Source organism: Spermophilus citellus (genome assembly GCF_964194105.1).
Source record: "Spermophilus citellus genome assembly, chromosome: 3".
Lineage (NCBI taxonomy): Eukaryota > Metazoa > Chordata > Mammalia > Rodentia > Sciuridae > Spermophilus > Spermophilus citellus.
This window is the reverse complement of record NC_138184.1, coordinates 9107768-9246711: the sequence shown is the minus strand read 5'-3', so window position 1 is coordinate 9246711 and position 138944 is coordinate 9107768. Positions and strand designations below refer to the sequence as shown.

At 47.6% G+C, this 138944-nt stretch overlaps 8 protein-coding genes and 1 long non-coding RNA gene across 35 annotated transcripts in view; 3 read left to right on the top strand and 6 right to left on the bottom strand.

Annotated features, from left to right (window-relative positions):
• Positions 1–3657, bottom strand: part of DNM2 (dynamin 2) — an 89629-nt gene extending 85972 nt beyond the window's left edge. For 5 of the 13 annotated variants that reach the window (XM_081284104.1, XM_081284101.1, XM_081284099.1 and 2 more), the window contains exon 1: positions 3324–3656. In XM_081284104.1, coding sequence (XP_081140230.1) covers positions 3324–3484 — 161 coding nt within the window. In that variant the 5' untranslated portion in view covers positions 3485–3656. Of the gene's footprint in view, positions 1–3323 lie in introns of all 13 variants that reach the window. The other 8 variants (XM_081284096.1, XM_081284095.1, XM_081284102.1 and 5 more) reach the window with 2 other exon arrangements.
• Positions 3658–6345: 2688 nt separating this feature from the next.
• QTRT1 (queuine tRNA-ribosyltransferase catalytic subunit 1) lies at positions 6346–14500 on the bottom strand. The gene is made up of 10 exons (XM_081283766.1): positions 14246–14500; positions 13941–14009; positions 13693–13831; positions 11584–11662; positions 11367–11482; positions 7964–8102; positions 7636–7711; positions 7389–7498; positions 7229–7316; positions 6346–7146 (listed from the first exon to the last, which is right to left on the bottom strand). The coding sequence occupies exons 1-10, from the start codon at positions 14486–14488 to the stop codon at positions 6994–6996; spliced, it is 1212 nt and encodes a 403-aa protein (XP_081139892.1). The 5' UTR covers positions 14489–14500; the 3' UTR covers positions 6346–6993.
• A 6448-nt stretch (positions 14501–20948) lies between these two features.
• ILF3 (interleukin enhancer binding factor 3) lies at positions 20949–57735 on the bottom strand. 9 transcript variants are annotated; one of them, XM_081286288.1, is made up of 22 exons: positions 57576–57730; positions 55478–55538; positions 43105–43202; positions 42759–42797; positions 42091–42320; positions 41781–41958; positions 36779–36926; positions 35339–35430; positions 34849–34944; positions 33728–33839; positions 33196–33293; positions 32508–32619; positions 32317–32427; positions 31351–31550; positions 30865–31032; positions 30409–30546; positions 30097–30273; positions 29852–30005; positions 29637–29690; positions 25604–25969; positions 24721–24849; positions 20949–24186 (listed from the first exon to the last, which is right to left on the bottom strand). In XM_081286288.1, exons 3-22 carry the CDS (start codon positions 43105–43107, stop codon positions 24050–24052), a joined length of 2742 nt encoding a protein of 913 aa, XP_081142414.1. In that variant the 5' UTR covers positions 43108–43202; positions 55478–55538; positions 57576–57730; the 3' UTR covers positions 20949–24049. The 9 variants fall into 9 exon arrangements, with proteins under 9 accessions (XP_081142414.1, XP_081142413.1, XP_081142415.1 ...); XM_081286287.1 differs by lacking the exon at positions 55478–55538 and having other exon boundaries at positions 57576–57732; XM_081286289.1 differs by lacking the exon at positions 55478–55538 and having other exon boundaries at positions 30409–30534; positions 57576–57732.
• Positions 57736–66184: 8449 nt separating this feature from the next.
• Positions 66185–97527, bottom strand: SLC44A2 (solute carrier family 44 member 2 (CTL2 blood group)). 4 transcript variants are annotated; one of them, XM_081283867.1, is made up of 23 exons: positions 97382–97527; positions 78267–78315; positions 75886–75959; positions 75691–75775; positions 74825–74909; positions 74584–74694; positions 74436–74496; positions 74224–74347; positions 74035–74118; positions 73831–73943; positions 72528–72659; positions 72343–72442; positions 72165–72257; positions 71932–72016; positions 71213–71475; positions 71046–71140; positions 70601–70704; positions 70434–70507; positions 70275–70345; positions 70024–70112; positions 68394–68478; positions 67837–67961; positions 66185–67579 (listed from the first exon to the last, which is right to left on the bottom strand). In XM_081283867.1, the coding sequence occupies exons 1-22, from the start codon at positions 97410–97412 to the stop codon at positions 67840–67842; spliced, it is 2130 nt and encodes a 709-aa protein (XP_081139993.1). In that variant the 5' UTR covers positions 97413–97527; the 3' UTR covers positions 66185–67579; positions 67837–67839. The 4 variants fall into 4 exon arrangements, with proteins under 4 accessions (XP_081139993.1, XP_081139996.1, XP_081139995.1 ...); XM_081283870.1 differs by lacking the exon at positions 97382–97527 and adding an exon at positions 79082–79262; XM_081283869.1 differs by lacking the exon at positions 67837–67961 and having other exon boundaries at positions 97382–97526.
• Positions 75182–75680, bottom strand: LOC308643744. The gene is made up of 2 exons (XR_014020798.1): positions 75451–75680; positions 75182–75329 (listed from the first exon to the last, which is right to left on the bottom strand). It is a non-coding gene; the product is annotated as an uncharacterized lncRNA (long non-coding RNA).
• A 7472-nt stretch (positions 97528–104999) lies between the features above and the next one.
• Positions 105000–114879, top strand: AP1M2 (adaptor related protein complex 1 subunit mu 2; the record flags this gene model as incomplete). Of its 4 annotated transcripts, none has more annotated exons than XM_081287402.1 (12): positions 105000–105041; positions 106806–106962; positions 107192–107259; positions 109302–109327; positions 109438–109585; positions 109678–109804; positions 110292–110434; positions 110537–110608; positions 112920–113078; positions 113998–114123; positions 114399–114474; positions 114857–114879. In XM_081287402.1, 12 exons carry the CDS (start codon positions 105000–105002, stop codon positions 114877–114879), a joined length of 1167 nt encoding a protein of 388 aa, XP_081143528.1. The 4 variants fall into 4 exon arrangements, with proteins under 4 accessions (XP_081143528.1, XP_081143527.1, XP_081143526.1 ...); XM_081287401.1 differs by having other exon boundaries at positions 110286–110434; XM_081287400.1 differs by having other exon boundaries at positions 109197–109327.
• Positions 114880–116757: 1878 nt separating this feature from the next.
• Positions 116758–119247, top strand: CDKN2D (cyclin dependent kinase inhibitor 2D). Its single transcript, XM_081286409.1, has 3 exons — positions 116758–116817; positions 117104–117259; positions 118290–119247. The coding sequence occupies exons 2-3, from the start codon at positions 117119–117121 to the stop codon at positions 118647–118649; spliced, it is 501 nt and encodes a 166-aa protein (XP_081142535.1). The 5' UTR covers positions 116758–116817; positions 117104–117118; the 3' UTR covers positions 118650–119247.
• Positions 119248–119903: 656 nt separating this feature from the next.
• KRI1 (KRI1 homolog) lies at positions 119904–129661 on the top strand. Its single transcript, XM_081283871.1, has 19 exons — positions 119904–120048; positions 120153–120226; positions 120928–121033; positions 121741–121855; positions 122201–122255; positions 122334–122383; positions 122616–122712; positions 122794–122871; positions 123174–123295; positions 123629–123755; positions 123850–123945; positions 124017–124187; positions 125452–125527; positions 125620–125708; positions 125781–125907; positions 125990–126120; positions 127407–127471; positions 127578–127676; positions 128744–129661. The coding sequence occupies exons 1-19, from the start codon at positions 119955–119957 to the stop codon at positions 129087–129089; spliced, it is 2118 nt and encodes a 705-aa protein (XP_081139997.1). The 5' UTR covers positions 119904–119954; the 3' UTR covers positions 129090–129661.
• On the bottom strand, positions 129317–136782 carry ATG4D (autophagy related 4D cysteine peptidase). The gene is made up of 10 exons (XM_081283872.1): positions 136190–136782; positions 135641–135724; positions 135387–135560; positions 134595–134871; positions 134457–134521; positions 133325–133455; positions 131269–131347; positions 131122–131198; positions 130919–131038; positions 129317–129871 (listed from the first exon to the last, which is right to left on the bottom strand). Exons 1-10 carry the CDS (start codon positions 136419–136421, stop codon positions 129686–129688), a joined length of 1425 nt encoding a protein of 474 aa, XP_081139998.1. The 5' UTR covers positions 136422–136782; the 3' UTR covers positions 129317–129685.
• Between the last annotated feature and the right edge of the window lie 2162 nt (positions 136783–138944).

Sequence of the window (138944 nt, the reverse complement as noted above, 5' to 3'; positions counted from 1 at the left end):
AAGGTCTTTTTACAACTTAGATTTTCAGGCACTGAGTTAATGATCTTAACTGCTGATGTCTACATTGCAGGATTCTGGGAAGACAATGCCATGGGAGCCACCTCAGCAGTCATGGTGAGCACCAGCTTGGAGGGACAGGGAAAGGTGGGTGTAAGGAGGCACGGCAAGGGGTAGAGGGACTGAAGGAGGTGGGGAAGGGTCAGAGACTTGAGCCCCCAACCCAGAATCCCAATCCCTCTTTGAACAGCTTCAAGCAAGAGTGCATGGCTCAGCTCTCCAAGCCTCAGTTTCCTGCTCTGTAAAATGGGGACCACTGCAGTGCCACCCTCATAAAGCTTAAGTGAAGTTCAATTAAAAAATTAATTTAAAAAAATGAAGTTCAGCCAGGCACAGTGGCAAACACCTGTAATCCCAGCAGCTCAGGAGGCTGAGGCAGGAGAATCCCAAGTTCAAAGCCAGCCTCAGCAATTCAGCAAGGCCCTAAGCAATTTAGCAAAACCCTGTTTCAAAATTAAAGAAAAAAAAAAAAAAGTCCAATACAAAATTTAAAAGCATTTTAATTCTAGTTCAATTTTGCCATTAATATAAAAGGAATCAGCTAAGTAAGTAATAGCCCCATCCATGGAGACCTACTGTATACCAGGCATTACACTAAGTAAGCACTGTTTTTTTGAGACAGAGTCTCACTATGTTGCCCAGGCTGGTCTGAGCTCCCAGGCTCAAGGGATCTTCCTACCTCAGCCTCCCAAATTAGTAGGAACTACAAATTAGCACACCTACTAGCCAGCTAAAACAAACTCTTTTTTCTCCCCCGGTGCTGTGGCTCAAACCCAGGGTCTCATACACACTGAGCAAGCACTCTACTACGGAGCCATATCTCCAGCTCTTAAAGCAAGGGCTTTCAGGGCTAGGGATATAACTCAGTTAGAAGACTGCTTGCCTTGCATGCACAAGGCCGTGAGTTCAATCCCCAGCACCAAAAAAAAAAAAAAAAAAAAAAAAGCAAGGGCCTTCAATGCACTATACACTGTATCCATGCCACATTCTTTTTGAAGAACCATAATCCAATTTTTTGGGGGGAGGGAGATTTGGGAAGTGAATGAATGAGAACAGTGCTTGCTGCCACCAAGTTGCTGACTCTCAATTTCTTGACATATGGTAAGATGGACTAATACCATCAGCCACAGCAGAGCAGTATGCAGAGGTGAACTCCTCAATCCCAAAAGATGGAGAAGGAAAAGTCCCCCTTTCCTCTCAGTGTGTCACCAGTCCCTCAACTTGGATCATTCAAGACTTGGAGGAGGGGCTGGAGATGTGGCTCAAGCGGTAGCGCGCTCGCCTCGCATGCGTGCGGCCCGGGTTCGATCCTCAGCACCATATACCAACAAAGATGTTGTGTCCACCGAGAACTAAAAAAATAAATATTAAAAACTCTCTCTCTCTCTCACTCTCTCTCCTCTCTCAAAAAAAAAAAAAGTTCTCTCTCTCTCCTCTCTCACTCTCTCTTTAAAAAAATAAAATAAAAAAATAAAAAAAAATTAAAATTAAAAAAAAAAAAAAAAGACTTGGAGGAGCCAAACCACTTGTGCAAGGTCACAAGGCAAATGAAAAAGAGTTCTGAAGATGCCCACTGGAAGCCTGGGCAGGAAGGAAGACAGCTATGCAGAAGGGTCCCACAGCCTGGTCTGAATTTCAACTGCCCCCAACTCCACACCTTTCTGCCACAGTAGACAGTGCCAGAGACAAAGTAGCAAAGGAGGAAATTCTGGCTGCTGTGAGAAAAATTCCAGGACTCTCAGAAGGCAGGGCAGGCCTGAGCGCTGTCAGGCTCTGCTGTGCAAGAGCCTGGTGGCCTTGGATGGATAGCAAGTCCTTCCAGAACCTCCCAGTTCATCTCTAAGGAGGTGACTAAAAACCTTCTTGCCACTTGCTCATTGCTGGGATTCAAAACACAGAACCAAGGAGGAGCTTAGCCTGAGACCTGCTGGATGAATTCTATCCCTTAAGACTGATAACAACAATAATAACAATAATTATGAAGACGATGACAGCAATGAGGATGTTATCACTTGGCAGGCACACCATCACAAATGGAGTACTTCCTGGAATGCAGAAGTGGACGCCCATGTGAGAAACAGAAGGATAAGAAGGGAGGGGAAAGGGGTAAATTGACATCCCTTGGTGTCAGCAAGCACTGTTCTCATTCATTCACTTCCCAAATCCCAAGACTGGAATTTGCCCACTGGACAAGTAGAACAAACTGAAGCTTCTCAGGGCTGCTCAGTTATTGCTTCTTTGGCTTGATCAGGCAAGTAGCCTATTCCCAGAGGCCCCTAAATTGCAAGCTTTGGCTTGGGGGCTGGCCCCTGTGTGGAAGGGTAGGCCCCAGAATGCCCTGACATGGGCCAGGAAAAATCCCTAGAGAAAGTTCCCTACAGGGTCCTATATCCATTTGAGAGAGGAAAGAGATCAATTCTCACCCTTCAGCTCTTCTCTGCTCCACCCTCCTGTCAGCCCCTTCCAGAGGGGTCGAGCCAGAGAGTCAGGAGCTGCCAAGGAAGTAATGAGTAGACACCAGGGCAGATAGGATTCAATGGCAAAAGAGGAGCCAGCAGACACTAAGTTGAAAAGTCAGCCTTGAAGAACCAGACAAGAGACTCCATGGAGAATCCAGTCCGTAAGACAGTGGAGGGCAGCTAGGGTAATCGGGAGGAATTGATAACTGTTAAGTCTGCAAGGGACACAGATGGGCAGACGAACGGCAGAGACCATTCTGTATAGCTAGCCAGATAGTGGGCGGGGGCAGGGGGGAATGAGGGGTATGCTGCTGGATGGGTCTGGACAGATGGACAGCCAAATGGTGGTATTAGGGAGGCATGCCCAGAACAGAAAGACAGCCAACCAGACAACAGAGGCTGCCCCTGATAAATGAACCGCCAGTGAGACCGCAGGGGTCTCCCCGATAAATATCTAAGTGGCAGGTTTCATCCCTGATGGAAGGACAGATGAGCAGGAGGATCTATCCCCGATCACAGGCAACCAGGTGGCAGAAGTGACCTACAAAAAGTGGGACCAGATAACACTGCGGGGGTCTACCGCACTCCTTGTTCGACGATACCCAGCCCATGCGACCACCCCTGGGTCTGCACCCCAGCCCCTGCAGGGAACCCTCTGCCCAGGCGTCCCACAGGGACCGCCTCCTTGTCCCAGTCGCGGGCACGCAAACGCCGCAGTTACGCCGGCTGCGCAGGGAGCGCCATTCCCGGTACGCCCTCCGCGCCCTAGGCCGCCGCCCTCCCGCAGTCCCCGCCGCGCTCGCTCACCGACCCACGAAGTTCTCAAGTACTGAGCTCTTGCCGGCGCTCTGGCCGCCCACCACAGCGATCTGCGGCAGGTCCAGGTGGCAGCTCTGGCCGATGGAGCTGAAGGCGTCCTGCAGCTTGTTGACCAGCGGAATCAGCTCTTCCATTCCGCGGTTGCCCATGGCGCCGGCGGCCCCGGCCCGAGCGCCCGGCGCTCCGCGCCCACCCCCGACCCTTAACGACCCGGCCCCGCGGCGTCGGTGGCCGTTGCTCCCTGCCCGCCCGGGTCTCGGCGCGACGCCCGCTCCCGGCTCGGCCTCACGGTCGCCGCCTCATCCGGTTCTCAGGCGACATCCGACCTGAGCGACCTCCCTCCCCGGCCTGTGGGCTGCTCCCAAAGCACTTGTGTTGCAGCCGATTGGCCAGAACCGCTATCACTCCTGCACTTGAGCCAATGGAGGCGAGGCACGGACTTAAGGCTATGTAGGCCTTCCCCCTAGGGAACGTCACGCAAGCTCATTGGATAAAAGAAGTGTCGCTGGTGTCCAAAGGCCAATGGGAGCAGAAAACGAGTTGTCAAAGCAGCGGGGCGGTGTCTCGGGAAACTACACGTCGGATCCGCCCAGTAGGGAGATCTGCGTCTTATTGGTAGGCAAACACGCCAGTCATGAAAACTGACCTATGATGTTAGGAACCGATCCTAAAACATTGATTTGTCTCTTGACACTACCTACTTCCCTATAAATTTCCCATTGGCTTATATAAATACCACTTCGCAATTCCCGCCAATAAGAGAAAAAAGGGTGGGCTTTAACATCCGAATCTTGACTCTGATTGAAGACTGTATCTGTCAGTTGAAGTAACTCCGTTCTTACCAGTGATGTTCGTGTTACAGTCTTCTGAAGGGGAGGGTAAGATCCACCGTACTTGCCGTGGGGTGACACCTCGTGGTAGTAACTAGTGATTGTCACTTGAGTGCCGGGGTCTTGAGAAAACTACAAGTCCCACGATGCCTCATGGCTCCCAGCCCGCAAGTCAGCTTTCGGAGTAGGGTCCCTACTCGCTTTGAAGATGAGTCAGACGACACTATTGCTTACTAGGGAGAGGTCATAGTCACGCCTTTGCAAATATGGTGCCTCCCCCCATCTGCAAGCGTCCCATCTTAATGCGAGGAACGCATCTCCAATTTTAGCCCGTGATCACGGATCTGAGAACTCAATGAAACAACAGGATCCTTTCCCTAATGGAAAACCGCTGTTTTTCAGACAAAGGTGGGGATTCTGGGAACTGTAACTAGGCCCAAAGTGATTTTATTCCTCTGGGCATACGTGGGCCAGAAAACAGGGAATTCAGATGTGTTAATAGGAGCAACACAGAATGCAGAAGGGGATTGACACGAGTGGGTACACTGACATGCAGAAACAGTGGGAAGGAGGATGGCAGAGTGGCCGATAGTATATGCCTGCTCCATGACAGGTCTCAAAAATGGGCAAAAAAATTATTTACACCCAACTTTTTTTTTTCCTTTTGAGGTAATAAAGGGCCTTTTACTCTCCAAAACTGAAAACAAATAAGTGTGAGGGAGAGAGAACAACCAACAAGGTTTGGTATTGCAGACGTGATTCCAATTGCTGAAACTAGAAACTCCCTGTCCATTCAAGGAGTTGGTTGAGTAATAATATGCAGAAACTGTAAAAAAATAAAAAGAAAAAATAAAAAGAAAGAAAAAAAGAGAAAAGATTAGAAAGCTCTTTATGTACAGGCCTATACAAAATTTGAGGATACTAAGGTGAGGAGGAATAAAATTCAGAACTGCATTGTACAGGATTCTGAGTTTAGAGAAAAACAATGTACATACATGGAAATTTTCTGGAATGCATAAATTAATACAAATAGTTTCACTATTGAGTTGCTCCTCACAACTTTTTCAGTTTTAAAAACCTAACTTAAAAACACCAGCTCTGTAACAGCTCATATTTGGGTTAGATCATGGGCCACTTTGTTAACTGTGTGATCCTATGGCCTACATGTTTCTGATTTCCCCAAAACTCATGTTGAAACCAAACCCCAATGTGATGGTATTGGGAGGAAAGAACTGATTAGATCATAAGAGCAGAGACCTTTTAAATGTAATTAGTACCCATATAAGAGACCCCAGGAAGCTACTTTGTCCCTTATACCATGTGATAACACTTTGAGAAGATAGTCATCCATCTATGAACCAGGAAGCAAATCCTCACCAAACACCAAATCTGCTAGCACCATGATCTTTCCAGCCTTCAAAACAATGATGAATAAATTCCTGTGCTTTCTAAGCCACCCAGTTCATGTCTGAACAGTCACTGATAGTAACCAAATAGCTTCATAGCTCTGAACCTCAATTTCCTCATCTATAAAATGGGAACATACCTGTATCTTGCATCATAACTTTGCAAGAATTAAATACACATGACAACACTTTAGTGATAGTATGTGTGTATGTGCCTAGCTTGCCAGAGGTCCTGGCTTCCATTCCCAGGATGGCCCCCAGAAAAGAAAACATGCCATAGCATAAAAATGTTAGATCACATGTATTATCACATCATTTACTGACAGCTACACTGTGCCACATGTCAATTGAAACTAAAAGCCAGGCATGGTGGCACATGCCTGTAATCCTAGCTACTTGAAAGGCTGAGAAAGGAGAACCACAAGTTCTAAGCAGCCTAAGCAAGTTAGTGAGACCCTGTCTCAAAATACAATTTAAAAGGGCAGCGCTGGGGATGTAGCTCAGGGGTGCAGCACTTGCCTGACATATGTGAGGCCCTCAGTTGAATTAAGAGTCAAGACTAGCCAGGTGCCATGGCACACACCTGTAATCCCAGCAGCTCGGGAGGCTGAGGCAGGAGGCTTTCGAGTTCAAAGCCAGCCTCAGCAACTCAGTGAGACACTTAGAAATTCAACAAGACCCTATCTCTAAATAAAATACAAAAAAGGGCTGGGGATGTGGCCCAGTGGTTAAGGCCCCTAAGTTCAATCCCTGGTACCCCCCCCACACACACTTTAAAAAAAAAAAAAGGTGTCAAAGGCTGGGGCTGTAGCTCAGTGGTAGAGCACTTGCCTAGCAAGGCACTGGGTTCAATCCTCAGCACCACATAAAAATAAACAAAGCTACTGTGTCCATCTCCAAATAAATAAATAAATAAGAGTGAAGACAAAAAGCAGAATCAAACTGCCATTTCCTTGACGGTGACCTTAGGTAAGCTATTTCCTCTCCCTGGGCCTGTTTCTTTACCTGTCAACAGATGGACAAGAGTGATCACCTCCAGAGTCGTTGGGAAGCCTGGACCACAGGAAAAAGGATGTAGCTCCCACCCTGAGACCACATCCTACATGCTGGGCTGTGCCAAGTGGTTTCCAGTTACCAGCTGCTACCATGGTTCCTTTTTTTCCCCTCCCCCCTGCACTGCTGGGGATGGAACCCAGGGATTCCTGCATGCTAAGCATGGTCACTACCACTGAGCCAATGTGGTCACTTCTTACTCTCAGTGGGAGGGGTGGACAATCCAACTGCAGTAATGCTCAGACTGGGAAGGTAATGGGGACAGGCCACCTCCCAAAAGAAAACAGACACACACTACGTTAGAATTTTTAAAAGCTTAAAAAATCCTTCAGTATCTTCCAGCCCCAACCTCCATTTCCCTTGACCAGGTCAGCCCAGTGTTATTCCCACAGAGGCCAGGGCTTCGGTGGCCCAGGTGGGACAAAGGGTGTGGTCCCCATACATGGTGCTCATGAAGTTCCTCACGAAGTCAGGGAAGCGCTTCTCCACGATACTGGTGCGCATGGCACTCATCAGCTGCAGCTGCAGGAAGGGAGCATCAGCATGGGCCAGGGGCACCCAGGAGACCTCCCCCTGCCCTCACCCACCCCCAGGTATAGGCCACCTGGTAGGCGATATTGTGGACAGTGAGGTGGTGCAGGGCGGCTGTGTTGTCGCTGTGGAGTAGAGCGTGCAGGAAGGCCCGGCTGTGCCTGTAGGTCAGCAGTGGGTGGCTGAGCAGAGCCCAGCTTTCCCCACCTCCAGCCCCCAACTACATCACCTACTTCTTGCAAGTGGGGCAGGTGCACTCGGGGTCTATGGGGCCAAAGTCCTTCTCATACTGCTTCTTCTTCAACTGCAGGTTGCCTGTGGGCACCAGGGCAGAGCCAAAGCGCTGGGGACCAAGAATGGCAGTGGAAGGCAGGTCACAAGGTCTGAATCCTTCCTGGTCCCTCTCCCGCTTCCTTCTTCCCCCATCTCCCTCCCTGCCAGTACCCTGCCCATCTGTCAGCTCCCTGCCCAGGGCCTCACCGCTGTCCTTGTGGGATAAACACAGTCGAACATGTCACATCCAAGAGCCACGCAGACCACCAAATCGGTAGCATAGCTGGGGGTAGGGGGGCAGCCATGGAGGGAGTAAGAGAGAGCCTGAAGCCCTTACATGGGCTTCCCAGGCCCCTATCCCACCCCTAGCTGGGCCACATTGTCTCAAAACCATCCCCTGGGGGCAGTCATGTCCTCCTTAGTTCCCCCACAGCAGGGCTGTATCCTTCCCCCATGTCTTCTACAAGCGAGGGAAAGGGTGCTCAGGAATCTGCGCCCCATAGGCAGGGTTCTGTCTCCTCTCACCCCAACATACCCAACGCCCATCAGGTAGCGGGGCTTGTCCTTCGGCAGCCTGGAGGTGCTCAGTGCCACCATCTTCCAAAACTGGGCCTTGCTCTCACCACCACTCAGGCCTCCGATAGCGAAGCCTGGCACGTCCCTTTTGGTCATCTCTGAGGGTACAGATGGTCCTCAATTTACAATGATTTCTGAATTTTCCATTTTACAAAGATGCAAAAGCATACCCATACAATCATCATGTTTTCTACCTTCAGGGCTGTATTCAATAAATAACATGAGAACATCATATAAAGACGGGCTTTTTGTCAAATGATTTTGCCCAACCTTAGGCTAACACACGTCCTGAGCACATTTAAGGTTGCCTAAGCTGAGCTACAATGTTCACTAAAGCAAATGTATTAATTTCAACTTACAATGTTTTCAAGTTATGCTGGTATAACCCCATCATTGAGCTGAAGAATAGGGTAAGGTAAAGGGTGACCAGACAAAAAGGAAATGTACCTCATATCCTTGTCCCCAGGAAAGACCTTGTCCAGATATCCATAAGACAGAGAGAAGGAGGGGGAGATATAACACACAGGAGGAAAGGAATCTGTCTGTGGATGCTGACTCTGAGTGCCCTACATGCAAGATCCTCTACTTAATTCTCAGGAGAAGCCCATGACCCACACTTCCACTACTGAAACCTTTGGAGTCAGATGAGTTTATGAGTTCAGAATTTTCTAGATTTGAGAATATGTAAACATTCCATATGCTGAGTAAGATCCTGGCATCAAACCCTGTAACATTTCTACAATTTAAAATACATGAATTCTGGAAGGCCACCAAATGAATGGCAAATTCCAAAGCATGCTAGATTTTAGAATTGGGTCTTGAACCTCTAGAATGACTAATGTTTAGTGACCTTTACCCCTCAGTTTCTAAAAAAGTTTGGTTCCACAGGAGTCCTGTGGATACCACAACCCAAGGATGCTAAAATCCCTCATATCAAATGGTATAGTACTTGCATTGAACCTATGTACATCCTCTTATAGACTGACTTTCTTTATTTTGGTACCAGGGATTTTACCAAGAGAGGCCTAACAGAGCCACACCCCCAGCCCTTTTTATTGTTTATTTTGAGACAAGGTCTCACTAAATTACTTAGGACCTCACTAAGTTGTTGAGGCTGGCTTTGAACTAGTGATCTCCTACCTCAGCCTCCCAAGGTGCTGGGATTATAAGCATGCGCCACCATGCCCAGCCCTCTCTAGATGACTTATAATGCCTAATACAATATAAATGCTATGTATTTGTTGTTATATGGCACTCTGTAGAAAATAATGAAAAGAAAAATATCTGTACATGTTTAGTACTGATAAAATTTGGGGCTGGGGGGTACCAGGAATTGAACCCAAGAACATTTTACCATGGAGCTATGTACCAGTTTTGTTTTGCTTTGTTTTCAGAAAGAGTCTTGCTAAGTTGCTGAGGGTCTCACTAAATTACTGAGGCTTGTGAGCTTTCTGCCTCCACCACCTGAGTGTTGTTGGGTTTATAGGCATGCACCACTGCATCTGACTCAGATGCAAATTTTTTTTCCCACATATTTTCAGACCATGATTGGTAAAGTCTACAGTTATAGAACCCAAGGGAAAGGAGGTGCAAATATAGCATCAATCAACTCATCATTGACAGATGAGGAAACTAAGTCTTCACAGCTTAAACCATTAGCCCAGGCTGTATATGCCAAAAACTGGATATTACCTACAACCGGCCTCCAAGCCCATGTATGTCTCAGACCCCAACTACCCAGTTCATCCTAGTGAGGCCATACCATTGATGAAGAAGGTGCTATCTGGAGCTGGATTTCTTTTCTTCCCCTTTTTTTTTTTTTTTTTTTGGTACTGGGGGTTGAACCCAGGGGCGCTTCACCACTGAGCCACATACCCAGGGTATGAGACAGGGTCTTACTAAGTTATTAACCCATTTAGAGCCTCACTAAATTGCTGAGGCCAGGAATGGGAGAGGGGCCCAAAAGGCTGCATATGACTAGATGTTCTGCTGCAGGTGAGCCTTGGAACAACACTTTGAGCACTTTGGTGCTTGTCAAGCTACAGGTGGCCAAGAAAGAAATTTGTTTAAGGGATATCAGCCCTGTTGTTTTTTCTTTTTAATATTTTTAGTTGAAGATGGACACAATATCCTTGTTTCCTTTATTTATCTATTTTTAATGTGGTACTGAGGATGTGAGATAAGTGCTCAACCACTAAGCTACAACCCCAGACCTCAGCCCTGTTTTTTGTTTTTCATTTTTTAACGAAAGAGAACAGAAAATACCAGAAAGCATCAGGTGTATAAAAGTAATGCTTTCAGAAAGGCTTGGTTTCCATTTTCATAAACATCCATACACACTGAACCATGACATGAGCTGAATCTCTCACTGTGGGTCTCTGTTCAAAAGACTTACTAGACCAGGAATGGGGGAAGAGGAGGTCTGAGGACAACAATGACCTCTTCAGCACCTGCTAATAGGTAGGACAATTTGAACAGACTTTCCCATTCAATCCTCACCTCCACTCCAAGATAACTGGGATTCAGTTTCCATTTTACAGAGGAAGAGAGGCTCAGAGAGATGGAAATGCTGGCCCAGGAGCACACAGCCACAAGGCAAAAGATCAAGGGATTCAGATGGACAGAAATGAATGCCCAGAAGTTTGCTCAGAACACCTCACTGACTTTGCTCACCTTCCTCTCTGCCCCTGACTTTAACTCCATGGTCACAATCTTCTCGTTTTTTCCTTGAGCAAGTACTCCAGCCTCCCAATGGGTCTCCAATTCCCTACCCCCCCCCCATAAATTTTTCTATGATGTCCCTTGGCTCTGGCCACCCTCCTGCTCAGCACCTTCCTAGCACCTCAGTGTCCCCAGGTCTCCACCACTGAGCAATGCCCCAAGCCTAGCCCCTGACTCCTGACCCCGTGTATCCTACTGTCTCAGGCAGCAACACACTAGAGCAGTTAATGTTGTAAGTTCTGCCCAAAGCCTGGGTCCAAATCTCAGCTCTAAAATATCCAAGCTGTGAGGCCTCGAACAAGTGACATATACTTATAGGTCTCTACCTCAGTTTTCCCATCAGTATCCTTGGAAGCCTGGCAGGCTTTATCTTACAGTATTGTTATGAAGACTCAAAAGGTCAATCTCTGACCAGCATTTGGCAGGGTGCCTGATGAATACCCAAACTCCACTAGCTACGGAATTACTCCCATTCTCAAATACATTCTATTGCACACTGCCTCAGGGTCTTTGCCTTGTTCCTTCTACCCAGAACACCCTTTGACCCATTAACAATCACTGCAGGAGCAGCACTGTATGCCAGGCCTGTGTGAGGGCCTCAGCAAGGGACAAGCCCTGGTCCTGCCAGCATGTGGTTCTACCTTCAAGGCAAGTGGCCCGCAGATCCGCATCCAGCCCACCCTGGATGATGGCGAACAGGTTCTGCTTGTCCGGTTGCCGATGGGCTGCAATGCACCGGTCCAGCCAGCGGATTGACCTGTAAGAGGGCTCTGGTCACGAGCCCTAGGGGCCTGAAAAAGGGTAGCAAGGAAAGGCTGTAGGACCCATGGCCCCTCCAAGACACACATGCACACGCACCTGTACATGGCTTCTTCCACACGTGGACCTGTCACAGTGCTGCTGACCACGTCGTCTAGCTGCATGATGATGTCTGAGCCTGAGGTAAGACAGGGCAAGTCACTGGGCCTAATCTATACCTGAAGGAAAGACATGTCCTTACCTCTGAAGACAAGAAGAATCCAAAAGGTTTTTCCAAGTTCCCCTCAGCTTATTATAATTAGATGACACACCATTCGTCCTACCTCATACTGAGGTAGAATAAAAGGAATAAGAAATAGGTAGAGGGCTAGGGATATAACTCAGTTGGTAGAGTGCTTGTCTCGAATGCATAAGGCCCTGGGTTCAATCCCCCAGAACCAAAAAAAAAAAAAAAAAAAAGAAAGAAAGAAATAGATAGATAGAAAGGAAACCAGGTATAGTGGTACACAACTGTAGTCCTAGCAATCCAGGAGGCTAGGGCAAGAGGATTACCAAGTTCAAAGCCAGCCTGAGCAACTTAGTGAGACCTTAGCTCAAAATATAAAATAAAAAAGTCTGGGGATGGAGCTCAGTAGGAGAGTACTATTAGGTTCGATCCCCAATACAAAAATAAAAAGAAAGGAGGCATAAAGAGGGACAAGGAAATAAAATTTTAATTTATGGTGCATGACTATAATACCAGTGACTCAGGAAACTGAGGCAGGAGGATTGAAAGTTTGAGACCAATATATTTCATAATGCACTAATAAAAAAAAATGTGGCGGGGGGAGAAAGTTAGTTTGAGGTCAATCTCAGCAACTTAGTGAAGCCATATGCAACTCAGTGAGATCCTGTCTCAAAATAAACAATACAAAGGGCTGGGCATGTAGCTCAGAGGTTAAGTGGCCTTGGGTTCAATCCTCAGTACCAAAAAAAAAAAAAACCCTGCATACTTTTCTAGGCCTAACACTCCCTAAGACAGCCAGCCTCTTTCTCAGGCCTATTACTCCCAAATTCCTGGGAATTTGTAAATCTGCCTGTGTACTGTTAATTAACCTCCCCTCATAAATGAATTAAGTAAAGAGAGAAATGATATTTGAGAATCCTACAATTTAAGAGACTTCTCAGCGCTATGTACATAGCCTGAGGATTCTGAGATTATCCAGACCACAATGAGTCATCTTGAGATCACCAGATTGATATTGTTCCTACAAACCTTCCTATACCCACCCCTCACCCACTTTACTTTAAAAGCTTTCAAGATGGCCCACATTCTATTTTGAATGTGTATTCCTTGCTTTATCCCAAAAGGCCTCTCTCTTGAGATTACTGGCATTCTACCTTGAATGTGTACCTACTTTCCTAAATCAACCTCTATGTCTCTGGTGCAGGGTGAAATTCTTTTCCATCAGTTAAGCCAAGAACCCCACTGTCCTAAGTCCAATTATCCTTTCTCTCAGGGGATCCTTGGATCTTCTTTAGAGACACCTCTTCTCCAGTGAACACACTGCTTCATAACTATCACTTCATCATCAAACCCAGCATAAAATACACATGATTTAGGGTTGGGAGTGTAGCTCTGTGGTACAGCACATGCCTGGCATGCCCAAAGCTCTGAATTCCACCCCCAACGCCATAAAAAATACAAAGAGAGAAAAAAAGAAAGATTGACAAATACGAATTGTCCTTATGAAAGAACTGAGGATAGAGCTGGGATTGTGGCTCAGTACCACATATGTAAGGCACTGGGTTCAATCCTCAGCACCACATAAAAAAAGCAAATAAACAAAATAAAAGTATGAAAAAAAAAAAAAAGAATTGAGGATATTGATGCAATCAAGGGGCCAGAAGCCTCTGGTATCTCCTCTTTTCGTCACCAGGATTTCAAAAGATATTTGTCTAGATAATTGGTTATTGAGAAATAATAGCAATGATGATAATAAAAGTTATTACATATCAGGCACTGTTCTAAGAGATTTACCGACATTACTCCATTTATTCTTGTCAATGATCCTACCCAAAACCGCGCTACCATATTTGACTTGCAATAAGTGAAGCTCAGGGAGGGGGAGTGATTTCCCCCAAAACCACACAATGCCTAAGGGCCATGACCCTCCGGACTTCCATCCCCTACAGACTTAAAGGGGCAGTTCTAGAGGTTCCACTCACCCAGTGCGTTCTGAATTTCCACGGACTTCTCCGGGCTCAAAAGGGTCTCATCACCATCATAGGGGGAGCGAAAGCGGACGCCCTCCTCTGTCACCTCAGACAGGGACACTAGGGACACCATCTGGAAGCCACCACTGTCCTGGAGGGCACCCCACCCAGAGCTGTCATGGTGTGGAGACGGCGGCCTCCTCACCACAGAGAAGCTAAGACATTTAGTGGGCTCCCAACCCCAACCCTACTCCACTCACTGTCAGCAGATTGTGGGGCCAATTCATGAAGCCGTGGAGACCTTCGGCTTTCTTGATCAGCTCAGGGCCCTGCAGTGAGAGAAGAAAGTACCAGGTTACTGGTGAGCACAATTCTAGGGGCCCGTAATGGGGACAGAGCTGCCAGCTTCAATCCCCGCAGCTCTCCCAAGCCCAGCACAAGGCCTGGGCGACCCGAGGTACTCAATACACATTTATCGATTGACTTTTGGAGCCATGCCCAGACCTTGAGGCCTCACCACCACCCCAACGCTCCCCACAGCCCTCCCAGAGCACAGTTCACCAACCGGTCTCAAACCCAGATGATAGGTGTTGCCCAAGCAGATGCGGCAGCCCAGGGCATCCAGCTGCTCGGCTGTGATACCCTTCATGGTGGCCTGAGTGCCCACTGGCATGAACACTGGAGTGGCCACCGGTCCGTGCGGCAGCCGCAGTTCGCCCGCCCGAGCCCTGGAGCGACTGCATTCGGCCACCAGACGCATGATTCGCGGAGTCGCCTCCAGGGAAACCGGGGTAGCTGCTCCCGCCATCTTGACTACCGGAACCACGTGGGATGTGGAACCTGGTGGGCGGCGCCATATTTGCTACGATCACGTGACGCTCAGAGCTGGAGAATCCAGGAGAGTGTCAGGGAACCATGGCAACCGAAGTCTGGGCGCGTCTTAGCAGGATTCCTGAACGCTCCCTCCCGCAGCGCTCTAATGCAAAGAATTAAATTTTTCTAGGTTCAAATTCCATTCGGGAGACTTTCCTCTTTACAATCAAAGCCTCTCAGTGCCGTAATATTGTCCTGCACGAAATGTAGCCAATTCGGCTTAAGGGCCTTGTACAGGTTGAGGATCCGGTGGTCTGGTGCGCACCTCTAGTCCCAGCAACGCTGGAGGGTGAGGCAGGAGGGTTATGAGTTCGAGCCCAGGATAAACAGTTCAGCGAGACTCTCAGCAATTTGGTGAAACCCTCAGCCACTTAGCAAGACCCTATGCTAAAATAGATAAATACTTACATACATACATAGGATGGAGTTGTTGCTCAGTGATAAAGCACCCCTGGGTTCAATACCAGCCTGCCTCCCCCCCCCCAAAAAAAAAAAAGCCAACGTGTGTGTGTGTGTGTGTGTGTGTGTGTGTGTGTCTGTGTAAAATTTTTAAATGCTGGAGATGTAGTTCAGTGGTAAAGTGCCCTTTGCTTCAATGCAGGGGGGGGGGCGAGCAGGGGGAGGAATACAGACACACACGTACACACACACATATATAATGAGAAGGACAGTTATACTATAACTCTTTATCCAATGCCTGGCTCCGATATTTTTCATCTCCTCACTCCTTTGTCTCAATAACTTAGATCCAGGCCTAGCACACAATAAGTGCTCAGTAAACATTAGTTCCTTCAATAAAGGAAGAATCCTAGTTTTTTGTTTTGTTTTGTTTTGTTTTTGGTGTTGTTGTTGTTGTTTGCTTTTTTGGCAGAGGAGGGGTTTACTGGGGATTGAACCCAGGGGCTCTTAACCAGTGAGCTACAAGCTCCTCCGCTTTTTATATTTTATTTAGAACAGGGTGTCACTGAGTTGCTTAGGGCCTTGCTAAATTGCTCAGGCCGGATTTTAATTCGCTATTATCCTACGTCAGCCTCTCGAGCCGCTGGGATTATAGGCGTGCATCACTGAAGAATCCTAGATTTAAGACAGGGGAGTCTGCTGAGGCCACTAACCTGTCCACATATGGGTTTGTTCAATTAGTGCATACAAGTGTATACAAGTACGTACACAAACACACAGGCTTATATGTATATCCCCACTGTGCCTTTCTTCATGCAGCTCAGGAGTGGGGGGGGCTGAGTCACAGATTTACTGTATGCTGGTTGTTTTCCATTAATAATAATAACATAATATTACAGAATATCTAATAATCCTGTTAGAAATGCAGCTGTGGCCAGCTGTGGCCAGCAGGGGGCGACATTGATCTAAAACACTTTCACTGATATGGCAAATATCCTAAACTGGGCTGCTTTGGGCAAGATTGCCTCTGTGGAAGCCTCAGGCCTGTTACATTGTAATAAAGGCTAGTGATGTTAGGTTCTGCAGGCAGTGGAGAGATGTCATTGAGGTCACACCTGAAAAATGCCCATCAAGGTGGTTCAGTTCATGACCTTTGCACTTGCTGTTGGCTTTGACAATTCATCCCCTCTGAATTACCCAAAAACCTATGGGCTTATATTTTTCACTGTGTTTGCTCTTCCTAGGAAAATTCTAAAACCACTACACAATCTCAAGACCACTCTACCCCAGCCGGGCATAGAGGTGCAGGCCTATAATCCCAATGACTCAGGAGCCTGAGGCAGGAAGATCACATATTTAAGCCTAGTTTGGACAACTTAATGAAGTCCTATATAAAAATAAAATAAAATAAAGCAGGAGTGGCTGAGGATGTGGCTCAGTGGTAGAGTCCTTGCCTAACATGCATAAGGCCCAGGATTCAGTCCCCACAAGCACCACAAAAAGGGGAGGACTGAGGAGGTAGGTAAAGTGTCCCTGGGTTCAATTTCCCGCGCCAAAAAGTAGTAAATAAATAAATAAACACTCCATCCTCCGTCACTATATATCACTTATAACTGATATGCCTTGTGAGATTTCTCTACACATTGGCAATGCCCAAATTAATTTATTTATTTGGCAGTACTGGTGATAGAATCAGGGATGCTCTACTATAAAGCTACATCACTAATCTTTTTTTTTGTTTTGTTTTGTTTTTAGTTGAAGATGGGCACAATACATTTATTTATTTATTTATTATTATTTATTTGTTTGTTTGTTTATTTATTTATTTATTTATTTTTATTTATTTATTTTGATGATGCTGGGGATTGGACCCAGGACCTTGTGTATGCGAAGCAAGCACTCTACCAACTGAGCTACATCCTCAGCCCTTGTTTTATTTTTATTTTTTGGAGGTACTGGGGATTGAACTCAAGGGCACTCAACCACTGAGCTACAACCCCAGACCCCTTTTTTTTTTCTCTCACACACACAGACCTATACATAAACATGTGTGGATACATAGCCATTCTCCATGGTGCTCCAACGTGAGGGATGTTGAGTCATGGACATAGTGTGTGACAGTTGTGCTCCATTAATAATAATGTTATTATTAACATATAATATCACATAATATATAATAAACATTATTGTTTGACATGTAGGTTTTGCTAAGTGGCTCAGGCTGGGCAATCCTCCTACTGAGCCTCTGGAGTTGCTGGGATTGTATGTATGTGCTTCCACACTCAGCTCTCAATTCATGTTTTCCTTCTAGTACCGTGAAACTTTTGCACTCTGTGATTTTTTTTACTTTTTTACTTTTTGTATTTTTGTTCATGCTGTATTAATTTAAGTGGTATATAACAAATTATATTAGCCCATAGCTTTACCATGATCCCAAACAACATAAGTCTCCTAAACAATTTAACTCAGAACTCAGACTTGTTCATCCTGTGTTGATTATTTTTTTTGGGGGGGTGGTACTGGTGACTGAACTCAGGGGCACTTGGCCACTGAGCCACATCCCCAGACCTATTTTTTATTTTATTTAGAGACAGGGTCTCACTGAGTTGCTTAGCATCTCACCATGGCTGAGACTGGCATTGAACTCTCTCTCTCAATCCTCCTGCCTCAGCCTCTGGAGCCACTGGGATTACTGGCATGTGCCACTGCGCCCAGCCTGATTAACTATTTTTAAAAAAATTTTATTAGTTATTGATGGACCTTTATTTATTTGTTTATATGTGGTGCTGAGAACCAAACCCAGTGCCCCACACATGCCAAGGCAACCACTCTACCACTGAGCCACAACCCCAGCCCCCTGATAAACATTTTTTTTCTTTTGCAGTGCTGGGGATTGGACCCAGAGCCTAGTGCATGCTAAACACACATCACTGAGCTGAAAACCCAGCCCCTAAATAGTTGTTCTTTAATAATTTCACTAGTTTTTTGGAGCTTGAGTCCCTGAAGCACCTTGTACTATCAAACAAAAATTAATCCTTTTAGGGCTAGGGTTGTGGCTTAGCCATAGAGTGCTCACCCAATGTGTGCGAGGCCCTAGGTTCGATCCTCAGCACCACATAAAAGTAAATAAATAAAACAAAGGTATTGTGTCCAACTATAACAAAAAACTAAATATTAAAATAATAATAATAATGGAAAGATAAGGAGGAAATAACATTAGAGTTGGACCTAATCCAATATGAAATATCCATAAATTCGGAAACAGACGTATGAACTACATTCCTAAATCTCAACCTCTGTTTGGGCAGGGTCACACTAGTAATCTCCTGAGGCAGGAGGACCGACCGTGAGTTCAAATCCAGCCTCAGCAACTGTGAGGACTAGGCAACTCAGTGAGAACCCGTCTCTAAATAAAATACAAGGGCTGGGGATGTGGCTCAAGCAGTAGCGCGCTCACCTGGCATGTGTGTGGCCCGGGTTCGATCCTCAGCACCACATACAAACAAAGATGTTGTGTCCGCCGAAAACTAAAAAAATAAATAAATTTAAAAAAAATAAATAAAATACAAAATAGGGCTGGGGATGTTGCTCAGTGATCAAATGCCCCTGAGTACACACTCCTCCCCCCAAAAAGGACTCAACCTCCCAAGTAGGTGGAATTATAGACTTATGCCACTGCATCCTGCTTAAGAGGTCTATTTTAAGTCAAGTGGCCAGAGCCTGGTTAATTGAGTAGTTATAGATTTGAATTAATGCCTGAAAGGAAGGGGCAGGAGTCATTACAAGTCATAAGAAAGCTTTGCAGGCAGCGGAGGCAGAATCAATCCCAGAGATAGGAACGTGCCAATATTGTTTGAAGTGCGGGGAGGAGGTCAGTGTGGCTGGAAAGATTGAGAGGAGAAGGCAGAGACGTGACCACTGGTGGTTATGAAGGGCCTCAGGATCTGCAGCTAGGACTTGAGTTTACGGGAGAGTGGAACATTCTTAGTGGATAAAGGAGGGTAATGAGCTTTATCACCAAGAGGTAAAGCAAAGGGTACGAAGGAAGCACAACTGGAGTCTCGGTGACATCCTGCCTTAAGGTATTGGCGCTGCTCAGCTGGGAGGGCTTGGGGGCACCCTGAGTACTCCCTTGAGGCGCTAAGATCGCGCCTTCAGCACAACGGACAGCGCCGCGTCCTTGGCGTGGAGAACTAGAAAGCGGTCTTCCTGGGGGCGGAGCCTATGAAACCGTCCTACAGGAACCAGCGAGCTCCCAGAACAGGGCACACCTATGGAGCAGGTTCTGCAAGTGTCCTATTAGGAATCGCGTACTCTATTGCACAGAGCACTCTTTGTGGCCGATTGGACGTGGCGAGACCCGTGGAAGTATTGTATTAGAAAAGGGTTTAACCACTATGCCCACCGTACCGGGGGCGGAGTTTTCAACTTACATTAAAATAATTTGGTGGGTGTTCTGTGAAAAAGCTGGCTGAATTCATTGAGCTGACTACCCTGGGGTTGCTGTGTGAGATATTCGGGGCGGAGCTTGTTGATTGGGTAAGGAAGGGGCAGTAAGTGTGGGGAGACTTCGGGGCACATCAGAAGTTCAGAGGGGTGGTGTTCTCAGAAGCTGGACCTGAAGAGGGTTTTGCGCACTTGGCCAAGAAGCCTGTGCATAACCACTAGGTGCGGTGAGAAAATATTTGGGACTCTTAGCCCAACTCTGCCCGTTTGGGGACGCTGCGGCTGTGGATGGAAAGCTCCCAATCTGGGGACTAGGTGATTGGCAAGGGAGCAGTGGTGCTGAGATCTGGAACTGAGATAGGCAAGAGCTGTATTTCTGTGCAGAGGGGAGAATAGGAGATTTCTGGTAGAGAACTGGTTGTTTGAACGCACCTAACTTTGAAATAGGGGTCCTTGAAACCCTGGACTTGGCCTGGGGGGTACACATTTACTCTGGCTTATCTAGATGGGATTAGAGGTATAAGTCTACAAAGTCCAGGTGTCACACAGGTTCAACTCTTGGAAGACACTGGGAAGATTTGGGGTTCCGAGCATGGTGACCACTGCTGACAATCCTCCTTGTCTCTCAGGGCAGAGAGAAGGACCCTGACATCTGGGTACCTCTGGGACATGCAGTTTTTAAACCTTTGCATCTCAAAACAATTCCCTCACCAAGTGCAGGGAACCTTTTGGTTTAGTCCTCAGCACTGACACCTGCTCCCCTCCCCAAAAGCAAAACAAACCTCAATTCAAGTATTCTAGAACCCAAACTTCTGCTGGCCTTGCAACCTCCTTCCTCACTTCACCTACTGAACAACAGAATGATAAGAGGTTTTTTTTTCTGGGCTAGGGTTATGACTCAGTGGTAGAGCACTCACCTCCATATGAAAGGGACTGGGTTCAATCCTCCACCACATCAAAGTAAAATAAAGGTATTGTGTCCATCTACAATATATATATAGTTTTTCTTCTCAGTACTGGGGATTGAACCCAGGTCTACCCTTTTATGAAGACAGTCTGACAATGTTGCCCAGGATAACCTTGAACTTGTCATTCTCGCATCTCCTAAGTAGCTGATTACAGGTATGTGTGCCACCAAACCCAGCCCAAAGGATTATTCTGAAGCAAAACTGGACTAGCTTTTTCCAGGTTCAGAATCCTTGTGTGCTTCAGGGATTTTATAAGGGTTGGTACCCTCTGCTTATGCACTCCCCTCTCCACTAACCTCCAGCCACACTTCTCACCTCCCCTTGCATTTTAAAATTCTTCAACTGCTGAACTGCAGCTCCTTCAAGTTCATTCCCACCCGCCAACTGAATTTTTGTGCATGCTGCTCCCTCTTCACCAGAGGGAAGACTGGACATTCCTAGACATTTCCTGACCAGCAGGGACCTCCAAGCTCCATTAGGCAAGGACCAGGCTCACCATTTTATTCCTAGCTCCCAGCACAGGACATAACATGTAAGTGCCACCCAATAGACACATGATAAGTGAATGAAGCAACAAACACATGAAGTCTCTCTTTATTCTGGGATGGATTAGTGAGAATATGAGCCTCCGATAAGGTTGTTGCCCAAAATTTTTTCCAGAAGTCTCAGGCATGTAAAGTGCATGGCCAGTGTGGAGCTAACACCAAGACTGAAATGCAGACAAACACCCCAGCTGCAGTGACCAGGTACACACAAAGCTTCAGGGTAAGATGAGCCTTATGAATTGCACAAAAATGGTCAACATTCAAGAAGTATACCTTCCTGCCAGAGTAGAGGGAGATCAGGCAGCCAAGAGGTAGCCCCCAAATAGAAAAAAACAGTCCTGGTGGCACTGCTTAACCAGGGAGTAGAAATGCTGGGTCCTTCATTGAGGCTGATATCCCCCTTCATTTCTAATCATCAATTCCCAATACTTTTCCAGAACCCAAGGACCAGTCCAAATTCCCTAAGGCCCTGCCATTCCCCAAAATGTCATTTCAGTCGGCCACTCCTGTCTTCATATGATCCTTTTCCTTTCCCCCAGCAGCATCTAGAGCTGAGCCGACTGGGGTAGTGTGCACCGGGTGCCCCATCCCTGACACCAGCTCACACCAAGTACCCCATCCTGATCAAATCCACGAAGAGCAGTAGGAAACCTACTTGATCTCTTGGTGATCTCTGCTGGTGATTCAAAATGTTGTACACCAATCACCTGAACCATGTTGCACAAGAAGTCTCTCCATCTTACGCTAATTCTTGCCTATATTATGCTGGACCCAAGAAGAACTTCCCCAGATCAGCTTCCTGGAATTGCAGGATCACCAGCAGGATGACTCACTCAGCTCCAGATAGGGGACACCAGCCCCAGGACTTCTCTGGGCTCAACTTAACAGCTTTGTCTTCCTGAAGCCAGTTTCTAGTTTGACAGATCCTGAGGGCTGGGATACTGCCATTAGTCAAATGTGTCACCCTCATCATCAGTGAGATTCCCCCAATGGAATCAGGATACCAAGGGCACTGTGCTCTCCGATTGTCTTTGGGGATTGTCTTTGGGATAGGTTTGCTGCAATTTCTGGGGTGTGGGTGGGTATGATTCCTTCCCTCTTGATAGGTCTGTATTCAGAAACTTGAACATGGTGGTTGTTGCTGACTGAGAATCAACTGGAAAGAAAACCCTTGTGTTGAGGATATAGGTGCTTGACTGGTTTAGTGGGGCCTGGCAGGTAAGGCCGGGATAAGTCCCTCCCCGTGGGTTTCTGAGCAATGCAGACAACCTCCACTCCATGTTCTCTGCTCAAAGCGCCGATGAGTGTCTTCTTGTCCCAGCCCCTGGATGGGACTGGGAGAGGCAGATCATGGACACAGCATTGTGTCTCTCCACTACTGTGTGTGTTGGTGGGATCCTGGGACATTTAAGGGTAACTTGAAAGCTCCAATTGTGGGTCACCTCTTGGCTTCACTTTGTGTAGTCACCTCCTCCTTCCTGCCTCTTCCTGGGCTGGATTCACACTGTATATGGGGCATCCTCTACACTAGCATAAAGCAGAATTGTAACAATATTTTCTCGTTTGATACAGGATACCTTTCTTTCCAGAAAGCCAACCTTCACCCCTTCAAAGTATAGCTGATTTGCTGTGTCAGCTGAGGGATTCCCAGTGGCCAGTTACTCACACATGGGAGGCCAAGGGGCACACCTGAAGCTCAGCTGGCCAACAGCACCAGGTCTCAGAAGCTGGAGAGGCGGCTCCCAGATAACGAGGAAGCTGGAAGGCTGAGAAACACTGTTGAGAGGTGCACAGGCTCTTCCCAAACACACTGAATTGGAGCCTGGGTAAATTCAACTGGAGTGCAGCCCTATCACCCCCACCACCACCACTCCCATGGGCAGGGCAACCTTGGGATGGGTTTCTCCACTTCCAGTGCTGACACTTTTGAAATACAGTTCTTTGCAGTGGGGCACTCACTATTCCGTGTGGTACAGGCTATTCACGAGCATCCTTGGCATCTACCCACGAGATGCCAGGAGCATCTTTCCAGGTATGATAAGTGTCCCTCAAACGTTGCACAATCTCCCTTGAGAGTGACAATAACTGCTCCAGGGACAATTAAAAAAAGCAAACTCTACATGTGAATCTCCCTGTGGCAGAGCACCTTAGGGCAAGGCCACCGCAGACACCAGATTTTCCCAGGGCACAGCTCACCTGTAGCTGGGTTGCTTTACATTAGACAGGTCACAGCTGCCCTCTTTCAATTGGGGTACATGTACATGTGAACTCTACAGGGACATTTTATTCCATAATGATGTAAAATTGCACTTATAACCACCAGAATTTATGGAGTAGCAAAGAATATGCTTCCATTTTTTGATCCAACCTTGAGGGCCACTGCACACCACCAGGATTTAGAGCTGTGGAGCCCACTGGATTGACAAGATCTCAGGTAAACAGGCTGGTGGCCCTTGCCAAGCACTGAGTAATGTCTGGAGGCCTGGAGTTGGACCCTCTATGCTGACCAGGCACTGTCCTGCCATCCCCAGCCTGCTTCCCAATAGCGGGAACAGAGTGGAGGAACCTGCCCATTGCCCTGCTGGAGGGTCAGACACCCAGGCCTGAGACAGGCACAGTTTTCTTTTTCTTTATTGTCTACAGTCAGCTGAATTCAGATGTAGTGCCTGAATGAGCCAGACATACAAAAACCCCACTCTTTCCCATTGTTTTTTAAAATAAAATCTTTCACTTATAAAACTGAAACACTAAAGCATTAAAATACAGAAAGCTCATTTAACTCACTTCACAAAAGCATTAACAGATGATGTATCCCTTCTGTAACTATTTAAAGACAAACTGAGTCAACACTAACACCAAGTGTAAATAGACAGAGGGATACTGAACGGCAAGAACGCAAAACTCTACCCAGTCAAGGTTGTAATGGCAACTAACAAACCATTGAAGACACGGAGTCCCAAACACGGCTAAATATGGGTCACAGCACGGGTCCCAGGAGGAACCGCTGCACCTCACAACACAGCAACGTGGACGGGTGGGGGTGCCTGGAGGACCGGCTGACATGGTAACTGTGATACGTAAAACTGAATCTTCCAACGGCGTAAATGCAGAAGGTACAAATGGGCAGCCCCAGGGCCTTTATCTGTACTGGTAGTTCATGCTGTGGTCTGTGTTTCTGCCATAGCCACCCTGTGACGACTGGTAGGAGCCGGGAGGGCCGCTGTAGTTCTGGCCAGACCCTGGGGAATTGTAGTTCGACTGTGACGAGTAGCCTCCTACAAGAGAGAGGGTAGATTAGAGGTGGTGACAAGGATCTGCCTGCCTACCAGGCCTAAGGACTTCAGATGCACCTGAGTTGTGTCCCCAGGTGGGAAGCCCCACAGGCTCCTCCTTTATTCTAAGTGCCTTTCACTTCTAATTGGGACCCAGCACACCGAGAGGGGGACCACTGTGATCCTGGCTTCTACCAAGGGTGATGGCAAATGGTGATTTTCTTGGTTAAAGAACAGGGGGGCTGCCTGAGCTCACCACCCCGAACCAAAGATAGCATCCAAGATCATGAGTCAGTTTGGGCCTCAATGTTGTCAACATCTCTTCAAGCACGTACCAATGCTGAAGAGTAAGGCAATTTCTGGTCTCCAGCTTCAGAAAAGGCCAAGCAGCTGGTATGGCCAGAGCCCATCTTTTATAGGGCCCCAAACGCCCCACAAGGAAGCAACAGCACAGCTGCCACCACTGTCCTGCCCATGCAATGCTGTTCCTGCCAGGCCCAGGGCCACCCTGCTGTGCCACCTGCTGCCCAGGCCCACCTTGTTTGCCTTGATATGAGCCGCCGCCCCCAGAGCCTCCACCGTAGCCCCCGTGTGACCCTGGGTTGTAGGACGACCCGCCTGAGCCATAGCTGTTCCCGCCGCTTCGGCCTCCGCTACCACTGTAGTCTAGGGGAGAGAAGACAGTGTCATTAGGGGATCTGAGGGGATCTGGCTGGCATGGTCCAGGACTCTAGCGAGGCTCCCCTAGACAGAGCCTTGCCCCTGCCTTTAGCAGATGTTTGTCTGCTTAAATTTGGCAAGAGTTGTTAGGGTTGTGGCTCAGTGGTAAAGCGCTTGCCTTGCATGTGTGAGGCACTGGATTCGATTCTCAGCACCGCATATAAATAAACAAATAAAAAGAAAGTTCTGAAACCTGTTCTCTCCAGCCTTCCCACCTGTCCCTGCAACCCAAGCTTTCAGATGTAAATTCAGTGACATGATGCTCCCTCCGGCCTACATGTACACAGCACAGCTCCCTCCAAGTCTCCAGTCTTGCTAGTGACCACTATTCTATATCAAGGATAAGTGCACACCTACTCTGCCAACTGGGTCAACAATACAGCCAGTGCCTGCTGGGTCTGTGCATGAGGTAAAAGGATATTAATAACACTTCAAGAACTATCCCAGGAGACTGCCTCTCAGCCTCTACCCTCATGCCTAGTCACCCTGAGGAGAGAGGCCTCAGCTATACCTGCCCATGGGGAAAAGCAGAGGAAAGAGCAGAGACCTGGGCCATGAGATCTTTCCTAACACCTGCCTACAGCCAACACCACCTGTTTTCCTCCTAGTTCCTTGGGCAGAGGTCTGGGCACTGCTGGGCTTCTGCAACTCCACAGGACTCACTGCCAGGTTGACCCAGGGATGCTGGAAGCCAACTCACTGAATTTGCTCTCGTAGTTGTAGTCTGACCCGCCCCCGCCTCCGGGAGAGTTGTAGGAGTTGGAGTAGGAGGAGTAGTTGCCTTGTCCATGGTTATAGCCTTTCTGTTTGCCCTGAGGGGGCCCGTAGTTGCTGTACTGGCTCTGGTTGTAGGACTGCTGCTGGCCTTGGTGGGACTGGTAGCCCGAGCTGTAGGAGGGCTTCTGCTGGCCCCCATGTGGCGGTTTCTTCCCAGCATGTTTTGGGGGTACTGGTGAGTTGTAGTTGTCCCCTTGGTAATAGGAGCCGTAGCCGGAGGAGCCACCACCGCCCCCGCCGCCGCCACCACCAGCATTCCCAGAATGCCCTCCGTTGCTGTAGAACTGACCTAAACAGGGAGGCAGTGGGTCAGGTGGAGGAAAAGGAAAGGCAAGGGGGCAGGAAGGGAAAGGGAGGTGGCAGCCGTGGGCCCTGAAGGCTGACCCATAAACTGGCTGCCCGGAGGCAGCAAGGAGGAAGGAGAGCCCTGGCTCTGCTGTAAGGCGCCTGGCTCGGCTGGCCCAGCCTTCAGCTCCACTCACCCATCAGCTGATGACAACAAAGGATCTTTGCCAAGCAGCGGCACGACAGCAGCTTTTGCAGCAGATGTCAACATTACAATGAGATGGGCTCCCAGCGTAGATGACATTCAGGACTAGCTGACAGGTACCCAGATGTCCCCCAATGGTGACAGGAAAAGCAAAGCCCCAGAGAAGCAGCAAGCCACCCCAACTACCTCCTCCCCTCTGTGCTGGAAACAAATTCAGCAGGCAGAGACTGGAGACCCCAGGAGCACCTTGTAATAAGGCCCCTAAAACCACCCTCGCTCTTGGAAGACCAATTAGTATGAAGCTGGATCTTAGAAAAACAAATTGAGACTCAAATGATGTGGGCCTCTCCCTGGTTACTACTTACAGAAAAACATGACTACAAGCAGTATAGATTTCCGACCTATTGGGGAGACCAGCTCAGGCGAAGGCTGGGAACAGGATGTCAGGCAGAGCCTTAAGCTAAATAAATCCTCAGTGGCCTCCCCAAGGCCCCTTCCTCATTCCCAGTACAGCTGCTGGGGCACAGGCAGGACAGAGTAGCAGCACTGACAAACTTGCACTGTGGCTGCCACATGTTCAGTCCTGAGGCAGGATGTTACAGTGAGGACCTGCCTTCTGGTAACTAGGCTTTCAACACACTGCTGTAGCTAAAATTGGGGTGGAATAGGGGATAGGCTAAGGAACACTTCATCCCCAGTTTTACAAGGGTCTCTAATTAATCAGGGGGTTCAGGCTTGGCTGTGGGAAGTCCCAGAATGAACTGGATGTAAGGCCTGGGAGGCCAGGCTGTGTGGGCAGCTCTCCAGCCCAGTTAGACATTCACCAGCACCTCAACAGGGGCTGCGGTGTTCCTGGGTCCCTGCAGAAGGGAGGACTAAACATGAAGGCACCTCTGCCTACAGACATCAAAGGAGCTTCCCTGTTAGGTCCCAGGATGGATGGGAATTGGGAGAGGAGGCTCCCACACAGCCTGTCCTTTCTTCCCGTATCAAGCATGAGGGTTCCATGCCTTCTGGATGGGGACACTGGAGTTCTCACATGCCTTCCATCCACTGCAGATGTGTAGCCCATGTTGATGTGCCATGGGCTATTGGCATAAGCATATGGAAATAGAACTGGTCTCCAAACTTGAGTTTGTTTCTTCAGGAAGGCCTCTTTCCCCTCCCATCATTCACAAAGCCAACACTGAGGGGGAGGATGTATACCACAAAGCAAGAAAGCAAACATGTGGAGGCTCAGTGAGGAGACTTGGAGGATAAGAGCTTCAGTATACTCCCCGAGAGCACTGCCCCCACCACCCCAAATCCCAGTTTCCCCAGTGTCCTGCACTGAGCACCCCACCTTGCCCCGCCTAAAGCCGGGAATGAATGAAGACGCAAGTATTGAGGACTCGTTACTTTAACATGTATTGATTAAAAAAAAAATAATAAAGGGAAGGGGAAGTTTTCAACGTCATTCAAGATAACTATTTCCTGGTATAAAAAGACATTATTCTCAAACAATAACTTTCTAAAAAAAAATAATAATACATCATGCAATCAAAGTTTTTAAAAAGTTTCACTGAATGTTTCAAATCTTGGGGAACAAATCACATATTAACTGTTTTGACCGTTTTTTGCCTGAATAAACGCAAAATCTTGCAAGTCAGCACAGAGGCAGGCTTTCCTGCAAAAAGAACTGCTGAGCACAGCCAAAACCCCAGTTTTCAAGGATGGCTCCCACCAGAAGAGCCAAAAAGACCACTGGGGTCCCAGTGAAGAGCCATAAGACCATGTGCCTTTGCACACACAGAAAAATATCCAGGCCTCTGGAGTGTGCAGCTGTGTAATCAGCAGAAATCTGGGAATGTACTAGGCTTTTTTTTTTCTTTCCTTTTTTTGCAGTGTTGGGAGACTGAACCCAGGGCCTCACATTGTGAGCAAGCACTTTACCACTGAATCCCAGGCCATGTATTTTTATTTTAATGGTATTGGGAAATGAACCCAGGGGCAATTTACCACTGAGCCACATCCCCAACCTTTTTATTATTATTATATTTTTTCTAAGACAGGGTCTTGGTAAGTTGCCCAAGGCTGGACTCAATCTTGTGATCCTCCAGAGTAGCTGAGACTATAAATGTGTGCCACCATGCTCAGCTCTACTAGACGATTTTTCAAGCCCCATCCAAAAAAAAAAAAAAAAAAAAAAAAAAAAATCCAGAATCCCATGCATTTGCAACTGTGACCAAGACTTGCAAAATTTCATGTTTTCTACCCCTTAAAGCCTGTCTGTTTCTTGCACAGGAAATGGAAGCACAGTTTTGATACCTTTGAGAGTTCACTCTCTAGCTAAACCAGCCACAAAATACCGCACCCCAAACAAGAACCCACCAGAGCATTTACAAAGGCGGGAGGAGGTAACTTAGCACAGTGTACAATTCCCCATGTTCCCAACATTTTACATGCTTGTTTAAAAAAAAAACAAAAAAAAAACTCAGTTGCTCTGGATTCAGATGTGGTGAAATCATTTTCATCACTGTCAAAGGCATCAACCAGATGTGGGAATTTGTTAAAAGGTTAAAAATTGATACAAAACCTGCTGTAAATTAAGACAAAGGTAGATTAAAATGCATCATTATCTGTCTCTTTAAATAAAGTAATGCTTTCCACAAAAAGCAAAGGTGGGCTTTTGCCTTGATGCTGAACAACGCTGGCTCTAGAATTCTGTGCAAGTCTGCACAAAAATACATTCTCTGAGAAAATTGTTTTCCACTTATTGTGAACTTCAATATGACCAAGTTCAAAGGCAAATCACGATAAAAACTGCCATTGTCTTAAATTCTGCAGGCTAAGAGTTTCAGACAAGCTGCGGTGGAAAGCCACGGTTGAGAAACCCAGTGAAGCACAGGGACACAGCACGGACACTTTGGGTTTTGGAGTTGGAGGAAATTGGAGTAAAAAGTTGATTTTGTGTGCAATACTTTTAGACGCTCTAGGAAGACCCAAAATCATGATAGCCGTAGCAGTCTGTGAAAAAGTCACCTACAAAAGGGGGAGACAGAGCAGAGAGAAGAAATTAGAATTCTTTTGAAAAATGGCACAGAGCGCCACATTTGAAATTCATGTTTTAGATTTCTCTGCTCCTGTGACCCCCAATGAAGGCTCCTTCTCAAGACAAGAGCGGTGCACTGGCAGGAAAGGTGCGTTTGCAAGATGGGTGCTTCGCATGGCTTAAAGCAGAGAAATTTAAAATTCTGACTTCTAAGGAGCTTGGAAGTCACACAAGTTGGTGTGTTAGCACTTAAGAGTCAAGGACACACTTGTGGGGTCGGGGAAGACCTGAGGGCTGTCTGACCTAATACCCACAAAAAGGTGCGGGTCACTCTTTAGCCTCACGAAGGCTGCGGCTAGGCCGCCCTGCACTAACTCAGGCCCACGACTAAGCTGCCGCTTCCTCCCACGTGGACACAGAGAGAAGCACACTTACTGTAGCCTGCTGTCGCCGAGTTGCCTCCGTACCCATAGCTTCCGTACCCAGCACCTAGAAGAGAACAGACAGGGTTATATGCGTCTGACCTGCCCTTGCCCTCTTGAGTTCCACATTTCAGCCCCACCCAAGTCCCTGCACCCCAAAATAAACATGGACACACCCAGAAAATATAAACTGGGTAGATGGGGACAGCACAGGGCAAGGGCCCTCACCAGCATTCATGTAGCCTCCATGATTGGTGCCACCAAATCCTCTCCCTCGCCCTCGTCCACGAATGTTGCCTCCTCTTCCCCGTCCTCGGAGGTTTGGAGGTGGAGGCACTTCATTGTGCATGGGGCCGCCCATGCCAAAGCCAGGGTTGTGTGGCTGGAAGAGAAAGCAGACAAGTGAGGGTCGCCTCCCCTCATCATACGAGAGAATTTTTGCTGAAGCTGAAGACTCAAGGACATGTGCTTACCTTGGCAGCAAATTTAGGTCCCCCTCTGACAGGGACTGGGGCTCTCTTTTTTTTGTTGGCTTCGAGGGCAAGGGGAGCATCAGGGAAAAGCTTTTCCAGCGCAGCAAGGGCAGCATATGCCTTTGCCACCTTTTTGTTTGAACCAGCACCTTGAAACTTCTGTCCATCCACCTCGACCTGAAGACAATGGATGGATGGGTGTGGAGGTGACACAGTGCCTTCCTCTGGGGAAGGAGTCCCACCTTTGTAGAGACCAGTCCCCCAAAGAAGAACTCAATCCAGGAAGCACAGGACTGGCCCTTGGTCACTCACCTCCATGACAAATCGCTTGTCGTGGCTGCCCCCAGTCTCAGAGATGAGCTCATACTTGAGGCCACGCCTCTTCTCATTAAGCTCCATAACTGGGTTCTTGCCATGCTTAGTTAGGATCGGCCCCTGCTGTTTTACGTTCTCAGGGAAAACACAAAAGAAAACCAACAAACTCAGCTACAGGCTATCCAACCACATGGTGGGATACAACTCAGTCAGGGTTGAGGTCCTCTGCTCCACATCTCCTGCCATCCCCATATGAGTATATGCCAACTCACAAATGCCTACGCCAAATAACGCAACCAACCCCACCAGTCCCCACTTTGGTGAGCCAAACCATCCCCTGTATGTTGTGGCTACAGTTTTAGGCGTGGGGGGAATCTTTTTTTATATAAAGAAACAACCAATGGCTGCCCGCTCTGCCCTGGCAGTCACTCCCAACACCCACCACACGCTCACCTCGGCAGTTGCATCTGAGGGAAAGGCAGCACTGGGCGCTGAAACAGCTTCCACTACAGGAGGCGGGGCCGCCACTGCTGGCTTTGCATCTGTCTCCTCAGCAGAATCCTCTCCCTTGCTGGAGTCCCTGCCTTCAGCGCCAGTTGGCAGGCCCATGTCCTGTAACACCTGCAAGGAGGCCAGACCCAGAGTCCTGATGTGGAAAGGACCAATGTGGAACCTTCCCTGCAGGTCCTTGCAGCACCCTACAGCTGCCTGGGACATCCTGGATCAGAAGCTGAGGGTACAGCCCGGCAACTTGCAGTTACTTTTGAGGAAGCTCTAAAAGCATTCTTGCCACGTGGTACTTGGCAAATGTCTGAAAATCTAACCTTGGTGTATCCATGCCTTCCCCAGGATGCATGCTATACCGATGGGGACTGAGGTCTCTAAAGGAACCCAGGAGGAAACTGGTTTTGCCATTCAGACAACATCAGCCACATTTACCTTAACAGCCACGTGCAGCTTGGCAGTCTTTTTGGATGGCCCAGAAGCCTCAAATGAACTTCCATCCACCTCCACAGACATAGTGAAGATAGGGGCATGGACAGGGCCCGTCTGGGAAACCAGCTTGTACTGCAGCCCTGGCTTCAGCTGGTTCAGCCGCATCAGAGCATTCATAGCTTGGGGAGGCTCAGCCTTCTCCTCTGAGGAGAGAACACCAAGATAGTTTGGAATGAGACACCAAAATGCCTGTCAGAGAAAACCCAGATGAGGACCGTGAAGTCTCAGTGACTGCTGCACTGCCAGTTTGGCCCGTGCTTCTCCCACAGCCACCCGCAGATGCACATCCACCCCCATGTGTTCCAGTCATCTGTGAGAGTTATTGATTACTTAGTGTTAGGGATCAAAACTGAAGCCTTGAACATGGTCAGGTAAGGGCTCTCCACTGAGCTATAACTCCAATCTAATTTTTAAAAGGACTTAAAAATCACATTTAAGAAAAATGAAGGTCAGCGCAGTGGTGCACACCCATAATCCCACCAGCTGAAGAAGCTGAGGCAGGAGGATTGAGAGTTCAAAGTCAGCCTCGGCAACTTAAGGAGGTCCTTAGCAACTTAGTGAGACCCTGTCTCAATAAAATATGAACAAGAGCTGGGGATACGGCTTAGTGTTTGAGAGCCCCTGGGTTCAATCCCCCATACCAAAACAAAACAAAATAAAAAATTTAAAAAAAAATATCAAGTTGCTGGGTGTGGTGGTGTACAACTGTAATTCTAGCAAGCTGGAAGGCTAAGGCAGGAGGATAGCAAGTTTAAAGCAAGCCTCAGCAATTTATATGGCCCTCAGCAACCCAGAAGACCTTGTCTCAAAAAAAAAAAAAAAAAAAAAAAAAAAAGCAAAATTCAGTGTTGGGGCCAACCTAATTGAAGGAGACTAAATCAACAACACCAACAAGATATATGCCTGTACCTTTCTTTTGAATCTTCTTCTTCTTCTTGCTGGGAGACTTTTCTTCACCATCCTCTTCCATTGGGCGTTTCATGGGCGTTATGGCATAAGTAGTGCTAGGGGGGATTTGAACTGAAACAGGAAAATAGGGTGGAAGGGCTGTAAGTGGCCACTCTGAAGAGCCTAGTTACCCAATGCCTGTGTATGCTTACCGGTGTAATCCACTGGATTCTCATTCTTTGGTTTCTTGGGCATCTTGGAAGGCAAGGGGTCCATTCCGAGTACTTTATGAAGCTGGCCAAACGCAGCAAGTCGTAGTGCATGCTGGAGAAGGGGAAGAGGAGTCTGACCTGGCTGCCCTGCGCTCACAGCTATAGCATATGTTGCTCACTAATGTCTTCTGAGATGGAGCAGGAGCTGGGTAACTACTAATGATCTCCCCTACATAAAGGAGGGGTTCCCCAACAGCCAGGGCAGGGCCTGACCGACTGCTTCAGCCCAGCCTTGCTGTGGGGGAAGGCCAGCCAGTGACCACCCCCCTTAAAGAAGAATACAGGAGACCCCAACCTGGGCACTGGTTGCCACACGGAGCCAGGTGGTGGGCCTGCACAGGGGAAGGACCCCTGGAGCAATCTGTATAGCAAACATGTCTCCCCGCTGCACTCAATATGCCAACAGGGCACTCAGGCAGACTGAGGGGCAGACAACAACCACGCATGGCGCCAAGGGGAAAGAAGAATCCCAGATTGGGGCGCCCTGTATCAAAATTCATGCCTTGCCTTCAGTTCACAACCTGAACCTATGATCCAGGGGCTGCCCTGTGAATACTCAGTAATGGAACTGGGAGCCAGTGAGTGCAAACTGGGTACGGGCTCACGTTGGCAATGGCGACAACTATACCTGAGCACTCTGTGTGATATCTTCCCGTTGCTGTCTGTCTAGATGCCCAATAGCATCAGTGGCTTCTTTTTCACAAGGGTCATAAATGCCAGAACCATCTGAAGGCAGGAAACAAGGAAGATATGCAGAGGATTATCTTTTAGCATCTCAGAAGAGTTGTGCTGGCTGAGGGGACCAGGTGCGTTACTCCCCCGCGCCCCATCCACACCCAGCTCTGGAAAACACGCCGAGCTCGGTGACCCACTCGGCATCCAGCCCTTGACAAAAATAATCCACGTATGTCTCAGAGCAAGAAAGTCATGTGGGAGTGGGTCACCACTGCCCCCGGATCCGCCCTTTGAATCACAGCTGCGGACCCGGCACAGGGCTGGATATGATGGTGCAAGAGGGTAATCACATGCTTCGGCCCTAGCGGGGTACACGGAGCTGCTGCTGCTGCTGCCCTAACCCAGTCAGTGGACCAGCGAGGAGGTGGCCAAAGGGCCTTGATCCCTGTCCTTTCCCTGCAACTTGCAAACCACAAGGCCCCAACCTGGCATCACGATGCCGGACGCCAAGCACTCCAGCACTCTCCTCAGGGCCTCGCCAGCACCCATGGGCCGATTGGCTGTTCCAATGGACTTCTCACACAGGAGCTCCAGGGGCTGAAAGGAAAGAGTGAAAGTGAGTAACAGGTTTTGGGAGGGGCCTGGCTAAGTCCAAAGAAGGCAATATTACTGGGTGAGTGGGACAGGGGTGGGGAGTAGGAGAATCACAGCCATCCAGCTACGTCAAAGCCAAAGGTGAGACCTGAGGCAGGATTCAGTACACTATTTTCATTCTTTTTTTTTTTTTCCCACAGAGACATACTCAAGGGAGAATGGGTACCACCTTGAGAGCAAGAAGCTTTCAAGATAAAGCAAAGAATACTCTTTCAAGGGACAATGCAGGCTACCTCTAAAGGGACAAGCTCCTTTTTCTCTTTCTTGGGGAGATCCTGGGAATGGAACCCAGGGCCCTTGCATATGCGTGGCAAGCGCTCTATCACTGAGCCGTATCACCAGGCTTGCCCAAGAAATCTTTTTGGCTGTATGTACCAATATATAATATTGAGCATATAAGTAGGTACATAAAAACACCCAAAGGAAATAGGCAGCTGGCTAGGAATGGTTCAAAAGCTCTAGTTTGACTATCCAAGAGCATCTGCAAATGCTTCTTATGAAACAAGTCACATTTTACAGGCTGGCCTGCCTTCTTCCCTGGGCTAAGCCTGAACATCCCCCATGGAGGATCCTTATCTAGCTCTTAGGCCACCCAGAGTCTGGACAACAGTAACTGCCCAACAAGAAACAGTGAAGGGGGGCTGGGGATGTGGCTCAAGCGGTAGCGCGCTCGCCTGGCATGCGTGCGGCCCGGGTTCGATCCTCAGCACCACATACCAACAAAGATGTTGTGTCCGCCGAGAACTAAAAAAATAAATATTAAAAATTCTCTCTCTCTCTCTCTCTCCTCTCTCACTCTCTTTAAAAAAAAAGAAAAGAAAAAAGAAACAGTGAAGGGACATGATAGCCACACCTTGAAAGGCCATACATGCCCAGTATCACCCAGTATTCCTGAAATAGGAGACAGCCTCTGCTATATACAACCCTCTGGTCATGGCTACAGGTGCCTTACCCATCCTCTGAGGGGGCCCCAGGTGGGTACACGAGTACACAGATCCCTCAGAACTCGGATGACAATGACACATGACTTCAGCCCATTGGCTCTTGCCTAAAGAAGAAAGGACAGATTCTTTACATGAAAGCACTTCCCTAGAAACAAGGCCAACATGGACAACACAAGTTTCATGGTGCTGCTTTGCCAAGGGTAAACGGTTAAGTGTGCACAACCACCAAGTATGTGGTCAGCAGTGACTTCACCGGGTGTATGACACTGCTGTTACTCTTAACACAAAGCAGCAGCAGCCCACCTGCTTGGTCACAAGGCTCCTCAGGGGTGTCAAATTTGTTTACGTGCTCTGTGTTAGCAGCTGCACGGCCATGGCCACAGGTGCTAAGATCAGCACGGCTATCGTCAATGTTACAGAAACTTTATGGTAAAAGTTAGCCAAGTTAAAACTTAGGAATTCTCTACCAAAAGACAAAGAGAAGAACAAAATGCAAACCTGGAACCATTTGGCGTGTCGGAGGGACGCCAAGGCAGCAAGGCATTTCTGCCTGTCCAGAACATCCGGGGGATCGTTGACTGATAGCGTTTCTATTCATGGATGGAATAAGAAGACAAGGTACAGTTTGACCAAGGGGTTTCTGTCAGGTGGAAAGGGGATATGGCAGCTTCCTAAAGGGCAGCTGAGTCTCCCAGAATCTGAATTCATCTCCACCCTTGACCAGGGAAGGAGAAGCTAGAGTGCAATGAACTCTGCCCTGAGAGGAAATCAGAAAAATGGGAGGCCCCCTCCAAAAAAAAAAAAAAAACAATACCAAAAAAAAAAAAAAACCAAAAAAAAAAAAAAAAAAAAACCAATAAAACCAAAAAAACAAAATTAAAAGTGGAAAGTTATTCTAAAGGAATAATCCATGGGGAAGGGAGGAAAGATAGGTGCATCCTATCTTCTAATAGACTATTCCCTTGCTTCCTCCCCATAAATTCGCTAGACTAGAATTTTCAATAGGAAAAAAAAAAAAAAAAAAAACGATAAAAAAGGTGGGGGAGGGGAAATAAACTCCCGCTCTGCTTCCCACAACAGCCATCCCAAGGCATCTGTGGCAAAGGGGACCACCTCCGCCCACTAGGTGGGACTGCCCTAGCCCCAGCCCTTGACAGAGAGAGTCCTGTTGGTCAAAGGTCCAGCGTCCCTAAATGGATAAGCTAGAAGGGCTTTTGCTTTTCAGCTTCAGATGAGAGCCAAAGGTAAATAACATAACTGCAAAAAGGGTGCCATGTCACTCTATGCTGCAACAGAGCCGGAGTGTGTATCTATTCTGCCATCTATCTGGGACTTGAATAAAGTCTGAGACAGTCATGGGAGAGGCCCAGGGTAGACAATGAATTGTGGACACAGAATCAGTGTCCTATGTGCAAAGATTAAGTTGGAAAGGCTTGCAAGAGTTTACAATGTTGCAATGGGCCCTTGATGTCTCAGACATTTGACCAGACAGAAGTACCAATGGCAGAGGACAAAGGAAGCAGCCCTCAGTTCTGCTGCAACACAAACTGACCTAACAATTCCAATGTGACATTCATGCACAAGCCATCTGTTTGTCATTAACAACTGCAAAATTTTAAGATTACCAGGGACCCATTTTTCCAAGGCCAGAGAATGACTCAACAGGGAGACAAGTTTAATGCTTATATGAAAGAAGATTCAAGGATTAAGAAAAACAATGGTGCAATTCCCTATGAAAAGTGCTACTCACTTTTAGTGCCACCAAATGGACAAACTCCCAGTGATCAAAGCCAATAGGAGATATGACCTCAAGAGTAAAGGTGGACAAATCTACACCTGTACCCTCTAATCAAAGCAGTCTAAAACTGAATAGCACATTTGAACAGTGAGGGAACACCAAGTTTTCAATGTCCTGACAGCCTGCTTCAGCTTCCCTACCTCCAGCTAATACTTTTTCCATTTCTTCTCTGACAACAGGGGATGTCAGGTGGATGGTCAGGGACAATGGAGGTTCTTTTGTATTTTTTATCACAATTGCAGCATCATCCACAGATTGGAGTATTTCGTACTTGTCTTCTGTTACAGCCTGAAATAGAAAATGCAACTTTCAAAACACTTTTCCCAGAGCAATCAACAGTTCTGGTTGACTCTGCCAGTTTCTGTAACAGAAGCCAGCTTTTCAGGGTGTAATACGCCAGGTAAGCCTCCATCTAGCCTGTCCCTTAGCTGGCTCAGCCCTGGGGAATTTTCTTGCTATTCTGAAGGAGGAGTCACTAATTCCATAGGCAAGAGAAATCATTTCTATAACTTCATGATGCAGTATGTACCAGACACAATGGCACACACCTGTAATCTCAGTGACTTGGGAGAATGAGTCAGGAAGATCCCAAGTTGGAGATCAGCCTGGGTAACTTAGTGAGACCCTGTCTTAAAAAGGGCTGAGGACATAGCTCAGTGGTAAAGTGCTCGGGATTCAAATGCTAGTACCAAAAAGGAAAAAGCAATGAGGGCTGAGAACAGTGGCAGAAGTCCAAGCTACTATGGAGGATGAGGCAAGAGAATCACATGAACCCAGGAGTTCAAAGATAGTGTAATCAACATAGTGAAAACCCCATGAAACGAAAAATGCAACAGGGAAGAGCTTAGGATCAGGCAGGAGAACAGGATATGGGGCTGGGTGTGTAGCTCAGTAGTAGAGCACTTGCCTAGCATGTACAAGGCCCTGGGTTCAATCCCCTGCACCATAAAAGACTTAAAAATATATATATTGAAGGAGAACAGAGTGTGAATCTTCCTTTTTTACTTAGTAATTGATAACTTTGGATTAATCAATTTTATTAAGACTGAGGTTTCTAAGCCAGGAGTGGTGGTGCACCAGTGGCTTGGGAAACTGAGGCAGAGGATCCCAAGTTCAAAGCCAACTTAGCAAGTTAGCAAGGCCCTAAGCAATTCAGCAAGACCCATTTTTAAATAAAATACAAAAGGGCTGGAGGGCTGGGGCTGTAGCTCAGTGGCAGAGTGCATGCCTAGCATGTGTGAGGCACTGAGTTTGATCCTCAGCACCATATAAAAATAAATAAAATAAAGGCATTCTGTCCATCTAAAAGTACAAAAAGAATTTTAAAAAGTGGGGGAGGCCTGGGGATGTTGCTCAGGGGTTAGGTGGTCCCTGGATCACAAAAAAAAAAAAAAAACAGTTGATTTGAAAAATGAACTGGGGCTGGGGATGTGGCTCAAGCGGTAGCGCGCTCGCCTGGCACGTGTGCAGCCCGGGTTCGATCCTCAGCACCACATACAAAGAAAGATGTTGTGTCCGCCAAAATCTAAAGAATAAATACTAAAAAAATTCTCTCTCTCTCTCTAAAAAAAAAAAAAGAAAAAGAAATATGAACTGATCATGTCCACACCATAAGGCTGCAGGGACAGTTTGAAGTCTGTGGGAAGCATAGGCAAATGGTATCCAGCTATGGCTATTTTAATGCTGCATTAAATTGCCAAACTGTGGAATACAAACCACATGAGGTTAAAAAAAACAAAAACAAAAACAAAAAAAACCCACCTCCATCAAGCACAGTGGAACAGGCCTATAATCCCAGCAGCTCAGGAGGCTGAGGCAGGAGGACTACAAATTCAAAGCCAGCCACAGCAACTTAGTGAGACCATGACTCAAAACAAAAAACTAAAGCTGAGAATGTGGCTCTGGGGTTAAGAAACCCTGGATTCAATTCCTGGTATTTAAACACATACAAAGTCTATATGCTATGACACGTTTGTAAGTATGTACTACAAATGAAAATTTATAAGGATGTTTACAACAATCTGACTTTTCCTTTCTTTATTATTATTTATAGCACTTCATAACAAAAACTCAAGCTCTTAATATTTTGGTTAAAGGAAACAAAGTAACTGTGCTGTGGAGAAAATGAAGGGACCAGAAAATCTAAATTAAGATTTCTTTCCTGTAATTCCAGTCACTCAGAGGAAAGGAAGTGTACAAGTCTGCACCCAGCCTCAGCAACTTGGAAAGACCCTAAACAACTTGGTGAGATCCTATCTCAAAATAAAAACATAAAAAGGGCTGTACATGTAGCCCAGTGGTAAAGTGCCCCTAGGTTCCTCAGTACCAATAAAAAGATTTATCCACTTAGGCATAATCAACCTTCTGGGCTGATTTTTTTTTTCTTTTTGGACAGTACTGGGAATAAATCCAACGAGTTAGATCCCCAGCCCTAGGTATTTTGAGACAGGATCTTGCTAAATTGTCAAGGCTGCTCTCAAACTTGGCATCATCCTGCCTTAGCCTCTTGAATTGCTAGGATTATAGGCGTGTGCCATTGTGCTCAATTTGGGCTGAAAACTCTCAGTTGAGGGAGAAGAAAGCTGCTCTGTGCATCACAGGATGTTCAGCAACATCCCTGTCCCCTATCTATTAGGTGTGGGAGTATCCACCCCACCCCTGTTGTCTCCAGATACAACCAAATATCCCTGAGGAAAAAAAATAACACTCAAATGATTAAGATAGCTCCTTTTTTTTTGAGCTGGGCTTTGAACTTAAGAGTCTTGCACATGTTCAACATAAACTCTACCACCCAACTACAGCCCAAGCCCATATTAATTATTTTATCTTTTTTCTAAAAAGGTACTTCACCACTTTTACTTCTTATTTTAAGCAGGGTCTTGCCAAGTTTCTGAGGCTGGCCTCAAACCTGTGATTCTCTTTGCCTCAGCCTCCTGAGTTACGGAGACTGTAGGCAGGCCCTGTTTCATTATTAATTTTTGGGGGGAGGTACTAGGGATTGAACTCACGGGCACTCAGCCAATGAGCCATATCCCCAGCCCTATTTTGTATTTTATTTAGAGACAGGGTCTCACTGAGTTGCTTAGCCCTTTGGTAAACTGCTGGGGTTGGCTTTGAATTCACAATCCTCCTTGTCTCTGCCTCCTGAGCCGCTGGGATTACAAGTGTGTGCCACCATGCCCAGCTACCTTTTTCTTTCCTTAAATATTTTTTTTAGTTGTAGGTGGACACAATACCTTTTTATTTTATTTATTTATATGTGGTGCTAAGGATCGAACCCAGTGCCTCACATGTGCTAGGCAAGCCCTCTACCGCTGAGCTACAATCTCAGCCCCTCCATTACTTTTTCTAAAGAAAGACTCTTGCTGGATGTGGTGCACACACCTATTATCCCAACTTTGGAAGCTGAGACAGGAGGATTGCAAGTTCAAGGCCAGCTGCAGCAAGTTAGTAAGACCCTGTCCCCAAGATATAATAAAGAACCCAGGGCTCAATGCCAAAGGCCATGGGTTCAATCTCCAGTGCCACATAGGGGGAAAAAAAAAGAACGACTACAAGTTTTTCCTTTAAAAATACACCAATTTGGGCTGGGGATGTGGCTCAAGTGGTAGCGCGCTCGCCTGGCATGCGTGCGGCCTGGGTTCGATCCTCAGCACCACACACAAAGATGTTGTGTCCGCCAAGAACTTAAAAAAAAAAAAAAAAAAAACACCAATTTGCTACACTTAAAACTTTTTTACACAATGGTAAAATGAATTTAAAAATTATGACTAAGGGCTGGGGTTGTGGCTCAGCAGTAGAGTGCTTGCCTAATATGTGCAAGGCCCTGGGTTCGATCCTCAGCACTACATATAAATAAAATATTGTGTCCAACCACAACTAAAAAATATGAAAAAAATAAATAAAATTAAAAAAAATAAAAATAAAAATCTAAAAATAAATACTATAGGGGCATCCTCTTTAATAGGTCCTCAAGTGTTCCTAAGGTACTACACTCATTACAGATTTCAATTTTGATCTTTGTCCTGAATCCCAAACTATCAGCCCCATGTGCAAGAACAAATGATTACAAGTGAAAATGTTTTAATTTCAACAGAATAAGACTTAGGGCTCATTTTAAATTTCTTTTTCTTTCCTTTTCTTGTAGCTAAATCCAGAGATCATCCTGAAGAGGCAGCATACGGCAGTGATGTACAGGTTGACCTCTTAACAATTCCCTGCCTCAGCCTACTAAATAGCAGGGATTATAGGAATGCCACCACGTTAACTTTATGCCTGCCTGCCTTTCTTTCTTCTTTCCTTCCTTCCTCTCTTTCTACTACTGGGGATTGAACTCAAGGGAGCACTCTACCTCTGAGCTACAACCCAATCCTTTCTATTTTTTTTTGAAACAAGGTCTCACTAAATTGCCTAGATTGGCCTTGAACTTCTTTCTGATTTTCCTGCCTCAGCCTCCCAAATCCTTGAAGATTACAAATGTGCACCACCATGCAAGGCTACAATGTTTCTTTTTGTGTGTGTGTGTGTGTGTGTGTTGCTAGGGATTGAACCCATGGCCTTGTGCGTGTGACGCAAGCAGTCTACCAACTGAGCTATATCCCCAGCCCCAAACAATGCTTTTTTAATGGAACAAATAAATGAATGTTGAGAGGCTGGGAGTGTGGCTCAGTGGTAGCGCTCTTGTCTTGCACATGGGAGGCACTGGGTTCAATCTTCAGCACCACATAAAAACATAATAAAGGTATTGTGTCCATGTACAACAAGAAATATATTTTTAAAAAATAAGTGAATGTTTAAAAATAAAATGTCTGTCTGTAACCAGGTCTGGCTGAGGAAGGAAGATTAATTCTTGTATCATCTATCCACCCATCCAATTGAGTCTGGCTATGGATCTTGTGCAGCCTTGTACATGACAACCACTAGGTCCTTACTAGCTGGCAATGTATGGATACCATTATCACCAGCAGGTGACTTCCTACAGACCCTCAGTTGCTCTGTGGTATTCTTCCTATTACCTACAGAGGAGGTCTCCACATGCAAGTATAAGAGGGAGCCTGCATGATCCTTTTCCTTTGCCTCATGTCCTCCATTACACCCTCCTGCCTGCCCCCACCCCAGGCCATTGGTGGTGTTAACACTTACAGCGAGCTGGATGGCCAAGTTGTCAGCCACCTTGTCCAGGAGGGCAGTTGTGGGCTTCTCCTTACATAGCAGCACCAGCTCCAGATCCAAGTCTCCCTTCAGGAGAAGGCCTTTTGCCACAAGGCCAACCCTCATCACACCCCGCAGAGTCCTGGTCATATGTTCTGCCTTCTGTTCCCTGAGGGACAGACCAAAGCCTGGCTCAGTGGGAAGTGGGTGTAGCCAGGACCCAGAGAGGTAGAATTTCTTAGGAAAAAGAGACGATGACCTCTACACTGACTTGTCTCACAACACAAAATCTCAAACTTACCCTGACCCTTCTTTGCTCTCATCGTCTGGGGGCACATCCATGTTGTCAGACTCAGCATGCTCGCCACTGCCCTTCTCCTGCTCATCAATCCAGTCAGACACAGCTTTGAGGGCCCGCTCAGTGTGGGACACCATGTTCTGCACTGCCTCCAGTTCCTCTTGTGTTGGATAAACCGAAGAATGCTTTGCCATCACATGGCGATCATCATTCACAAAAATTCGCATTGGACGCTGGAAATGTGAAAACTAAGCTAAAAATGATGTAAAGAGACTAGGCAACCCACCACTTCTCATTTGAGTTGCACATTTCCAAATAGTCACATAAAAAATGACTGTGTGAATACAACTGAAGGACTAGGAAGCTAGACAACTAAATTTAGCTGTTTTCTCCAAGCAAAAGGAATGGGGCAATATACACCTCTATACTACAGTAGTCCCCCTTGTCCGCGGGGGATACATTGGAAGACCCCAGTGGATGTCTAAAGCCATCAACATGTCAAACCCGACATAATCCTATGTTTTTCCTCTACATAGGTAAGTATATAAAGTTTAATTTGTAAATCAGGCAAGTAAAAGATTAAAAACAATAACATAACAATTATAACAAAAACTGTAATTAAGTTCTGTGACTGTTGACTCTCTCAAAATATCTTATTGCACTGTACTCACCCTTCTTCTTCTTGTGATGAAGTGATGATGATACAATGCCTACGTGATGAGATGAAGTGAGGTGAATGACGCAGGCATTGTGACGGTGCACAATTTAAAACCTATGAATTGTTTATTTCTGGAATTTTCAATTTAATATGTTCGGACCACGATGGACCACAGGTAACTGAAACCATGGCAAGCAAAAATGCGGATAAGGGGGGACTACTGTATTTGAATTATTATGACACACATTACTTTATAATTTAAAAAGTCTAATATAAAATGGTAACAGTCAAATGCTTTGGGGAATTACTACAAACATCTTTGCGCATAAATGAAGAAAACAAAAACACAACTTTCTTACCATTTTTATTTCTTTTTCTGTAGTGTCTGCAAATCAAACTTTTGCTTATCTTTTCAAATTGCCACAGATTTCCTTGGTGTTATCAATACTTCAACTATCTATAAGACCAGAAAATCTTATTAGTTGCATATATTTTATACATAGTTTCTAATTTTAGCAGTCAGATATTTGGCAGTAAGAACATGGGTGCTGCCTCACAAAGGGGCCTGTTAACACAGAAGGACACATCTTTGTTTTCAAGTATCCAGTGCTAAACCAAGGCACTCAACTATAAATTCCCTTAAAATGAAAAGTGCTACTTTCTGGAAGTCAGGTTTGACTTCCAGCCCACACTCAGTCAGTTTTAACTCGTTTTTCTATCTTCCTTCATCATCTCTTCACATACAGTAAGCATTCTTTTTTCCTTTCTTGTGCCTTGCACACATCAGGCAAATGCTTTACTGCTGTGTCACACCCCCATCCCCAAGTCTATCAATTTTTTTTTAAAGAGAGAGAGAGAATTTTTTAATATTTATTTTTCAGTTTTCAGTGGACACAACATCTTTATTTTATTTTATGTGGTGCTGAGGATCGAACCCAGCACCCCGTGCATGCCAGGTGAACGCGTTACCACTTGAGCCACATCCCCAGCCCCCCAAGTCTACCAATTTTTATAAGTATGGCTCAGTGGTAGAGCACATGCTTAGAAGCCCTGGGTTCTATCAACAGGACCAAAATATATATACAAGAATATTAACAAGCCTGCAAAAAAAAAAAAAAAAGTAAAAAGCAGAAAAGCTCATCAAAATTTTGGTGCTTAAAAAAGAAAAAAGAGCTTTAGAAGAGCTCTAGGCCTTAAAAATGTGCCAAAAAGAAGGAAAACAAGCACGAGAGTGAGCCAAAGGCTTCTGTTTTATAGAAAAGCAAAAGACCTTCTAAAAAATTAACAGGCACATATGACAACTACATCAAGTGGTATTCCTTTGGGCTCAACTCTAGAGAGGTTGAGACAAATGAAAACAGACAATGTAAGTCTTCACAATAAAAGTGGCTATAATTACAATTCTGGTCTCTACTAAATAACATGCCAACTACAACCTACTCAATTCCCAGTCTTTGCAAACAGTCTGCCCATACTGAAATCTTCCAAAGAAGTAAACAACAGCCATCCACAGACCAGATGACTCCACCTTCCCCCTCAATCATACAAACAGCAAGCAGTTTCACCAACAAATCCTAACATAACTGACCAAATCAAGAATTTCTCATGTTGCTTCAGGACTACCTAGCAATTCGAATTACAAACACGTAAGTTTCTAAACCTTAACACCTAGGGAAAAACAGTGGGTGACACCCTCACAGAGTCAAGCAACAGGATGTAGGAGAGTTAAAGTCTTCATGAGAGGAGAGGGATAAAGAAACAACAGAGGGAGCATGGGGTGGGAAAAGTGGGAGACCAAGTCTGAGGCTTAGTTGCTCTCTGGGCCTGGACCCTTGGTGAGCCACTCAATCAAGTGGAAGCTTCCACACAAACCTGAGCCTGAAACCCTGTGCCCACAGCCACTAGCTGTGCCCTCTTGAACAGTTTCAGTGCAGCTTCCTCCCTACAGCTGCAGCATGGAGGTAGTCCCTTTACTCTATGCAGGGAGACTGAAAATTACAGGAGTCAACCTACAAAAAGTATATGACAGAAATACCTCAAAAATAATACCAACTTGGAGCTGGGGCTGTACTTCAGTGGCAGAGCGCTTGCCTAAGCATGCTGCTTATCTGTAACTACTGGGGGGCGGGGGGAGACCAAATTGTACTCCCAAAAAAATCTACATTACCAGACTGATGCAGATTAAGTGATAAGCAAACTGCCCAAGTGTGTCCTGTAATAATGAATAATCTTTCAACTAGGAACATATGATACTGGGGTCATGTTTGGAAAGAACATCATTATCTATTTTATACATATTTCAGATACATTTATTACATGCCAAGTATTCACCCTAAAATATTCCAGAAAGGAGGATGAAATACCTGGCCAGCTTAGGCAACTGAGGGAGACCTTATATCAGATTGAAAAGAGTTGATGATATGGCTCAGTGGTAGAGCGCCTCTGAGTTCAAGCCCCAATACAGGAAAGGATGGGGGGGGGGGGAGGAGCCGATTAAAAAAAAAAAAGAATTATTAAAAACATATGAACCTATCAGACAAGGTGGCACATATCTATAGTCCCAGTTACTCAGGAGACTGCAGAAAGAGAATCCTAAATTCAAGACCAGCCTCAACAGACCCTGTCTCAAAATTTAAAAAATAAACAGAGATGGTAGCTCAATGTTTAAGACCCCTGGGTTCAATCCCTAGTACCAAAAAAATAAATAAAAGGTCTGAGCTGAGGTAGACTTCACAGCCTCAGCAACTTCACAAGGCCCTGAACAACTTAGACAGACCCTGTATCAAAATAAAAAGAAAAACGGGCTAGGGAAGTGGCTCAGTGGTAAAGCACCCCAGGGTTCAATCACCAATACCAAAAAAATAAAAGGACTGGAGACTGTAGCTCAATAGTAAAGTTCCCCTGGTTTCAAAGACTATGGGAGTTGATAGCTGCTGAAGCTGGGAGATGGATATACTGGGGTTCGCTTGTGCATGTTTTAAAAGTTCCATGACAGTTTTTTTAAAATATCTTTATTTTGTTTATTCATTTTTATGTGGTTCTGAGAATCGAACCCAGTGCCTCACATGTGCAAGGCAAGTGCGATGTCACTAAGCCACAACCCAGGCCCACATGACAGCTTTTTTTTTTTTTAGTTGTAGATGGACACAATACCTTTATTTTATTTGTTTTCATGTGGTGCTGAGGATTGAATCCACTGCTTCACATGTGCTAGACAAGTGTTCTACCAATAAGCCACAACCCCAGCCCCTCCATGACAGTTTTTTAAAATATTTTTTTTAGTTGTAGTTGGACACAATACTTATTTTTATGTGGTGCTGAGGATCGAACCCAGCACCTCGCACGTGTTAGGCAAGCGCTCTACTGCTGAGCCCCTCCATGACAGTTTTTTTTTTTAATTTTTTTTTTAAAGAGAGAGTATTTTTTTTTAAGAGAGAGTGAGAGAGAGAGGGGGACAGAGAGAGAGAGAGAGAATATTTATTTATTTATTTTTTCTTAGTTCTCGGCGGACACAACATCTTTGTTGGTATGTGGTGCTGAGGATTGAACCCGGGCCGCACGCATGCCAGGCGAGCCCGCTACCACTTGAGCCACATCCCCAGCCCCCATGACAGTTTTATTTAAATAATTTTTAATTGTAGACAGACACAATACCTTTTTTTTTTAATTTTTTGTGGGCTGGGGATGTGGCTCAAGCGGTAGCGTGCTCGTCTGGCATGCGTGCGGCCCGGGTTCGATCCTCAGCACCACATACCAACAAAGATGTTGTGTCCGCTGAGAACTAAAAAATAAATATTAAAAAAAATAATAATAATAAAATAAAATAAAATTTTTTGTGATGCTGAGGATGGAACCCAGTGCCTCACACATGCTAGGCAAGCAAGCGCTCTACCACTAAGCCACAACCCCAGCCCAGTTTCATTTTTAACGCAGAGTAAACTTAAAAAACTTCTACAAAGGTGCAGACATGGCAGATAAACTAAAAAACGAAACAAACACAGCCTGTTTTCTGACAAGCACAAAGAGACACCTGAGCTACATGATAAACTGTGACAGCTCCCAAGTCCTGTCACATGGCCACCAGGCTTGGTCTTATCTATGCTGCAATATCATCAATATGAGGAGGAAGAACGCAGTTTAAAACCCTATTTATTTATTGAGCTGGGGTTGTGGTTCAGTAGTAGAGGAGCACTTGCCCAGCATGTGTGAGGCACTGGGCCCAACTCCCACACCAAAAAAACAGCAGGGATTGTGGCTCAATGGTTAAATGCCCCTGGGTACAATCTCTTAAAGTAGTTATAGAAAAGGCAAAACTAATGAACACTAGAAAAAAATTCAGAACCATGAGTGGGGATAGTGGTAGGGACCACTTTGGGAAGGAGCCTGAGAGGGCTTTTCAGGATGATGCACTGGTCAAAACCCACTAAAGAGCACACTCAAGATCTGTACATAACTTTAAAAGGCAGGGGTGGGGGGAGGGGGAGGAGGCAGCCACAGTGGCACACACCTGTAATCCCCTATCACTTTGGGGGCTGAGGCAGGAGGATTGGCAAATTTGAGCCAGCTCAGGCAATTTAGGAAGACCTGTCTCAGAATAAAAAACAAAAAAAGATTTGGTGTGGTGGCACACACCTATAATCCCAGTGACTTGGGAGGCTGAGGTCCTAAGCTGCTTAGTAAGACCCTGTCTCAAAAATTAAGAAAGGGGGCTGGGGTTGTGGCTCAGCGGTAGAGCACTCTCCTAGCATGTTTGAGGTCCTGGATTTGAGGCTCAGCACCACATAAAAATAAATAAATAATATATTGTGTCCAACAAAAAAAGAAAGGGAAAAAAGGGCTGGGGATATGATCCAGTGGTTGAGCACAAAAGTTCAATCCCCAGTATCAGATAATTAAAAAAAAAAAAAAAAAAAAGAGCTGGGGATGTGGCTCAGTGGTAGTGCACACCCCTATGTTCATTCCCCAGTACTGGGGTGGCAGGAGTGAGGTAGGGCAGAAGGAAGAGAGGGGGTAAAGAAAAAGAACAGGGCTGGGGATGTGGCTCAAGCGGTAGCGCTCTCACCTGGCATGCGTGCGGCCCGGGTTCGATCCTCAGCACCACATACCAACAAAGATGTTGTGTCCGCCAATAACTAAAAAATAAAATATTAAAAAATTCTTTCTATCTCTCTCTCTCTCTCTAAAAAAAAAAAGAAAAAAAGAAAAAGAACAATAATTACCTAAAAAACTACTGAAACAGCCAGCACAATGCTGCATACCTATAAACCCAGCTACTTGGGAGACTGAGGTAAGAGAAGCACAAGTTGAAAGCTAGGCAACTTGATGAGACCCTGCCTCAAAATAAAATTTTAAAAGATGGGGATTACAGCTCAGTGGTAAAGCACCCCTGGGTTCAATCCCCAGTAGTACTCCCCAACAAAAAACAACTCCAGCTAAGCCACAGACGGAAGACTTCAACTTTGTGCTGCTATTTAGATTGAAATACACCATAAAAAGTAAAGTAACTGGGCTGGGTTGTGGCTCAGTGGTAGAACACTCGCCTCATATGTGTGAGACCTGGGTTCAGACCTGGGTTCAGTCCTCAGCACCACATAAAAATAAAAAAGCAAAATAAAGATATTGTGCCCTGGCTGGGGATATGCCTCAAGCGGTAGCCCGCTCACCTGGCATGCGCAGGGTGCTGGGTTCGATCCTCAGCACCATATAAAAATAAAATAAAGATGTGTCCACCAAAAACTAAAAAATAAATATTAAAAAAAAAATCTCTCCCCCCCCTTTAAAAAAAAGGAAAAAAAAAGATATTGTGCCCACGTATATCTAAAAAAATATTTTTAAAAAGTTACTAAAGGATAAACAGAATATACAGATAGTGGACAAGGTGTGAGACACAGGCTTAATCAATGAGCTGGGGATATAGCTCAGTTGGTACAGAGCTTGTCTAGCATGCACAAGGCCCTAGGTTCAATCCCCAGCACACACACAAAAAAGTCAATAGCATAACCGAAGCTGTGTGTAAAGGTAGGTGCTCACTTTTGTCACCCTTCTCTTACTTTCTCTTTGTAACAGTGTTATAAATATGTTTAAACGTAAGACAATTAAAACGGTTAACACATTAAATTTATACAAATCCCTTAATCCATAGATATTTTTAAAAAATGCTACACTATATTCTGAGTATTGTTAAAAGCAAGAGAAAACATTGCCCACCCACCCCCCAGCTGATGCAAAACCTCTAAAAATACCATTTGACAGGCAGCAAGAGTCCTGAATAGAAAACCACTCTTCCACTAGTAGGGAATGACATTCACTGAGTCAAAATATCACCCCATAGCCAGGTGCAGCTAACTCTCATCTGTAATCCCAGCTGCTAGGGAGGCTGAGGCAGGAGAATCACAAAGTTTGAGACCAACATGGGCAGCTTAGCAAGACTCTCGTCTCAAAATCTAAAAAGGAGGCTGGGGATGTGGCTCAAGCGGTAGCGCGCTCGCCTGGCATGCGAGCGGCCTGGGTTCGATCCTCAGCACCACATACAAAACAAAGATGTTGTGTCCGCCAAAAACTAAAAAATAAATATTAAAATTCTCTCTGTCCCCCTCTTAAAAAAAAAAATCTGAAAAGGGCTGGAGATGTACTCAATGGCAATGCACCTTTGGATTCACTCCCAAATAGAGAATAAAAACAGAAAAAAGAACCCCCACCATCTATTAACATGCCTCAAGCACAGCACATGTCCCAGAAACACATGGCCTGGCCAGGCACAGTGTGCCTACCTGTAATCCCAGCTACTTATTAGGAGGCTGAGGCAGGAGAAACTCGAGTTCAAAGCCAGCCTCAGCAATTTGGCGAGGTGCTAAGCAACTCAGTGAGACTCTGTTCTGTCTCTAAATAAAATACAAAATAGGGCTGGGGATGTGATGTGGATCAGGGGTTGAGTGCCTGAGTTCAATCCCTGGTACCAAAAAAAAAAAAAAAAAAAGAGCCTGCATATGTTAAGTTTTCTGTCTGCTGTGTTCCCTGTTGAACAGAAACGTAGGCAAGTCTTGGCTACAGGGGGCTGCCTCACTTCATCCTCTCCTCCAGTAGACAGGTGCACCACAGGACCCTTGAAGTAACTCATTAGGCTCTATTCAGCTGGTATGGCCACCACACCTCGCCTGCCTATAGTCCATTGATCCCTGGGCCCTCCTTCTTTAGACCAGGTCACTGTGGTGATGCCTTCTGAATCAGAGGAACAAAGCAAGTAAGAGTACTCATTAACTGATTAGGAATAAACTGCTTCTAATATTTTCTATTTAAAGGACTCGAGCTATTCTTCTTTGCAAGTCAACAAAACTAGCATCAAGATCTAGTTTTGACTCCAGATCTGTCAGTTAAGACAGCTGACTTGGGCCTGGGGTTGTGGCTCGGTGGTAGAGCGCTCACAGTAGCATGTGCGAGGTCCTAGGTTCGATCCTCAGCACCACATAAAAATAAATGTATTGTGTACAAAAAAAAAAAAAAAAAAAAAAAGACAGCTGACCTGGCCTTGAACACCAGGGATTCCATCTCATGAACTGACTCCAGAGTCTTCAAGGTGAGCACCAACCTCCTTCTCAAGAGATTTTTAAGGAATGAACAATAAAGGAGGGAAGCCCACAGCACCCACCTATACACAAGCCTCCACTGCCCCCTAGCAATCTACCTCCACAAAAGCTGCTCCTGTAACCATGGTCATGACTCAGCTCTGCACTAGCAAGACCAGCCTCATGAAAGGGGGGGGGGGGCCCCCAAGGCAGGTAAAAGTGGTAAGTGAAGCACCAGGATTTTAAACATGTTTTGCATGTGGTTTGCATATTCTAACATGCAGGAATTGGTATCTTTCTTTTGTTCCTGAAACCAGCCCACCCACAGCATGCAGAGTAAGATGTAAAACCACAAAACCTTTATGCCTAGGATGTGATAGCCTTCTTCCTAACCTCACTGACTACAATATGAAGTTCAAGGAACTTGCAGCTGGGAAAAAGCATACCCAAGTTGGCACACTTATCAACAAATGTTTGGAGAATGAATAAACAGGCATGGCCCACCTATTTGCCACCGTGTTTCACAAAATCTTAAAAACCTTCCCAGTGACTCTGGGAGATGGTCTTGAAGTGGATATCCATCTTAAAAAGACTGAATTAGGTTTTAAAATTTGCATGGACTCAAGCCAGCTTCTGGATGTCTCTAAAGCTAGCCCATCCTGGGCTCTGAAGTAAAATGATACAAACGAGCTACTCTCAGTGATTCCTTAAACTTTTTATAGTTTCACATCATCAAGAACATATGGAAAGCAATTTTATACAAATCAACCCAGCCAGATGATGCTAATCTAAATTCTGTGCTACTCTTGAGAAATTGAATAATCCACCACAAATTTAAAGTATAACTCAATTGTTCCTGGTTCTGCCTGCAACAATGTTTCTACTGACCAACAGGTCAAAAGTTAGGAATAGGAGCTATAGCTCAGAGGTAGAGTGCCTGCCTGCCTCACATGTGTGAGGCACTGGTTCAATCCTCAGCACCACATAAAGATATTTTTTTAAAAAAAGATTAGGAATAAACTACTACTTCTAATATTTTCTATTTAAAGGACTATCACCTTCAAGTTTATTTCCTTCCTCCATTTTTAGTGTCAAGTGGTGACACGTGTGTAATTCCAGTGACTATGGAGGCTGAACCAAGAGATCAGGCTCAGCAGCTTAGCAAGAACCCATCTCAAAATAAAAAATAAAAAAAGGGCTGGGATGTAGCTCAGTTCTAAAACAACCCTGGGTTTGATCCCTGGTACCAATAAATAATAAAAATGTAAAGGGCTACAGATGTAGTTTAGTGGTCCAGGCCCCTAGGACCTAGGTTCAATCTTTCATATTACCAAAAAAAAAAAAAAAAAAAAAAAAAAAAACACTACTCTAATACTCCAGTGGTAATGCCTTGCAAAAATATTATAGCACAATAGCTTAATCAATATAAGACACTGAAACAGTCAAAAGTATAGAAAATGCCCCCAAGACACAAGGATCCCTCCTGCTGCTCTGTGCTTAAATCCACTTTTCAACCTTCTCTAGCCTTTTCAACTCCCTAGCCCCTGGCAACCACTAATCCAATCAACCATTTTGTATTTTGTCATTTTAAGAATGTCAGCACAAAATTGGACATGGCTGCACAGGCCTATCATCCCAGTGACTCAGGAGGCTGAGGCAGGAGGACAGCAAATTGGAGATCAACTTCAGCAAATTAGTGAAACCCACAGCAACTTAGTGAGACTGTCTCAAAATAAAAAGTAAGAAGAGCTAGGGATGTGGCTCAGTGGTTAAGCACCCTGGGTTCAATCCCAGATACCAAAAATTAAAAAAAGTCACAGAGGAATGAGGGTGTTATCTCAGTGGTAAAGCAAGTTCTTACCATGCACCTTGCTTAGCATGTGCAAGGCCCTGGGTTCAATCCTCAGCACACACAGAGAATGGCATATAAATGGTATTGTAGACTATGCAACCTTTCATATTTCCTTATTTCACTCAATAGAGTTCTTTTGTTGCTAAATAATATTCATTAGGATGCATGTGCTAATGTTTGTTTAACCATTCACATACTGAAGGACATCTGGGTTGTTGTTGTTGTTTTTAATGTGGTGCTGAGGATCAAACCCAGGGCCTTGCACATGCGAGGCGAATGCTCTACCGCTGAGCCATAACCCCAGCCCCCAGATCCTGACTCTTAGAGCTACTATGAATATGTATGTTTTCAAGAGTGTAATTGCTCTATCACATAGTAGTAGCTAGTTAGTATTTTGGGGTGCTGGGGATTGAACCCAGGGCCTTGCACATGCTAGGCAAGTGATCTACCACTGAGCTACCACCTCAGTCCCAGTTGCCAGTTCAGTTTTATAAAAAAACTGCTAAACTGTTTTCCAAGTTGCAACCTTGGATTTTAAAAAGCAGACCTGAGGGTTAGCCCAGTAGTACAGCACTTGCTTATTAGCAAACTTGAGGCTCTGGGTTCTGTTACCAGCACTGCAAAAAAGATAAATAATTTGGGGGCAGGGTTGTGGCTCAGTGGTGGAGCGCTTGCATACCACGTGCAACGCCCTGGGTTCGATCCTCAGCACCACATAAAAATAAAGCTATTGTGTCCAACTACAACTAAAAAACAAATATTAAAAAATAAATAAATAGGGGCTGGGGATGTGGCTCAAGCGGTAGCGCACTCGCCTGGCGTGCGTGCGACCCGGGTTCAATCCTCATCACCACATACCAACAAAGATGTTGTGTCCGCCGAGAACTAAAAAATAAATATTAAAAATTCTCTCTCTCTCTTTAAAAAAATAAATAAATAAATAACTTGGGGTGGGGGGGATTAAAGAGACTCATATGGTGTGCAGAGGAAGAAGCTGTAATCCCAGCAACTCAGCAAGACCCTAAAAACTTGGTGAGACCCTGTCTCAAAACACAAAAAGGGCTGGGGGAGCTGGGGTTGAGAGCTTGCCTTGCACATGCACGACCCTGGGTTCGATCCTCAGCACCACCTAAGAATAAATAAGTGAAATAAAGGTACCGTTTCCAATTACAACTAAAAAATAAATTTAAAAAAAAAGGGACGGGGATGTGACTCAGTGGTATAGCACTTCTGGGTTCAACCCCCAAAATTAAAAGAAAAAGACTTAAGTAATTTCACCAAAATTCATTTAATTCCTGCTCTCCCCTTATGTTAGTTTATACAGTTTGCTTTGCGAAACTGTAGTTATCATCACTAGGCAGTCCACAGAACCTCCACATTTAACTGGTCAACAATTATTCCCTCCTATGAAGATACTGCACTGTACCTATGGATCAAATGATTATTAAATTCTCCTATGAACCTGAGCTGTTTGTTTCCATGTTTTTGACATTTTTTTCCCTTAATATTGAGTCTATGGATGGCCATGAGCTCCTCGGTTCCTGATGCACCTGCCTTAGTTTCCAGGGTAGCTGAGATTACACATGTTCGTGGGTTAGGTTTTTTTTAATGTTTTTTATTAGTTATTGATGAATCTTTGTTTATATGTGGTGCTGAGAATCGAATCCAGTGCCTCATACATGCTAGGCAAGTGCTCTACCACTGAGCCACAACCCCAGGCCTGGGTTAGATTTTTTAAAATAAATTATAAATTACTGGAGACAGAAGCAGGAGGATCACTTGAGCCCAATAGTTTAAGGCCACCCTGAGCAATCAGTAAGACCCTGTATCAAAATAGAATAACAAGAGCTGGGGATGTAGCTCAGAGATTGCTGCAAAAGAGAAAAAAAAAAGAAAGACAGCTGTTTGGCAAGTTCAAGACAAATTATGTGTTTCAAATTGCCAGCAGGGTCATTCTCATTATTACTAAAATTGTAAAAATAATCTGAAGCAAGTTTACTCACTTTAATAAAAAAGATACATTCAACTTCATAACTAAATGATCCCTGGTGATCATAAATGGTCTAAAGAACATGGCCCTTAGGTAGTATACACATTTTGGTTTTAAAACTAGTTACATCTTTGGGCAGAGCACTTGCCTCAGATTCAATGGGCCCCTGGGTTCCATCCTCATCAACATACACAGTTACATTTTCAGTCTTTGTTACATAGACATTGTTTTTCAGATGTTAATGGATCTTTTATTCATTTATTTACATGCAGGGCTGAGAATCAAACCCAGTGCCTCGCACATGCTAGGCAAGTGTTCTACTACTGAGCCACAACCCCAGCCCTGTTAGACATTTTATGAGCAACAGGAAAAATATTTTTTTCAACTGGATATTTCTCAAGACATCTGAAAAACAGCACTTACTTAAAATGTTTAAATTTCCAATTGTTATTTATAAAGGGATCACCTCTGTGTTGTCACAGGAAAAAAGGTAACTACCAAAGACAATTTTTTTAAAATATTTATTTTTTGGTGTAGATGGACACACCACAATGCATTTTATTTTTATGTGGTGCTGAGGATTGAACCCGGGTCCTGCCTGTGCTAGGCGAGCGCTCTACTGCTGAGCCACAATCCCAGCCCCTACCATAGACAATTTTTAAAAATACAAGGTTCCCTTACACACATCTGCCTTCACTATGATTTCAGCACTTATTCTAAATATTAAAGCAGAGAGATAACCTACTTGTTTTGGATAAAACCGCCAAATGCTACAGCAGAAAACTGAAGTCCACATCATCATTATAGAGCCCAAAGCTCACTTCACTCACTGTGTTTCCTGTAACTCCAACCCACTATTAACAGTAACCAAATCTCTCTCTCTTGGGACTTTGCTAAAATACAAGGGCCCAATATACAAAACCTAGAAAAAAACCAAATTGCTGAGAAGTTTCAATCAAAGCAAGATCAAAATAAAGGGATCCCGTAAGTTCCTGGGCCATTCATGCTAACACTAGATGGTGACATTACCCATCTTTCACAACTGCAAAAGGTGGACTTAACTTGCTGACAAAATGTAGCAGGACACCAAGGCCAAGAGGCTTATAAAAATTCAAATTTCTTGGGGAAAGAAATCACTCCCGTGAGGCCATGAGGGGTGACTGGAAGGCACTTGAAAGAAGGGTGAAAGAGGTAAGAGAGAGCTGCCTCACCCCAAAGAAAACATCTAATGCCTTTTTCAGGAAAAAAAAAAAAATTCTAAATTCTACATCTTTCTAGAGCCTAAAGATGCTGCCTATGGTTTACCCAAAGGAAAGAGATCAACTTACAGAAGGCCCATTCCCAGCACTGGCTCCACCTGGTCCTACCTGAAGGCCTTCTCCAGAGATCCTGAAAAAAGCACATCTGTGAGATCAAAGTCTTAGTAGCTGCTCTTGTCAATGTCTTATTGTCAGGAAGAATTAAAGAAAAATCAGGACCTAAGTGATAGAATATTTGCCTATCATAAGACCTAGGTTCAAACCCCAATACAGGATTAAAAACAAAAAGGAAGAAAAATAAGGAACAACAAATTTAGATTCTTCACAATCAGGAATACAATAAGCCTGTGAAACTCTTAAGAATACCAGAACAAGCTAAATGAATTCTTGCTTATAGGTTCTAAAGTTATGTACATAAACAAGTGATGTCAGGAGAAACAAAAACTGTAAATCAGGCACCTTTCAGCTACAAAAAGAATATGATGTCCAAGCTCCTAGAAGACAGAAGCTCTGATAAGTCAGCATCCAGTGTTTGCAAGGGCAAGCCTTGGAAGTAAGTAATCACTAGCCTCCAATCGGAGCAATAAAATACTGCAGACAACACTAGGGCTTGTTCCATTCCATTCACAAATCTCAGGGTGCTGGGGCTCTCCAAACAGCCAAGAGACAGCTTAAATGCAAAGACCCCAGCACTACTGGGCAGGTTCAGTAACACCTGTCAGCTTCCTAGGCCTTTTCCCTTCCTCTTTCCAGCTGTACATGAGGCTCAGGTCTACACACTTTCTTCACAGTCTGATATGGTGGCGTGGCCATATCCCAGGAGAGGACACACAAAGCATAGTGGCAGCAGTGTGAGCAATCCATGGAGGGTCCCAATCACAAATACCTGAGGAAAAGACAGTGTAAAATCCTAAATTTAAGTCCTACATTCAGATAGCAAGTCTCATTTTCCTAGACCCTAAATATGCTATCATACCACTCTCTGTAGAGACCACAAAATCTTGAACAACCAGAAAGATTCAGAATCACTGAAGTACCTGTATCCAGAAAAGGGAGGTTTATCACCGAAAAATGATACTTTCTTGTTGATCCATCATGTCCCTAAATAGCAACTTGCAAGCAATTTTGGAAATAGTGAGAAAAGTAAGCTTACTCTTCCCAAATTTGGTCAATAACAGCGGAAGTACTTGCAGGTCATCATATAGCACAAATAATTCATCCAGGTTGCAGATTAACTGGATTAGAACCTCATGGTTAACCTCAAGAATCTCAACTGCTCAGCTACTTGAGAAAATAAAGGTAGAAAAGGATTTAAGAACGCACGTTTGGGTCCCAGTTTTGCAGATAACAGTCCCCAAGAATCACATCACATCTCCGTTTGGGGGTAGGATGCTAATCCTAAACAATCTGGAAAACATTCAACATCAATGAAAACCACCTGATCCAAAGAACGAGCCATCTTAAATCCTAAGTTTGGCCACTACCTCGTGAAGGCCTCTGGACCAGAGATTTGGGGACACGACGAACCCACAAAGGCTTCCTCCGTAATAGGTCTAGAGAAAAGGTTTACGTTAAGGGGGAATCCGTCTCTCCTCACCCTGTGAGGACAATGGAGGCGACGTTTCCCGCCTTAGAAACCTGTGCTCCTCCAGGAACCCAGAAAGAGCCTGGGACAAAGAGGAGAGGGTGAAAAAGCGGGGGGGGGGGGGGGTCCGTCCCTGCCTGGATGCTCAGAACCGGAGGGGGTGTGTGCTCTAGGCACGTGCGCGCGTGCGCCCGGCGTAGCGACAGACAAAGCCCAGCCCGGGAGAGGCGGCAACCGAGGGTCCAGTGCGCGCGCACCCCCCGCGAGAGGCGCCGAAGCGGGCCGAGGGGCCACGAAGTGGGGGGGAGGATGCGCGCGCACTGGGTCCTCGCCGCCACCGCCGCCGCCATTTTGTTTCTTCGGCACAATGGGGGAGAGTAACGGCCGAGCGCGGGAGCGAGGCCGGCAAAGGAGAAAGGCATTGGATGTCTGGACCCGGGAGCCAAAAGCAAGCAAGAGGCACCAGAAGTCACCAGCCTTGTCACCGCAACCGCTCAACTGGGACCGTGCTAAGAGGGAGAACAGGCGGGGCGGAGGGGCAGAGGCGGGAGTGGGCCTGGCCGCGGCCACACTGACGCTTACCTTGTCGGCGTCCCCTTCCCCGTTCGCAGCCGCCGCCGCCTCCCTCCTGCCACAGCCCACCGGGGTCTCCCCCCTAAAGCCACGCGGTGCGCGCCGGGCGGCTGAGTCCAACTGCAATGGCGAGAAGAGGAGGGAGGAGGAGCCGGGGCCGGGGGCGAGCGGGCGGGCGGGCGGGCGCGCGCGCCGGGGAGGTGCGGGAGCACGTGACCGGCCGAAGCCCCGCCCTTTCGTCGCTTTTCTCTCGACGTAAACCCAGCCGGAATAAGAGGGAGGGGCGGAAAGAGAAGGAGGTGTGTTCTGGTCACGTGATTGGAATATAATCTCTGGGTGGTCACGTGTCTCTCGTGCTGGTCCCACCCCTTTGACGTATTTGCTTTGTCACGTGACACTTGCGGATGCAAAAGCCGCCTTTTCCATGTGACAAATTCTTCGGCGTTTTCTTTTTTTCTGTATTGGTAGGCCTGCGTCACGTGACAAGATCGACCTTTTTTTACAATGGCGGTTTTCGAGCAGTTGTTGCCACGTGATACACGGAGGGACCCGACCTTCCCGCGGCTGCGCGGCTCCCATCTTAGTCGGTCTCTAGGAGTTCGTAGACGAAAATGCCTCCGAATGTCTGGCACATGTGTGTCTTCTGTGCTAGAAACGCTGTCCCGTGGGGATTCGGCCCCCAGGGAGGGAGGCTGCCTTCTTCCCATGTTCTGCTGCAGACGAAGACGAAAAGATGTGTATGAGGAAAATCCGGACCGAGTCCCTCGATCCTGTAAATCAAGCCCAGACCGGCGCTGCAGGGCGCCCCACTTCTTTGGTACCAAAACCTTCCTCCTTGTAGAGCCCGCTGGTCTTTCCCGCCCCGAGCCGCCAAAGACCGGAGATGAGTTGGACGAGATCCTGCAGCCCTCCCACCCCTTTGGCAGTTTGGACAGACAGGGCCACACAGGTGAAGACCGCACTGCGGGGCTCGGCGCCGTTCTTTGAAGAGGCAGGCTGAGACTCAGGACATTTAGCCCGGGTGCGCTTGGGCCCCAAAGTAAAGGCACTGGTGACCCGGTACCTTCCTAGCGTTGTGTGGCCAAGTCTTCACAACCGAATGTACTTAAACACCCCGGCTCAGGTCCAGGGTCCTTTGGGAGCTCAACAGGAATAGTGGCTATAGCTAGAAAGGTGACAGATGCAATAGAATAGACATTATAATTGATGTATGTACATTCCATGTATGTATATGTCAAAATGCATTCTGCTGTCATGTATGACTAAAAAAAATAAATCGTATGGCCAAAAAAAAAAAAAAAAAGATGACAAATGCCATGCTTATTTGGGTCAGGATTCGGAGTAAAGAGTTGGCTAAGGGATCTGGGGTTTTAGCTCAGTAGCAGAGCGGTTCCCTCGCACGTGTGAGGCACTGGGTTTGATCCTCAACACCGCATAAAAATAAAAGTATTGTATCCAACTACAACTAAAAATACTTTTTTTAAGTTGCTGAAGAAGGTGAGAAGATTTGGGGACGTAGGGAAACGAGCAAAAACGTTTTAATAATGGATCTTCAGGTGCGGTGGCACATGCCTGTAATCCCAGTGGCTTGGGAGGCTAAGGCAGGAGGGTCATGAGTTCAAAGCCAGCCTTAGCAACTTAGCAGGACCCAAAGCAATACAGGGAGATCTTGTTTCTAAATTCTGTTTTTTTTTTTTTTTTTTAAGTAGAATCAAGTCCTTGTCCTGGGTTTGAGTTCCCGGTGTGACCAAGGCATTGAACCTTCCTATCTTGTTAAAGTAAAATAAAGCATCGGCACAGTTATTTGTGCAGAATGAATCTCCCAAAATGATATTTAAGAACATGTTCTTTAGGCTGGGGATGTGGCTCAAGCGGTAGCGCGCTCGCCTCGCATGCGTGCGGCCGGGGTTCGATCCTCAGCACCACACACCAACAAAGATATTGTGTCCGCCGAGAACTAAAAAATAAATATTAAAAATTCTCTCTCTCCCCCCTCTCTCACTCTCTCTTTAAAAAAAAAAAAAAAAAAAAGAACATGTTCTTTTATTAAGAACATAATGTGTAAAAATAAAAAATATGATTACCCAAATGGATGCCTGCTGTGCCTACTGCTTTTGTATTATTTACACTTTACTTAAGATTTTGTGTTTTTTATTTTTTGAGATAGGATCTTGCCTTGTCCCCGTATGTCTGAGATTAAAGAATTTTTAGTAGATCATATATTCACATAATATGAAGTGTCAAATGGGCAAAAAGATGAAAGAGTAAAGTCAATCTCCCTCAGGCACCCAGGACTCCTTTCTCTTGGCAGCCATTGTAAAAATTTTTCTCTACAGGAATTATTGATGTTTTCCACACAAATAATAGACGATGAGTACCTCTGACAGTTTTGGTTCATTTGATGTGTTTCAGAGATCATCTCATTCAAATAAACTTCTAGATTAAAAGAAAATGTGAAGGCTGGGGATGTAGCTCAGTTGTTAGAGTGCTTGCTTCATATATACAAGGCTCTGGGTTCAATCCCCAGCACTTACAGATGTTTCAAGGACACTGATGATAATGAATGGTAATAACAGAACCTAGGTTGTTTTTAACATACATGATCTTATTTGAAGAAAGACCAACAATACCTCTTTTTTACACTGGAAGGAACTTGCCTAAACTAACAGCGCTACCAAGTGGCAGAACAAGAATAGTTTCTAGTTTGACTCCCAAGCCTATAGGCCTTTTTCAGAGAACCTCCTGTTAACATTTCTGAAGAAAATATTTTTGTTCTCATTGTTTTCTTTTTTTTAATATTTATTATTTAGTTATCGGGGAGTACAGCATCTTTGTTTGTATGTGGTGCTGAGGATCGAACCCGGGCAGCACGCATGCCAAAAGAGTGCGCTACCGCTTGAGCCACATCTCCAGCCCCCTCATTGTTTTCTTTTCCTAACTTTTATGTTTCTTTTTTCCTTCTGAAGAAAATGCTGTTGATGGGGCTGGGGATGTGGCTCAAGCGGTAGCTATACTATAAAGCAGCTCCCATCAAAGGGGCCTGCAAACCCAATTAAGAGAAGGTAGATCACAGTCTTAAGCACAGACCTTGGATCAAACCAGAATCTCCTCCATGAGGAGCCCAGGACTAATCTGTAGTTATTCAAACCTTAAGGAATTGCTTGAGTACCTGGCAAGGAGCAGGTTCTTGAAAAAGCAGTCATGCTTATCATTGATACCTATTGACTGGTACCCCATCCTTCCTAGTCTTTTCTTTGATACTGGAGTTTAAATCCAAGGCCTCATTCATGCTAGGTAAGTGCTCTAGCACAGAGTTACATCCCAGACCTTTATATTTTACTTCAGGGAAGGGTCTCACTAAGTTGCTGAGGCTGACTTAGCCTCCTGAGTAGTTGGAGTTACAGGCCTGCACCACTATGCCAGGCCAACTTGCACTTTTATAAGACCCACTGGGCTGAGTTAGAAATGTCAAGAAAGGAATAGGCAAGGTGCTGCACACCTGTAATTCCAGTAACTCAGAAGGCTGAGGCAGGAAGATCATAAGTTCAAAGCCAGCCTCGGCAGTTTAGCAAGATCCTAAGCAACTTAGTGAGACCCTGTCTCAAAAAAGGCTGAGGGGGGATGGTTTTGTAGCTCAGTAGTTAAGCATCCATGGGTTGAATCCCTTATACCTCCCCCCCAAAAAAATCCCCTGGGCGCAGGTTGGTAAAAGGTTTTCAGCCCAAACTGATGAGTCACATCCAGCATTGCTCCCTGTCCATGTTACTCCTTGGCCACCATAAAAGATGCAGGATGCCATCTGCCCTCTCTCCTCCCTGCATCCCTACCCTGACCAGCCTCCTACCACTGTCCTTGATTTCCACTGCCCCAGGATTAACAGTCCCCTATATGTATCGCACTTCTCTTATCATCTTCTTGCCTTACAAGACACTCCCTGCCATCTGGTTGTTCCCCCTTCTGCTTTTCCCACCTCACTCTCATTAGTTTGACAAATCCAGCCCCTGCTCTTGCTGTCCTCCATTGAGGGTGCTGCCAACCTCATTAACAACACTCCCCTCCATCCATTGCCTTCCTCATCTTTGAAGATTACAGGAGAGTTCCTGATCATACCCAGAACTCCCCTTGAAAGCTAGACTGCTGCTGCCTTCCTTTCATCTCAGGATGGACATAGGATGACCACACTGCTTTAGAGAACAATTCCTTTTCCTTGCTCACTCTGTAGTTCAAATGGCAGATCCTCCTGCCTGACTCCAAAACTAGGCCCAGTGCCCAAACATATTAAGAGTAATTCACCAGGGGCTGGAGTTGTACTTCACCTCAGGGATAGAATTCTTGCATAGCACCTGTGGTTTTTATCCTCAGAACTATGTAAAAATATTGTGTCCATCTGCAATTAAAAATATATTAAAAAGAGAGTATTCACCAAAATTAGGGTCAATGGAGCATGAAGCCTGGGCTTTTTTTCTGATCTTGAAGCCACAAGGTGTGGTTGAGGACAGAGATTAATATCCTGTTGAAAGAACTTGATAGAGAAAAAGACACCAACCCAGAAATAAACTGAATCATGTCCGTAATTGCAGCAACTTGGGAGGCTGAGGCTGGAGGATTGCCAGTTCAAGGCCAGCCTCAGCCACTTAGCAACACCCTCAGCAATTTAGTGAAACCCTGCCTCAAAATCAAACATAGAAGGGGATGGGGATGTGGCTCAGCAATTAAGCGCCCCAGTGTTCAATCCCTGGTGCAAATAAACGAAAACCATGGGCCTGGGCACGTGGCACATGCCTGTAATCCCAGCTGCTTGGGAAGCTGAGGCTAGAGAATCAGGAGTTGCAAGCCAGCCTCAGCAACTTAGCAAGGTGCTAAGCAACTCAGTGAAACCCTGTCTCCAAATAAAATACAAAAATGGGCTGGGGATGTGGCTCAGTGGTTAAGTGCCCTATATGTTGAATCCTCGATACAGAAAATAAATGAATAAATAAATAAATACATAAATAAATAAAAACATGGATCTGGAGATGTAACTCAGTGATAAAGTGTCCCTAGGTTCAATTCCCAATAATATACAGATAGAGCCAGGTGCAGTGGCACATGCCTCTAATCTTAGCTTCTCTTGCTGTTCAGACAGGGACAAGTTTGAGCACAGCCTGGGCAACTTAACAAGAGAGTTTCAAAAACTGCAAAGGGCCCGCGATGTGGCTCAATGGTAAAACTCCCCCTGGGTTCAATCTCCGTACCAAAAAAAAAAATAATAATAATAATTTGCATGCTTCCAGCTTGAAATTATCAGAAGTTCAGATACACACATCAACCATCTGTTTGACAGGTCTGGTTTTTTTTTTTTTTGGGGGGGGGGTTTTGGGGGGAGGTACCTGGGATTGAACTCAGGAGCACTGGACCACTGAGTCACATCCCCAGCCCTATTTTGTATTTTATTTAGAGACAGGGTCTCACTGAGTTGCTTAGCACCTCGCTTTTGCTAACGCTGGCTTGGAACTCTTGATCCCCCTGTCTCCTGTCTTACAGGTGTGCACCACAGCACCTGACAACAGATCTGTTTTATTAGGGTGTTTTTACACCCTTGTCTGAGCATTGTGAAATATTATTGCCCATACCCCACACCTGCAGCTTTTCCTCAGCAGCTATCCTTAGGCTCAGGACCACAGTGCCAGTGCCATTCTGACTGCACAGAGAATCAGAAGTCTCAGAACTCATGCTCCCCCAGGGTAGCCTTTTCTTATTGACTTTTCAGTGCAAGAATACACAAAGAATGCAATCCACATGCCAAGCTCACATCAGGATCAAGCAGTGGGCGCCTCTAAAGGAAAGTTTGTGACATTGCACCCTTGCCTTGTTGGTTTTCTTTTTTTTTTTTTTTTCTCCCTTCCCTCTTCCCACCCTCACTTACCCCTCCTCTTTGACTCCTTGCTTTCTTTCACATTCCACATGTGACCACCTGAGTGCAGTCCACCACAATGTTTGGACCATTGTAGTAGTATCCTGTTAGTTACCTTGGCTTTTGTTTATGGTTTGTTTTTTGGTCCTGGGGATTGAACCCAGGAGCACTTTACCACTGAGCTACATCCCCAGTGCTTTTTATTTTTTGAGACACAGTCTTGCTATGTTACCCAGGCTGGCCTTGATCTTACGAAGGAGGATTCTTGAAGAGGGGGCATGACAAGAAGGTTCACAAGAGCCTTCTGTCCCCTGTAGGGGGAAACAATGTGTCTAGGAAGCGGGACTGGAACTGGGGAGCTGCTTGGCTGGACTGCTGTGACCCAGATGATTGCTGATGGGAATTGAAAGCTGGGCAGGTGGAAAAAAGTAGGTGGGGTGAGGAGCTATGTTGGAGGCAGGTGTGAGCTGGAGGTGAGGAAATATGAGCTGGAGGTGAGGAAAAACCAGATTCAAATCATCCAGGCAAAAGTCAGCATACAACTAATTAGAACAAATTTAAAACATTTAAAAAAACAAACAAACAAACAAAAAAGACAGCATTCAGAGAGGTCAGTACCAGTACCGGGTAGAGACTGAGGACTTTGGAGTCGAGGAGACGTGCATTGAAATGCCTTCTTGGGCCTACAGCCATACCACCCTGAAAGTACCTGATCTCATCTGAAATGCCTTCTTGGCCCCTTTCCAACTGGGCATCCTTTAGCCATGTCACCAAACCTTTCTGCCTTCACTTTCATCCTTGGAAAATATAGAGTAATAGAAGTGGGGTGCTATGCACAACAGAAGAAGGTTAGTTGGCCCTGTTTTTTTTTTTTTTTTTTTGCAAGTTCTGCATCTGCAGATTCAACCAACAGCATATGGAAAAAAATTTTTTAAAGATGTTTTTAGGGGCTTGGGATGTGGCTCAAGTGGTAGGTAGTGCGCTTGCCTGGCATGCGTGAGGCATTGGGTTGGATCCTTAGCACCACATTAAAAAATAAATAAATAAAGATATTGTGTCCACCTAAAACTAAAAATTAAATATTAAAAAAAAATAAAAGGTATTTTGAGGTTTGTAGGTCAGTGGTAGAACTTTTTTCTTTTTGCCTATCATGCATATGGCCCTGTGTAATGCATCTATAATGAACAAGTACAGAGTTTTTTTCCTTGTCATCATTCTCTAAACAACAGCGTAACAACTATTTCCATACCATTTACATTGCATCAGGTATTACAAGTTGCCTAGAGATGATTGAGTCTAAGGGAGGCTGTTCACATATTACATCATTATGTGTAAGGGATTTGATAATCTGCAAATTTCAGTAGCCTAGTAAGCTGTAATAAATTCTCCATGGATACTGAGGGATGACTATACTCAAAATATGGTAAATGGGGTTGAAGATGTAGCTCAAGGTTATAATATATGCTTGCATAAACAAAAGGTTGTAAGGGCTGGGGCTGTAGCTTAGTGGCAGAGCTCTTGCTTAGCACGCGTGAGGCACTGAGTTCAATCTTCAGCACAACATAAAAATAAACAGACAAAATAAACAAAAGTTGTAGATTGCATACCCATCACAGTTACACAAAAGTGGTTACTTAAGAATCGTCCATTGTCGGGCACGGTGGTGCCTGCCTGCAATTCCAGTGGCTTGGAAGGCTGAGACAGAATTGCAAGTTCAAAGCCAGCCTCAGCAGCTGGGAGGTGCTAAGACTCTGTCTCTAAATAAAATACAAAATAGGGCTGGGGATGGGGATGTGGCTCAGTGGGTGAGTACCCCTGAATTAAATCCCGGGTACCAAAAAAAAAGTACAGGTAGGTCGCACATACCTGTAATTCCAGTTACTCAGGAGACTAACCTTGTCTGGAAAAGGGACTGAAGAGCCAAGCATGGTGGTGCATGCCTATAATCTCAGCAGCTTGGGAGACTGAGGCAGGAGGATTCCAAGTTCAAGGCCAGGCTCAGCAACCTAGCAAGACCCTAAGCAATTTAGTGAGACCCTGTCTCAAAATATAAAAAAAGGGCTTGGATGTGGCTCAGTGGTTAAGCACCCCTTGGTTCAATCCCTGGTACCAAAAAAACAAAAACAAAAAAAAAACCAGGACTGGGATGCAGCTGAGTAGTAGAGAGCTTGTCTAGCACACTCAAGGCCCTGGGTACCACAAAAAATAAATAAACAAAAAGAAGAGAAGAAAGGAAAGAAGGGGAAAATGAAATAAGCAAGGGAAAAAGGAAAAATAACTAAATTCCAGGGGAGGGAAATAAACATCCTAACCTTGTAGAGCAGATGGCCTGGAGACAATGACAACAGCTGGCACCAGGGGGCAGCAGCAAGCCTCCAGGGAGCAAGACCGATCAAAAGCGGCTGGGCTAGACTATGGGGCCTCAGGTGAGGTGCACTGGGAGAAAGATCTGGGGGATGTGCCCAGGACTTGTGACTGAGGAGGTGGACGGGAGGTGGCTGCCTTGTGCACTCCAGGGATCAGAGCAGAAGGGCCATTTTTCAGCCAGCTGCCTCCAGGAGAAACTTGAAGCAGCTTCAATGGAAGAATTTGGGGCAGAGATCAAGGCCAGCAGACAGTGGGTTTCCTGCCCTTCCTTCTTCCCCAACTTTGAGAATCCCAGAGCACTGGAAGCTGGGGTTCCCCCATCATCCTCTCATTCCCCCCACAAACATGCCAGGCCCAGACCTGTACAATAGGCACTTTATTAGTGGTTGGAATGCAATTAACAGATGCATAGAGCTGGGCAGACAGGAAGGGGATGGCAGGTGGCAGGCACGGAGACGGGAGGAGACGGGAGACCACAGGCTGGGAATCCTCCCTCTCCAGGATCCTGATGGACAGTGCTGATGGTGCCCATGGGTGAAGGCATGAAGTGGGGGTAGGGGTTGCTGGGTTTGTGGTGGGCAAAGGGGGAAACCAGACAACCGGGTCCCCTGAATTCAACAGTTTGGCAAAAGGATCCCCAAGGTAGGCAAGTAGGCAGAGGGCCCTGTTAGCCCAGGGCACCTGCTCCACCCACCCCTGTCCCCTGAAAAACCATCCCTTAGGTGGATACAGTTTCTTTTCTCTCTTACAAAGAGAGCAGTGTCAATAACTGGCAAAGGAGGGCGGGAGGCATAGGGTCCAATTCTCCAGCCAGGCAACAGGCCAGCAGGTTTCCATTAAGCATCATTAGCATCTCTTTTGGCCTGCTCTGGTGGTCAAGCCCACTTCCTGCTGCCACTCCCAACATCTGGCCCCATCTCCTCTCATCAAGGGCTCTCCTCAATGAGTCCCCCCAAATATGGCCTCTCCAGTGGGGACTTAGTTACTGCAAGCACACACTCCCAGCCCAGCCACACCCAGTAGGGGGTGGGGACAAATGAAGGCACTCCCTGGCAGCTCCATCCCAGCTGTGGAGACAGATGGAATAAAAGCTAATAGACCCTTTAATGCATGTCCAAGTTAAAAAATAATAATAAAGAAATGCATCTGGCGGCCCTTGAGCCAACAGTTCAGCCGTGGAGATGGGTTTCAGTCCTGGCTAGAGAGGCAGGGGGAACTTGGAACTCAAGTTCAGCATAGCCGCTGCTCTCTCATATACAATCTCAGTCCTTCCCATTGTTCTCCCACTGTGGTCTAAGAAGAGGACAGGAAGCATGAAGGAGCTGGCAGAAGTCTGGCCACCTCCCATCCCAGGCGTCAAGAGGCTACACCGGATTTGTCCCCATCCAGGTCAGTGAGAGCTAAAGTGACTCATTTCATCTCAGTCTTGCAGGGCTGCTGTGGAAACTCCGAGCACCCCTTGGCATAGGGAAGAGATACCCCAGATCCTCCAGGTCCCCAGAAACTGGCAGTAACTAGATCATGAAGAGGGGGCAGAGAGGCAGTGACAGGACTTCAGGCCACTCCGATGGGCTGCGGGTACTGACCCAAGCCGCTGACCAAGCACCCAGTTGGAGGGCTCTGGAGAGGCAGGGGAGGCCGGACCTTTAGGACTCTGCCACCTTCTTGTTGGTCTTGTTCAAGAGCTTCTTGAGAGTGGAAGACATGAAGTAAGGCCTCTCAGCTGACCCATCGTTTCTCTCCAGATCCTCCACTGCAGAGAGAGGCCCCAGAGCAGGTGGCATGAGACAGAGTCCACAGGCAGGGGCCTCGGGGACAGGGTGAGGGGATGAGGGCCATAGAGAAGCCTCAGAGGGTTAGAAAGCAAGACACACTAGGACCAGAGGGCAGACTGTAGTGGGCTTGGGAAGGGACCACATGATCCCACACTCCCAGGCCAGGGAGCCCCCCCACATGCACCTCCCCCAGCCTACGGGGAGGACACCTGGCTCCCAGGCCAGTCTCCCTCACTCTCTACTCCTCGACTTCCTCCTGCTTGCCCTCCTCCGCACTCCCCTTTAACAGGATGTCTCTCAGCTCGGGCGACATGAAGTAGGGTCGCTCCTGAGAGCCTTCATTCCTCTCAAGGTCCTCACCTGGGCCCCCCAGGAACCGGCGGGGGAAAATGGGGTAGTCAGGAAAGGAGGGGGAAAGGGAGGCAGGGGAAGAACGGGGAAGCCAGCAGGCATGGAGGAGAGGAAGAGAAAAGAAAAAACAACAAAAACAGACAGACGGAGAGACCTGAGTTAGTGGCAGCCACAGACCCACCCCCAACAAAGCCAGAAGCTCCAGAGCTGGGGACCCAGGGACAGAGGGTTCCCACGGAAGCCCGGGCTGGGGGACCACGGGATGGAGCAGCTCCGTGCAGTGAGGAAGCCAGGAAGGCATGCTAGGGCCCCGGGACAAGGGACAACCTGGGGAAGCGGAGGGCACTGAACACTGATGTGTGCCCACTGGGGGGAGATGGCATGACCCACGGGAAGGAGGGATTTGGGGCCCCATGAGGGCTGGGGTGAGGGGTCACTCACAGAAGCAGAGGAATAGCGTATCCACACACATGCCGTAGACGCTGAAGAAACCATGGGCAATCAAGTAGGACCCAACAATCACCGTCTGGGGGAGGGGAGATGGTTTGTTTCTGCCCCAGCTCTTGCCCAACAAGCCCCACCCACCAAGTCCTTCCTAGACTGCCATCATGTCAATCCCCTGTTGATAAGCCCTCTTTGGAATAACAACTTCTCACCACTGCTGACAGGATCCCATCACCCACGTAATCACATCTTCTTTTCTTCAACCTCAGGGCCTTTGTACATGCTGCTGTCCTGACGTAAGTGTAATTCATGCCTCATCATCTTTTTGGTTTCAGCTTAAATAGCGAGTCCTCAAGTACCACCTACTCCAGAAGTTGCCTCCAACACCTAGACCCTGTTTTGGGCTCTCCTGGCACTATGCACCCTACCTCAGGCCTGCATTCAGCTTCAATTTCATACCTGTTTTTAGGGAATTATAGGTTTAATAACTACTAGACTGTATGGGTGTATTTATTGCTATATCCCTAGCAATTTGGAGACTCCTAGGGCCTTGGGAGTCCGATAAACATTTGTTGACTGAAGTTGACTTTAGGGAGATTAAAAACTTTGCCCAGTTACTCACCCTAGAAATAACAAATACAGGAAATAAGATTAAAAAAAAAAAATCTAGGTCACTGGGCCCCAAGGCCTGTACTGCTCTTGGGATGGAGACTCAACCCATCCAACCCTGTCACCTCCTTATCCTCCTCTCTAGCTCTTTACTCTCACATCAACACACTGGTCTCCTCGCTGCTCCTGGTGCAGGGTCCTGTCTCAGGGCCTCTGTACTTGCTGTTCTCTCTGCCTGGCAGTCACCTACAGCTTCAGATCTCAGATTCAGTATCATTTGCATGAAGTCACCTGGACACCTTGACCTACCCAGATCCTTCACCACAGACCCTAATGATTCCCTATAGTGTGTAAAGACGCCAACAACATGTCCCAGATTGCAATTATACACTCACCAATATCATTCTCTCTTCTTCTTCTTCTTTTTTTTTTTTTTTTTTTTAAGGTTCTGGTGACCAAACCCTAGGTCTTGATCATGCCAGGTAAGCACTCTACCCCTGAGCTATATCCCCAGCCCTTTTTTTTTTTTTTTCATTTTTGAAACAGGATCTCACTAAGTTGCATAGAGCCTTGCTAATTTGCTGAGGCTGACCTTGAACTTTTAATCCTTCTGCCTTCACCTCCTGAGTCACTGGGAATACAGGCCTAGGCCACCTCACCTGGCTTGCCAGTACTATTATTGATTGATTGTGTGCCACCAAGCCTGGCCCAATAAATTCTTTTTTTTTTTTTTTTTTTTTTTGGTGATGCTGGGGATTGAAGCCAGGGCTTTGTGCATGCAAGGCAAGCACTTTACCAACTGAGCTATATCCCCAGCCCCCAATATTAATTCTTAATGAATGTCTGTTTATCTCTAAACTGTAAAGCCTCTAAAGGAAAGGACATCTACAAAAATGTTTATGGGCTGAATAAATATTCAGTCCATCTGACTTTCATCCACATCTGTCCAAAGGAGGCCAAGCATGTCCCAACACCTCCTTATCCCCAGACTTCTATCTGTCCCCAAAGATCTCCATACCAGTATTGGGACCCAGTAATAATTGAGAGGTGGTGCTGTATCTTGCACAATCCTGATACGATGGGTGAAGAAGAAGAAAGCAAGGATTCCTGGAGGTAGGGGAAAGAAAACAAAGATGGTTGAGAGTTCTGGCTATAGGAAAAGAGCTCCCCAAGGTGACATTTATCATAGAAGAGATGGAGCATGATGGCATTTCACAAGTCACTCCCAACAGGCTGCCATACTATGACAGGCGGGGTAGTGGCACTCACCCACACTGCCCACAATCAGAAGTTTGCCCAACAGGAAGAGGAAGTCAGTAACTTTGTCTAGGACAGCCACTCTGCAGGGAACAGTGAGGGGCAGATGTGAATATTGGCTCAAGGACTGGGGAGAGAGGGAAGCAACCGGAGGGAGGTGTCGTCTCTGACCTGATGATGTTTCTCATGAGCAGGAAGAAGGCATTCCTAGCTGAGGTGCAGAAGTTGGTGCCATAGATGGCGATCTGGAAGGGAGGAGGAAGGATCAGGCCCACTGGGTAGGGAACTCACCAGGCAGGAGCTGGTGAGTTCACTCTCCCACGGTCTGGGCCACTCACCATGATGTAGGCATTCCTGTTGAGGAATTTGATGAACTTCTCCAGGCACCAAAAGCAACACTTGAGACAGGTCATGAGAAACTTGGCAAACTTGTTCTCCGCAGCTGGAAGAGAAAGAAAGGGATGCAAAAGTGGATAGAAATCCAAGAGTCCTTGGCCCCGCCCCTAATGAATGAGCCAATTGTAAAGCTCTTTAGCCCTGCCCCCAAGCCCTAGCAGAATCCTCGTCCCGCCCTCCTTGCAGGAGCCAATGGTGGCTCAGGCCTCTTGGACCCGCCCCTCGGGAACCAATCACGTTAGCCCCTCAGTTCCCCACCCCAACAGGCACAAACTAATTATGGTCCCATCACTTTTTTCCACCCACCACCAAGCAAGAAGGAATCCCCGGCTCCTCACATAGTCCCTCCCCCAGCAAGAGACAATAACAGCTGTGGCGGGACCACACCTTTCAGGCGCTGATCCAAATACTCAAGCATCACTCGGATGATCTGCACAATGGCCAGAATGAGAGCGCCAAAGGCCAAGGATCCTGTGTGGTACCTGTGGGCAGAGGAGATGGTCAGCAGCTGGCCAGAACACCTCCACCCCAATCCATCCCCAGCCCTGCACTACCTGAGTGCCCGGCCAAAGGCAGAGAAGAGCGGGAAGGCTGGCAGGTCGTCTGGCTTGCGCATGGCCCAGTAGTAGGAGGCAAATGCCCCAGCCAGTGTGACCTGGCCCAGCGCCAGCACGAAGTTGGCCAGCCAAAAGAACATGAAGGCATTGAAGATCTGCAGGCCCAGCAGCGCGCGGTGGTAGCCCGACTCACCGCCATAGAAGGCGAACTGGCAATGCGCGTTGGGGCATAGGCGGGATTCATTGGAGGAAGAGAAGGTCTGGGAGAGGGACACAAGACCAAGTCAAAATACAGGGGCCAGGAGTTCAGTTGGGCTCCGGGCATCACTGAGTGGCCAGTCAGGTTAGACCATGGGATAAGACAGAAGTCATGAGGATCAGAGTGCCATCAAGGAATTGGGACTTCATGATAGGGGTTCGTGGAACACAAGAAGTGATTCTAAAAACAAGAACAGTCATCATGGCGGTGGAGAAAAGGGTGTAGTTCAGCACCCAAAATGGGGGAAAGGCCAAGTGTATCACTTCCCAGTTTGTTCAGAAAAGTTGCCAGATCCAGGCTTGGGGGTGTCTTCAACTCCATGTCACTGATACCCAGTACAGTGCAAACAGCAGGTGCCAAATGTCTGCCATATGATCTCCAAGTAGGGATGAGAGGTTTCAAAATGTCTGAGGGCTGCTGGCGCAATACCAGCCCTCCCTACCCAGGAAACACCCACCTCAGGGTTGCAGGTTTTCCCAGCTAGTGAGCAGGTGGCATCATCCAAAATCTTATAGACAGCTTCATTAGAAGTGGACAGGAAGCTAGAGGCTCATTAAGGAACTTGAAATCTGGGCCTGGGAACCCTAGGGGCTTATGAGAAAGGATACACACCCCCACCACCACCTCCATCACCACCGTGATCCAGCCCTGTCCCCCAGGCTGTCAGAAATGGGGTCTGGAGATGGATACACAGCAGTGCTGGCCCAGTATGCGATGCAAAGACACAGCAGGAAGAAGGTGACCAGAGGGTACAGCAGGGAGCACATAACGTATCCCACAGCCCTGGGGAAGAGCAGAGACAGAGACATCAAGACCTGAAGAGATTTAGGGAAAAACCCAGCCAGGTCCCCTGTGTGCTGGACCCCACCTGCTGGCTTCTTTGATGAGTGCAATGGCGATGAGAATTCTCTTCCGGAGAAAGATGAGCAGCAAGATGATGACCACTTCAAGAATGCTCAGAATGATCACTGTAAGAGGCCGAGGATGAGCCGTTTGGGCTCCCCACTATCACCCAGGCTCCACCAGAGGCAGGATTAGGGGGCTTCAACTCACTGAAGGCCATCCAGGTCTGCCGTAAGTGCAAGTACACCCGGAGGTCTGTCTGGAAGCCAAGGTCCACCAGGGAGACATCAGAGCCAGCCTCCCCACGCAGCCGGGCATACTCCATGTAGCAGTGAAATATTCCTGCACAGAATCACCACCTCAGCCCACCAACTCCATTGTGTAGATATACCACATTTTCTTTTTCTTTTCCTTTTTCTGGTACCAGGAATTGAACCCAGGGGCGCTTAACCACTAAGCCACATCCCCACCCATCCCTTTTCTTTGTTTTTAATTTTGAAACAGGGTCTCACTAAGTTGCTTAGGGCCTAAGTTGCTGAGGCTGGCCTTGAACTTGTGATCTTGATGCCTTGCCTGTACCCCTTAGCTCTTTGTAAAACAAAATTGTAGAACAAGGGTGCAGTGTGTTGGTAGAATGCTTTCCTGGCATGGACAAGGCCCTTGGTTCCATCCCCAGCACCGCAAAAACTAAATTATAAATAAAAATGTAAGTACAGTTATTAAGAACAAATCAAGTCACTTAAAATGCCAGCACCCAACCAGAAACCACTATTAACCTGAACATTTGGATACTGTATCCTTAGATGGGAGGACACACCAAGCAAGTTGAAGTGAAGCATCAGCATATGAAGCACTGGTTTGGGAGTGAAGCCTCCAAATTCCAAAGTCCTGCTCTAAACAAGCCCTTCCCCTGATTTTATCCTCACATTGTCTCCTTCTCACTAAGCCTCCAAACTAGTAAATACTAATTATCCCCATAACATGAAGAAAGAAATTGAGGCTCAGTGAGGCTTAGTCACTTGCCCAAGGACACAGAACTATGAAGTGACAGAGCCAGAATTTGATCCCCTGCTAGTGTAGGTACCCCTTTCCCTGGTGCTAAAAAGCCTTCTTGAGAATGTCTTTTGGTGTTGATAAAATGCTGACCTAGGTCCTAGTTTAGAAAGCTACAAATAGCCAGAGATTTGGGGGATATTTGTTTGTTTTGAGCAGTCCTGGGGAAGAAATCCAGGGCTTTGGCCATGCTAGGCAGGTGCTCTAACACTGAGCTGCAACCCCAGCCCTTAGTCTGGTTTTTGTTTGTGGCACTGGGGACTGAACACAAGGGGACTGCACATGCTAGCAAGTACTCTACCAAAGAGCCGCAACCCCAGTGCCAGAGAGCTGGATTGAACCCATCCCCTATTGAGGGCACCGAAGCTGTTTTCAACTGGCAGCTCTTATAAACAGGTCAAAGGGCATGAGCATTCTATAGACTGCAGGCAAGGGTGGATACAGAGGGAGGGAGACACACCATAGCCCAGCACCAGAATCACCATGACGATCATCACCCAGACCATAATGCCAGCCAAGAAGCGCAGCAGGACGATGAAAAGGAGGCTCAGCACCATGGCAATGACCAGGCCTCTGGGGGATAAAATAGGGACATTAGAAGATCCTATCCTATAAGAGCCTCAGATGGGGCAGCCAGGGGAGAGCCACCTTCCCTCTAACTCACATGACAATCCAGTACCAAGAGACGGTATAATCTTCAAATATCCGCATAGCTAGCTGTCGTGCCTCCAGAACGCCATTGGCCTTTCTGGGGGAAGATAGGAGAGGCTCAGGACAGAACCCCTCCCGGCCCAGGGTATGCCCTCTCCCAGCCAGGGCAGTATGACACCAATGTGGGGGCCTCAATCCTCACTTGGCACCCTCCACCAGTTCTGTGATGTTCTTCCGAGAGCCGTGTCCATCTTCATAGGTTGTCTCATTGCCCACCATGAGGACCCCTTTGCGGGCATGGATGGCTGGGAAGCAGCGCCGGGCCACTGGAGGCAACAGGGGACACGAGCTGTCAGGCTGAGCCCTGCAGACCCTCCTCCACCCCAGCCTGGCCTTATGGAACTCCAGACTCACAGGGTTTGCTGGGGGTGAGAACAGCAGGGCAGTCACCATCTCGAAGCACTTCTGCCAGACCCTGCCAAGAGAGAGAGGGAAGAGGCAATGCCCCCAGGCTGGCACCACTAGATGCATGCCTGAGCACCCAGGGCAGCTTCCTGCTCACCTTATTGTTCTGGAAGCCAGGAACACAGAACTGCTTATAGTACTCGAAGTCCCGACTATTTCGGGCACTCAGGAAGGTGAGGTAGCGGTCGGGGCATTTCTCCACACAGATCTGGGGGCAGAAAGACGAGAGCAGTCAAGACAGACAGCAGATCCCCACTTAGGGACCAGGTTCCACCCCACATTTATGGGGCACAGAAAGTGAACGAGGGGAGCAAAGCGGAGAGGTGGGGACAAGTTACCTGTGGGGTGGGACACTGGAATTCCAGCAGGACCAGGGGGCTGGCACACTTCACAATGTTGAAGTAGAATAGGAAGGGTTTGTTCCTAGGGTTGGAGAAGGGAGGATGGAAATAAATAGTCAAGGAGTCTCAACCCCTGACACACACATAAAAATCAATGAAAACCAGAAGCCAGGCCTCTGTCGTCCCAATGACTTGGGGTACTGGGCAGGAGGATGGTAAGTTCAAGTTCAGCCTGGGTAACTTAGCAAGATTCTATCTCAAGATAAAAATGAAAAAGGACTAGAGATGTGGCTCAGTGGTAGAGTCCCTGGGTTCAATCCTCCGTAAAAACAAATGAACAAAAATAAAATCTCACAGCAGTTGTTCCATGACAGACACTATCCAAACTCTGTTCAGGTCTTAGATCGTCAAACTCAAAACAGAAGAAAAGGAGGCTCAGAGGCCAAGGGCATGGCTCTGTGGTAGATGGTGCAAACTTGAAGCCCTGGCTGGGTCCCCACCACTTGCACATGCAAAAAAAAGGAAGAAGTAGAGACTTGCCTTTCTTGTTATTCTCTAAACAGCACGGTACACTAACGTTTATGTAGCATTTATATTGTATTGTGCACTCGAAATCATCTTACATGATGAGAGGTGCTGAAGTCTACTGAAGGATGTGCCTTGATCCTGAGCAAATACTATTCCCTTTATTGAGAGACTGGAGCGTCCAATCATTTTGCAGGGGGTCCTGGAAGAAACCACCCTTGGGTGCTGAGGGATGACTGTACTTGTGGACTGGATTAATAACGGACAAGACGGGGAAAGCCCAGAACCACCCCCTGTTCTTATGAAGCCCTTCTGCCCAGCAAGGGAAGCCCACTCACGCATTTTTTGTGCCTTTCTGCCCGCAGAACTCCCCACGGCTGTCAGTAGGATAGATCACCTTTCGAGGGTCCCCATGGGTCCAAGCTGTGGAGGGATTCAGCTACCTTTGAGCAGCAGCCTTCCCCCTGCCCCAGAGGCTGCACTGTCCCCTCCCATCCTAGAACCCACCTTCTCCTAAGGGCTCCTCTACTCACCTATGATGCCCACGGCCACATAACCCACAATGGCCAGAAGAAGCAGCACACAGCAGATGACATCCGTGCAACCCCTGGAACAGAGGAAGAGTGTCAGGGCAAGGGTCCATCGGCCCTTAGGTACCCGTTTCCATGCATGATATACATTTTCCTGAGTAGCTTGAATGCTGTGCCAAAGGGTATATGCATTTTACGTTTTGATATCTAAATGCTGCACTGTCCTCGAAAGAGGGTTATGACAGGAATGTGAAGCTCTCTCGTGCTTCAGTGTTCATTTCCCCACATCATTTCCTTTTTCTTCTTTAGGTACTGGGAATTGAACACAGGGACACTTTACCACTGAGTCACATATCCAGTCCTTTTTATCTTTTATTTTATATTTTGAGACAGGGTCTTACTAAATTGTTTAGGATCTCACTAAGTTGCCAAGGCTGGCCTCGAATTTGCCATCCTCCTGCCTCAACCTCCTGAGTGGCTAGGATTAGAGGCATGTACCACTCCACCTGGTTATTTTACCACATTTTTTTTAAGAGAGAGAGAGAGAGAATTTTTTTAATATTTATTTTTCAGTTTTTGGCAGACACAACATCTTTGTTGGTATGTGGTGCTGAGGACCGAACCCGGGCCACATGCATGCCAGGCGAGCGCACTACTGCTTGAGCCACATCCTCAGCCCCGATTTTACCACATCTTTACCAGCAATTTCTTTTTTTTTTTTTTTAAGATAGAGAGAGAGAGAATTTTTTAACATTTATTTTTTAGTTATCGGCGGACACAACATCTTTGTTTGTATGTGGTGCTGAGGATCAAACCCGGGCCACACGCATGCCAGGCGAGCGCTACCGCTTGAGCCACATCCCCAGCCCCTTTACCAGCAATTTCTAATAACATTTTGAGCATGTGTGCAAGGTTTATTGGAAATTTTTTTCCCTAAAATTAAAATTTGGGGGGCAGTGAGTGAAGCTCAGTGGTAGGGTGATTGCCTAGCGTGCTCCTTCCTGGCTTTGGGGTCCATCCCCAGAAACGCAAAAAACAAACAAACCAAAACCAAAAAATTTTTTAAAAGAATTAAAGGTTTGGGAACCAAGAAATTTACATTAAGAAAATTTTATATTCCAGTTGGGCACAGTGGTGCACACCTGTAATCCCAGAGACTCAGGAGGCTGAGGTAGGAGGATCACAAGTTCAAGGCCAGCCTAGGCAATTTAGAGAGACCCTGTCATAAAACAGAAAAAGAGTTTGGGGGTGTAACTCAGTAGTAGAGCACTCCTGAGTTCAATCCCTAGTACCAGGAGGTAAAAGAAAATAGAAACTTTACATTTTCAATTACCTCCCCAAAAAAACTGTACCAGCCAGTTATGGATGTATGAATCTGTAGTCCCCATTACCCAGGAGGATCACTTGAGCCTAGGAGTTTAGGCCAGACTGGGGAATATGGCAAGACCCTATCTCAAAAATAAATAAAGACTAGCAGGGCTTGGTGGTGCAAACCTGTAATCCCAGCTATTCTGGAGGCTGAGGCAAGAGGATCTCAAATTCAAAGTCAGTTTGAGCAATTTAGTGAGAATCTACCTCAAAATAAAAGATCAGGGCTAGGAATGTAGCTCAGTGGTAGAATACTTGCCTAGCCATTTGCAAAATCCCAGCCAGGTTGGATCCCTAGTATTGCAAAAAATAAATTGATTAAAATAAAGACTGCACCAATTAATTTCAGAGCAGAATATGTGTCAATCTTTTATCTGTGCTAATCTCTGAGGGGGAAATACAATCTGTTATTCTTTTAAATTACATTATTTTATTTTTTCCTGAAGTTCAGCATTTTTTCTTAAGTTCATTATCTTCAGTACTTCTTCTCCTGCCAATGATCTAATGATCTGATCCCATCATTTGTTTATTCTTAAAATCCATTTGCAAAGTTGGAAGTGTAGTTCAATGGAAAAGTTGATCCCCACTATCAAAAAAAAAAAAAAAAAAAAAAAAGATGTGGAGATGAAGAAATCTAGTCAGGTGCAGTGGTGCACATATGTAATCCAGAGACATGAGGCTGAGGCAGGAGAATCACAAAAAGTTCAAGGTCGCCCTCATCAAAGCTACTTAGTGAGATACTGTCTCAAAACAAAAATAATAATAAAATAAAATAAAAAGAGGTGGAGACATAGCTCAGTAGTAGAGTGCCCCTGGATTCCACAAAAAAAAAAAAAAAAAAAAAAAAAAAAATCTGTAAAGTCTTCTTTGTATATTACAGAAATCAGTCCTTCCATCAGGTTGCAAATATTTATTACCAGTCTACTGGAGAACAGAAGGGAGGAGAGCAGAAACAAGAGTTGGGGCAGTATAAGCAGGAATAGCATCTCCTGCTGCCAGGATTCCAGAGCCCTTACCTGTTGTAAATGGGTCCTTTGAAGCTAGGATCGTACTTCTGGGGAGTTCCTGAAAGTCAACAGGATTAAGTTAGGTAGGTCAGAAAATCTGAACTAAGAACAGGCTGCAAAACCCATTGTCCCAGGGGCTGGGGATGTGGCTCAAGCGGTAGCGCGCTCGCCTGGCATGCGTGCGGCCCAGGTTCGATCCTCAGCACCACATACAAACAAAGATGTTGTGTCCGCCGAGAACTAAAAAATAAGTATTAAGAATTCTCTCTCTCTCTCTCTCTCTCTCTCTCTCTCACTCTCTCTTTAAAAAAAAAAAAAAAAAAACAAAAAAACCCATTGCCCCAGATGACCGTAGGTGTGCTTTGCGTGGGCAAGAGTAAAATTTAGAACGCTAGTGCAAATTTTTGGCACCACTGTACCTCCAGGCCACCACACCCAAGTCCCCAGTCAGTGCATACCACTGCACGGGGCGGGAGAGCCCCTCATAGATATCAGCGAGATTATCAGCTGGCGGCTGACCAGAGGTGGAACACCAGGAAGGGAACCTGGCGGAAAGGGAAGGTTCAAGGTGACATGGGGGCAGGGGGCTTCTGCAGCGGAAGGGGCTACGGAAGCAGGTCCTTAGGGGAAGGGGGTTTGGAGGCACGAATGAGAGGCAGCTCTGGACAGAACTGGGGTGAGGGAGGCTGGCAGGGGATGGGGGGCTCAGGCAGAGATCTTCAATTCCGCTCCTGCCTCTAGTGGTCTTTCCTCCCGTCCCCGAGGTCCCCCGGCTGCGCCTTCCAAGGAGCCAGCCCCGGGGCGCGGGACGGGGCTCAGCCTACCGTGCTTCCCGTAGTAATCCTGCCGATCGCCCCCCATCCCTGCGGGCGCCGGGCCCCGACGGCGCCCGCCAGCTCCCGCGCCCTCGCAGTCGCGGGGTCTGGACGCGCAGACGTCCCGAGAGAGACCCGGAGCTAGCGAGCAAGCGACTGGCGGCGGCTCCTCCCAGCCAAGTGCCAGGCTGGGCGGCCCAAACCGGTCAGACCGGCCCGAGCCAAGGGACGGAGGGGAGGGACGGAAGAGGGGGCCGATCCGGGCAGCAGCTGCTCCCGCCACTCACCAACCGCCGGATTTAGCCCTCCCCGCCCCCCACACCGGCCCAGCCCCCACCCGGGAACCCGGTGGCTTCACCCTGGGGCCTGAGCCCACCCTGCTGCCACCCACCTAGCGACACCGCTAGGAACAGTTTCCAACCCTAAAGAGGCGCCTCCACTGTTCCATTCTGCAGGTGTAGAAACTGAGGCAGATGGCTGGGCCCCAACAACCAACTGTGAAGTACTGGGATAGAAAACTCAAACCGGTGAAGGAGTTTTATTTATTTTAGTCTTTTTCTTTTTTGAGACAGGATCTCCCTCCGGGGCTCCAGCAATTCTCCTCTCTCAGCCAACCCCTAGCTTGGACTACAGATCCACCACCCAACAAGGCCTCCCAATCTACCCTTTGAGGACAGTTGTTCACAGAACAGCTCACCACAAGTTATCAATGGTATTATACAGTCCCCGTGGGGGTGTCTTCAGCAATGGGGGGTCTACAGTCAGTGTGGTGAGATTCCTACATTTGGTGTTCCATACCTGTAGCAGTTGCTACCTCAGTGAAACACCCTGGGGGGGGGGGGCTCTGGTCACTGACTTAGTTTGCCCCTAGAGAAAATGCCACCTCCCTTGTTGGCCTCCAGCTAAGGAGGCCCTGCCTGACCCCTGGACCACAGGCTTCAGCAAACAGGCGAGGCCCAAGGCGCCAAGCCATGCCCTTGGGTGACCAGGGCTCCCAAAGAAACCCTGTGGTTCCTGAAGTCCCTGCCAGCCCTAAGGCCAGCTGGTCCCACCCCACCCAGTCTGAGCAGTGGACAGATATCAGGCTGGTCCCAGGCCACAAGCCTCATCTGTTCCTGGCTACCTGTCCATGGAGGACACTCAAACTCAATACCCCACCTACAGGGTCCTCACTGACAACTCCAAATGTCTGCTTCCTCACATGGGTCTCACCCCACATTTGTGAGGCACCTCCCTCCCCTCACCCCACATGGCAGTCTCACTGCCACTTCATGCTCAGCAAGGTCAAGTTTGAACCCATGATTGTCCCTCAATCTGCCCAGACATGGTAATTGGCAGCTCCATCCATCCAGATGCTCAGGCCAGAAACCTGGGAGCCCCCTCTGGACACACCTGCCCTGCCTTCAGACCCTTCCAGAACCAAGCTTTCCTCATCCCCCTCCTGCTCCCTACCCTGTCACACAGCAGGTCATTTCCTTCCTGGACCCTTGCAGGCACCTCCACCTGACAGACCTGCGCTCACCCAGGCTCCAGTCTGTCTTCTCTACAGCAGGCTCCTAAATCAGAGTGCACCCTCCTCTGCTCAGAACCCTCGGTGGCCTCCATGTTGCTCTGAGGAAAAGCGGAAATCTTCATCATGGCCTCTTCTTGGCCCGCTCTCACCAGCCTCCTGACTGTACCAGAAAATCCCCACCAGACACCTCGGGGCCTTTGTACTGGCGGTTCTGTTCCCTCCGCATAGAAACTCTTTTTCCAGATGTCTACGTGTAGCACCTCCTTGGTCCTCTGCTAAAGTGTCTCCTTGGAGAGGTCTCCTCTGCCCAACTTATCTAAACAGTATAGCTCAGTGCTAGAGCACATTCCTAGTGAGCACTAGGTCCTGGTTCATCCTCATTAACACAAAAAATAAATAAGCAAATAAACAAACAGATAAAACAGGGCCCCTTTCTCTTCTATCTCTCACATTCATTTTATTTTAACATTTTATATAGCCAGGGTCTCAGTACGTTGCCACAGTTGACCTGAAACCTCTGGGCTCAAGAGATCCTCCTGCCTTAACATCACAAGTAGCTAGGACCAAGTGTGTGCTTGTTTCTGAGCCAGCTCCACTGCCTTTTAAACGTTGTCTGTTGTCACTGTCTTTTACTTATTGGTTGTTGAGTGTGTGCCCTTTTGTCTCCTGGCTGAAATGCGCAGGAAGTTGTCTCTTTTGTTCTTAGCTCTGTCTCCAGTGACCAGCGTAGCACACCGCATAAAACAGGACCTCAGTAAGGGCTTGATGAATGAATAAGCACAATATATAATCCATACACATAGAACTAAGACTGAGAAATACAGCTTAGAGTCATCAATGTGCAGGGTTGTTTTTGTTTTTAAATGTATTAGAGATTGAACCCAGGTGCACTTTACCACTGAGCTATATCCCCAGCCTTTTTTTTTTTTTAAATAATTATTCTTAATTATTACAATATCTTTATTTTACATTTATGTGGTGCTGAGGATGGAACCCAGTGCCTCCTGCATGCTAAGCCAGCACTCTACCACTGAGCCACAACCCCCAGTCCTTTTTGTTTTTATTTTGAATCAAGGTCTCACTATATTGCCCAGGCTGGCCTTGAATTTGTCATCCTCTAACTTCAGTATCTGCCCCCACCAGTAACCAAGATTAGAGGACTGTGCCACTATTCAGGGCTAAAGGCGCACACACACACACACACACACACACACACACACATTTTTGTAGTTGCAGATGGACAGAATGCCTTTTATTTTATTTATTTAATTTTTTATGTGATGCTGAGGATCAAACCCAGTGCCTCACACATTAGGCAAGTGCTCTGCCACTAAGCTACAGTCCCAGCCCAAGGTACACATATTTTAAAAACAAATTTGTGAAGGACTAGGGGTGTAGCTCGGTGGAAGAGTGCTTGCCTAGCACTCTCAAGGTCCCAGGTTCCATCCCCAGGACAAAAAAAAAAAAAAACAAACAACAACAAAAAAGTTAGTTTCTGGATATTTTTTACTTAAAATAATTTAATATATGACAAAGGTAGAATTCTCAGTCTTCAAGGAGAGGGCAAATTCTTTGGTCAGTAGCCTTGATGCATATTTGGAGGAAAATAAACTTAACCCCACCCCCAAACGCATAGCAAAATAAATTCCACATGGATTAATCATGCAAATATATAAAAAAAACAGAAGTATTACAAGTATGAGAAGGAAAACAGGAGACACATCTACCGTGTGATAGGAAGTGAGACCAGCAAGGCATGTGGGAGGAGAGATAAGGGATTACCAGAAGTTTTTGGTGTTAGCTGCAGTATCTGTCTACAGGCTGCCACAGGGGTGGGGCACATGCCTGTGGTCCTGCTGTAACAGTGGCCCACTTCACCTTTTGAATATAGCTCTGAGGCTTATTTTTAAAAGGGATGTGTTTTCCTTTTCCTCTACTCCCTCTCCCTCTAACCTGAGGCAGGGAACAAGATTACTAGGAGTTATATGGGCTCAACAGGAGGGAGATGTCAGCTACAGGATCTAGGAAGTGAATATCTCCCAAATTAACAAGTGAATCCTAACACACCATCAGCTCACACCAGAAAAGTAGCCTTTGAATAGGTCTTTTAAAATCCCCCTGTTGTTCCTCCAGATGGGCAGAATCACAGCCTCTGGGCCTGGAGCTAGCAAAACAATAAAACTTTTTCCTTTTTTCTCATTATTAAATTGGCATTAATTGGCTTTGGAGACAAGGATCAAGCTTTTGTTTATACAGCAACTCGGGGAAGCTAAGGCAGGAGGAGCACAAGTTTGAAGCCAACCTGGACTACTCAGAAAGACCCTGTATCAAAAAAAAAGGTTGGAGGGTAGCAGAGGTAGAGTGCTTGCCTAGCATGCATAAGATCCTGGGTTCAATCCTTAGCACCACAAAGAAAGAAGAAAAAAAAAAAAAAAAAAGAAAAGTCAGTGTTGACCCAGGAGGTCTCAAGACCTTTCAGACTCTTTGCCATAATGGAGACTCTGTCAACACAGAGAAGGCAGAGGAAAGAAAGCTCAGGGAGGAAATGCAATTTATCTGTCACCAAGGAGGCCCATCCCCAATCTAGGTGTGACTGGTCAAGTAGGAGCCACTGAGGGTGTCTGAGCATGACAAGGCCACACTAGGAAGGGAGATACTCCGGTGGTCTCAGACAGCTCTTTCTTTTCTTTCTTTTTTTTTTTTTTTTTTAAGAGACAGTGAGAGAGGAGAGAGAGAAAATTTTTAATATTTACTTTTAGTTCTCGACGGACACATCTTTGTCTGTATGTGGTGCTGAGAATCGAACTCGGGCCGCACGCATGCCAGGCGAGCGCTACCGCTTGAGCCACATCCCCAGCCCCTCAGCCAGCTCTTTCACTCAGGGAAACAGTGGCAGGCCTGAGGATTTGGTGCCAGGGGTGTGGCAGCAGGACCTGGCTGGGTGAACATGAATCACCCCTCTGTGAGATGAAGCTAAAAATACAGAGGGGCACCTGGGACGGGGTTGGCTCCCATCCTGGCCTTGTGGGCTCTCAGGAAACATAAGAGGGAACATTGGGGGCTGGGGATGTGGCTCAAGCGGTAGCGCACTCGCCTGGCATGCGTGCGGCCGGGTTCCATCCTCAGCACCACATACCAACAAAGATGTTGTGTCCGCCGAGAACTAAAAATAAATATTAAAAATTTTCTCTCTCTCTCCTCTCTCACACTCTTAAAAAAAAAAAAAAAAAAAAAAAAAAGAGGGAACATTGACCTTGCCATCTATGGGTTCCATTAGCTCTTAAGAACCTTACTGGGTGGGGTTGAAGGGAAGAGAGTGGCAAATACTAATGGTTTTTAATTGAGCCCAATCCAAAACCTGCCAGATGGGGAATTGGCTGAACAAATCTCTGCAAGCATGCTGGAAGATACCATCAAAACAGTACTCATGTCCCCATTTTCCTGACGTTTGCTATGTGCTGGGCAATCTTCTAAAATATTATACAGTTGCCAGAGGCAGTGGTGTATGCCTGTAATCTCAGCTGAGGTTGAGGACCTTGAGTTCAAGGTCTCCAAATAAAAAATAAAAGGGCTGGGAATGCACTTAGTGATAGAGCATCCCTGGGTTCAGGCCCAGTATCAAAAATAAATAAATAAAGTTCACAGAATTGACCTCAATTTTAATCTGTACAGCAACTTCTTTGTGAGATTGATCCTACCATTAAGTTTATTGGACAGATGCAGTAAATGAAGCTGAGAGAAATAACATGCCCATCATCTCAAAGTCTGTGAACAACGAACAGCTTGTCTAACTCCTGTATGAGTTTCCTATGGTTGCTGGAACAAAACCATCAATTTGATGACTTAAAATAACACAGAGGCTGAAGTAGGAGGATCTCAAGTTCAAAGCCAGCCTCAGCAAAAAGCGAGGCACTAAACAACTCAGTGAGACCCTGTCTCTAAATAAAATACAAAAAAAAAAAAAAAAAGGGCTGGAGATGTGGCTCAGTGGTTGAGTGTCCCTGAGTTTAGTCCCTGGTATCAAAAAATAAATAAAATATAAAATAGGGCTGGGGATGAGGCTCAGTGGTTGAGTGCTCTTGAGTTCAATCCATGGCACTCAAAAAAGAAAAAAATGTATTTTACTTTTATTTATTTAATTGGTATTGGGAATTGAACTCAGGGGCACTTAACCACTAAGCCATATCCAGCTCTATTTTGTATTTTTTTAGAGACAGGGTCTCACTGAGATGCTTAGTGCCTTGCTAAATTGCTGAGGCTGGCTTTGAATTCAAGATCCTCCTGCCTCAGCCTCCCAAACTGCTGGGATAACAGGTATGTGACACCATGCCTGGCTTATTTTTAATTTTTGCAGCAGCTGGAGCTCAAACCCACGACCTCCCACATCCTCAGCACCCTCCTTGCCACAAGGTGCACCCCAGGCAATTATCCTACAGTTCAGGAAATCAGAAGTCCAACATGCATCTCCCTAGGCTGAGATTAAGCATCTTCTGGGAATTCTAGATTCTCTGAAATTCTCTGAGGAACTGTAGAGTCTTCTGAGATTCTAGGGACGAATTGATTCCAGGTTCTAGAAGCTTCATTTCTTATCACCTTTATTTTTTTCTATGTGTGGTACTGGGGATGGAATCTGGGGTCTCATACATGCTGGGCAACTGATCTACCAACTGAGTTACATATCCAGCCCTTTTCTAAAAATTTTTAATTTTGAAACAGGGTCTTGCTAAACTGCCCAAATTGGCCTTGAATTTCCAATCCTTCTGCCTCTTGAGTAGCTGGGATTAGCTGGCATTATAGGCTTGCACCAGCACAGCAGGCTTTTGACCATCTTTAAAGTTCATAATCCCCTCAAGCCCATGTCAGCTACAATTGTCACATGTCCTTCTCTGATTCCCCACCTCCCTCTTTCACTTAAAAGGACTCTTGTCCAGGTGCCCAAGGGTCCACCTGGATTATGCAGAATAATCGGCTATTTTAAGATCCTTAGTTTAAATTCATCTTCAAAGCTTCATTTTTGCCATGTAAACTAATATATACCCAGGTTGAGGAAATTACTGTGGGGACATATTTGGGAGCGAGTACTCTGCCTGCCATAGTTGCTGCTGCTGCTGCTTCTATTTTTTTTTTTTTTATCCTCTGTGTTGGGGATTGAATCTAGAGCCTGTGTGTGCTAGGCCATCACTCCAGCAACTGAGCTACACCCCAGCCCCAGTCATTATTTATTTGTGTCTGTTTGTTTATTTTTGGTACCAGAAATTGAACCTAAGGGCGCTTAACCACTGAGCCACATCCCCAGCCCCTTTTATTTTGAGATAGAATCTCACTAAGTTGCTTAGGGCCTCACTAAGTTGCTGCTACTGGCCTTGAACTTGCCATCCTCCTGTCTCAGTGCTCATACGCAAGTACCACATATTTTTTTTTCAATATTTATTTTTTAGCTTTTTAGGTTGACACAATATCTTTATTTTATATTTATGTGGTGCTGAGGATCGAACCCAGTGCCTTATGCATACTAGGTGAGCACTCTACCACTGAGCCACAACCCCAGTTAAAAAAAAAAAAAAAAAAAAAACAAAGAATAAAGAACAACAAAAAAAGTTTAAATTAATTAAATTTAATTAAAAGGATTTTTTTAATGAGAAAATGATGTGAGATATCATGAGGATGGCCTTTTAAAAACTCCAGTTTGAAACCTGCAGTCTCACCAGGCACATCTAACAGAGCCCTCCAATGCGGCCCTCAGACAATTCACTTCCCCTCACCCTGATAAACAGAGTGAAGTCTCTGGCAGGCTGTCCTCACCTGATAAGAGAGAAAGATCAGGATGGAGACCACCAGACCAGATGTTTCTGACCCCAGGGTAAATGATGTCGTGGAGAAATCCGGTGGTAACTGATAAGGATTGAAAGGGGGGTCAAAAGCCCCAAAATGTGGTATAAATAATAGAGCTGATGAACAGGGATTCAGCCAGCACTGAGCTGGACAGCCTGAAGAGGACCAGGACTGACATCCCATCACTTGTCATTGTTTTCTGATCCTCTGCATGATCCTCACCACCCTCAAACTCTACCGCCTCATCTGGACCGTGGTGAGAGAAGAAACTTCTCCATATGGTCCCCTCCTCAACTGGTTGTCCACTCCACGAGAGGAAAAGCCTGCCTTGGTTCCGGACCTGATTGCTGCTGTCTGAGTGAGTGTGCATCTGTTAGATGTAAAGCTTAAGGCTTGAGACTTTTGAATTTAGCACGCAGAGGGAATGTCTGTCATGAGCCTATCATGGTTAAGCATGTTTGCAGTACTTAGAATTAATCTAGAATTGTTTGCTGTGAATTAATTAATCTAGAATTGTTTACTGTGCATTGGTTATGTCTATTGCAGTGCCTAGCATTAGGGATTGTCGCTTTCTTTCTTTTCTTTCTTTTTTTTTTTTTTTAAGAGAGAGAGAGAGAAGAGAGAGAGAGAGAGAGAGAGAATTTTTTAATATTTTCTTTTTTTTAGTTCTCGGCGAACACAACATCTTTGTTTGTACGTGGTGCTGAGGATCAAACCCGGGCCGCACGCATGCCAGGCGAGCGCGCTACCGCTTGAGCCACATCCCCAGCCCCATGAGATTGTTGCTTTCTTGATTAAGAACCTATAGAGCAAAATTATATTGAGTATTTGAGTGAGTAAAACATTAAAAAGAGCAGAAGCACATGGACATTCTTTATTTCTCCCCCTCGGCTGCATACATCGCAACTTTGCCCCCTCACGACAAATATACATGTTAACAAATAAGTAGAACGAATAATAAAAATATATACATGTTAGTGTCCATAAAGTTTTCTATAAGTGTTTTTTTTTTTTGGTATCAGGGATTGAACTCAGGGCCACTCAACCAGTAAGCCACATCCCCAGCCCTATTTTGTATTTTATTTAGAGACAGGGTCTCACTGAGTTGCTTAGCATCTCGCTGTTGCTGAGGCTGGCTTTGAACTTGCCACCCTCCTGCCTCAGCCTCCAGAGCTGCTGAAATTACAGGTGTGCGCCTCGGTGTCCGATTTAAGAAGTTTTCTTCACACATGCGAGACTCGTATGTTTCATACTCTCTTTGGTGGCTGCTTTTCCACTACAATGTCAGCATTAAGTACAAATGGTACATCACTCATTTATTCCCCACAATGGGTATGGGGGATTGAACACTCTGAGAAGGAATGTAATTGTTCCAAAGGGTCCACAGCTTAGAAGTAGGGGTAAGGGGTGTCAGACCCAGCGGGGCTCCCATCCTTCTTGGAGGATGTTGGCCACACCTTTCCATCTCTCAGCTGCCATTTTCCTGACTGGAGAATGAAGCTAATACTGACATTTCTTTTGAAGGTGTTGCAAGAACTTGATGCTCCAAGATCACCTAGGTTCATCGCTTCAAGAAATGCTAAGGGGGCTGGGGTTATGGCTCAGTGGTAGAGTGCTTGCCGCACATGTGTGAGGCACTGGGTTCAATTCTCGGCACCACATATAAAAAAATGAAGAAAATAAAGGTCCATCAACAACTAAAAAAGTGTTAAAAAAAAAAAAGTGCTAAGGGCTGGGTGTGGCTCAGTGGTGGAGCATTTGCCCAGCATTTGGTTCAATCTCCAGCACCACCAGAAGAAAAAATAAATAAATAAGCTAACTGTATATAAATTGTTCTCACTTGATAAGGGGAACCAAAAACAATCACTTAAGCCACACAGCTGGTGGAGGACAGAGACGGGAATCGGAGCAGAGCCCCTCTGGAGCCGAATCAGAACTTTTCTTTGGCAGATCCTGACTGCTATGGTTCAAATGTAGTTTGTCCTCTCTGAAACTCATGGAGTTTAGATCCCCTTGTTAAGTATTATGAGGGTAGAAACTGCCAGGCGAGGTGGCACATGCCTGTAATGCCAAGGCTCAAGAGGCTGAGGCAGGAGGATTGCGAGGCTGAGACAGGAGCCTCAGCAAGTGAGGTGCTAAGCAAATTGGTGAGACTCGGTCTCTAAGTAAAATACAAAAATGGGCTTGGGGGCTGGGATTGTGGCTCAGCGGTAGAGCGCTCACCTAGCATGTGTGAAGCCCTGGGTTCGATCCTCAGCACCACGTAAAAATAAAAGATATTGTGTCCAACTACAACTAAAAATAATAAATATTTTTTTTAATGGGCTTGGGATGTGACTTAGTGGTCAAGTGCCCCTGAGTTCAATCCCTGGTACCCCCTCCCCCCCAAAAAAAAAAAAAAAAACAAGGGTAGAAACTGGGGCTGGGGCTATAACTCAGTAGTAGAGTGCTTGTTTGCATGTGTGAGTCATGGGTTCGATCCTCAGCAACACATAAAAATGAATAAATAAAGTAAAGGTATTGTGTCCATCTAAAACTAAAAAAAAGAAAGGGTAGACACTGAAGGGGACCATGATGTTTAGAGGTGGGGCCTTTGGGAAGTAGTTAAGATTACTGGATGTGTTATGGGAATAATCTGTTATTGTGAATAATCCCCAGTAATCCTAATTTCAGGATCCTTTGGGTTGAGTCCCCCCAACTGAGCACTGGTGGTTTTATAAGAAGAGGGGGAGCCAGGCATGGTGGCACTGACTGTCATCCCTGCAACCTGGGAGGCTGCAGCAGAAGGATCACCAGTTCAAGGCCAGCCTCAGCAAATTGGCCAAGACCCTGTCTCAAAAATAAAAAAATATAAAGAGCTGGGATTGCTGGGCGTGGTGGTGTCCACACTTCTGTCATCCCAGCAGCTGGGGAGGCTGAGGCAGGAGGATCATGAATTCACAGCCAGCCCCAGCAATTTAGCGAGGTGCTAAGCAACTCAGTGAAACCCTCTCTCTAAATAAAACACAAAATAGGGTTGGAGATGTGGTTCCGAGGTCGAGCGCCTCTGAGTTCAATCTCTGGTGGCCCCGCCCAAATAAATAAATAAATAAATAAGGGCTGGGATGTGGCTCAGGGGTAGAGCATCCTGGGTTCATTCCCAGTGGCTCAGTGGCTCAGGGATTTAGGTGCATAAGAGGCCCTGGGTTCCATCCCCAGCACAAGAAGCAAAAGAGATTCTAAATTTGTACGCTCCCTATCGCTCACCATGTGATTCCCTCCCTGTGTCACTTGGCGACTCCACCAGGAAGATGGGCAGATGCAGCCCCTCAACCTTGGACCAGAACTGCAAGCCAAGTAGACTTTTCTTTATAACCCTCCGTCTAAGGTATGGTAACTTGCAACAGAAAATGGATCAAGACCCTGACTGAGTCAGTGGGGGAGAGGGAATGGGAAGTTGGGCTGTTAGATCAGGCCCACGGGACACAGGCTGCCCCAACACAATGCTTGTGCCAGAACATCAGATGCCACCCAGCCCCCACAGCTTCCGGACACCGGCCAAGTCCCCAAGGGCTGCAGTGGCCCAAGGCCTCGCCCACACACCCAGGCCAGCAGCCCCCGCCCTCCCAGAAGTTTGTCCCTAAGTAATGAGCATCTCAGCTGCTCAGACAAGTCCCTTTGACAAAGGGTTTGAGAAAAACAACTGGGTAGAGAAGCTTAGAAATACAGAAAAAAAAACAGAGTGCCTACTGTAGGCGACAGGCACTAAACATGACATTTTCTTCCAAGAATGCTTCATCTTCCTTGGGGCTGGGGCTGGGGCTCAGTGGTAGAGTGCTCGCCTAGCACGTGTGAGGTCCTGGGTTCGATCCTAGCACCACATAAAAATAAATAAATAAAATAAAGATAGGGCTGGGGTTGCAGCTCAGTGGTTGAGCACTTGCCTCGAATGCGTGAGGCACTGGGTTCGATCCGCAGCACCACATAAAATAAGTAAATAAGTAAAATAAGGATATTGTGTCCATCTACAACTAAAAAAATAATTAAGGTAAAATAAATATATTGTGTCCAACTACAACTAAAAAATAAATATTAAAAAAAAAGAATATGTCATCCTCACAATGATGTTTTGAGGGCAGATGGCCCAGTGAAGAATCTGAGGCACAGAAATGCTTAAGCAAGATGTGTTGGTGCACGCCTGTAATCCCAGTAGCTCAGGAGGCTGAGGCAGGAGGATCCCAAGTTCAAGGCCAGCCTCAGCAATTTAGCCAGGCCTTAAGCAATTTAGCAAGATCCTGTCTAAAAAAAAAAAAAAAAAAAGATGTTGTGTCTGCCGAGAACTAAAAAATAAATATTAAAAATTCTCTCTCTCTCTCTCTCTCTCTCCTCTCTCACTCTCTCTTTAAAAAAAAAAAAAAATGCTGAAGATGTAGCTCAGTGGTAAATCACCCCTGGGTTCAATTTCCAGTACAGAAAAAAGAAAGAAAGAAAGAAAGAAAAGTGTCAGAACTCTTGCTTGGGGTCACATGGGCACTGGGGGCTGAGATTTGAACACTGTTTCTGACTCTATACTCTTAAACTATGTTATATGAATAATCCCCAGTAAGTGGCATTTACCATGCTCTCCTAGCTCATGGCCAAGGGCTGAATGCACATCAGTTCTCTGAGCCCCAGCCCTCACAGAAGCCTCAGGGGTCCATACTGTTGTAAATTTTTTTTTTTTTTTTGATATGGAGGATTAAACCCAAGGGCACTTAACCACTGAGCTACATCCCCAACATTTTTTACATTTCATTTTAGACAGGGTCTCGCTAAGTTGCTGAGGCTGACTTTGCCATCCTCCTGCCTCAGCCTCCAAGCCATTGGGATTACAGGCGTGTACCACCTTTGCCTGGCCTGTGTACTCCATTTTATGAATAAAGAAACTGAGGCTCAGGGCTATGCAAGAGAGCAGGTGGTGCAAATGAGGAGGGATGGAGCTGAGATTCATGCAGAACTGGTGCTAGGCTCTAGAACCTGACAGAGTCAGAATTGTACAGGGAATTGAATCCAGGACCGTGAGCATGCTAAGCAAGCACTCCACCACTGAGCCATACCTCCAGCCCTTTTATAAATTTTATTTTGAGACTGTTTTGTTAAGTTGCCTAGGCTGGCTATGAACTTGCCATTCTCCTACCTCAGCCTCCCCAGTAGCTGGGATTACAGGTGTGCACCACTGGGCCCTTCTAGATGTGTTCTCTTATTTACACGTTGGGATCAGATGATTCACATCCTTGACTATTGCTATGGCCTCTTGTCTTGGACTCCTAACTTCTGCCATTGGATCCCATAGAGGCCAGAGGGAGCCTGTGAAGACCTGAGTCAGGCCACATCCCTGGTTTGCCAAAGATTTCTCACTGGGCCTCACCTTTCTCCTAACAAAAGTCTAACAAGGCCCTGGACTCTCTGTCCTTTCCCTCCTCCCGCCACATGGGCCTCCTCATTGCTCCATCACACCAGATATGCCTCTACCCCAGGGCCTTTGCACATATACTTGTCCTGAAATATTCCTCACAGCTCCCTGGCTCCCTCCTCTGGTCACCTGTCAGGCTGACCCTCTGTGATCCCCACACTTTTAAATCTCAAACCCACCTCCAGACCCTAACAATCACTCTCACCCCTCTTCCACAATTAATTTTTCTCCAGAACCCTTATTGGATATACTAAGTATTTCCCAATCATTCATCTTAGTTCTCATCTGTCTCCCTTTCTAGAATGTTCCACAAAGGCAGCATTTTTGTTCTGTCCACTGCTGTGTCTTCAGGGTCTAGGACAGAATTTGGTACATGGCACTAGTCCAATGAATGTTCATAGAAGGAAGCTATAGGTGAATTTATTTACATTAAGCAATCTGTACGCTTATCGAGATCAAAATTTCAGGAATGGTAATGTGGCTCAGTGGTTAATTGCCCCTCGGTTCAATCCCCAGTAACAACAACAACAACAAAAATCAAAACCAAAATCTCAGTTCAGAATTGGGTGCAGTGGTATGCGTCTGTAAACCCAGTGACTCAGGAGGCTGAGGCAGGAGGACGGTAAATTCAAGGTCAGTCTCAGCAACTTAGGGAGGCCCTAAGCCATTTAGTGAGACCCTGTGTCAAAATAAAAGATTTAAAGTGTTGGGGCTGTGACTCATTGGCAAAGTGCCCCTGGGTTCAACCCCCAGTACCAAAAAAAGTTTAGACTAAAAAAAAAAAAAAAAAAATCACTATGCCTTTCACCATTATTCTTAGAACCCTCACTTGTTCTCCCTGGGGCAAGTTCCTCTCATCAATTCCTTTTTCTCTTTTCCCAGGCCCTGCCTAGAGGGCGTAGACACAAGCGGATTTGTAACTAACTTCATCTCCCTCTCACTGGGGATGGAACCCAGGGCCTTGCACATGCTCTGCTGGTGCTGAGCCAAGGAACCACACCCCAAGCCCTAACCTAATCTTGTCAGGCACTGTTCCCCTCTTTGCTATTTCACAGAACAACATAATTGGATAGTGTTTCCCACTATCAAGAGCTGGAACTGTTTCATCTTTTTAAAAGACTACATAGTATTCCACTATGGAACCCTACCATTTTTTCCATTAAACCAGCCCAAGGAGCTGTAAAAAGATACAGATGTCACACGCAAGCGCTAAAACAAATAGACTAAGCTCTAGAAGAAGACATTATGTCTGGGGTGAGGACAGATGGCCAGGGGCTTGTAGAAGGTTCTTTCACATGGAAAGCTAGAAATCTTCCATGTGTTGCAGGGTTTACTTATTTTTAGTTTTTAGTCTCCCTGTTCCAAAAAGAGAGAAGATACTAATTTTGTTGTACAAGAGTTTAAAATCGGGGCTGGAGTTGTAGTTCTGTGGCAGAGCGCTTGCCTAGCACGTGTGAGGCACCGGGTTCAATTCTCAGCACCACATATATATAAATAAAATTAAGTCCATCAACAACTAATAACTGTTTTTAAAAAAAGAGTAACTGTTTTCAGTATAGGGAACTGAACTCAGGGGTGCTCCACCACCAAGTTCAATTCTCAGTTCTTTGTTTTTTTTTTTTTTTTTCTTTCTTCTTTTCTTTTTCTTTTTTTAGTACTGGGGATTGAACCAGGGTGCTTAACCACTGAGCCACATCCCCAGAGCTATTTATTTATTTATTTATTTATTTATTTATTTATTTATTTATTTATTTTGGGTGCTAGGGTGGCGTGGGCTCTCTCTCCTCCAGCGAGGAGGTCCACGGAACAGGGTAGAGGAGAGTGTGGCTGCAGAGTCGCTATTCCAGACCTCCGGAGACCAAGCAGGAAGCAGGTCTGATTTTATTGCGCAGTTACCAGGTATATATCCTCAGGCAGTAGCCAAGCAGATTACAGGCAGCCACCAATGCAATTTCTGGCCAACTGTCCTTGCAGCGACCAATCGAGGAGCGGACTGGGCTGTGGAGCAAGCCCAGGGACTGCAACAGCTGCAACACGGGGCCTCACGCCCAGGGCTGTGCCTATGGGGTAAGCAGTTAGCAGCTGGGGGAGTGGTTTGCCACTCAGATGCCCTTAACGTATGCCATGTATGCAGTACTCCATCCACTTGTCCCCATGCTGGGGATTGAACCCAGGGCCTTGTGCAGGAGAGGCAAGCACTCAACAAACTGAGCTATATCCCCAACCCTTATTTTTTGAGACAGGGTTTTGTTGTTGTTGTTGTTTGTTTTTGTACCAGGAATTGAACCCAGGGGTGCTTAACCACTGAGCCACAACCCTAGCCCTTTTTTATATATTTTACTTAGAGATAGGGTCTTGTTGAGTTGCTTAGGGCCTCACTGAGTTGCTGAAGCTGACTTTGAACTTTGGATCCTCCAACCTCAACCTCCCAAGCTGCTAGGATTACAGGCGTGCACCACTGTGTCCAGTTCCCAGTCCTTTTTATTTATTTTTAAATTTTTTATTTTATTTTTAAATTTTGACACAGCATCTCACTGTGTTGCCTAGGCTGACCTTGCCTCAGCCTCCTGGGTAGCTGGGATTACATACGTGTACTCTGAAGCAGGTAAGTGTATTATCATGTTCCCCCAAAGTTGCCATTAACAAGTAAATACCTCTCTTACACACACACCTTTTCCTTTTCCTTTTTCAGACCTGGGGCATGCTAGACAGTCACCCTACCACTGAGCTACACCCTGGCCCAGGAATCTGCTTTTTAATGAAGCAGCACTCCTTTCCCCCCTGTTTTTCTCCTTCCTGGCTGAAGTTTACTCTTTGGGGCTCTAGAATCCTTCTCTGTGCTGTTGATGTCATGGGTGGGCTAAGAATGGCAGTGCCCATCGACGACATCCGCTGGGACCCAGGCGGTTTCCTGTTTCCCCTGGAGGCTGCCGCCTTCCTCTAGAGATAGAGCCTCTACAAAGGAAGGAGTTTTCGGTCCTTCCCAGTTCAGCCCGAGTCTATGTCTTGACAGAGGGGGCTGTTTCTCTAGTAGCTTGTACAAAACCTGTGTCCTCAGTGTCACCAACCCCAATGACCTCCTGAGCACATTGAGCTCGCCACCGTGCAAATTGTTTCCCACCAGTGAGTGTGATCGGCCCAGCCGCCTTAGAGACAAGGATGCAGAACTTCAGAGAGGTCATTGACTCACCTAGAGTTACACAGCCTGTTAAATGTCAGAACCACAGTTTGGTCTGGGTCTGTCTGATGTCACCCCTAAATTCAAGGTAACCAGTGAGAAGCCATGGGGGTAGTAGGGAAGAGTATAAGAACCACTCAGTCTTAGGGCTGGGGATGTAGCTCAGTTGGTAGAGTGCTAAATAGTGCATGCACAAGGCCCTGGGTTCCTTCCCAGCACCAAAAACAAAAAAAGAACCATTTAGTCTTGTACCTTATTTCCAAGGAAAAGCTCTCCATTATCTGACAGACTTCCTGGGAAAGCCCAGCCGTCTCAGATTTTTGGTTCCAATAAAAAGGAAGGATTTACAAATTAAGCAAGAACCCAGCAAGCAATCAAGTCAGGGAGCCCCTCTAAGGACATGAGGGTCTGAGTGCAGGATTCAGAAGACGTTTCCATCTCAGGCTCTGCTCAGTCTCATAGAGGGAACTAATTAAGCAACTATGTGGTTTATTTGCTGTTCCTTCTGCCTAGAACACACTCCCCTGAGATCTTCCCACGGCCAGCTCCTCATCCAGTCCTTAGTCGCCTAAAATAGAGCCCGATGATTCTTCCACACAGTGTCCTGTTCTTTGCTTCACAACCTCAAACAACCTATAATTACATATTTATCCTCTTGTCCACTCCCTGCGGTCTAGGATTTTTCTACTTCTCCACTACTACCTTCCCAGTGTCTAGGTCTCTGCTGGTAAGACATTTGGTAAATACTTGTCGACTGGGGCTGGGAGGTAGCTCAGGGGCAGAGCATTTGCCCAGCATGTGCAAGGCTCTGGGTTCAATCCCCAGCCCCGCAGGGAAAAAACAACCACCACCACAAAAAAAAAAAAAAAAAAAAAAAAAAGTGGGCTGTCTTGACTTCTGGGCAAGTCTGACTGGACCTGGGCAGGTTTACTCAGCTCCATCCATGGCTCAGTGTTAGCCTTTGGCCAGATTCAAAACTGGGTGAATCACATCATTGTCCACTCTGCCCTCACAACCCCCATCCCAGCCAGACCTCATGGAAACCAAAGATCCCTCACGTACTGACCACAGGCAGGGAGGTCCTGGTCAGCACCCCAGCGTTCAGATTCCTACATCAGAGACAGCCCGCCATACCCAAGGGATGCACAGCACAGAGTAGTTGCAAAGTCTGGGACTTGATCCAAAACCAAGAGCCTGGGGACCCTTCTGGAGGTCTAGGCTGGCAGCTTCAAACAGCCAGGGACGTGACTAGGAGATGGCCAGGTCATGGTAGCTCCCTCTTGGATGGGTTGGGCAGGGAGGGTCCCAGCCTCACCCGTCTGTCTCTCCCTGCAGCCTCCAGAGGCCACAGTCCCTAGGGGAAAGGAAGGCATAATGCTAGCCTACTTGTTTTTCTTGATTATTTTTGCAGTTTCCGGCCCCCTTCCCAAGGCCCTTGATTCTCTGCAGTTTGCAGGAAGTTCCTGTCACACAATCTGCCAGCGAAAGGGTCCCTTTCCCCCAGGGCAGTGCCTCTTGAGTCTAGGACCGAATTGGGTCCTGGGAACCCAAAATGGAGAAGAGACAGGAGAAACTGAGAACAGCAACACCCGCCCGTGGGAAAGCAGGGGATGGCCTCACCTGCAAGGGGATGGCCTTGCCTTAGGGCGCGCAAGAGTGAGGAGGGGCCCACATCCTGGCCCCATCCCCAGTGCGAAAAGGCTAAGGCCTCCCTCTGAGGTTCACCAAGGGGGGCTCTGTCTCCCGGACCTGCTAAAATGGGAGGCGGGCACCCCGGGTTATTTGCACAGGGCAAGGAAAGTTTCTCAATTGTTTCCTGCTTCCTTCCTGGCCCCTCACAGGAGGCGCCCTTGTTTCCGCCCTTCCTAGGCTTCTGGCCAGACTGGGTGGGCTCCCATCCCAGTATTCGGTCTCTCCAATCTTGCCTCAGTTTCCCCACCTAGCCAAAAGCCCGGGATGGTTACTTCTTGGGGAAGGGGGATGTGGGTCGGAGGAAGAAGTAAACAAAGGGGTCTGGGAGAGGAGGGGGATTTGGAGAGGTCGGGGCCCTGTTCCTTTTCCCAGCCGCGATCACCACTCCTCCCCTCCCCCGCCTGCCATCTGAGCCGCCCAGATAACGGGACCTCCACGGGCAGAGCATGCGCGGTGAGCCCCGGCCCATCAGCCAGAGGGGGAGCTGGGGCTCTGGGGAGGGGACGCGGGGCGACCAGAGTCACCCGGGAGCGTGGGCTGCGCGCAGCGCAGGATGCAGAGGCCTGGAGGCGGAGGGACCTCAGGCTGCAGCGCGGCTGTTTAAGGTCTCAGATGTCCCCTCCCTCAAGATCAGTAGCCCCCCGACTCCGAGGCGCTCCCTACCGTAGGCTCCGTCCTTCCGATCGTCCTCCATGGCCGCAGCAGGCGGGGAAGGGTGTCCCAGCCAGCGAGACCCCAGCCCCGGCGGGCGTGAGGCTCCGCGGGCTGCAGCGCCCCGCCCCGGGTCGAGGTCCCGCCCCGCCCGCCTGGCCAGCCCCCGCGTGTCCTCTCCAATGGGAGCCCTGCGCGGGAGGGGGCGGGACCTGGGGGCGGGGCCGGGGCCCGGAGGGGGTGGGCTCCAATCTTTGTTTCTAATCTGGGCGCTCTGGAGACCCCTCTGATTGCGTGTGACCGGTCTGGAGAGGTTGGTTGTCATTCATTCATCTCTTCATCCATTCATAGATTCGTCAAACAGATACTGAACGCTGACCGTGTGCCTATGAACAGACAAAAAGATGACATTAATAAAAATGTTTAGTTATAGATGGACACAATATCTTTATTCTGTTTATTTATTTTTATTTGGTGCTGAGGATCGAACCCACAGCCTCACATGTGCGAGGCAAGCGCTCCACCACTGAGCCACAACTCCAGCCCAAGATGCCCTTTTTCATTCATCAGATTGGCAAGAATTTGAGTTTGGTCACATCAAACCAGAGTGAGCAAATGCTGCAGGGCAGAATGGTCTCTGACCGAATGATTCCAAACCTTGTTCATGCTGCGTGACTCCTCTCTCTAGCATTGACCCTAGAGAAGCTAACACTGGCGGATGTGCATGGGGCGTACGTATCAAAGGGTGTGTTCCCAGAAGCCTTGATCCTTACTGCCGAAAATATAAATGTCTATCTATGGGGGTGGGGGGGTTGGGTTATACAATATGATTTGCAAGAGGAAATACAATAACTGTGGAGAAAAAAAAATGAAGTCACCCGGGGAACACAAATTAGAACTTCAGTAACCTTGGTGAGCTACTACTACACACCCATGAGAAGAGCCAAAACTAAAAAGACTGACTGTGCCAAGGGGTGACTAGGATCTGGCGCTGATAGGAATGAAAAATGACAAGTCTCTTGGGAAAAGAACTGGCAGTTTCTTGTAAAGTTAAATGGACATCTACCAATGACTTAGGCATTATACTTCCAGGTATTTACCCAAGAAAAGTTAAAAAAAAAATATATATATATACACACACACACACACCACCCCCACCCCAGGTAGGCGCTGAGCCACACACCTGTAATCACAGTGCCTCATGAGGGTGAGACAGGAGGATAGCAAGTTTCAGGCCAGCCTCAGCAACTTAGCAATGCCCTGTCAAACAGGCAAGTGGGGGGCAGAGCACCCCTGGGTTCAATCCTTTATACCCCAAATTAATTAATTAGATTTAAAAATAAAAATAAAGGAAAGACCCCCAAAGACTTTTATTTATTTATTTATTTTGAGAATTTTAATATTTATTTATTTATTTTTAATAATAATAATTATTATTATTATTATTTTATTAAGAGGGAAGGAGGAAATTTTTTTTTAGAGAGAGAGAGAGAGAGAGAGAAAATTTTTAATATTTATTTTTTAGTTCTCGGCGGACACAACATCTTTGTTGGTATGTGGTGCTGAGGATCGAACCCGGGCTGCACGCATGCCAGGCAAGCGCGCTACCGCTTGAGCCACATCCCCAGCCCCCCAAAGACTTTTATATAAATATTCTTAGCAGCTTTCTACATAGTGGCCCCAAACCTAGAAGCAACCAAAATGTCCATCAATAAGTAAATGTTAAAGAAATTGTGTTCCTTCCATGTCATGTAATTCTCAGCAATAAAAGGAATGAACTAAGGGCAGGGAGACTTGGGAAAGGGGAAACACTGGAGAGTGATATTGACCAGTCTATTGTTATATTCTGTGCATGTATGAATATGTAACAATACCTCCTACCATATGGACAACTAAAATGAATCAATTTTAAAAATGAAAAAAAAATGAAATGAAAGGAATGAACTACTGATACATACAGCTAGGATGGATCTAAAAACAAAAGCATGCTGGGGCTGGGCATGGTGGCACACGCCTGCAATCCCAGCAGTGGGGAGGCTGAGGCAGGAGGATCAAAAGTTCAAAGCCAGCTTCAGCAACTTAGTGAGGCTCTAAGGAACTCAGCAAGACTCTTTTTTTTTTTTTTTAAAGGGGCTGGGGAGGTGGCTCAGTGGTTAAGCTCCCCTGGGTTCAATTCCCCAGCACCAAAAAAAAAAAAAAAAAAGCTTGCTGGGCTCCATGGTGCACACCTCAAATCCCACCAGCTTGGGAGGCTGAGGAAAGAGGATGGCAAGTTCAAGGCCTGTCTAGGCAATTAGCAAGACCCTGTGTCAAGATAAGATAAAAAAGGCTGAAGATGTATGTAGCTCTGTGGTACAGCACGATGGGTTCAAACTTCAGCACCAAAATAAGGATAATAATGCCCAGTGAAAGAGATCAGACACTTGTTTCCATAAAATTCTAGAACACATAATCAACTTAAGATAGCAGAGCAGACCCCTCAGTAAAAATTTAAAAATGTGGCATATATACACACATGGAATATTACTCAGCAATAAAAGAGAATAAGATCATGGCATTTGCAGGTAAATGGATGGCGTTGGAGAAAATAATGCTAAGTGAAGTGAGCCAATCCCAAAAAACCAAATGCTGAATGTTTTCTCTGATACAAGGTGACCAACCCATAATGGCATAGGGAGGGGGAGCATGGGAGGAATAGAGGAACACTAGATGGTGCAGAGGGATGGGAGGGGAAGGGAGGGGGCAGGGGGTTAGCAATGATGGTGGAATGTAATGGACATCATTATCCAAAGTACGTGTATGAAGACATGAATTGGTGTGAACATACTTTATATGCAAACAGAAATATGAAAAATTGTGCTCTATATATGTAATAAGAATTGTGATGCATTCCACTATCATGTATTTAAAAAATAAAATCAATTAAATATTAAAATAAAACTAAGCAAAACTTTTAACTGATCAAATAAAAAAAAAAGATAGCAGAGCATAGATTATGGTTTGCCTTCAGGGGCAGTAGCCGCTGGCAGGGTGACAGAAAACAGAAGTGTGGTTTCCACAGGTGGGTTCAGTGTGTGAAAACTTGACTTCTGCCCTTTCTCAGTGTATGTTTCATTTTTAAAATGGAAAAATTTAAATAGTTCATGAGAGGGCTGGGGTGTAGCTCAGTGGTAAAGCGTTTGCCTAGCATGTGTGAGGCCCTGGGTCCAATCCCTAGCATGTGGGGAGGGGAGGAAGTGGTTTGGCAAGTTATAATGGGACTGAATGTTTATATAGAGCTTACTCAGCATTAGGCAAGGTATTAAGTACTTCACATTAAATCTTCCTGACCACTTTCCAGTGAGGGAAAGTGACGCAGAGAGGTTAAGCAATTGACTCACAGTCACACTGTGCACATGCAATTGTATAAGGATCTGAACCCACGCAGTTGGATTCCAAGACCCCCAGACACGCTCCACCCCCATTCCCTGTCATACCCCTTTTGCATAGCCGAACTAGGCTACTAGCTTGTATTGTTTTTTTTTTTTTTTTTTTTTTTTAAGAGAGAGTGAGAGAGGAGAGAGAGAGAGAGAGAATTTTTAATATTTATTTCTTAGTTCTCGGCGGACACAACATCTTTGTTGGTATGTGGTGCTGAGGATCGAACCCGGGCCGCACGCATGCCAGGCGAGCGCGCTACCACCTGAGCCACATCCCCAGCCCTCCTAGCTTGTATTGTTGAGTAAAACTAGCAAGTTACACTTAGTCACTTGGTCCAACATGATATGGGGAAAAGAGAGGGAGAGAAGAACAATAATCAGGAACCTCACCACACATGCACACATGCACACATGCACACATGCACACATGCACACACGCACACACGGAGCCAGAGAAAGATCTGGACAGTCCTCAGTTAACAGAGGGACCAGGATGGTGGGGTGGTAATCAAAGGGGATTGCTTTCTCTATAACATTCTCTAAGATAAAGTATTCATCTGTTTCTGGGGTAGGTAAAAACACTATTGCAAAATATAACTTTAAATAAGTCAGTCACAAAGGGACAGATACTTGAATTTCACTCATCGGTGGTCCCTAGAGTCCTCACATGCATGGAAACAGAAGGCCAATGGTGGGTGCCTGTGGCTGGAGGGGGAGGATGGAGAGTTAGTGTTTACTGGGTTCAGTTTCAATTTGGGGAGATGAGAAAGTTCTGGAAACAGATGGTGGTGATGCTTGCATCAGGAGTGTGTTCCATGCCACTTAAAAAGGGTTCGAGGGGCTGAGGCTGGGGCTCAGTGGTAGAGCACTCAAGTAGCACGTGCGAGGCCTTGGGTTTGATCCTCAGCACCACATAAAAATAAATAAGTAAAATAAAGGCATTGTGTCCAACTACAACTGAAAAATAAATATAAAAAAGAAATGGTTTGAGGGCTGGGGCTGTGGCTCAGTGGTAGAGCTCTTGCCTACAACGTGTGAGGCCCTGGGTTCGATCCCCAGCACCACATACAAATAAACAAATAAAAATAAAGATATTGTGTCTATCTACAACTTTTTTTTTTAAATGGTTCGAGCTGGGCGCAGTGGCACATGCCTGTCATCCCAGTAGTTTGGAAGTCTGAGACAGGAGAATCGCGAATTCAAAGCCAGCTTCAGCAATGGTGAGGCGCCAAGCAATTTGGTGAGACCCTGTCTCTAAATAAAATACAAAATAGGGCCTGGGGACGTGGCTCTAGTGGCTGAGTACCCCTGAGTTCAACCCTGGTACCAAAAACAAACAAATAAATAAATAATAAAAATGGCTTGAATGACACATTTTTGTTATATTTTGCCACCATAAAAAGTTTTAAATTGACTTCAAAATATAAGGTGCAACAGGGCTGTGAGGGTAGCACTAGGCACTGGGAAAGCACAGAGCAGGGATCCGCCCCAGACAGGGGTGGGCAGTCAGAGAAATCTCTGAGAGCTGAGTGCAGAGGGACAGCGGGTAAAGAAAGCAAAACGGGGTGAGGGGGGGAGTTTTGCAAGCAGGGGTCAGAGGTCAGGACCTGAAGAAAGATCGTAAGAAGCGGGAGAGAGAGGAACTAAAACTAGGGAAGTCACTGTGTCTGGGGCAAGGAGTTCAAGTGGTACCATGTGGCTGAGGTCAGCAGGGTGTGGTTGTGCCAGATAGGGCAGCTCCAGGGTAATGGGGAGCCATGGTGGGTGGAGGAGTAAGAGAGGGCCCTAGCAAATGTGTGTTTCAGAGTTGCCTTCAGTGGGTGGAGAAGGGAATGAGGATGGGGCCTGGAGGCAGAGTCCCTGAGGGAGGATGCCCACATTTGGGAGGAACTGGGACAAGGCTATTCAGCCTCTGGGGGACGGGGGTGGTTGTATCTAAGGCAGGGCAGGCTGGGCAGAGCCAGAACACAGAGTTGTTCTGTTCTCTGACCCTGCTGAAGCTTTTGGGCTCATGAATTTTTCAGCCAAACAAACCTTGAGTTTCGGATTCCAGGGCGCTGGGCCCAGGCTTTCGGGTTCTCTATACAGTCTGAAAACATCAGAATCCCAGGAGAGGGATTCTTTCAAGGTTCATGGCTGGTAGGAATACAGAGCACCCCCACCCTTGCTCCTTTGGGCAGAGGCAGCATAGAATCTCAGGCTTAGGCTTGGAAGAGCTGGAATTCCAGTTGGATGACTTTGTGCAGGTCACTTATCTTCTCTGAGCCTCAAGTGAAGATAACGGCCTTCCCTAAACCAAAGTGTTTCCTTGAGGGTCCCTGCTTGGGAGGTGTTCAGGGCAGTGCCTGCATATAACGCGCACCCTTTGGGCCTTAGGTAGCGTTACTAATAGAAATACTCCTCTCTGTCAAGTCAGCAAAGCCATCAGCAGTCTTGATTGAACCAGGCTCCAGCTTCTAATTCCAGCTTAACAACCTCCTTGGCCTGTGGCCTTGAGCAAGTGGCTTGACCTCTCTGTTCTGCTGAGGATATGAACAAAAAACTGTGTCAGATGATAAGCTCTTATTAAATGTGCAATACTGCTGTCTTGTTGGAGATGCTGGATTGGAGAGGAAAAAGGAGTCGGAGAGGAGGCCTGATAATTGTTGCCTTTTCAGTTTCTTCCCTGAAATCCCCACTCTCTGGGGCTAATAAAGGTCTGGGGCTGGGATAGAGGAAGGAAAGATGAGACCTGGGCTGGCTCAGGCCATAGCGCATCTGAGGTAGGCTGAGGTTTAGTTTCTCTTTCTTTTCTCCACCCTCCCCCAAACCGACCCACAGTGAATCAAGATCACAGAAAACCCCAGGGTGGATCCTACAGTCCTCAACTGCTGATGTTCATGGGGCCTCATTGCATCCCACAGTCCAAGGAAAGGGCACATGACTGTTATGTCCATTTGGGGGGGTGGGTAACTAGGGATTGAGCTCAGAGATGCTTAAGCACTACATCCCCAGCCCTGCTAATTTTTTTTTTTTTATATATATAGTTGTAGATGAACAGGATGCCTCTATTTTATTTGTTTATTTTTTTTCTTTTTGTGGTGCTGGTGGTTGAAACCAGGGCCTTGTGTGTGTGAGGCAAGCACTCTACCAACTGAGCTATGTTCCCAGCCCTTACTTATTTATTTTATGTGGTGTTAAGGATCGAACCCAGTGCCTCACACATGCTAGGCAAATGCTCTGCCACTGAGCTACAGCCCCATCCCCATCCTCAGCCCTTTTATTTTTTATTTATTTTTATTTTTTAAATTTTTTTTTTAAAGAGAGAGTGAGAGAGGAGAGAGAGAGAGAGAGAGAGAGAGAGAGAGAGAGAGAGAGAGAGAGAATTTTTAATATTTATTTTTTAGTTCTCGGCGGACACAACATCTTTGTTGGTATGTGGTGCTGAGGATCGAACCCGGGCCGCACGCATGCCAGGCGAGCGCGCTACCGCTTGAGCCACATCCCCAGCCCCAGGAGTATTTATTTAATTTTATTTTTTTGCTGAGGATGGAACTCATGGCCTCATATATACTACTACAGGAACACCACTGCCACTGATCTACGCTTCCAGACTTTTTTTTTTTTTTTTAAAATGAGTGAAAAAGAACACTAGGATTAAGAAAAGCAGCCACATTTGTCCTACTCTGAGTGCTATCCATGGTTTCTGGCACTGAGTGGAAAAACGATTGAGTTTGAAAAGAGTCATTTAGTAGTAAAATTTATTATATGGATGAATGAATTGGACAAATACTGAGTCGACAGCGAGGGGCTCTGGGGACAAACAAACAGGACGAGGTCCTCCCCTACTGGGACTGACATTCCTGTGGGAGAGATAGGGAATGAACAGGAAGGGTGAATAAGTGGAGGATGGCCGGAGGGAGGAATGGAAGGAGGGGTGGTGGGGCGCATGGAGGGCGGGCGGTCAATTGGACCGGGTTCTGTGCGCCCCAGCACTCCTGAGTGCCTAGGGAAGGCGAGGCGGGGCCGTGGTTCCGCGCTTGGTCTTGCTCCTCCCAGCCCCTGTGGACAGTCAGGTCGGCCGACCGCGACGCTCACCTGGCGGCCTCCCCTTTAAGAGGCGCTCACCTGTGCGCTCACCTGGGTGCGGGCGCTTCCGCAGGAAGAGGAAGCTGCACGGTCGTCGCCTCTCGGATCGCCCCGTCCGTCTCCCAGGTCCACCGGCCTCCACCATGTCCGCCTCAGCAGTTTTCATTCTTGACGTCAAGGGCAAGGTGAGGGTGACTAGAGGGACAGTGGGGCCGACAGGTGAGGCGCGCTCCGTGGGATCCGGGGCCCACCTCTCTCCTCCCCGCAGGCTAGGCAGGTCTTGGAGGCGTGGGGACCCCGCCGTCCCCAGCAATCCCTGGGAGTCCCGCTTACTCTCCAAGTGGCCTGGGGGCAGTCAGGCTCTCAGAGCCTCCATTCCCCTTTATGTAAAAATGGGGACCACGGGGCCGGGCTGCAGCTCAGTTGGTGGGGTGCTCGCCCCCGTGCACAAGGCCTGGGTCAGTCCCCAACGGGAACAACAAAGGTCCCCACCCAGTGCTCGTTAGAATACGTATAAACCACTTGGCTTAGTGGCCCTGCTGCAAAGTTAAGCGCTCTGTAAATTGAGATTCATTCCATCGCCAGTGTTAATGGCGCCTCTGGGGAAAGGGACTCCACCTCATTTCCCTATGGGTCCGCCTTGCCCCTTCCTGAAGCCCCTTGCGCTTAAAGGTGGTGATGACAGTGATGGTGAAGGTGAAAACATAGTAGTGAGAGCCAGGCGAGGCCGCTCATGCCTGTAAACCCAGTGGCTCCGGAGCCTGAGGAAGGAGGATCGCGAGTTCAAAGCCAGCCTCAGCAAAAGCAAGGCGCTAAGCAATTCAGTGAGACCCTGTCTCTAAATAAAACATAAAATAGGGTTGGGGATGTGGGTCAGTGGTCGAGTGCCCTTGAGTTCAATCCCTGGTACTCCCCCCACCAAAAAAAAAAAAAAAATAGTAGTGAGAGCCCAGCCAGGGAGTGGTAAAGGCCTATAGTCCAGCTACTCAGAAGGCTGAGGCAGAGAGAGGATCACTGAGTTTCAGATTAGCCTGGGCAACATAGGGAAACCCAGCCTCAAGAAAACCAGCAAATAAAAATTAAAACAAAATAAAAACAGGTAATACCAACCTCTTCCATGGACAAGAGCAGAATTCTGAAGCCTTGGTTCAATTTGTTTCTGCACTTCTTATGACTTTTTTTTTAAAATAATATATCCAGAATTTATTTTTGAGAAAGTGCAACAGTGACCTTAATTTTGAAACAAAGAGTTAACCTTTTTTTTTTTTTTTTTTTTTTTAGAGAGAGTGAGAGGGACAGAGAATTTTAATATTTATTTATTTTTTCTTAGTTCTCGGCGGACACAACATCTTTGTATGTGGTGCTGAGGATCGAACCCGGGCCGCATGCATGCCAGGCAAGCGCGCTACCGCTTGAGCCACATCCCCAGCCCACTTCTTATGACTTATAAACTCAATTTACCCAATCTGTAAGATGGAGATGCTGATGTGGCAACAATGAAATAAACTGAGAAATGTCAAACCTTTGTTCCTTTTATTTTTTTGCGGTGATGGAGAGTGAACCTAGTGTCTCATGTATTTGAAGCAAGCACTCTGCCGCTGAGCTACATCACAGCCCTTTTTTATATTAAGATAAGAGCTTGCTAAATTACTCAGGTTGGCCTTGAATTTGAGATCCTCTTGCTTCAGGATTACAGGCTGTGCGCCACCATGCTAGCATAATCCTCCTTGGCAGGAAGCACACTGGGTTTCAATGAGGGCTCTGAATACATTAGCTGTTGTTATCATGTGCCCATTTTATAGACAGGGAAACTGAGGCACACAGAAGCAGAGCCTTGGCTTGCTCCCCTCAACTGGGAAATCCAGCCAGAACTGGACACTCTGAGGCCCCAAGGTTGTGGGTTCTCAGATACTAGGGGTGACCAGGTCATCCCCTTTATCCACCCTTAGCCCCTGATCAGCCGCAACTATAAGGGCGATGTGGCCATGAGCGAGATTGACCATTTCATGCCTCTGCTTATGCAACGGGAGGAGGAGGGTGCCCTGGCACCACTACTGAGCCATGGCCGGGTCCACTTCCTGTGGATCAAACACAGTAACCTCTACTGTATCCAGCCCAGGTAGGGCCCCTGGGGGTTCAGGGTGGTGGCACTTAGGCACTGAGAGGGTGACCTAAGGACAGGAATTGCATAGCACATCTGCAGCGACTCGGGTTATCTGTAGGGGTGGTTTGCAGTGGGGGTAATGGCGGGACATAGATTGGAAGTTCAGGATCTGTACTGAATTTGAGCCCCACCCCTCCAATGTCACCTTTTCCTTAACCTTGCTGTGCCCAGTGGTGGCTACCACACTGAAGAATGCCAATGCCTCCATGGTATACTCCTTCCTCTACAAGACTGTGGAGGTAAGTACTGGCCTCTCATTGGCCCACTGTTCTGTGCCCACCTCTTTCAAGGGTCCTATCTCCCAGGAAACCAGCCTTCCCTGGCCTTCTGTAGGGGTCTCTGGGTTAGCCTGTGCTTCCTCATCAAAGGCTCCTTAGCTGTTCAGATCATCTCTTCTTCTGGGTGCAGTGTAATCTCAGTGTCTTGGGAGGCTGAGGCAGGAAGATTGCAAGTCTAAAGCCAGCCTCAGCAACTTTGTGAGGCCCTAAGAAACTCAGCAAGACTTTGTCTCTAAAACATGAAAAAGGGCTGGGGATGTGGCTCAGTGGTAAAGCACCCCTGGGTTGGTTCAATCCCTGGGACACACACCCACACAAAAGATCATCTCTTCCTCTAATGCAGGAACCAGGGAGATCCCTGAGCCAGCGGGCTTAGGATCCAGCCCCAGCTTCCCTACTTCCTGTTACTTGACCCTAAACAAGTCCTGCCTCAGGGTTGTTGTGCAATTTAATGAAATTAATATGTATAAAGTGCCTAGAACAATCTCCAGTGCAGTCATCCCTTGATATCCACTGGGGATTGGTCCCAGGACATTCCAAGATGCCAGTATCCAAGGATGCTCAAGTCTCTTGTATAAAATGTTCTAGTATTTCATAGAACCTATGCACATCCTTCTGTAAACTTTAAGTAATCTCAAGATGAAAATATAATACTAAGTGCTATGTAAATCTATATAAAGTTGTAGATTGTATTGTTTAGGAATCATGACAGGATTTTATTCAAGTTCAGCACAACATGCAACTTTCTTTTGGGACTTTTTTTTTTTTTTTTTTGGTACTAGAAATTGAACCCAAGGGTGCTTTACCACTGAGCTATCTTGGGGATGTGACACAGGTTCAAACATGAAATTAACTTATGTTTTGCTAGGTGGTGGCATACACCTGTAACCTGGGTGATTTAAGAGAGGCAGAAGCTAGGAGGATTGCAAGTTCAAAGCCAGCCTCAGTAACTTAGAGAGGCCCTCAGCAACTTAGAGAGACTCGGTCTCAAAACAAAAAATAAAAAGTGCTGTGGATATGGCTCAGTGATAAATCACCCCTGACTTCAATCCCCAGTGCCCCCCAAAAAGAAAATAATTTATGTTTTATAGACACCTTATACATATAGACCAAAGATCTTTTTTTTTGTTTTTGTTTTTTTGGGTACTGGGGTTGAACTCAGGGCACTCGACCACTGAGCCATATCCCCAGCCCTATTTTATTTAGAGACAGGGCTCACTGAGTTGCTTAGGGCCTCACCTTTGCTGAGGCTGGCTTTGAACTCGTGATCCTCCTACCTCAGTCTTCCAAGTCACTGGCATTACAGGCATGTGCTGCCATGCCCAGCTAGTTACAGTTCTCTATGACTCACATACAACAACAAAAAATACACACATACTTGATACATATATTTATAAAATCCTTTTATTTATTTATTTATTTATTTTAAAGAGAGAGAGAAAATATTTTTATTTTTAATATTTAATTTTTTTTTAGTTTTTGGCGGACACAACATCTTTGTTGGTATGTGGTGCTGAGGATCGAACCCGGGCTGCACGCATGCCAGGCGAGCGCGCGCTACCGCTTGAGCCACATCCCCAGCCCCTATAAAATCCTTTTAATTACTTCCTCCAGAAGTCTTCTTTACAGAATCTTCCTAGACCTCTCTGCCCTCTAGGATCCTGTGGCTGCTTGTATTTTCCTCCTTACTGTCCCTGATTGGATTGGATTGGTTCTGTGATCCATCCATTTTCCCCATGAGGGGACAGAACCTGTCTGCTTTCTCTAACATTAATGTCCCAGCACAGGCACAGAGTAGGTACTCAATAATTGCTTCTTGGATGGTGGCTTCAATGACTGCAGACACAGCCCGTGGCCATAGCCACACCTATGTGGCAATCTGTGTGCCCCCACCCCAGGTCTTCTGTGAATACTTCAAGGAGCTGGAGGAGGAGAGCATCCGTGACAACTTTGTCATTGTCTATGAGCTGCTTGATGAGCTCATGGACTTTGGTTTCCCACAGACCACGGACAGCAAGATCCTACAGGAGTGAGTGGGCCACATGGGCAGCTGCGGCTGGGCCGTGGGTGGAAGGAATCCAGGAAGGCCCAGAGGTGTTCCAGGGACTAGCTGCTGGTCCCCGTTGCCCTTCCTGCCAGGTACATCACGCAGCAGGGCAACAAACTGGAGACTGGCAAGTCACGGGTGCCACCCACGGTAACGAACGCCGTGTCTTGGCGCTCTGAGGGCATCAAGTACAAGAAGAATGAGGTCTTCATTGATGTCATAGAGTCTGTCAACCTACTGGTGAGGCCCCGCATCTCCACTCCACCCCCATCACGGCCTACCAGCAGGAGAGGGGACCCTAAGCCTGATGACCTCCATGTGTCTGTCTGCAGGTCAACGCCAATGGCAGTGTCCTGCTGAGTGAGATCGTGGGAACCATCAAGCTCAAGGTGTTTCTGTCCGGAATGCCTGAGCTGCGGCTTGGCCTCAATGACCGCGTGCTCTTTGAGCTCACTGGCCGTAAGATTCTGGGGGATCCTGTGACCCAAAGCATGCCCAAGGGAACCAGAGAGCACAGGGCACCTGGGAACCCAAGGAATGCAGCCAGATCTGAAATAAGTTCTCGCGCGCCCTCTGCTGGTCAATACCAGTGCTGCAGTTGCAATTTAACTGAGCAAAAGCTTTTTCATTGTCAAAGCGCGAGAGAGGCGTGCACACTGGTGGAATTTGACATCCTCCTGCTGCATTCCAGGAGCAGCTCTCTATCTTGCCCTCATGGCCTTGATATTCTAGTGGGAGAAAACACATCAGCATCATGTTTAAAAGGCTGACATCAATATCCAGGCTCTGGCTTCACATCTTAGCTCTGCCCTACCAGTTGCTTATGCTCTCTGGGCCTCAGTTTCCTCATCTGTCTTCGCCTTGGTAGTGCTGGGTAGGGAAGGTGAAGATACAGACCCTACCCTGGCATCCAAGGTCACTGTCTTTACTGACCTCCGAGTTTCAGGCAGCAAGAACAAGTCCGTGGAGCTGGAGGATGTCAAATTTCACCAGTGTGTGCGCCTCTCGCGCTTTGACAATGACCGCACCATCTCCTTTATCCCGCCTGATGGTGACTTTGAGCTTATGTCCTACCGCCTCAGCACCCAGGTGAGGCATGGTCAAGCCCTGTGGGAATGGGGTGGTGGTGTGGATGAGCTGGGATGAGGGTTGATCCCAGAGTCTCTGAAAACTCTTCTGTTCTGTCTGAAGGTCAAGCCACTGATATGGATTGAATCTGTCATTGAGAAGTTCTCCCATAGCCGAGTGGAGATCATGGTCAAGGTGGGTCCTGCGGCAAACATGTTAAGGAGGAATGGTCTTTCCCACCTGTCTTTTTCCTAGTCCGACCCTCCTGCTGTTCTTCTTCTGCTGCATTGTTTCCTCTTCGTTTATTTATTTTTTTCTTCTTCTTTATATTGGGAATTGAAACCAGGACATTGTGCAAGCTAGGCAAGTGCTCTACCACTGAGCTATATCCCACCCCTTTTTATTGTATTTAGAAACTGGGTCTCCCTAAGTTGCCCAGGCCAGCCTCGATCTTGTGATCCTCCTACCTCAGCATCCTGAGTAGCTCGGATTGTAGGCATGTGCCACCATGACCACCTCTTCAGAATCCTTAACTTGTGATTTTCACAAAGAAAGTTCTCAATAGTGTTTCAATAACAAAAGGAGTATTAACTACTCATTATGTAATTTTAACTGACTCTGTACTTTGTACAGAGACTGAGGGATGTGAGAAAAGACCAAAAATATTGCAGGTCAGAGTACTTGCAGGTCAAAGAACTTGCAGGTTGGGACTGGGGTAGTGGCTCAGCAGTAGACTGCTCGCTTAGCACCTGTGAGGCGCTGGCTTTGATCCTCAGCACCACATAAAAATAAATAAATAAAATAAAGGTATTGTGTCCAACTACAACTAAAAAATATCATTTTTTTCTTTCTTTCTTTTTTTTTTTTTTTCTTGTGGTGCTGGGGATTGAACCCAGGGCCTTGTGCATGTGAGGCAAGCACTCTACCAACTGAGCTATATACCTGGCCCAAAACTAATATTAAAAAAAAAAAGGAGGGGATGGGGCTGGAGTTGAGGCTCAGTGGCAGAGCACTTGCCTAGCATGGGTGAGGCACTGGGTTTGATCCTCAGCACCACATAAAGATAAATAAATAAATAAAGATTAATAAAAACTTGCAGGTCAGTTGATGAGATAGATCAATGATCCACAGATCTTGTCTGATAGGTTATCACCACAGGTAATAAGAGCTGGGCATACATGAGGCCTGTGTTGTTTTTTTCTTTTTCCTTTTCTTTTTTTTTTTTTTGGCAGGGCGTACCAGGGATTGAACCCAGGAACACTTGACCACTCAGCTATATCCCCAGTCCTTTTTATGTTTAATTTTGAGAAGGACCTCACTAAGTTAGAGTCTCACTAAATTGCTGAGGCTGACTTTGAACTCATGATCCTCCTGCCTCAATCTCCCGAGCTGCTGGAATTACAGTCATGTGTGTCCATGTGTGGCCCTACTTGATTTTTTTTTTTTTTTTTTTTTTGGTACCAGGGATTGAACCCAGGGGTACTCCGCCACTGAGCCACATCCTCAGCCCTATTTTATATAGAGTCAGGGTCTCCCTGAGTTGCTTATTACCTCGCTTTTGCTGGGGCTGGCTTTGAAGTCACAATCCTCCTGCCTCTGTCTGCTGAGCTTCTGGGATTACAGGCGTGCACCCCTGCACCTGGCCCAGTCTTTCCTTATCCCATTCCTCTTCCCTTCCTTCATTCCCTTTCATTCATTTCTCTCCACCTACTCCACTGATCTTCCTTCTATTTTTATTTTCATCCCCCTACCCCTTATTTTTGAATAGCTTCAGTTTTTGTGGGGTTTTTTTTGGAGGGGGAGGGGCTGGGGGTTGGGGTACACAGTTCCAGCACTACCAAAAGAGAGAGAGAAAGAGACAGAGAGATCCTAACTCCCCTGTCCTCCTCTGTCCTGACCCAGCTCTGTCATATTTACTTGGACTTGGGTATTCCTGGTCCCCTGGCTTCCACTCTTGGCCCCTATGTTCTATTCTCCAGATGATGCCTGAACACCTAAGCCAGTCAGGAGCTACTGCTCAGAACCTCCATGGCGCCCATCTGACCTGGCATAAACGCCAGGAACCCAAGGTGGTAGAGTCCCCGCCCAGTTTGCTCTGTTAAGTCCCTGCCTGCACTTCCTCTCACTGTCCCTTTCGTTCATTCACTCCCTTGAGCCACACCAGCCTTCTCACTGTTTCTGAAGCACACCCAGCAAAATGCTACCAAGGGGCTTTGCACTAGCTGTTCCCTCTCCCTCGATCACCCTGCTACCACCACCCAGGTACCCACGTGCCACCTTCCATCTCCTTTAGTTCTTTGCTTAAATGTCACCTCCCAGAAGCTTTCCCTGACCATCTGCCCCCTTTAAAGTTGTTGTCCCAGGGGATGTAGCTCAGTGACAGAACACTTGCCCAGCATGCAGGGGAGGCCCTGGGTTCATTTTCATTACTGAAAAGCAAGGGCTTGGTGGATGTTGGCAGAATATATCATTGAATTCTTCATGCTCATGCTCTCTCCCTGGACAGGCCAAGGGCCAGTTTAAGAAGCAGTCAGTGGCAAACGGCGTGGAGATATCTGTTCCTGTACCCAGTGATGCTGACTCTCCACGCTTCAAGACCAGCGTGGGCAGTGCCAAGTATGTGCCAGAAAAGAATGTCGTTATTTGGAGTATCAAGTCCTTCCCAGTGAGTACTGGCGACAGGCAGGACATGTGAGGGAAAGAGGGGACTGGCATGGTGGGGGGATGAGGTGGAGAATGGATCAGGCACCCACATATGTATGTGTACATGTGCTTATCCTTTGGGAGGGATAAAGGGTAGAACTCAGACCAATCTTCATGATGGAAAGTGGGTTTAAATGCCACATCCCACCCCAAGTTCTCAGGAAACCAGCCCTGGATTCAGATTTCTCACCCTGGACTTTCTGAGCCTGGTGAGTTTGGAAAATCTGCTGCCTCTCAGGGACTCAGTTTGCTATCTATCAAATAAGCTGACTGATGATTTAGCTACATCCTTGGGTCACTGGAAGATTTTTGTTTTTTTTTTGAGACGGCATCCTGCTATATTGCCTAGACTGGCCTCAAACTCCTGGGCTCAAGTGGTCTTCCGACTCACCCTCCTGTGAGGGGGGACTACTGGGGTACCATTTGTCTTCAGCCACTGAAGGATTTGGTCTGTTTATGTCATCTGGGTATGGGGGTTGTCCTCAGGCCTGAGAAGACAGGAGATGGTAATTCAATCCCCGCACCTCTGGGTTTTACAGTTAAGAGTCTTCCATGAGTCTAAGCAGGTGCCTTTCCTTCCTTTTTGTGGTGCTGGAGATGAAACCCAGGGGTGCTTCACTACCGAGCCACATATTTTTATATTTTATTTTTTATATTTTATTTTTTTATATTTTATTTTGAGAGTTTTGCTAAATTGCTAAGGCTGGCCTTGAATTTGTGATCCTCCTGCCTCACCCTCCTGAGTCACTTGGATTACAGGCATGCGCCATCTCACCCCTGTATAATGGGCTGCATGCAGAGATTGCTCCAGGGACTGTCGTGAAGATGGTCTGGAATGGATAGGGGGCCCTTGTGCAGCTGATGTCCCCATGTATTCTCAGGGGGGCAAGGAGTACCTGATGCGAGCCCACTTTGGCCTCCCCAGCGTGGAAAAGGAAGAGGTAGATGGCCGGCCCCCCATTGGGGTCAAGTTTGAGATTCCCTACTTCACCGTCTCTGGCATCCAGGTAAGGGAAGCGGGTAGGGAAGTGCCTCTCTGTGCCTTCAGTGGGTTCCCTGTTTCTCCTGTGCCTTGTCTCAAGTCACCTGGGATTACAGGTGTGAGCCACCATGCCAGCCCACCTCTTTCCTTTCTGTCCTGGACCACCTTCTCTCTGTTCATGCCATGCCACTTCCTTATTACCCTGTGTCATATATTCCCTTGGCCCAAACCATCGTTCCCTTCTGACCCATGGCATCTCACTCCTACAAGCCTGGGCCACCTCATTTTGTTCCCTTTCAGGTCCGTTACATGAAGATCATTGAGAAAAGCGGTTACCAGGCCCTGCCCTGGGTTCGTTATATCACCCAGAGTGGCGGTAAGGCAGCCTGGTTCCTGGGATGATGGGGTCAGGGAGATGGAGGGGAGTGGGATCTCAGGGCTTAAACAATGCTAAAATTCAACAGCCAGCCCTGCCTGTTCACAAGCCACAGTGAACCTCTGTACATCTATAAAATGGAGTCAGTGTCCAGGTCCAGGCTGGGTAAGGTTAGGATAAGGGACTGAATTCTTAGTACTTCCATCTGCTGCCTGGAAACCAGATTGTTGTCAAGGTTACCTTGTTTAACTCCATCCTAAGCTTTGTTAAATACTCTCGAGAACGATTATGAATGCTGGGGCAGGGGATGGATTTTAGGGGACTGTTCCTGTTCCTCTTTTCCTCAGTTCTTATAGGACCCCTGCTCATTGTTTTTCTGCAGATTATCAACTTCGTACCAGCTAGATGGGAGAAGAAGTGGGGGTTTGAACATGAGGGATCCCTCTCCTCGGGGCCCCTCTGCATATTTTAGAGAGGAGCTGGAAATGTGTGGCTGTGTGTGTGTGGTTGTGTGTGGGCAGGCCACTGACTTAGCAAGTTTCCTGCTCCCAGCACCCAACCCCCTCCTTGTATGTTCTACTAATGGGCTGGGAGGGGATGGTCTCTTTGCCTCCCTTACTCTTGGGCCCCCCCCACCATGATTTTATATGAAGAAATATCATAGGGGCTCGAATTCCCCCCCCATGAGTGCCTTCTTGCAGTGTCCTGCCTTAGAGTGTACTGGGGACCCTCCTTCTTCACCGCTGCTGAGCCCAGAGGCTCCTCAAGCCTGTTACTCTGAGCTTTAGGGTGTCATTAAAATGATGAATCTCCTTGCTGAGTACATGCTTCTTGGCTGGGGACTGGGGATGTCAGTTATGTCCCTGAAATGCTGATTGGGAGTGTCCATTTGACACATGTCCATTTCTTAGCCCTGGTCATCACTCGCCTAGGCTAGGGCAGTAATCACCCTGGTGACCTGCTCTTGCCTGAACTTCCCCACCGCAGTCTGGTTTTCCCCAGTAGCAGGCACAGGGGTGGCTGTTAACTTCTTTCTTTTTTGGGGGTTCCAGGTATTGAACCCAAGGGTGCCTAACCACTATATTGCTGAGGCTGGTTTTGAACTTGTGATACTCATGTCTCAGCCTCCTAAGCCGCAGGCTTGTGCCACCATGCCTAACCCGTGATTGTTAATTTCTTAGTCACATCAAGGTTTCTCTACCTAGACCCTTCCTGTGGTTCCAGTGTTGTTCAAAGTAAAAGCCAATGCAGCCCACAGGCCCCATCTGCACAACCCCACCCTATTTCCCACCCACCTTCCCTGACCTCATCCCACTCTTACTTTCTAAGTCATAGCAAGCACACACACCTCAGGGCCTTTGTACCTTACACCAGTCTTGGTTTCCCCACAGAGCCATGTGGCCCCCTTCCTCACCCTCAGGTTTTCAATCAAATGCCACCTCTTTAGGGAGGTTATTCCTGTGACCTTGACCTGTTTTATCAGTTCCAGAACCTTTACCACTGTGAAGAGATTTAATTACTCCTCCTGCAGCAGGAGCCCCCTGGCTAGCTCTCAGTTGGGCGCCTCCAAGAGGTGCTCTGTAAAGATTTGTATAAAGACCTCTGTGGCCACCTTCTGCCACTCTCCTGGGAGGCTCGTCCACGTGGCAGCTGTAGGGTCAACTTTTCTCACTAGCTCACCCTGAGCCAGAATATGATTTTGTTCTCACGCAACCCATTTCCCCTTTTGTGTTTTTTCGTGGTTTCTGACGCTAAAAGTTCCTTGAATGTGCGATCCCAAGTGTCCAGAACGGTTCTTGCATGCGGTGGAGGAATGAATGAAAGTGCTTAGCGAATATTAAGGGCTAATAAACGCTTCTTAGATGAATGGATGCTAGGAGGCCGGACCGAGAGGCTCCAGCCTTGCCTCCCTTCCCTCTGGGGGGCACCGAAGTCCCAGAGAAGTCCACGCTACACTCTTCCTGACCTTTCTCCCTGGGGCAGTTAAACGGGCTCTCTTTCCCGCCCGCCTGGCGGGTTTGAAAACCGAAAACCCCGCCGTTGCCGGCGTCCCACCGTTCGCCGCTTCCTGGCCAATCAGGAACGATACCTCCCACGCCGGCGCGCGGAACCTCCCCGGCGACGCTCTGTCATTGGCTGCCAGGAGCATGTGGGCGGAGCTCCATTAGGTTGAGGTTTGGCATGGAGGCTCCGCTACTGTGTAGCGAGTTTGTAAGAAAACAAATTGGCGGTGTTCGGGGGTGGGGCCTCGAGTGCGCTGACTCCGCCCCCTGGCGTCTGATTTTGCCGCAGCGGCGGCAGCGCAGCCTCAGAACAGACCCCGCCCGTCGTGGAGGAGGGAGGGTGAGTTGCGGGGAGACCCTGCCCCTAAGGGGCGGGCACCGGGCAGTGCCCTACCGGCGGCGGAGGGTTGGGCCGAGTTCCCAGCCGCTCTCCGCCCGCCCGGTTGACAGGGGGAGAAGCCGGCTGCGAGGGCGGGGGTCTCGCGGGAGCCTTGCGCCAGCGAGCCAGGCCAGGAGTCTAGCGTAGGCCGGGCGCACCGGGGCCGAGCCCCGAGAGGGCTGTTTGGGCCAGCAACGGCTGGCTTCCCGGCACTAACCGGGCTGGGGTGTGGCGGGGGGCTTCGCAGGCCACCAGTATCAACATGTTGCTTGAGGAGGTCCGCGTTGGCGACAGACTGAGTGGGGCCGCAGCCCGGGGCGACGTGCAGGAGGTGCGCCGCCTTCTGTACCGCGAGCTGGTGCACCCCGACGCCCTGAATCGCTTTGGCAAAACGGCTCTGCAGGTGAGGCCCGGCTGGCCAGGGACAAAGGCGGGGCAGTGGAACCCAGCGAGGGTTCCCTTCCTTGATGACCCCCTGGGCTCCAGTCCTTCTCTAGGCTGATATTGTACCTCAAGGTCCCTTTTTTAGGTGGGTTATGGGGGGGTGAAGGTGGGGGGTTTGGAGGACTTTTCATCTTTCCTTGACGATTCCTTGTTTTCTGCGTGCGGGAAGAATTCGTTTTCCTTTGGGAGGTTCTTATTCAGCGGGTGGGTTTCAGCTTCTTTGGATCCCAGCTTCATGAGATAGCTTAAGTTTCTTGGGGCTTCCATGCAGAGAGCCAGTCTCTGGAAAAGATGAGTTCTTGTCTCCCTGAGAAGGAGGGACCCCATTTTCTAGGTAGTCCTCTAAAAGTTATCTAGTTATTTGAGGGGTGTCTTTATTTCTGAGGATTGTATGGATTTTTTGGCATCTCATGGGGGCCCCAATAGAACTGTGTCATATTGTATGAGGTCTCTATTCCCTGGGAACATTTTACAGGGGAAACGCCCCACTTCTTGAGGGACATCAGGTATCCCCAGGAAGATTCCCTTATAAAAGATGGGGCTTTTTCCTGGAAAAATTATTTTCAAATTCTCTAGGCATTTCCTTTCCCTTGAGACACCTGCCAAGTTATTTGGGGGCAGTTCTCAGTCTCCAGGGGCTCATTTCCTGGAGGGGGCTTTAGATTTCCTGATGATTTCCCATATGTGGGGGGCTCTGTTTCCTTGGGGGTAGGGAACGTTCTTGGGTTCCTTGAAAGTTCTCCTGGAGGTTATACTTTTTGTTAGGGTCTCGCTGTATTATTACGGGAATGATCAGCTTCTTGAGGATCCCAGAACTTGTTCTCTTGGGTCTCACTATCCCTGGGGACTGGTGTTTCCTGGAGTGTCCCCATTCTCTAGAGGACCTCTTCTCTTGCATTCTCTATTCGTGAGGACCCCTCTTTTTGGATGACCATTTTCTCTCCAGTGACCCTTCCTTGGGGACTTCCTGACCCTCTGTCGCAACATAGGTCATGATGTTTGGCAGTCCCGCCATCGCTCTGGAACTTCTGAAGCAAGGTGCTAGCCCCAATGTTCAGGATGCCTCCGGTACCAGTCCAGTCCACGATGCAGCTCGCACTGGATTCCTGGACACCCTGAAAGTCCTCGTGGAGCATGGTGCTGATGTCAACGCGCCTGATGGCACTGGGGCGCTCCCCATCCATCTAGCTGTGCAGGAGGGCCACAGTGCTGTGGTCAGCTTCCTGGCTCCTGAGTCTGATCTTCAACACAAGGATGCCAGGGGGCTTACACCCTTGGAGCTGGCACGACAGAGAGGGTCTCAGGACATCATGGACATCCTGCAGGGGTGCACAGTGATCCCACTGTGAGCCAGGGCCACTCTACCCAGCAAGAGAACCCACTAGGTTCTGTCAAAAGAGGAGGGAAGAAACACTTTCTCTCCTCACTTCTTTTGCTCTTTACAGAAGGGGAAGGAGGACCAGTTTGTGGCTTATTGGTGTTGATTTTTTGGGGAGTGTGTGTTTGGGGGACATTTCTCATTTGTTTTTCTCACCCCTTTTGGTGTGTTGGACAGAGAAGGGCTCCTATAGGCAACAGCCACCGAAACGGTTGATTTTGTCTGCACCCCGGGCTGCTGGGGCTGCAGACTAGACCCAAGCGCAAAGTGCTTAAAGCCCCAGCCCCAGAGTGAGTCATCACCTCCAAGGCTCCAGGAACCTGGTGACTTTGGCCGGCTGTGCTCAGAGAGATCCCTGAAGTGTGAGCTCTGTCTTGGGCATGGGGGGCAGGGAGGGAAGTGTTTCAAATCAATAAAAGGGTAGTATGAGTAAATATTTTGTTGGAAGCTTGTTTTCCAGTCTCTTGTACAGCGTTTAAAAAAGAGATTCTATTTATTAAGCTTTATGGAAAAATTGTGTGTGATAATTTAATGTTTCTACCCATTAAATTAAAACTTGTGCATGATCACGGCTTGGGTGGCTTCTGATTTGTGAGGTTGAGATGAAGACTCACGCGACCAGAATGTCGATGGGGATGAGCATCGGGGTCGGGGGGGGGGGGGGGGGTCGCGGAAGCTGTGGGGGAGGGGAGAGCGTGGTCACTCCCAGAGCGCTAGGGTGAGCGAGCTGGGTGGGGCAGCGGTTGGCGCTGTCGGAACGGAAGGGAGGCAGGAAACCGCGAGTGGAGAAAGGGCCCCCAGATGTCAGCTGGCTGCCGGGAGCCAGAAGGGTGGGGAGGTGGGCGGTGGCTGAGGCCTTCCCCGCAGGGGCGTGACCCATGGGCGGGACGGCGGTCACAAGGCAAAAGGGATCCCGGAAGGGCTGGGGGCGGGGTTAGGCCCACACGCGCGGCTCCGCCTCTTTTAAAGTTCAAGGCGGAGGGGCTGGGGATGTGGCTCAAGCAGTAGCGCGCTCGCCTCGCATGCGTGCGGCCCGGGTTCGATCCTCAGCACCACATACCAACAAAGATGTTGTGTCCGCCGAGAACTAAAATAAATAAATAAATATTAAAAATTCTCTCTCTCTCTCTCTCTCTCTCTCTCTCTCTCTCTCTCTCTCTCTCCTCTCTCACTCTCTCTTTAAAAAAAAAAAAGTTCAAGGCGGGCGTGACAGAACGTGACCACGCCCCTTTAGGGGGCTATCTGCGACACATGCGCAGTGGCCTCGAGTGCCGCCATGCCGGAACCGCGTGGGTCGTCACCCTTGCGGGTGAACGCTGCCTTTGCCGCGCGGTACGGCCGCTACCGGGAGCGCGAGGAGCTGCAGCGCCGTGAGTGCGGGGCGCATGCGCGCGGGGCGCCAGCTCTGGAAGGGTCTTCGGGAAGTTGGGGGTTTGATCTGGTCTCCAAGGCTGATCCTGTCTGTGCCTCACAGTGAAGGATCGCTACGGGGACCGAGACAGCGGCGATGACTCCAGCTCCGAGTCTGACTCCAGCGAGGAGCGTGTGGTGCGCTTCCCCACCCCTGTTCCGGACTCACCCAAGCGTCCAAGCCTCCTATCGCACTCTGACCCCGATTACAGGGGGCGCCTTGTCCCCAAGTCCCTCAGTGCCCTACAGTATAGTCCAAGCTCCGCCCCCAATCCCTTGAGGACCATACTGCACCTTCTCTATCTCCAAGTGTTGCCAAGCCCCCTCTTTCTCTCTCCTTTGATGGGTGGTGAGACCCCTCAGCCTCTCTTCCCCTTCTCTCATTCCTAAGGGCCTAAGCATTTCTCAGTGTACTATTATGCACCACGTGGGGCGCCCAACTTCTTCCCATATCAGCTTTGTATTCTTCCTGGCTCCATTGTGCAACCTGGCCGCTCCCTGCTGTACCCCAAGTGTCCTCAGCCCACCTGCTCCTTTATAGATCCCTTTTCTTTCTCAGGAACTACCTCCTTTTGTCCTACCTTCCTTTGCCCATATCCTGTACTGTCTGTGGCGGGCTCCCTACCAGTCCCCAAGTTGGTCCCTCCCTCCTCTGACCGCTAGTCACACCCGGTTGCCCACCTACCTCTCCCCAGCTGGATCCTCTGCCCTTTCCTGTACCACATACCCCTCTCCCCCATACTCTCTGGTCCACCTGCCCCTGCTGCATACTGTCCCCATCACTGGTTTCCTCCAGAGCTGTTCCCTTCTGATGACTGCCTTCCCTTTTCCTGCCCTAGGAATTTGACCCCCAGCAGGAGCGTGACTTTTACAGGACCCTTTCTTTGTTGAAGAAGAAGGATCCCCGAATTTATCAGAAAGATGTCACCTTCTATCAGAGAACAGGTGTGTGTGGGGGGGGTGCAGTTTCCTCTGTGTCCTACTGGTTCTTGTAACTACTGAAAGAATATTTTACATCAAAAGAGCTTAGGAGAGTATCTTGGATTATTACCTGTGGGGTGGTAATAACCACTATAAATGCTCTTAATCTACAATGGGGTTAGATCCCTTTAAACCCACATGTCACTCCTGGCACAGTATCTTATACCTGTAATTCCAGTGACTCTGGAGGCTGTGGCAAAAATATCACAAGTTCGAGGCCAGTCTGGGCAATTTAATGAGAACCTGTCTCAAAAGGGCTAGAAATATAACTCAGGGGTGAAACACCCTTGGCTTTTATCCCTAGGACTGGAGGGAAAAAAAATAATTAGGGGCTGGGGGTGTAGTTTAGTGGTAAGGCACCCCTGAGTTTAGTTCTCAGTATTGGAAAAAATATATATGTATGATAAAAAATAATTTAATAAGCCATCATAAAGTTAAAAAAAAATCATAAGTTGAACCATCCTATGTCAGGGACTGGTGGCATGTCAAAGTGTGAGTTGCTAACTGAATGATCCCAGCCCCACCCAGTAGTGCAAGTGTGATGCTTGTTTTATAGCAGAGAAGTGGTGGATTGGAAACCTCTCTCTGCCCCGGCCCTGCCCTGTGGGATTCGCTGCTAGGAGAACAGGGTCATGGGTAATGGTGATGGCAAGTATCTGGCTGCCCCACAGCATCATCCTCATCCTTGGAGAGTGAGGAGGAACCAGCAGCCTCAGAGAAGCAGAAGAAGGTGCAGCCCATGTATTTGAAAGACTATGAGAGGAAGGTCATCTTGGAGAAGGAAGGGTAAGAAGGGTCCCTAACCCTCAGATCCTGGGATTTTGGGAGTCTTACAGGTAGAAGTGGGAAAAGCCCCAAACTCCAGAGACTAGAGGGAGCCTCTGAGATCCTTCAGAAAATAACTTCCTGGTGAAAATAACTTCCCCCCTTGTGGGGATAGGCAGGCCATGGAGCATGTACAGATAGGGTTACACTCTGACAAACCTGTTGTAAATTTAAAATATTAAAAAATAAATTTAAAACTTGTTTGCATTTAATACTGAGAAGTCTATTTGTAAAATCAAACCATCATAAGTTGAGGTGTCAAGAGTCAGGGACTTTATTCTAAAGCCCCCATCTTTGCCTGCACAGCAAGTATGTTGATGAGGAGAACTCAGATGGGGAGACCTGCAATCAGACAGCCAAGGTATGTAGATTGGAGGAAGCTGGGACAGGCTGAGGGGCCAGCACTGGCCTAAGGCCCATATCAGTCTCTCCTCTGCAGCAAATCTCGTCGCAGAGTTATGTGGAAGAACAGAAGCAGCTCAAGGAAAGGTGAGCCGTGGCCAGATGTGTAGGAGTTGAGGCTGGGGATTGGGGAGGCCTGGGATCAAAGCAAGCCCTGACATTTGCTATCTGTGTTCCTCATCTGTTACATGGGTTAATGTCACAGCACTGCTCTGAGCTTTTGGAGAACAAGCTGTGGGTTTGGTAAGCAGGGTTAATCTTGGGGCCTTGTGTAGGGGCCAATCTGCCTGTCCTGAGTTTTGTTTGCTGCTGTCTGCAGCTTCCGGGTGTTCGTGGAGGACAGTGAGGATGAGGACAGTGCTGGGGAAGGTGGCTCTGGGTTGCTGCAGAAACATGCAAAAACCAGGGAAGAGAAGGTAGGTGCTGGGACCCAGTTGGACTGCTGAGGGGGCAGGCAGCTGGGGCTCCCACAGTCCTTCAGCACTGGCCTTTCTCAGGCCCAGGAAGAGGCTGACTACGTTGAGTGGCTGAAGGGACAGAAGGAGATTCCGAATCCTGAGTCCCTGAAGGAACTGGTGAGATCTCACACATTGTCCCTGATGGCCCAAACTGCTTGTTTCACCTGCATCCAACCTTCCTCCAGAAAATAGTAGTAGGTTCCATCTCAGCACCAAAAAACCAAAAAGCAAAACAAGGTCATATACTCTTGAGATGAGGTGTACCCATCTGTAGGCCTCAGTTTCTATGACTAGAAAATGGGGTAAACCCACCCACTCTAGGCTGGCTATGATGTTTCATTTTCCTAAATCTATTTGGCGCCCATGCCCACTCCCCTTCCCTGTCCCTGGGTTCTGTCACCCCTGCCACTCCCTTCCAGACACACCTCAAAGAATATTGGAATGACCCAGAGCTGGATGAAGGGGAGCAATTCCTGCGGGATTATATTCTCAACAAACGCTATGAGGAAGAGGAAGAGGAGGAGGAAGAGGAGGGGGAAGGGTGAGCCTCATGCCTCCCAGGGCTGCACCCCTATCTCCTGAAGTGTTGGCCAGGAGTGAAAGGCACCTTGTGCTTGTTTTTTTCACACAAAGGGAGAGAAAGAGCCACAAAGTGTGGGCTCTGGAATCCTGTGGCACTGGTTTTAATCTTGGTCCTGTGCTAGAGCCCCATGCCTAGGTTCCCTATAGATAAAACAAGTAATAGAATCACTCACCTTGTAGGCTCTTGGGGGGGGGGGGGGTTAAATGAGTAGATTCTTCTGATACCCGCCCATGCATGTGGCCTGACCTATCTCAGCTGACTCCCCCATCCTTGCCCTGTCCTGCCCTTCAGGGTCCTCAGCCCCCGAGTCCAACTGGCTGTAGAGGATTCCTCAGATGAGGGGGAGCTGTTCCTGAAGAAGCAGGAAGACTTTGAGCACAAATACAACTTCCGCTTTGAGGAGCCAGACTCGGCCTCGGTGTGTGGCCAGGGCCGGGGTCAGGGAGGCCCCAGACCTCGGTTCCAGGCTGGAGAGCCGCAGGTCATCTCTCTGGCTCTTCTGCTACCCTCAGGTCAAGACCTACCCGCGTACCATCGCATCCTCTGTGCGCCGCAAGGATGAGCGCAGGAAGGAGAAGCGGGAAGAAACCAGGGAGCGAAAGAGGAGGGTGAGTGGGGGAGGCCAGCCGGGGGTGGCCCAGCCCACTAGGAAAGCCCATGGCCTGCCCCCTGCCCATAGGAGAAGGCCAGGAAGCAGGAGGAGCTAAAGCAACTGAAGAACCTGAAGAGGAAGGAGATTCTGGCGAAGCTGGAGAAGCTGCGCCAGGTGACTGGCAACGAGACACTGGGCCTTGAGGAGCAGGACCTTGAGGATGATTTTGACCCCACCCGACACGACCAGCTTATGCAGGTGCGGTTCAGTCATGGCATCAAGTCCTCACAAACTTGACCAAAATCAGGTTGTTTCCTAGCGTGTGGCCTCAGAAAAGTGACTTGCTCTTTCTGAGCCTCTTTCCCTGATTGGAAGGTGGGTCTAACAGTAGCATCTACCCCAGGGCCATTGTAAGGATAGATTGGAAAGAATTCACATTATAGCTTAATTGGGGGCTGGGGTAGTAGCTCAGTGGTGGAGTGCTTGCCTAGCACAGGTGAGACACTGGGTCCAGTCCTCAGCACCACATAAAATACAGCCTGAATTAATTCTTTTTTTTTTTTGAGTACCAGGGATTGAACTTGGGCACTTCACTACTGAGCCACATTTTGTATTTCTAGCCCTATTTTGTATTTTATTTAGAGACAGGGTCTTAGAGTTTACAGAGAAAAATCCTAAGTTGAACCATTGTCAGGGACCATCCGGATCTCCTTTCAACTCATTTTTTGAGCAGTTAGTGTTTATTGCTGATTATGAGGGAACACGGCTCAGGGGAGGGCTTCATGGGAGAAGTCACGAGCATTGCAGGGGCCCCAGTGAGGCCCTGCCTGAGCCTGGGGAGCTGGGAAGAAGGCCTGAAAACTGGGAGCTTCTCATCCCTGAGCTTTGTTTTCTGAGATGGAAGTAGTTACTCTCAGGGTGGTTGTAAGAAAAGAGAAGGATGCTCTCCAGGTTTGGACATGTAGTAGGTGCTTAATAAATGATGCAGCTTACAATATTTACTTTCACTAGACCTCCATTGGATGCTGGGGTTCCAGCAGGGGCCTTATTTCACCTTCTTCCTATGGTGGTGAAAATTAGTCTAACATTTATTATGCTCCTACTGTATGCCAGGAATATATCTATGTGGGTATAACCCACTGGAATCAGGGTAGTGATGGGGACATGCAGGAAATGGTGGGATCTTAGAGGAGTCCCCTGACCAGACAACTAAAATAAGTCCTCATGCCCGAGTAGCAGTTAGCCAGACCAAGACAGGCAGAGGGTGCCACAGAGCTAAGACTTGCAAGCTAGAAAGAACTGGGTCTGTGGAACATACTGGTAGCTAGAATGACAGGGTAACCAGCAGGGGTCAGTGAAGGGTCCTGAACCCCTAGGGTCCCTTGCTTTAGGGGGTAGGTCTTGGGAGGGCACTGGGAGCCACATAGGGTGCAGGAGTAAAGGTGCCAAGGGCATTGTTGGCATCATCGTGGCTTCCTGTGAAGCAAGAAGGCCCTGCTGACCCCCAGCTCTGACCCTACAGAAATGCTTTGGAGATGACTTCTATGGCACTGCAGAGGAGGAGAAGCCACAGTTTGAGGAAGAGGAGGGGCTGGAAGGTGACGTCACCTGCACAGGAGGCTGGGGTAGAAGTGGGGCCTACAGTCCAGGTCCCACCCTGACCCCACCTTTCTGTCCTCTCGGGAATCAGAGGACTGGAACTGGGACACATGGGATGGACAGGAGGAGGATGGAGCTTGGAGCCAGCAGGAGCCACACTGCGAGGATCCCGACTTCAATGTAGGTGTCACCAGTGGGGGACGTCTCAGGGACCTAGAGGGCTGCTGGAATCTTAACTTGTGTGTCTGGCAGATGGATGCCGACTACGACCCCAGCCAGCATCGGAAGAAGAAGCGAGAGATCCCCTCCACAGGCAAGAAGAAGCGCAAATCACCCTTTGCCACAGCTGTGGGGCAGGAAAAACCTGTGTTCAACCCTGGTGAGGCCCGATGGGCTCTGGGTGATGGTGGGACTCCACAGGGCCTGGAACACCCCAGCAACTTGGCTTTGTCTCCCCCCAGAGGACAAGACCTTTGAGGAGTATCTAGATGAATATTACCGGCTGGATTATGAGGACATCATTGACGACCTCCCTTGTCGCTTCAAGTACCGCACTGTGGTGCCCTGTGACTTTGGGCTCAGTACTGAGGAGGTCAGGGCCTTGGGTGGGCATGGGACAGCAAGGGCATCCAGGACGCAAGAGGGACCAGAGAGCTGGCCGAGGCCCAAAGATGCCACAATACTGTGGCCCGTTTCTTCATCTCAAATATAATAACAATAGTGCTAATGTTGGCAATAATAACCTTACCTGTCTGAAAGGGTCTCCATGAGGCCAAGGGCCAGAGGGCTTGGCACAGTGTCCAAGGCACAATCCATTATGCCCTTTTGGCCAGGAGTTGGGGGTAGATGGTGAGGATGGAACCCAGGGCCTCACACATGCTAAGCATATGCTTTTTTTTTTTTAATACTTTATTTTTTAGTTATAGTTGAACATATTATATTTATTTTCATCCTTATGTGGTGCTGAGGATCGAACCCAGGGCCTCACTTGGCAAGCACTTTACCGCTGAGCCACAATTCCGACCCCCTAAGCACATACTTTACCACTAAAGTTATAGCCCCAGTCCTTTTAGATGACTTTTAATTCTGTTAGTGTGTATCAGCAGTAGGTTGGACATCAAGACTTGCTGGGATCTTGAATGAGCCCCTCCCACTCAAAACAACAAAAAGACTTGGTCTGTACAACCAAATGGCCCAGGTTCAAGTCCTGACTAGGTAGCTGAGCAGTTGTGTGAACTTGGATAAATGATTTGACCACCCACACCTCAGTTTTCCCATCTTTAAATGGAAATAAATAGCCCCCACCTTAGGCTGTGAAGCAGAAATGAAATCCAACATATGTGGCTCTTTGAATAGCACCTGTCAGGTTGTGAATACCCACAAGCCCTAGTTTGACTATTGATTTATGGTCAGTCAAAATGGCCAGTGTTGACTGAGCTTATTCCATGCAGAAACACTCCCTTAATCTACCCAGTGACTTTCCAGGGGGTTCTGAAGGGATGCCTTCCTCATAAATGGGGAGGCCATCTTGGGAACCTGGGCTTTACCTTGGTTGGTAAAGGTAGTTGGCGTGGGACCCCTGCCCTGCCTTTATTTGAGACTTCGGGGACAGCATTCTATGTCCCGTGAGGGCTCAGGGCTCTTGGGTTCAAGGTGGAGTCTGAAACTAGCCAACTTCCTGGCCTCATGACCTGAAGCAAGAATCCCCTCTCTCAGCCAGTTTCTGCATTTGAGACCATCCACCAGAACCTCAAGTATCTACTACAGAAGTCAGCGCTCTCCCACCATCATGACATACCAGCTAGGTAGTCCTCACATGACCCTGCGTCCACCAATGAGGTGACTAAGGCTCAGGGTCTCCCTCTCCCTTCCACACAGATCCTTGCTGCTGATGACAAGGAGCTGAATCGGTGGTGTTCCCTGAAGAAGACCTGCATGTACAGGTGACGGGGCAGGGTGGGGCCAGTGCCTGGTAACAGGCTGTTGGGCTGCAAGTATGAACACCTCCCAGAGCACAAGGTGACAGGCATATCTGCCCGGTACCTGCAGGTCAGAGCAGGAGGAGCTGCAGGACAAGCGGGCGTACAGCCAGAAGGCCCAAAACTCATGGAAAAAGAGGCAGATCTTCAAGTCGCTCTGCCCAGAGGAGTAAGTACGGCTGGGTTGGTAACCTGGGACTTGGGTTTGTGTCACTTTGTCAGCCACTGATTGCATGATCATGGCAATGGACTTCCCTATCTGAGACCTGTGTTCCAGTCTTACCTGCACCACTGCTGGGTGATCTTGAGCAAGTCACTACCCATCTCATCTATAAAATGGACATCGGTTGGGCTGGGGATATAGCTCAGTTGGTAGAGTGTTTGCCTTGTATGCACAAAGCTATGAGTTCAATCCCCACCACCACCACCACCACACACACACAAATGGACATCAGTTTATGGTTCTTATTTCATCTGGTTGTTGAAGATTGAGTTAATCTATAAGTGTTTAAAATAAAATACAGAGGGCTAGGGATGTAGCTCAAGGGGTTTAATTCTTAGCATCAAAAATATAGAAAATGCTGGGGCTGGGGTTATGGCTTAGTGGTAGAGTGCTTGCCTCACATGTGAGGCGCTGGTTCGATTTTCAGTACTGCGTATAAATAAATGAGTAAAATAAGGGTCCATCAACAACTTTATGATGCTCATTATTTCCCAGTATATAAATAGGGGTAGGGGTAGTAGAAGCTCATAGTTCATTTAAAAAAATTATTTTTCAACACGGGGAATTGAGCTCAGGGTTTCACACAGGCAAGCACTGTACCACTGAGCCACATCCCCAGCCCTTTTTATTTAGAGAGCATATTGCTGAATTGTCCAGGCTATCCTTGAACTTGAGATGCTCCTGTCTTAGCCTTCCTAGTATATGGAGTTATAGGTATGTGCCATCACACTCAGCTACAGAGTTGATTTAAAACTCAGTTGATTTATATGAATAGCTTAAAGTAGGCCCAGGCACAAATACCAAAATTATCAGCATCATAATCCATCCTTAGTGTTCAGTAAGAAAAACTTGACTTTTACATCAGGCCCAGGTTTGAACCCCAGGCAGGGCCTGAATCTCTGTAGATGCTTCTTCTTATCTATAAAATGGGGCTGTAGCTGGGGGAGGGGGGTGGTGGTGCTTAGGAGCAGGTCATGACTGGCCTGGCCTGATCCCTGACTTTTTGCCTATAGGACACAGATGCAGACGCCCACAGAATCCACAAGGAAGCCACAGAGAGACAAAGCTAGCCCACAGGGGCAGCTGCCAGTGCCTGATGGGGCCTGTAGGAATCAGCCCCAGGCAGAGAGCCCCCCAGCACAGGAAGAAGAGGTGTCTGTTTCACCCACTGAAAAGCCAGCCCCCCAAAGACGGAAGAGGAACAAGAAGGCACGGCTATTGGGCCCCACTGTGACACTTGGTGGCCATGAGTTCAGCCGTCAGAGACTTCAGGCCTTTGGCCTCAACCCCAAAAGGCTGCACTTCCGCCAGCTGAGCAAGCAACTAAGGAAACAGCGTGGGCCCAAAAGCTGCCCCTAAAGATCATGGAGCAGGCAGGGGCTGGTGGGCTCCTTCCCTGGGCCAGGTCTTCCCTCCTGCCAACCTGTGCTATGCACCTGCTCTGGGGAACCTCATGTCTACCTGCAGGCAAGTGCATCATCCTCTCTTAGAGGTTGGCTTAACTAACTTCCTCAAGTGGCTTAGAAACCTCACCTTGAACAACCTTGGACCCCACATCCCCTTGCAATGAATGCTAAGCCCAGCCATTTCCATGTTCAAGTTCAGCAGCTTTATTATCCCCCAGCAACCAAAGTTCCCTTAGAAGGGGGCTTTGGGAACATGAGGGGCACAGCTGGTCCAGTGCAAACTACAGTACTTGAGTCAGGCCCTGAGTGAGTGTCCGGGAGTCCTCCCTCACTCCCTATCTGTGAGGAGGACCCAGTTGGCAGGAGGCAGGCTGCCTGGGGCTCATCCACTGCTAGAACAGCCCCAGCCCTGCAGAGTCCTAGACAGGTCTCAGCCGGGTTTGTGGAGGGGGTGAGAATGGGGATCCTATCACCAGAGTTCTAGATCACATATCCAAGATGACATAAATAAAAAAATAAATAGTATTGCATCTTTTCCCCCCCATCCCATTATAAAAACACAAAGTCCTCGGAGCTTGGCCTTTTGGCCTTGAGGAGGCGCCCTGTGCGAGGGGGGCGCAGAGTGGCTGGCTGGGAAAGCTGGGAGCAGAGGTCATCCAGGCTGTGGTCCTGAGCGTGGCCCTCGGCCAGGGTGAACATGGGGTACCGTTCTGTGGCTGAAGAGGAGCTGAGAACCTGTTGGAAGGCAAGAGGCTCAGCCTCTTATCAGTAACCAATCCCAGAGCCCAGTAGCCACCTGTCAGTCAAGGGCAAAGGTACAACCACTCATAAACAATGAAAATGGCCCTGGGATATCTATAGGATCTACTATAAAAACTGAGCACCCCTTCAGATGAACATGTATTGCGGGTACCTGGAAGGACTAGTAGCCATATTATACCACAATAAGGGTACTACAGAGACCAAAAAACAGGTGAAGTTGATACAGCTGCCCCCAAGGCAGTAATGCCCCAAGCCTTTTAATTCACACCCCATTTTACTCTCCTCAAATAAAAGCTGAGATTTTTCCATATTGCGGACACCATAATCCTTGCCAAATTTTTCCTCCCAGTAGTTCTAGGGATAGAAGTCCAGCCCTTGCACATGCTAGGCAAGCACTCTGCCACTGAACTACATCCCTAGCCCTTTTTTCTTTTTCAGTACCAGGGATTGACCCAGAGGGGCTTAACCACTGAGCCACATCCCCAGCACTTTTCTATATTTTATTATTGCCTCAGGGCCTGGCTAAATTGCTGAGGCTGGGTTTGAATTTGTGATCCTCCTGCGTAAGTCTCCCAAGACACTGGGATTACAGGTGTGTGTTACTGTGTGGAGCTCCTCAGCCCTTTGAGACAGGGTCTTGCTGATCTGCCCATGTTGCTCTAACTTCTTATCCTCCTGCCTCTGCCCACTGAAAAGCTGGGGTTATAGTCATGTGCCACTGCCAACCACAGGCACTTTACCACAGAGCTACATCCTCAGCTATTTTTCTTTTGAGACTGGGTTCAGAAGTTGCTTAGGGTCTGCTAAAGCTGGCCCCAAATTTGTGATCCTCCTGCCTCAATCTCCCCAAATCACTGGGATTACAGGCATGCATCACCACATCTGGCCTAAAGGGAGACATTCTTCTTTACATTTTCTAGACTATTAACACCCAGCCTGCACCGCCAGGTCTACTGGACTCAGGTCTCTGTTCCTCTTTTAACCCCAGTTCTGCCCTTGCCTCCCACCTTTCTTGCTCACCCTGGTCAGCTCCGAGCAGAGCTTCTCAAACTCCTTCCTGTCTCCAGCATAGAACCCCACGGTACAGCTAGGGTCCATCTTGGCGAAGGCCATCTTGCGGGGTGAGGTACAATGGAAAGACTGGGGCAGAAAGATGAGGGAGGTTCAGAGGAGCCCAGCCGCCTCTCCATAAGCCCAACCCCACCCTGGGGAAACCAGCTCACCTCCAGGGGAAAATCAGCCTGGCTGACATCAACTGTTGGCTGGCAGTAGTGGGGGTCCAGGTAGAGCAGGAAGTCATCTGCAGGGGGCCAGACATGAGCAGGGGAAGGGCAAGGAGGTGGGGAAGGGCACAGTGGGGCAAGGCCTACCCTGGTAGCCGATGAAGTACAGTGAGTGTCGTGGCTTGCCCCCCATGATGCCTAAGCACAGTTCTGACCGCAGTAGCTCCTGCAGCGAAGAGAGGGGGCAGAAGCAGAGGCAGGTGGCATGAGGCAGTCACTCAAAACACTTAGCAGACACCTACAGTATGTAAACCCAGTCCTGTGCTAAGCCCTGGAGAAGTAATAATGATTGAGATGAACACACCCCTGCCTCATGGAGCTGACATTCTAGTGTGGGAAATGAACAAGGAAGATGAACTACTTATTAGAGGTAATAACATTATGGAAAAGGATAAAGGAGGAAAGGTGGCTTGAAGTTTTATTTACTTATTTTTTTTGTGCTGTTGGGGAATGAACCCAGGGCTTTGTACAAACTAGACAAGTGCTCTATCACTGAGCTACAAGTCCAGCACAAGACTTGGCAATTTTATTTATCATTTATCTATTTACAGTACTGGGATTAAATCCAGGGGCACTATACCACTGAACTACATACCGAGCCCTTTTTAAATCTGAAATAGGGTTGAAGTTGCCCAAGCAAGACTTGAACTTGTGACCCTCTTGCCTCTGCCCCCAAGTCACAGAGATTAAAAGTGTGTGCCACTGTGCAAGGCAGACTTTATGATTTTATTTTATTTCAATTTATTTTTTTTTAAGTACCAGGTATTGAACCCAGGAGTACTTAACCACTGAGTCACATCCCCGACCCTTTTAATTTATTTATTTGGGGGAGTACCAGGAATTAAACTCAGGGGCACTCAACCACTAAGCCACATTCCCAGCCCCATTTTGTATTTTATTTAGAAACAGGATTTCACTTAGTAGCTTAGCACCTCAGTTTTGCTAAGGCTGGCTTTGGACTCGCAATCGTCCTGCCTCATCCTCCTGGGCCACTGGGCTTAAAGAGGCACATGCCACCATGCCTGGCTCTCAGACTCTGCAATTTTAAACAGGGAAGTCAGCCGGACATGGTGGCACAAGCCTGTAATCCCAGCAGCTTGGGAGGCTGAGCCAGGAGGATCGTGAGTTCAAAGCCAGCCTCAGCAAAGGTGAGGTGCTAAGCAACTCAGTGAGACCTGTCTCTATATAAAATACAAAATAGGGCTGGGGATGTGGCTCAGCGGTCGAGTACACTTGAGTTCAATCCCAGTACCAACAAAACAGGGAAGTCAGAAAGGCCTCATTGAGAGGTGAGGTCTCAACAAAGACCTGGGGGATTAGAGAGGGAGGCATTGGCACGGCTAGAAAGAAAGCTGTCCCAGTACAAAGGTGCAGAGGCAGGGTGGTGTGAAAACAGTACAGAGGCCCATGTGACTGAAGCAGAGTGAGTGACAGAGGAGTCTGGGTGAGAAGTTCACGGAGGTGACAGGAACAAATGGCTCAGCGCCTTGTGGGCTACGGGAGAACTCTTGAGTGCAAATGCATCTGGGTTTTTCCAGCTCCTGGGCCTTTGTCTTGCTGTTCCTTTTCCCTGGACCACTTCTCTGGTTCTTCATTTGCTTCTGGGCTGGGCAGGGGCTTTCCCATGCTCCATAGCCATCCCGTGCACCCGCTTTGGGGAAGTTTCCTTCCCTTTAGAGTCCAGGGCACAATGCCAACTTCTTTTTTTTTTTTTTAGTTGTATATGGACACACTATCTTTACTTTTTATTTATTTTTATGTGGTGCCAGGGTCGAACACACATGCTCAGCAAGCACTCTATCGCTTAGCTACAACCCTGGCCCCAACAATGTCTTTTTTTAAATTATTTTTTTTTCCTTTTTGGTGTGCTAATAAACATATGCTCTCCCACTGAACTACATCCCCACCCTCTAATGCCAATTTAATCACAGATCATGCCCCTCCCACTGGGCACATTCAGAATTTCTGCCTGTTCTGTTCCTCCCTGGATCTCAACACCCAGGACAGCAAGTGGCACATAGGCGCTCCATGACTACTGAAAGAAAAGATGAAGGGATGAAGGAGACACAAACTGCGATCCGAACCCAAGCTAAAAAGGTTGGAGGGCTCCCAGGTGGAGATGCCAGAATCTGTGCAAACCTACCTTTACGCAGGGCACGTACACTGGGTTGAGCGTCTCACCACCCAGTCGCACAGGCACCAGGATGACCACAGACTTCCACTCAGCTGTAGGGTCTGACCTGGCCACCAGGCGTGCCACGTCCGCCTTATAAACTGGGGGGATGACAGGGCAGCAGTAGGTCACCTTCCTACCTACCCTTCAAGCCCTGGAGGATGGCCCTCAAACCCCAGGGGCCCAACCTTATCTGTACAAGCTCCTGGTGAGCAATAACATCATTGTCAGCCAAAAATTTCTAGTGCCCTCCAAAACTGCCAGACAATCCTGGGACCTCCAGGCACATGTGGATAGTCCCATTTAACAGAGAGGGCGACTAAGACACGGAGACCAAGAGCATAAAACAGAAAGCAGCAGCCTCTCCTTCTAGGTCAAATGCCCCTCTAGTGTCCCAAGTTGGACTGGCCCCCAGTGACACAGCACCGTGGTTTGCCTGTATAGAAATGGGAGCACCATGCACTTTGTCCCTGAGTGTCCCTCTTCCACAAGTCCACTCTTTACTCTTCCCCAGCCCCCATCTCCTTCCATGAGGCCTCTTTCCTGGCTCCCAGCAAGTAGACTCAACCCTTTTTGGAAACCCCATTCTCTAAAAATCAAATCTTGTCCCAAACACCTACAATTTTGCTTGAAAACTTATAGGTTATGCAGATTCCCTGACAGAAAACTACAGTGCTCCTGTCAAGACCCTTTTTAAACTGATTTGGAGGGTAGTGGGATATTATAATAATAACTACTACTAAGTGAATATTGGCTCGTGAAAAGATGCTCTAAGTGCTTGTATTATTGATTCACTGAATCCTCATGACAACTCTCTGTGGCAGAGGAGACCAGACAGACCTCCAAATGTTATAATCGTTAGAACAGCAAGAGTGAATGGGACAGGGGAGAGGGAGAACCTTATGTTTCTATCAAGGTGAAGCCCCTGAAGTTTCCTCTCCTGGTTCTAGAAAGAGGCAGAAGAAAGGGACCCTGTATACCTTCTAAGCCATGGGTCTAGAATCCTTCCCAAGTGTTCCTGTGCCCTAGAACTTTTTTCAGCCTCTGAAAAAGGTGAGTCCTAAGGGGCAGTTAAGGCAATGACTGGCTCCTAGCCCCTTACCTGTGCAGTCCTGAGAAACATACACTACCAGGCGGGTGACCTCTGAGCAGCTCTCCACAGCTTTCCTAGGGGTAGAAGGGAAGGCCTGAGTTCCTGGGGATACATAGCAGCTCCCATATTCCCTGCAGCTGTCCTCACCTGAGGATGTGTGCCACCAGCGATGGCCCATACCAGTCACCCGCCTTCTTGCCTGAGCTCTGTCCCAGCTCCACCAGCCGATGTAGACCGAAAGGGGCCTGGGGGTGGTCAGCAAACCAGGACACAATCTGCCGGTGCCGACGTTCCTGTTCCAGCTCAGGGGTGCCCTGAGCCCAGTGTGGGGACATCCAGCGGGCAGGCCCACGGTACCGGCTGGGAGAGGCCACCCCTGACAGCTCAGGGGGAAGCAAGCCTGTGCCCTCGGCCCATCTCCAGTCTGGTGGGGATGGAGTACATAGTCAAATAGTGCTAGTGTGTGTATGGAGGGACAGTTCCCATTTATTCATATTTTACACACAATTCTGATACTTCTGAGAACCATAAATTTAACTATAATTTTCACATGCCTGGAACTCCATTTTTTTTCTTTCTGTTTTTCTGGTGATGCTGGAGATGGAACCCAGGGCCTCACACATGCTAGGTAAGCATCCTACCACTGAGCCACACCCTAGTCCTTTTTTACATTTTACCTTGAGACAGGGTGTTGTTAAGTTTCCCAAAACTTTCCATCCTCCTACTCCAGCCTTCCAAGTAGTTCAGACTTCAAGCATGCACCATTTCCCTTCTGAAACTCTTATTTTCCAAACAACTCTCACACTCCCTAAAACTAATCACTCCATAAAACTAACACACTATTCTAACATGGCTTTAAACACTTTGCAAACAGTTTTAACACTGCTGACACATGGTTGGCATTATACTCCTAGTATACCCCTTCCTCTGCAGGCTCACCTCTGGGGAGGAAATGCAGTAGCAGGCCCTGGGCCAGCATCATCTGGCCACTGCGCAACATGCATCCCCAGCCACAATCGGAGGTCAGGCAGCCCCCCGCCAGGGGTGGAAAGTCCCTGCGGTAAGTGAGCCACAGGCGTGACACAAAGTCTCGCTGGAAACGTTGGATGTCACCTACAAATACAGACCTGTCAGATGCCATCAGGGACACCTCTGGAAGCCTACCCCAACCCTGGTCCCAGCCTCATGCTCACCTTCGCCCTCAAAACGGTAGCGGCGGCCACAGAGGTGAATGCTGGAGATCTTGCTAAAGCTGGTCCGGCTTTTAACCGCCCAACCTGAGGAGACATGAGGTAGCCAGAGAAATGAAGCACTTGATTGTCAGCAATAGGGGCTTCCATTCACCTATCTGTGAAATGGACATGACTCTGGTTCCTTCTTTAGGGATGCTTCTGGAATATACATGTAACACACTCCTGAGGAGGTGGGGCCCCTGGTAACAGCCGCATGCGTGTCCACCAACAACTCAGTCTGAATTATAGCAGTTCTGATTATTGTACCCATTTTACCGAAGGGGGAATGGAAACTTAGGGAAGCAAAAAAGCTTGCCCAAGGTCAAAGGAAGGAATGGGCGGGGCTTGAAACATTCCCTGTAGAACCTGCCCTGGGTCCACCTTGGGTTCGGCAGGGTGGAGACCCACAGGTGACTCACAGAATGGGAACAAATGGTGGAATAATCGGCAGGGACGGGATTTGGTTTTCCTTGAGTCCCTCCAACCCTGACCTCTAAGCCCCCTCCTCACCATATTTGACGTTGTTCCAGGCAGTCAGAAACTTGGCCTTGAACTTGTCCACTTCGTCCGGCTCAACTGGGGCAGCTCCAGGAGAGCCAAGAGTGGGACCGCTGGCTCCGGAGGGCCCCAGGCCGTTGGGGTCCGGGACTCGAGGAACCCTCGGCCTGCGGCCCGCGGGCCGGCGCGCGTCCTCCGGGCTCCCGCTCCGGTACTGCGCGGCGGCCGGCGACACCGAGTTCATGGACGCGCCAGGAGGGCAGACGAGGATCCGGGTGGGGGCTGCGGCCGCCGCGCCCCAGGACGCCCCGCGGCCAGGACACGGGCTCCGGGGAAGGGACTACTCGGCCCCTAGCCCCGGGCTCCCGGGAGCGGCGCGAGCTGCCGCCACAGATACGGCCATCGCCATTTTAGCGGCTCAGGCCCCCGGATGGAGGCGGGCGTAACCTGGCCGCTCGCCCCACCCCGCCCTGACCCCCGTGGGTCCCCCGTTCAGGCCGCCCCGCAAGGACTCGAAGACCCAGATCCTCCCCGCGCCACCCCCACGCCCGCCTTATCGCACCGCCCAGGCGTGCGCGAGCCCCTGCGGGCCCTTATCAGAAGCCCCAGAGCCGAGAAGCCCCGCCCCTAACACGCCCCCAGGACCGCCCCCCAAAGCCCCGGGGGCGGGACCTCGGCGAGAGGACGCACCTGCGGGCGCTTCTCCTACCCGCGGAACGCCCACCGCGGCTCCGGCCAGGACCGCCTCAGCCCGGGGGCGGGTCTTCCGCGTGCGACCCTCGGAACCGGCGTTCCTCTCTGTGCCTCAGTTTCCTCTAGTGCAAAATAGAATTCGAATACATGTATCCACATGAACGAATGTCGAGAGCGTGAACGCCCCCTAAGCGGGCTGTTCAACCCAAATCTGGGTGTTACCCCCCCACCTTGTGCCCCGCCCGGCAAGCCGAGGCTTATACCTCGGTTTGTCTCTTTCTTTCCTTTTTTTTTTTTTTTTTTGTACGGGGATTGAACCCAGGGGCACTTAACCACTGAGACACATCCCCAGCCCTTTTTTGTATTTTATTTAGAAACAGGGTCTCACCGAGTTGCTTTGGGCCTCTGTAATTTGCTGAGGCTGTCTTTGAACTCTCGATCCTCCTGCCTCAGCCTCCCGCCTCAGCCTCTCCAGCCGCTGGAATTATAGGCACGGGCCACCGTGCCCACTGCTTCTTAATGTGCATAATGGGTTCTGGGCTCCAATGCATACCTGCAAAAACACAAATCAATCATCTTTTCTTTCTTTTTTTTAATGCTGAGGACAGAACTCATGAACTATCATGTGCTAGTGCTAGGGAAACCCGCTAGCACTGACCAACACTCAGAAGGAGGAGGCAAATGCTAATACCTCCAGAGCCCTTACCCTGGTTGTCAAGGTGACCTGCCTCCAGAGAATTGTTTCTCCTACAGGGGCTGTTATTGAATGCTCCCTTCCAGCCTGGACCCCAGGATAGCTTCATTCCCCTCCTTGGATCACTCCACCTTTGGCCACCTTTGGATCAGGAGTCACTTTGGTCAAAAGTCACCTAGGATAGAGGGGGGAGGCCATGAGAACAAAGAAATTCTAAAATGTATGAAAGGGGCAGGATACCCTACTTCCTCGGGTACCCAGCTCTGGGGCCCCTTCTCTTTCTGCGGAGAAGTCTCTCTCTGCTCTATCCTTTAAATAAAACTTGCCTTCTGCGCTTGCATCGCATCGGGGTTTGTTGGGTGTTCAATCTTCACATCTGGGGAAACAGAACACGGCCCTGATGGAAGGACAGGCGGTATCAACTTGCCACCAAAACGAACCTTCATATGAGTAATGCCTGGGGAAAAAAATCCAGTACCCCCGCCCCCCCCAAAAAAAAATACATACACTATAGTTCTATTTAATATAAACTGGAGAAAATGCAACTCATTGTAGTTCCTGAAGACAGATCATTGGTTGCCTGGGGATGGGAATAGGGAGGAGGGAGAGAGGAATTTTAAAAGGCCTAGGGAATCTTTTTTGAAGGCCTGGGCATGTACAATACCTGGACTGTGGTGGTGGTTTCCCCAGTGTGAGACCTCATCAGATTATACACAAAAATGTGTGTGGTCTATGATACATGAATTATGCCTCAATAAAGCTGTAAAAATTTTAAAAGCCTCTAACTCATAAAGATGTTGGAGGATGAGCTGAGTTCATCCTTGTAAAGTGCTTAGCATGGCATTTGAGGGACAGTTAGGGCTCAGCAAGAGCCAACAGTATGAGATGAGGTGACTCTGTGAACCACAGAGAGGGTTGGCCTCTATCGGCCAGTTGGAGGGTTCTGCCTTAGGAACCCAGATGAGGACTTGGATAAGGATGTGGACTGTGAAGAGCACAGCCATCTTCCTGACTTTCCCTCCTCTTATACTCCTCTCCACTCACTCATACCTGTCTCTTTTCTCAAACTAGACAGGTACAGTCCCACCTCAGGGACTTGCCTTCCCTCTGCCTGGGCCACTCTTCTCAGCATGACTCTTCTTCACTTCCTTCTGGTCTTTAATCAAATATCACCTCCAGGGACCGAGAATGTACTTCAGTGGTAGAGACAGCAATACCCTGGGTTCCACCCCCAGGAACACACACACACACACACACACACACACACACACACAATGATTCTAATGTCACCCCCCCATGGGTGACTCTCAAAGTTCTGCTCCACCCACACCCCAGCCTCCCTCCCTGTTCCCAGTTTTATTTTTTTTTTTTCCAGAGCAG

Bases quoted from the DNA above. Each gene is read 5' to 3' on its own strand.
- QTRT1 (XM_081283766.1), bottom strand. From the start codon at position 14,488: ATGGCGGGAGCAGCTACCCCGGTTTCCCTGGAGGCGACTCCGCGAATC. The intron at 13,832-13,940 runs GTGAGTGGAGTA...GGTGCCCTCCAG, and splicing joins GGCCCCACAATCTGCTGACA to GACAGTGGTGGCTTCCAGAT. The intron at 7,499-7,635 runs GTGAGGCCCTGG...CTTGGTCCCCAG, and splicing joins TTTATCCCACAAGGACAGCG to CGCTTTGGCTCTGCCCTGGT.
- ILF3 (XM_081286287.1), bottom strand. The intron at 31,033-31,350 runs GTAAATGTGGCT...GCCTCCTTGCAG, and splicing joins AGCTGCACGTGGCTGTTAAG to GTGTTACAGGACATGGGCCT. The intron at 24,850-25,603 runs GTGAGTTGGCTT...TCTCTCCCCTAG, and splicing joins CAACTACGAGAGCAAATTCA to ACTACAGTGGTAGCGGAGGC.
- SLC44A2 (XM_081283870.1), bottom strand. From the start codon at position 79,118: ATGGGGGGCGATCGGCAGGATTACTACGGGAAGCACG. The intron at 74,910-75,690 runs GTGAGTGGGCTT...CTCCAACCCTAG, and splicing joins CAGAAAGGCACAAAAAATGC to GAACAAACCCTTCCTATTCT. The intron at 72,660-73,830 runs GTGTGTCTCCCT...GATTCTGTGCAG, and splicing joins GATTCTGGTGCTGGGCTATG to GAATATTTCACTGCTACATG.
- CDKN2D (XM_081286409.1), top strand. From the start codon at position 117,119: ATGTTGCTTGAGGAGGTCCGCGTTGGCGACAGACTGAGTGGGGCCGCA. The intron at 117,260-118,289 runs GTGAGGCCCGGC...GTCGCAACATAG, and splicing joins TTGGCAAAACGGCTCTGCAG to GTCATGATGTTTGGCAGTCC.
- KRI1 (XM_081283871.1), top strand. From the start codon at position 119,955: ATGCCGGAACCGCGTGGGTCGTCACCCTTGCGGGTGAACGCTGCCTTT. The intron at 123,756-123,849 runs GTGTGTGGCCAG...TGCTACCCTCAG, and splicing joins AGGAGCCAGACTCGGCCTCG to GTCAAGACCTACCCGCGTAC. The intron at 123,946-124,016 runs GTGAGTGGGGGA...CCCTGCCCATAG, and splicing joins CCAGGGAGCGAAAGAGGAGG to GAGAAGGCCAGGAAGCAGGA.
- ATG4D (XM_081283872.1), bottom strand. From the start codon at position 136,421: ATGAACTCGGTGTCGCCGGCCGCCGCGCAGTACCGGAGCGGGAGCCCG. The intron at 134,872-135,386 runs GTGAGCCTGCAG...CATCCCCACCAG, and splicing joins ACTGCATTTCCTCCCCAGAG to ACTGGAGATGGGCCGAGGGC. The intron at 129,872-130,918 runs GTGAGCAAGAAA...GCCTTCCAACAG, and splicing joins TCTGCTCGGAGCTGACCAGG to GTTCTCAGCTCCTCTTCAGC.